General features: G+C 40.8%; 2 protein-coding genes and 65 non-coding genes across 67 annotated transcripts; 65 read left to right on the plus strand and 2 right to left on the minus strand.

Annotated features, from left to right (window-relative positions):
• Positions 1–325: 325 nt before the first annotated feature.
• Positions 326–408, plus strand: trnal-cag. Its single transcript has one exon. It is a non-coding gene; the product is annotated as a tRNA-Leu (tRNA).
• Positions 409–714: 306 nt separating this feature from the next.
• On the plus strand, positions 715–796 carry trnas-aga. Its single transcript has one exon. It is a non-coding gene; the product is annotated as a tRNA-Ser (tRNA).
• A 1,357-nt stretch (positions 797–2,153) lies between these two features.
• On the plus strand, positions 2,154–2,236 carry trnal-cag. Its single transcript has one exon. It is a non-coding gene; the product is annotated as a tRNA-Leu (tRNA).
• Positions 2,237–2,542: 306 nt separating this feature from the next.
• On the plus strand, positions 2,543–2,624 carry trnas-aga. Its single transcript has one exon. It is a non-coding gene; the product is annotated as a tRNA-Ser (tRNA).
• Positions 2,625–5,809: 3,185 nt separating this feature from the next.
• On the plus strand, positions 5,810–5,892 carry trnal-cag. The gene has a single exon. It is a non-coding gene; the product is annotated as a tRNA-Leu (tRNA).
• Positions 5,893–7,637: 1,745 nt separating this feature from the next.
• trnal-cag lies at positions 7,638–7,720 on the plus strand. The gene has a single exon. It is a non-coding gene; the product is annotated as a tRNA-Leu (tRNA).
• A 306-nt stretch (positions 7,721–8,026) lies between these two features.
• Positions 8,027–8,108, plus strand: trnas-aga. The gene has a single exon. It is a non-coding gene; the product is annotated as a tRNA-Ser (tRNA).
• Positions 8,109–11,293: 3,185 nt separating this feature from the next.
• On the plus strand, positions 11,294–11,376 carry trnal-cag. Its single transcript has one exon. It is a non-coding gene; the product is annotated as a tRNA-Leu (tRNA).
• Positions 11,377–13,121: 1,745 nt separating this feature from the next.
• Positions 13,122–13,204, plus strand: trnal-cag. Its single transcript has one exon. It is a non-coding gene; the product is annotated as a tRNA-Leu (tRNA).
• A 1,746-nt stretch (positions 13,205–14,950) lies between these two features.
• Positions 14,951–15,033, plus strand: trnal-cag. The gene has a single exon. It is a non-coding gene; the product is annotated as a tRNA-Leu (tRNA).
• Positions 15,034–16,775: 1,742 nt separating this feature from the next.
• trnal-cag lies at positions 16,776–16,858 on the plus strand. Its single transcript has one exon. It is a non-coding gene; the product is annotated as a tRNA-Leu (tRNA).
• Positions 16,859–18,604: 1,746 nt separating this feature from the next.
• trnal-cag lies at positions 18,605–18,687 on the plus strand. The gene has a single exon. It is a non-coding gene; the product is annotated as a tRNA-Leu (tRNA).
• Positions 18,688–20,429: 1,742 nt separating this feature from the next.
• Positions 20,430–20,512, plus strand: trnal-cag. Its single transcript has one exon. It is a non-coding gene; the product is annotated as a tRNA-Leu (tRNA).
• Positions 20,513–24,470: 3,958 nt separating this feature from the next.
• trnal-cag lies at positions 24,471–24,553 on the plus strand. The gene has a single exon. It is a non-coding gene; the product is annotated as a tRNA-Leu (tRNA).
• A 3,221-nt stretch (positions 24,554–27,774) lies between these two features.
• Positions 27,775–27,857, plus strand: trnal-cag. The gene has a single exon. It is a non-coding gene; the product is annotated as a tRNA-Leu (tRNA).
• Positions 27,858–30,072: 2,215 nt separating this feature from the next.
• On the plus strand, positions 30,073–30,155 carry trnal-cag. The gene has a single exon. It is a non-coding gene; the product is annotated as a tRNA-Leu (tRNA).
• A 2,216-nt stretch (positions 30,156–32,371) lies between these two features.
• trnal-cag lies at positions 32,372–32,454 on the plus strand. Its single transcript has one exon. It is a non-coding gene; the product is annotated as a tRNA-Leu (tRNA).
• A 1,428-nt stretch (positions 32,455–33,882) lies between these two features.
• trnas-aga lies at positions 33,883–33,964 on the plus strand. Its single transcript has one exon. It is a non-coding gene; the product is annotated as a tRNA-Ser (tRNA).
• A 1,354-nt stretch (positions 33,965–35,318) lies between these two features.
• trnal-cag lies at positions 35,319–35,401 on the plus strand. Its single transcript has one exon. It is a non-coding gene; the product is annotated as a tRNA-Leu (tRNA).
• Positions 35,402–35,885: 484 nt separating this feature from the next.
• Positions 35,886–40,201, minus strand: LOC118951921 (piggyBac transposable element-derived protein 4-like). The gene is made up of 2 exons (XM_036973873.1): positions 39,912–40,201; positions 35,886–38,438 (listed from the first exon to the last, which is right to left on the minus strand). Exons 1-2 carry the CDS (start codon positions 40,094–40,096, stop codon positions 36,725–36,727), a joined length of 1,899 nt encoding a protein of 632 aa, XP_036829768.1. The 5' UTR covers positions 40,097–40,201; the 3' UTR covers positions 35,886–36,724.
• Positions 40,202–42,576: 2,375 nt separating this feature from the next.
• Positions 42,577–42,659, plus strand: trnal-cag. Its single transcript has one exon. It is a non-coding gene; the product is annotated as a tRNA-Leu (tRNA).
• Positions 42,660–42,965: 306 nt separating this feature from the next.
• Positions 42,966–43,047, plus strand: trnas-aga. Its single transcript has one exon. It is a non-coding gene; the product is annotated as a tRNA-Ser (tRNA).
• A 1,743-nt stretch (positions 43,048–44,790) lies between these two features.
• trnas-aga lies at positions 44,791–44,872 on the plus strand. The gene has a single exon. It is a non-coding gene; the product is annotated as a tRNA-Ser (tRNA).
• Positions 44,873–46,615: 1,743 nt separating this feature from the next.
• Positions 46,616–46,697, plus strand: trnas-aga. Its single transcript has one exon. It is a non-coding gene; the product is annotated as a tRNA-Ser (tRNA).
• Positions 46,698–48,463: 1,766 nt separating this feature from the next.
• trnas-aga lies at positions 48,464–48,545 on the plus strand. The gene has a single exon. It is a non-coding gene; the product is annotated as a tRNA-Ser (tRNA).
• Positions 48,546–50,288: 1,743 nt separating this feature from the next.
• On the plus strand, positions 50,289–50,370 carry trnas-aga. The gene has a single exon. It is a non-coding gene; the product is annotated as a tRNA-Ser (tRNA).
• Positions 50,371–52,101: 1,731 nt separating this feature from the next.
• Positions 52,102–52,183, plus strand: trnas-aga. Its single transcript has one exon. It is a non-coding gene; the product is annotated as a tRNA-Ser (tRNA).
• Positions 52,184–53,537: 1,354 nt separating this feature from the next.
• trnal-cag lies at positions 53,538–53,620 on the plus strand. Its single transcript has one exon. It is a non-coding gene; the product is annotated as a tRNA-Leu (tRNA).
• Positions 53,621–55,356: 1,736 nt separating this feature from the next.
• On the plus strand, positions 55,357–55,439 carry trnal-cag. The gene has a single exon. It is a non-coding gene; the product is annotated as a tRNA-Leu (tRNA).
• Positions 55,440–57,570: 2,131 nt separating this feature from the next.
• trnas-aga lies at positions 57,571–57,652 on the plus strand. The gene has a single exon. It is a non-coding gene; the product is annotated as a tRNA-Ser (tRNA).
• Positions 57,653–59,007: 1,355 nt separating this feature from the next.
• trnal-cag lies at positions 59,008–59,090 on the plus strand. Its single transcript has one exon. It is a non-coding gene; the product is annotated as a tRNA-Leu (tRNA).
• A 306-nt stretch (positions 59,091–59,396) lies between these two features.
• Positions 59,397–59,478, plus strand: trnaf-aaa. Its single transcript has one exon. It is a non-coding gene; the product is annotated as a tRNA-Phe (tRNA).
• Positions 59,479–61,220: 1,742 nt separating this feature from the next.
• Positions 61,221–61,302, plus strand: trnas-aga. The gene has a single exon. It is a non-coding gene; the product is annotated as a tRNA-Ser (tRNA).
• A 1,355-nt stretch (positions 61,303–62,657) lies between these two features.
• Positions 62,658–62,740, plus strand: trnal-cag. Its single transcript has one exon. It is a non-coding gene; the product is annotated as a tRNA-Leu (tRNA).
• Positions 62,741–63,046: 306 nt separating this feature from the next.
• On the plus strand, positions 63,047–63,128 carry trnaf-aaa. The gene has a single exon. It is a non-coding gene; the product is annotated as a tRNA-Phe (tRNA).
• Positions 63,129–66,751: 3,623 nt separating this feature from the next.
• trnas-aga lies at positions 66,752–66,833 on the plus strand. The gene has a single exon. It is a non-coding gene; the product is annotated as a tRNA-Ser (tRNA).
• A 1,742-nt stretch (positions 66,834–68,575) lies between these two features.
• On the plus strand, positions 68,576–68,657 carry trnas-aga. The gene has a single exon. It is a non-coding gene; the product is annotated as a tRNA-Ser (tRNA).
• Positions 68,658–75,775: 7,118 nt separating this feature from the next.
• trnal-cag lies at positions 75,776–75,858 on the plus strand. Its single transcript has one exon. It is a non-coding gene; the product is annotated as a tRNA-Leu (tRNA).
• Positions 75,859–76,897: 1,039 nt separating this feature from the next.
• Positions 76,898–76,980, plus strand: trnal-cag. The gene has a single exon. It is a non-coding gene; the product is annotated as a tRNA-Leu (tRNA).
• Positions 76,981–77,465: 485 nt separating this feature from the next.
• On the minus strand, positions 77,466–81,780 carry LOC118951922 (piggyBac transposable element-derived protein 4-like). Its single transcript, XM_036973874.1, has 2 exons — positions 81,491–81,780; positions 77,466–80,017 (listed from the first exon to the last, which is right to left on the minus strand). The coding sequence occupies exons 1-2, from the start codon at positions 81,673–81,675 to the stop codon at positions 78,304–78,306; spliced, it is 1,899 nt and encodes a 632-aa protein (XP_036829769.1). The 5' UTR covers positions 81,676–81,780; the 3' UTR covers positions 77,466–78,303.
• Positions 81,781–84,155: 2,375 nt separating this feature from the next.
• Positions 84,156–84,238, plus strand: trnal-cag. Its single transcript has one exon. It is a non-coding gene; the product is annotated as a tRNA-Leu (tRNA).
• Positions 84,239–84,544: 306 nt separating this feature from the next.
• Positions 84,545–84,626, plus strand: trnas-aga. Its single transcript has one exon. It is a non-coding gene; the product is annotated as a tRNA-Ser (tRNA).
• Positions 84,627–86,369: 1,743 nt separating this feature from the next.
• trnas-aga lies at positions 86,370–86,451 on the plus strand. The gene has a single exon. It is a non-coding gene; the product is annotated as a tRNA-Ser (tRNA).
• A 1,766-nt stretch (positions 86,452–88,217) lies between these two features.
• Positions 88,218–88,299, plus strand: trnas-aga. The gene has a single exon. It is a non-coding gene; the product is annotated as a tRNA-Ser (tRNA).
• A 1,743-nt stretch (positions 88,300–90,042) lies between these two features.
• Positions 90,043–90,124, plus strand: trnas-aga. Its single transcript has one exon. It is a non-coding gene; the product is annotated as a tRNA-Ser (tRNA).
• Positions 90,125–91,478: 1,354 nt separating this feature from the next.
• Positions 91,479–91,561, plus strand: trnal-gag. The gene has a single exon. It is a non-coding gene; the product is annotated as a tRNA-Leu (tRNA).
• A 2,110-nt stretch (positions 91,562–93,671) lies between these two features.
• On the plus strand, positions 93,672–93,753 carry trnas-aga. Its single transcript has one exon. It is a non-coding gene; the product is annotated as a tRNA-Ser (tRNA).
• Positions 93,754–95,107: 1,354 nt separating this feature from the next.
• On the plus strand, positions 95,108–95,190 carry trnal-cag. The gene has a single exon. It is a non-coding gene; the product is annotated as a tRNA-Leu (tRNA).
• A 1,736-nt stretch (positions 95,191–96,926) lies between these two features.
• On the plus strand, positions 96,927–97,009 carry trnal-cag. Its single transcript has one exon. It is a non-coding gene; the product is annotated as a tRNA-Leu (tRNA).
• Positions 97,010–100,965: 3,956 nt separating this feature from the next.
• On the plus strand, positions 100,966–101,047 carry trnas-aga. Its single transcript has one exon. It is a non-coding gene; the product is annotated as a tRNA-Ser (tRNA).
• A 1,355-nt stretch (positions 101,048–102,402) lies between these two features.
• On the plus strand, positions 102,403–102,485 carry trnal-cag. Its single transcript has one exon. It is a non-coding gene; the product is annotated as a tRNA-Leu (tRNA).
• A 306-nt stretch (positions 102,486–102,791) lies between these two features.
• Positions 102,792–102,873, plus strand: trnaf-aaa. Its single transcript has one exon. It is a non-coding gene; the product is annotated as a tRNA-Phe (tRNA).
• Positions 102,874–107,663: 4,790 nt separating this feature from the next.
• trnas-aga lies at positions 107,664–107,745 on the plus strand. The gene has a single exon. It is a non-coding gene; the product is annotated as a tRNA-Ser (tRNA).
• Positions 107,746–109,492: 1,747 nt separating this feature from the next.
• On the plus strand, positions 109,493–109,574 carry trnas-aga. Its single transcript has one exon. It is a non-coding gene; the product is annotated as a tRNA-Ser (tRNA).
• A 7,118-nt stretch (positions 109,575–116,692) lies between these two features.
• On the plus strand, positions 116,693–116,775 carry trnal-cag. Its single transcript has one exon. It is a non-coding gene; the product is annotated as a tRNA-Leu (tRNA).
• A 2,216-nt stretch (positions 116,776–118,991) lies between these two features.
• trnal-cag lies at positions 118,992–119,074 on the plus strand. Its single transcript has one exon. It is a non-coding gene; the product is annotated as a tRNA-Leu (tRNA).
• Positions 119,075–121,290: 2,216 nt separating this feature from the next.
• trnal-cag lies at positions 121,291–121,373 on the plus strand. Its single transcript has one exon. It is a non-coding gene; the product is annotated as a tRNA-Leu (tRNA).
• A 1,428-nt stretch (positions 121,374–122,801) lies between these two features.
• On the plus strand, positions 122,802–122,883 carry trnas-aga. The gene has a single exon. It is a non-coding gene; the product is annotated as a tRNA-Ser (tRNA).
• A 1,357-nt stretch (positions 122,884–124,240) lies between these two features.
• On the plus strand, positions 124,241–124,323 carry trnal-gag. Its single transcript has one exon. It is a non-coding gene; the product is annotated as a tRNA-Leu (tRNA).
• Positions 124,324–124,629: 306 nt separating this feature from the next.
• On the plus strand, positions 124,630–124,711 carry trnas-aga. Its single transcript has one exon. It is a non-coding gene; the product is annotated as a tRNA-Ser (tRNA).
• Positions 124,712–126,069: 1,358 nt separating this feature from the next.
• Positions 126,070–126,152, plus strand: trnal-cag. Its single transcript has one exon. It is a non-coding gene; the product is annotated as a tRNA-Leu (tRNA).
• Positions 126,153–126,458: 306 nt separating this feature from the next.
• Positions 126,459–126,540, plus strand: trnas-aga. The gene has a single exon. It is a non-coding gene; the product is annotated as a tRNA-Ser (tRNA).
• Positions 126,541–128,287: 1,747 nt separating this feature from the next.
• trnas-aga lies at positions 128,288–128,369 on the plus strand. Its single transcript has one exon. It is a non-coding gene; the product is annotated as a tRNA-Ser (tRNA).
• Positions 128,370–129,727: 1,358 nt separating this feature from the next.
• On the plus strand, positions 129,728–129,810 carry trnal-cag. Its single transcript has one exon. It is a non-coding gene; the product is annotated as a tRNA-Leu (tRNA).
• A 306-nt stretch (positions 129,811–130,116) lies between these two features.
• Positions 130,117–130,198, plus strand: trnas-aga. The gene has a single exon. It is a non-coding gene; the product is annotated as a tRNA-Ser (tRNA).
• A 5,134-nt stretch (positions 130,199–135,332) lies between these two features.
• On the plus strand, positions 135,333–135,415 carry trnal-cag. Its single transcript has one exon. It is a non-coding gene; the product is annotated as a tRNA-Leu (tRNA).
• Positions 135,416–135,721: 306 nt separating this feature from the next.
• Positions 135,722–135,803, plus strand: trnas-aga. Its single transcript has one exon. It is a non-coding gene; the product is annotated as a tRNA-Ser (tRNA).
• Positions 135,804–140,945: the final 5,142 nt, after the last annotated feature.

A 140,945-nucleotide genomic window follows, 5' to 3' on the forward strand; every position in this document is an offset into this window, starting at 1 on the left:
GGTCACTCTTACCCTGATGGTTGCTGATATTTCCAGACACTTTTTCAGTCTTATCTGAGGAATTTTATCATTTATATCAGAATGGCCATATTCTGATGCCAGTTTAGCGCTCATTCAATGGCGATTTACTACTCTTTCCCATTGAAGGCCATATTGAGGTTAAATCAATGAATGGACTTTTTAATTTATAAAAACAAATGACTATTGAAAGTGCAAGTCAGTATCGTGCATAGTTGTTCTGGTCTCTGTGGTGATTTTAGAGCGTTGTTCATATTTCTACTTTTACCGCATACACTTTAACCCGATACCCAATTACTGTGCTGTAGTCAGGATGGCCGAGCGGTCTAAGGCGCTGCGTTCAGGTCGCAGTCTCCCATGGAGGCGTGGGTTCAAATCCCACTTCTGACAGTTTTTTAGTGCCTCTCAGGAGTCATGCTGCTCAGCAGTAATAATAAGAATGATGAAATAACAACTTCACACAGTGAAATAACAATTCATAATAAACACTCTCAAATGAAAACCTTCTGGAGCTGAGCAAAGATCAAGGTTAAATAAGAAAACAGCTGGACTTAATAACAAATTAATGAGGGGAACATTTTGTGTTATTGCATTATAATGAGTTACTGCATTATCTTTCAGTTGTTAAATTTCACTTTCTGTAGGCTATGCCTGTTGGCCCATTCACTCCTAACAAGCTTGTTTTCTTCTGTCAACGTTGTCGTGGCCGAGTGGTTAAGGCGATGGACTAGAAATCCATTAGGATCTTCCTGCGCAGGTTCAAATCCTGCCGACAACGAAAATGCATTTTTTTGACCCCTCCCGAGGTTGAAGTTTAGTCGTGTTTCTTATACCAATCGCATCCTCTCAGATCTCCGCAAGTACATAGGGATTAGTTGTCCATTTGGGATAGGACTGCAGGCCATCTATCCCACTTCACACCTTTACACACCTGGTTATCCAGCCTACTAGCTCTCTAGGCCACAGTAGCATAGGTTACAGGTTTGTAGTCAAGCCACAGATTTCAGGTGAGATCCCATGATACACTCAACAATACAACAACACGATTCTCATGAATAACCATGAAGCCATTTGCTAAGATTTCCCCCATTTTGACATGTGGAAACCTGTTGTCACTCTTACCCTGACGGGAAGCTCCAGACACTTTTTTGGTCCTATCTGAGGCATTTTTAAATTCATGTCAAATTGGCCATATTCTGAAGACACTCTTATAGTCTGCAGGGTAATCCAACTGGCCACATCTAAAGTCAAGCCACAGGTAACAGGTGAGAAACCTTGTTAAACCCTAAAAGAAAAAGAAAAAACTCGATTGCATTGAAAATAACCATTAAGTCATTCAGGTCGCAGACTCCCCTATAGGCATGGTTTGAAACCCCCTCCTGACAACTTTTTAGCGCCTGCATGTCATGCACCTTTGTAAAATCCAGTTGAAAAATAAATGACTTAAGGTAACGTAAATGACACCTAGTTAATATGAGTAGTGAATAACTATCGTATTTGTAATATTCTGCAAAAACAGCTAGTTGATGAGAGGCTGAAAGAGAATTGCAAGAATCGCGCAATTTCACAGGCGGGCCCCAAACAGGCAAATAACAAAAATAATCTCGGAACGCAGAACTCGTCGGTCGTTGTCAGTGGATTGTATTGGCGGGAAGAACAAAAATATCGTCTGCAGGGTAATCGAAGTCGCCAAATCTAATGTCAAGTCACAGGTGAGCTGCCTTGTTAAACCCTAAAAATAAATAATAACACGATTGCGTTGAAATGACCCATTAAGCCATTTGTAAGGATTTCCCCCATGTGGACCTGTTGTCACTCTTACCCTGATGGTTGCTGATATTTCCAGACACTTTTTCAGTCTTATCTGAGGAATTTTATCATTTATATCAGAATGGCCATATTCTGATGCCAGTTTAGCGCTCATTCAATGGCGATTTACTACTCTTTCCCATTGAAGGCCATATTGAGGTTAAATCAATGAATGGACTTTTTAATTTATAAAAACAAATGACTATTGAAAGTGCAAGTCAGTATCGTGCATAGTTGTTCTGGTCTCTGTGGTGATTTTAGAGCGTTGTTCATATTTCTACTTTTACCGCATATACTTTAACCCGATACCCAATTACTGTGCTGTAGTCAGGATGGCCGAGCGGTCTAAGGCGCTGCGTTCAGGTCGCAGTCTCCCATGGAGGCGTGGGTTCAAATCCCACTTCTGACAGTTTTTTAGTGCCTCTCAGGAGTCATGCTGCTCAGCAGTAATAATAAGAATGATGAAATAACAACTTCACACAGTGAAATAACAATTCATAATAAACACTCTCAAATGCAGACCTTCTGGAGCTGAGCAAAGATCAAGGTTAAATAAGAAAACAGCTGGACTTAATAACAAATTAATGAGGGGAACATTTTGTGTTATTGCATTATAATGAGTTACTGCATTATCTTTCAGTTGTTAAATTTCACTTTCTGTAGGCTATGCCTGTTGGCCCATTCACTCCTAACAAGCTTGTTTTCTTCTGTCAACGTTGTCGTGGCCGAGTGGTTAAGGCGATGGACTAGAAATCCATTAGGATCTTCCTGCGCAGGTTCAAATCCTGCCGACAACGAAAATGCATTTTTTTGACCCCTCCCGAGGTTGAAGTTTAGTCGTGTTTCTTATACCAATCGCATCCTCTCAGATCTCCGCAAGTACATAGGGATTAGTTGTCCATTTGGGATAGGACTGCAGGCCATCTATCCCACTTCACACCTTTACACACCTGGTTATCCAGCCTACTAGCTCTCTAGGCCACAGTAGCATAGGTTACAGGTTTGTAGTCAAGCCACAGATTTCAGGTGAGATCCCATGATACACTCAACAATACAACAACACGATTCTCATGAATAACCATGAAGCCATTTGCTAAGATTTCCCCCATTTTGACATGTGGAAACCTGTTGTCACTCTTACCCTGACGGGAAGCTCCAGACACTTTTTTGGTCCTATCTGAGGCATTTTTAAATTCATGTCAAATTGGCCATATTCTGAAGACACTCTTATAGTCTGCAGGGTAATCGAACTGGCCACATCTAAAGTCAAGCCACAGGTAACAGGTGAGAAACCTTGTTAAACCCTAAAAGAAAAAGAAAAAACTTGATTGCATTGAAAATAACCATTAAGTCATTCAGGTCGCAGACTCCCCTATAGGCATGGTTTGAAACCCCCTCCTGACAACTTTTTAGCGCCTGCATGTCATGCACCTTTGTAAAATCCAGTTGAAAAATAAATGACTTAAGGTAACGTAAATGACACCTAGTTAATATGAGTAGTGAATAACTATCGTATTTTTAATATTCTGCCAAAACAGCAAGTTGATGAGAGGCTGAAAGAGAATTGCAAGAATCGCGCAATTTCATAGGCGGGCCCCAAACAGGCAAATAACAAAAATAATCTCGGAACGCAGAACTCGTCGGTCGTTGTCAGTGGATTGTATTGGCGGGAAGAACAAAAATATCGTCTGCAGGGTAATCGAAGTCGCCAAATCTAATGTCAAGTCACAGGTGAGCTGCCTTGTTAAACCCTAAAAATAAATAATAACACGATTGCGTTGAAATGACCCATTAAGCCATTTGTAAGGATTTCCCCCATGTGGACCTGTTGTCACTCTTACCCTGATGGTTGCTGATATTTCCAGACACTTTTTCAGTCTTATCTGAGGAATTTTATCATTTATATCAGAATGGCCATATTCTGATGCCAGTTTAGCGCTCATTCAATGATGATTTACTACTCTTTCCCATTGAAGGCCATATTGAGGTTAAATCAATGACTGGACTTTTTAATTTATAAAAACAAATGACTATTGAAAGTGCAAGTCAGTATCGTGCATAGTTGTTCTGGTCTCTGTGGTGATTTTAGAGCGTTGTTCATATTTCTACTTTTACCGCATACACTTTAACCCGATACCCAGTTACTGTGCTGTAGTCAGGATGGCCGAGCGTTCTAAGGTGCTGCATTCAGGTCGCAGTCTCCCATGGAGGCGTGGGTTCAAATCCCACTTCTGACAGTTTTTTAGTGCCTCTCAGGAGTCATGCTGCTCAGCAGTAATAATAAGAATGATGAAATAACAACTTCACACAGTGAAATAGCAATTCATAATAAACACTCTCAAATGCAGACCTTCTGGAGCTGAGCAAAGATCAAGGTTAAATAAGAAAACAGCTGGACTTAATAACAAATGAATGAGGGGAACATTTTGTGTTATTGCATTATAATGAGTTACTGCATTATCTTTCATTTGTTAAATTTCACTTTCTGTAGGCTATGCCTGTTGGCCCATTCACTCCTAACAAGCCTGTTTTCTTCTGTCAACGTTGTCGTGGCCGAGTGGTTAAGGCGATGGACTAGAAATCCATTAGGATCTTCCTGCGCATGTTCAAATCCTGCCGACAATGAAAATGCATTTTTTTGACCCCTCCGGAGGTTGAAGTTTAGTCGTGTTTCTTATACCAATCGCATCCTCTCAGATCTCCGCAAGTACATAGGGATTAGTTGTCCATTTGGGATAGGACTGCAGGCCATCTATCCCACTTCACACCTTTACACACCTGGTTATCCAGCCTTCTAGCTCTATAGGCCACAGTTGCATAGGTTACAGGTTTGTAGTCAAGCCACAGATTTCAGGTGAGATCCCATGATACACTTAACAATACAACAACACGATTCTCATGAATAACCATTAAGCCATTTGCTAAGATTTCCCCCATTTTGACATGTGGAAACCTGTTGTCACTCTTACCCTGACGGGAAGCTCCAGACACTTTTTTGGTCCTATCTGAGGCATTTTTAAATTCATGTCAAATTGGCCATATTCTGAAGACACTCTTATAGTCTGCAGGGTAATCGAACTGGCCACATCTAAAGTCAAGCCACAGGTAACAGGTGAGAAACCTTGTTAAACCCTAAAAGAAAAAGAAAAAACTTGATTGCATTGAAAATAACCATTAAGTCATTCAGGTCGCAGAATCCCCTATAGGCATGGTTTGAAACCACCTCCTGACAACTTTTTAGCGCCTGCATGTCATGCACCTTTGTAAAATCCAGTTGAAAAATAAATGACTTAAGGTAACGTAAATGACACCTAGTTAATATGAGTAGTGAATAACTATCGTATTTTTAATATTCTGCAAAAACAGCTAGTTGATGAGAGTCTGAAAGAGAATTGCAAGAATCGCGCAATTTCACAGGCGGGCCCCAAACAGGCAAATAACAAAAATAATCTCGGAACGCAGAACTCGTCGGTCGTTGTCAGTGGATTGTATTGGCGGGAAGAACAAAAATATCGTCTGCAGGGTAATCGAAGTCGCCACATCTAATGTCAAGTCACAGGTGAGCTGCCTTGTTAAACCCTAAAAATAAATAATAACACGATTGCGTTGAAATGACCCATTAAGCCATTTGTAAGGATTTCCCCCATGTGGACCTGTTGTCACTCTTACCCTGATGGTTGCTGATATTTCCATACACTTTTTCAGTCTTATCTGAGGAATTTTATCATTTATATCAGAATGGCCATATTCTGATGCCAGTTTAGCGCTCATTCAATGGCGATTTACTACTCTTTCCCATTGAAGGCCATATTGAGGTTAAATCAATGACTGGACTTTTTAATTTATAAAAACAAATGACTATTGAATGTGCAAGTCAGTATCGTGCATAGTTGTTCTGGTCTCTGTGGTGATTTTAGAGCGTTGTTCATATTTCTACTTTTACCGCATACACTTTAACCCGATACCCAGTTACTGTGCTGTAGTCAGGATGGCCGAGCGGTCTAAGGCGCTGCGTTCAGGTCGCAGTCTCCCATGGAGGCGTGGGTTCAAATCCCACTTCTGACAGTTTTTTAGTGCCTCTCAGGAGCCATGCTGCTCAGCAGTAATAATAAGAATGATGAAATAACAACTTCACACAGTGAAATAACAATTCATAATAAACACTCTCAAATGCAGACCTTCTGGAGCTGAGCAAAGATCAAGGTTAAATAAGAAAACAGCTGGACTTAATAACAAATGAATGAGGGGAACATTTTGTGTTATTGCATTATAATGAGTTACTGCATTATCTTCCAGTTGTTAAATTTCACTTTCTGTAGGCTATGCCTGTTGGCCCATTCACTCCTAACAAGCCTGTTTTCTTCTGTCAACGTTGTCGTGGCCGAGTCGTTAAGGCGATGGACTAGAAATCCATTAGGATCTTCCTGCGCAGGTTCAAATCCTGCCGACAATGAAAATGCATTTTTTTGACCCCTCCGGAGGTTGAAGTTTAGTCGTGTTTCTTATACCAATCGCATCCTCTCAGATCTCCGCAAGTACATAGGGATTAGTTGTCCATTTGGGATAGGACTGCAGGCCATCTATCCCACTTCACACCTTTACACACCTGGTTATCCAGCCTTCTAGCTCTATAGGCCACAGTTGCATAGGTTACAGGTTTGTAGTCAAGCCACAGATTTCAGGTGAGATCCCATGATACACTCAACAATACAACAACACGATTCTCATGAATAACCATTAAGCCATTTGCTAAGATTTCCCCCATTTTGACATGTGGAAACCTGTTGTCACTCTTACCCTGACGGGAAGCTCCAGACACTTTTTTGGTCCTATCTGAGGCATTTTTAAATTCATGTCAAATTGGCCATATTCTGAAGACACTCTTATAGTCTGCAGGGTAATCGAACTGGCCACATCTAAAGTCAAGCCACAGGTAACAGGTGAGAAACCTTGTTAAACCCTAAAAGAAAAAGAAAAAACTTGATTGCATTGAAAATAACCATTAAGTCATTCAGGTCGCAGACTCCCCTATAGGCATGGTTTGAAACCCCCTCCTGACAACTTTTTAGCGCCTGCATGTCATGCACCTTTGTAAAATCCAGTTGAAAAATAAATGACTTAAGGTAACGTAAATGACACCTAGTTAATATGAGTAGTGAATAACTATCGTATTTTTAATATTCTGCAAAAACAGCTAGTTGATGAGAGGCTGAAAGAGAATTGCAAGAATCGCGCAATTTCACAGGCGGGCCCCAAACAGGCAAATAACAAAAATAATCTCGGAACGCAGAACTCGTCGGTCGTTGTCAGTGGATTGTATTGGCGGGAAGAACAAAAATATCGTCTGCAGGGTAATCGAAGTCGCCAAATCTAATGTCAAGTCACAGGTGAGCTGCCTTGTTAAACCCTAAAAATAAATAATAACACGATTGCGTTGAAATGACCCATTAAGCCATTTGTAAGGATTTCCCCCATGTGGACCTGTTGTCACTCTTACCCTGATGGTTGCTGATATTTCCAGACACTTTTTCAGTCTTATCTGAGGAATTTTATCATTTATATCAGAATGGCCATATTCTGATGCCAGTTTAGCGCTCATTCAATGGCGATTTACTACTCTTTCCCATTGAAGGCCATATTGAGGTTAAATCAATGAATGGACTTTTTAATTTATAAAAACAAATGACTATTGAAAGTGCAAGTCAGTATCGTGCATAGTTGTTCTGGTCTCTGTGGTGATTTTAGAGCGTTGTTCATATTTCTACTTTTACCGCATACACTTTAACCCGATACCCAATTACTGTGCTGTAGTCAGGATGGCCGAGCGGTCTAAGGCGCTGCGTTCAGGTCGCAGTCTCCCATGGAGGCGTGGGTTCAAATCCCACTTCTGACAGTTTTTTAGTGCCTCTCAGGAGTCATGCTGCTCAGCAGTAATAATAAGAATGATGAAATAACAACTTCACACAGTGAAATAACAATTCATAATAAACACTCTCAAATGCAGACCTTCTGGAGCTGAGCAAAGATCAAGGTTAAATAAGAAAACAGCTGGACTTAATAACAAATTAATGAGGGGAACATTTTGTGTTATTGCATTATAATGAGTTACTGCATTATCTTTCAGTTGTTAAATTTCACTTTCTGTAGGCTATGCCTGTTGGCCCATTCACTCCTAACAAGCTTGTTTTCTTCTGTCAACGTTGTCGTGGCCGAGTGGTTAAGGCGATGGACTAGAAATCCATTAGGATCTTCCTGCGCAGGTTCAAATCCTGCCGACAACGAAAATGCATTTTTTTGACCCCTCCCGAGGTTGAAGTTTAGTCGTGTTTCTTATACCAATCGCATCCTCTCAGATCTCCGCAAGTACATAGGGATTAGTTGTCCATTTGGGATAGGACTGCAGGCCATCTATCCCACTTCACACCTTTACACACCTGGTTATCCAGCCTACTAGCTCTCTAGGCCACAGTAGCATAGGTTACAGGTTTGTAGTCAAGCCACAGATTTCAGGTGAGATCCCATGATACACTCAACAATACAACAACACGATTCTCATGAATAACCATGAAGCCATTTGCTAAGATTTCCCCCATTTTGACATGTGGAAACATGTTGTCACTCTTACCCTGACGGGAAGCTCCAGACACTTTTTTGGTCCTATCTGAGGCATTTTTAAATTCATGTCAAATTGGCCATATTCTGAAGACACTCTTATAGTCTGCAGGGTAATCCAACTGGCCACATCTAAAGTCAAGCCACAGGTAACAGGTGAGAAACCTTGTTAAACCCTAAAAGAAAAAGAAAAAACTTGATTGCATTGAAAATAACCATTAAGTCATTCAGGTCGCAGACTCCCCTATAGGCATGGTTTGAAACCCCCTCCTGACAACTTTTTAGCGCCTGCATGTCATGCACCTTTGTAAAATCCAGTTGAAAAATAAATGACTTAAGGTAACGTAAATGACACCTAGTTAATATGAGTAGTGAATAACTATCGTATTTTTAATATTCTGCAAAAACAGCTAGTTGATGAGAGGCTGAAAGAGAATTGCAAGAATCGCGCAATTTCACAGGCGGGCCCCAAACAGGCAAATAACAAAAATAATCTCGGAACGCAGAACTCGTCGGTCGTTGTCAGTGGATTGTATTGGCGGGAAGAACAAAAATATCGTCTGCAGGGTAATCGAAGTCGCCGCATCTAATGTCAAGTCACAGGTGAGCTGCCTTGTTAAACCCTAAAAATAAATAATAACACGATTGCGTTGAAATGACCCATTAAGCCATTTGTAAGGATTTCCCCCATGTGGACCTGTTGTCACTCTTACCCTGATGGTTGCTGATATTTCCAGACACTTTTTCAGTCTTATCTGAGGAATTTTATCATTTATATCAGAATGGCCATATTCTGATGCCAGTTTAGCGCTCATTCAATGACGATTTACTACTCTTTCCCATTGAAGGCCATATTGAGGTTAAATCAATGACTGGACTTTTTAATTTATAAAAACAAATGACTATTGAAAGTGCAAGTCAGTATCGTGCATAGTTGTTCTGGTCTCTGTGGTGATTTTAGAGCGTTGTTCATATTTCTACTTTTACCGCATACACTTTAACCCGATACCCAGTTACTGTGCTGTAGTCAGGATGGCCGAGCGTTCTAAGGCGCTGCGTTCAGGTCGCAGTCTCCCATGGAGGCGTGGGTTCAAATCCCACTTCTGACAGTTTTTTAGTGCCTCTCAGGAGTCATGCTGCTCAGCAGTAATAATAAGAATGATGAAATAACAACTTCACACAGTGAAATAGCAATTCATAATAAACACTCTCAAATGCAGACCTTCTGGAGCTGAGCAAAGATCAAGGTTAAATAAGAAAACAGCTGGACTTAATAACAAATGAATGAGGGGAACATTTTGTGTTATTGCATTATAATGAGTTACTGCATTATCTTTCAGTTGTTAAATTTCACTTTCTGTAGGCTATGCCTGTTGGCCCATTCACTCCTAACAAGCCTGTTTTCTTCTGTCAACGTTGTCGTGGCCGAGTGGTTAAGGCGATGGACTAGAAATCCATTAGGATCTTCCTGCGCAGGTTCAAATCCTGCCGACAATGAAAATGCATTTTTTTGACCCCTCCGGAGGTTGAAGTTTAGTCGTGTTTCTTATACCAATCGCATCCTCTCAGATCTCCGCAAGTACATAGGGATTAGTTGTCCATTTGGGATAGGACTGCAGGCCATCTATCCCACTTCACACCTTTACACACCTGGTTATCCAGCCTTCTAGCTCTATAGGCCACAGTTGCATAGGTTACAGGTTTGTAGTCAAGCCACAGATTTCAGGTGAGATCCCATGATACACTCAACAATACAACAACACGATTCTCATGAATAACCATTAAGCCATTTGCTAAGATTTCCCCCATTTTGACATGTGGAAACCTGTTGTCACTCTTACCCTGACGGGAAGCTCCAGACACTTTTTTGGTCCTATCTGAGGCATTTTTAAATTCATGTCAAATTGGCCATATTCTGAAGACACTCTTATAGTCTGCAGGGTAATCGAACTGGCCACATCTAAAGTCAAGCCACAGGTAACAGGTGAGAAACCTTGTTAAACCCTAAAAGAAAAATAAAAAACTTGATTGCATTGAAAATAACCATTAAGTCATTCAGGTCGCAGACTCCCCTATAGGCATGGTTTGAAACCACCTCCTGACAACTTTTTAGCGCCTGCATGTCATGCACCTTTGTAAAATCCAGTTGAAAAATAAATGACTTAAGGTAACGTAAATGACACCTAGTTAATATGAGTAGTGAATAACTATCGTATTTTTAATATTCTGCAAAAACAGCTAGTTGATGAGAGGCTGAAAGAGAATTGCAAGAATCGCGCAATTTCACAGGCGGGCCCCAAACAGGCAAATAACAAAAATAATCTCGGAACGCAGAACTCGTCGGTCGTTGTCAGTGGATTGTATTGGCGGGAAGAACAAAAATATCGTCTGCAGGGTAATCGAAGTCGCCACATCTAATGTCAAGTCACAGGTGAGCTGCCTTGTTAAACCCTAAAAATAAATAATAACACGATTGCGTTGAAATGACCCATTAAGCCATTTGTAAGGATTTCCCCCATGTGGACCTGTTGTCACTCTTACCCTGATGGTTGCTGATATTTCCAGACACTTTTTCAGTCTTATCTGAGGAATTTTATCATTTATATCAGAATGGCCATATTCTGATGCCAGTTTAGCGCTCATTCAATGGCGATTTACTACTCTTTCCCATTGAAGGCCATATTGAGGTTAAATCAATGACTGGACTTTTTAATTCATAAAAACAAATGACTACTGAATGTGCAAGTCAGTATCGTGCATAGTTGTTCTGGTCTCTGTGGTGATTTTAGAGCGTTGTTCATATTTCTACTTTTACCGCATACACTTTAACCCGATACCCAGTTACTGTGCTGTAGTCAGGATGGCCGAGCGGTCTAAGGCGCTGCGTTCAGGTCGCAGTCTCCCATGGAGGCGTGGGTTCAAATCCCACTTCTGACAGTTTTTTAGTGCCTCTCAGGAGCCATGCTGCTCAGCAGTAATAATAAGAATGATGAAATAACAACTTCACACAGTGAAATAACAATTCATAATAAACACTCTCAAAAGCAGACCTTCTGGAGCTGAGCAAAGATCAAGGTTAAATAAGAAAACAGCTGGACTTAATAACAAATGAATGAGGGGAACATTTTGTGTTATTGCATTATAATGAGTTACTGCATTATCTTTCAGTTGTTAAATTTCACTTTCTGTAGGCTATTCCTGTTGGCCCATTCACTCCTAACAAGCCTGTTTTCTTCTGTCAATGTTGTCGTGGCCGAGTGGTTAAGGCGATGGACTAGAAATCCATTAGGATCTTCCTGCGCAGGTTCAAATCCTGCCGACAATGAAAATGCATTTTTTTGACCCCTCCGGAGGTTGAAGTTTAGTCGTGTTTCTTATACCAATCGCATCCTCTCAGATCTCCGCAAGTACATAGGGATTAGTTGTCCATTTGGGATAGGACTGCAGGCCATCTATCCCACTTCACACCTTTACACACCTGGTTATCCAGCCTTCTAGCTCTATAGGCCACAGTTGCATAGGTTACAGGTTTGTAGTCAAGCCACAGATTTCAGGTGAGATCCCATGATACACTCAACAATACAACAACACGATTCTCATGAATAACCATTAAGCCATTTGCTAAGATTTCCCCCATTTTGACATGTGGAAACCTGTTGTCACTCTTACCCTGACGGGAAGCTCCAGACACTTTTTTGGTCCTATCTGAGGCATTTTTAAATTCATGTCAAATTGGCCATATTCTGAAGACACTCTTATAGTCTGCAGGGTAATCGAACTGGCCACATCTAAAGTCAAGCCACAGGTAACAGGTGAGAAACCTTGTTAAACCCTAAAAGAAAAAGAAAAAACTTGATTGCATTGAAAATAACCATTAAGTCATTCAGGTCGCAGACTCCCCTATAGGCATGGTTTGAAACCCCCTCCTGACAACTTTTTAGCGCCTGCATGTCATGCACCTTTGTAAAATCCAGTTGAAAAATAAATGACTTAAGGTAACGTAAATGACACCTAGTTAATATGAGTAGTGAATAACTATCGTATTTTTAATATTCTGCAAAAACAGCTAGTTGATGAGAGGCTGAAAGAGAATTGCAAGAATCGCGCAATTTCACAGGCGGGCCCCAAACAGGCAAATAACAAAAATAATCTCGGAACGCAGAACTCGTCGGTCGTTGTCAGTGGATTGTATTGGCGGGAAGAACAAAAATATCGTCTGCAGGGTAATCGAAGTCGCCACATCTAATGTCAAGTCACAGGTGAGCTGCCTTGTTAAACCCTAAAAATAAATAATAACACGATTGCGTTGAAATGACTCATTAAGCCATTTGTAAGGATTTCCCCCATGTGGACCTGTTGTCACTCTTACCCTGATGGTTGCTGATATTTCCAGACACTTTTTCAGTCTTATCTGAGGAATTTTATCATTTATATCAGAATGGCCATATTCTGATGCCAGTTTAGCGCTCATTCAATGACGATTTACTACTCTTTCCCATTGAAGGCCATATTGAGGTTAAATCAATGACTGGACTTTTTAATTTATAAAAACAAATGACTATTGAAAGTGCAAGTCAGTATCGTGCATAGTTGTTCTGGTCTCTGTGGTGATTTTAGAGCGTTGTTCATATTTCTACTTTTACCGCATACACTTTAACCCGATACCCAGTTACTGTGCTGTAGTCAGGATGGCCGAGCGGTCTAAGGCGCTGCGTTCAGGTCGCAGTCTCCCATGGAGGCGTGGGTTCAAATCCCACTTCTGACAGTTTCTTAGTGCCTCTCAGGAGTCATGCTTCTCAGCAGTAATAATAAGAATGATGAAATAACAACTTCACACAGTGAAATAACAATTCATAATAAACACTCTCAAATGCAGACCTTCTGGAGCTGAGCAAAGATCAAGGTTAAATAAGAAAACAGCTGGACTTAATAACAAATGAATGAGGGGAACATTTTGTGTTATTGCATTATAATGAGTTACTGCATTATCTTTCAGTTGTTAAATTTCACTTTCTGTAGGCTATGCCTGTTGGCCCATTCACTCCTAACAAGCCTGTTTTCTTCTGTCGACGTTGTCGTGGCCGAGTGGTTAAGGCGATAGACTAGAAATCCATTAGGATCTTACTGCGCAGGTTCAAATCCTGCCGACAACGAAAATGCATTTTTTTGACCCCTCCGGAGGTTGAAGTTTAGTCGTGTTTCTTATACCAATCGCATCCTCTCAGATCTCCGCAAGTACATAGGGATTAGTTGTCCATTTGGGATAGGACTGCAGGCCATCTGTCCCACTTCACACCTTTACACACCTGGTTATCCAGCCTTCTAGCTCTATAGGCCACAGTAGCATAGGTTACAGGTTTGTAGTCAAGCCACAGATTTCAGGTGAGATCCCATGATACACTCAACAATACAACAACACGATTCTCATGAATAACCATGAAGCCATTTGCTAAGATTTCCCCCATTTTGACATGTGGAAACCTGTTGTCACTCTTACCCTGACGGGAAGCTCCAGACACTTTTTTTGGTCCTATCTGAGGCATTTTTAAATTCATGTCAAATTGGCCATATTCTGAAGACACTCTTATAGTCTGCAGGGTAATCGAACTGGCCACATCTAAAGTCAAGCCACAGGTAACAGGTGAGAAACCTTGTTAAACCCTAAAAGAAAAAGAAAAAACTCGATTGCATTGAAAATAACCATTAAGTCATTCAGGTCGCAGACTCCCCTATAGGCATGGTTTGAAACCCCCTCCTGACAACTTTTTAGCGCCTGCATGTCATGCACCTTTGTAAAATCCAGTTGAAAAATAAATGACTTAAGGTAACGTAAATGACACCTAGTTAATATGAGTAGTGAATAACTATCGTATTTTTAATATTCTGCAAAAACAGCTAGTTGATGAGAGGCTGAAAGAGAATTGCAAGAATCGCGCAATTTCACAGGCGGGCCCCAAACAGGCAAATAACAAAAATAATCTCGGAACGCAGAACTCGTCGGTCGTTGTCAGTGGATTGTATTGGCGGGAAGAACAAAAATATCGTCTGCAGGGTAATCGAAGTCGCCGCATCTAATGTCAAGTCACAGGTGAGCTGACTTGTTAAACCCTAAAAATAAATAATAACACGATTGCGTTGAAATGACCCATTAAGCCATTTGTAAGGATTTCCCCCATGTGGACCTGTTGTCACTCTTACCCTGATGGTTGCTGATATTTCCAGACACTTTTTCAGTCTTATCTGAGGAATTTTATCATTTCTATCAGAATGGCCATATTCTGATGCCAGTTTAGCGCTCATTCAATGACGATTTACTACTCTTTCCCATTGAAGGCCATATTGAGGTTAAATCAATGACTGGACTTTTTAATTTATAAAAACAAATGACTATTGAAAGTGCAAGTCAGTATCGTGCATAGTTGTTCTGGTCTCTGTGGTGATTTTAGAGCGTTGTTCATATTTCTACTTTTACCGCATGCACTTTAACCCGATACCCAGTTACTGTGCTGTAGTCAGGATGGCCGAGTGGTCTAAGGCGCTGCGTTCAGGTCGCAGTCTCCCATGGAGGCGTGGGTTCAAATCCCACTTCTGACAGTTTTTTAGTGCCTCTCAGGAGTCATGCTGCTCAGCAGTAATAATAAGAATGATGAAATAACAACTTCACACAGTGAAATAACAATTCATAATAAACACTCTCAAATGCAGACCTTCTGGAGCTGAGCAAAGATCAAGGTTAAATAAGAAAACAGCTGGACTAAATAACAAATGAATGAGGGGAACATGTTGTGTTATTGCATTATAATGAGTTACTGCATTATCTTTCAGTTGTTAAATTTCACTTTCTGTAGGCTATGCCTGTTGGCCCATTCACTCCTAACAAGCCTTTTTCTTCTGTCAACGGTGTCGTGGCCGAGTGGTTAAGGCGATGGACTAGAAATCCATTAGGATCTTCCTGCGCAGGTTCAAATCCTGCCGACAACGAAATTGCATTTTTTTGACCCCTCCGGAGGTTGAAGTTTAGTCGTGTTTCTTATACCAATCGCATCCTCTCAGATCTCCACAAGTACATAGGGATTAGTTGTCCATTTGGGATAGGACTGCAGGCCATCTATCCCACTTCACACCTTTACACACCTGGTTATCCAGCCTTCTAGCTCTATAGGCCACAGTAGCATAGGTTACAGGTTTGTAGTCAAGCCACAGATTTCAGGAGAGATCCCATGATACACTCAACAATACAACAACACGATTCTCATGAATAACCATGAAGCCATTTGCTAAGATTTCCCCCATTTTGACATGTGGAAACCTGTTGTCACTCTTACCCTGACGGGAAGCTCCAGACACTTTTTTGGTCCTATCTGAGGCATTTTTAAATTCATGTCAAATTGGCCATATTCTGAAGACACTCTTATAGTCTGCAGGGCAATCGAACTGGCCACATCTAAAGTCAAGCCACAGGTAACAGGTGAGAAACCTTGTTAAACCCTAAAAGAAAAAGAAAAAACTTGATTGCATTGAAAATAACCATTAAGTCATTCAGGTCGCAGACCCTATAGGCATGGTTTGAAACCCCCTCCTGACAACTTTTTAGCGCCTGCATGTCATGCACCTTTGTAAAAATCCAGTTGAAAAATAAAAGACTTAAGGTAACGTAAATGACACCTAGTTAATATGAGTAGTGAATAACTATCGTATTTTTAATATTCTGCAAAAACAGCTAGTTGATGAGAGGCTGAAAGAGAATTGCAAGAATCGCGCAATTTCACAGGCGGGCCCCAAACAGGCAAATAACAAAAATAATCTCGGAACGCAGAACTCGTCGGTCGTTGTCAGTGGATTATATTGGCGGGAAGAACATAAATATCGTCTGCAGGGTAATCGAAGTCGCTGCATCTAATGTCAAGTCACAGGTGAGCTGCCTTGTTAAACCCTAAAAATAAATAATAACACGATTGCGTTGAAATGATCCATTAAGCCATTTGTAAGGATTTCCCCCATGTGGACCTGTTGTCACTCTTACCCTGATGGTTGCTGATATTTCCAGACACTTTTTCAGTCTTATCTGAGGAATTTTATCATTTATATCAGAATGGCCATATTCTGATGCCAGTTTAGCGCTCATTCAATGAGGATTTACTACTCTTTCCCATTGAAGGCCATATTGAGGTTAAATCAATGACTGGACTTGTTCATGTATAAAAACAAATGACTATTGAAAGTGCAAGTCAGTATCGTGCATAGTTGTTCTGGTCTCTGTGGTGATTTTAGAGCTTTGTTCATATTTCTACTTTTACCGCATACACTTTAACCCGATACCCAGTTACTGTGCTGTAGTCAGGATGGCCGAGCGGTCTAAGGCGCTGCGTTCAGGTCGCAGTCTCCCATGGAGGCGTGGGTTCAAATCCCACTTCTGACAGTTTTTTAGTGCCTCTCAGGAGTCATGCTGCTCAGCAGTAATAATAAGAATGATGAAATAACAACTTCACACAGTGAAATAGCAATTCATAATAAACACTCTCAAATGCAGACCTTCTGGAGCTGAGCAAAGATCAAGGTTAAATAAGAAAACAGCTGGACTTAATAACAAATGAATGAGGGGAACATTTTGTGTTATTGCATTATAATGAGTTACTGCATTATCTTTCAGTTGTTAAATTTCACTTTCTGTAGGCTATGCCTGTTGGCCCATTCACTCCTAACAAGCCTGTTTTCTTCTGTCGACGTTGTCGTGGCCGAGTGGTTAAGGCGATAGACTAGAAATCCATTAGGATCTTACTGCGCAGGTTCAAATCCTGCCGACAACGAAAATGCATTTTTTTGACCCCTCCGGAGGTTGAAGTTTAGTCGTGTTTCTTATACCAATCGCATCCTCTCAGATCTCCGCAAGTACATAGGGATTAGTTGTCCATTTGGGATAGGACTGCAGGCCATCTGTCCCACTTCACACCTTTACACACCTGGTTATCCAGCCTTCTAGCTCTATAGGCCACAGTAGCATAGGTTACAGGTTTGTAGTCAAGCCACAGATTTCAGGTGAGATCCCATGATACACTCAACAATACAACAACACGATTCTCATGAATAACCATGAAGCCATTTGCTAAGATTTCCCCCATTTTGACATGTGGAAACCTGTTGTCACTCTTACCCTGACGGGAAGCTCCAGACACTTTTTTTGGTCCTATCTGAGGCATTTTTAAATTCATGTCAAATTGGCCATATTCTGAAGACACTCTTATAGTCTGCAGGGTAATCGAACTGGCCACATCTAAAGTCAAGCCACAGGTAACAGGTGAGAAACCTTGTTAAACCCTAAAAGAAAAAGAAAAAACTCGATTGCATTGAAAATAACCATTAAGTCATTCAGGTCGCAGACTCCCCTATAGGCATGGTTTGAAACCCCCTCCTGACAACTTTTTAGCGCCTGCATGTCATGCACCTTTGTAAAATCCAGTTGAAAAATAAATGACTTAAGGTAACGTAAATGACACCTAGTTAATATGAGTAGTGAATAACTATCGTATTTTTAATATTCTGCAAAAACAGCTAGTTGATGAGAGGCTGAAAGAGAATTGCAAGAATCGCGCAATTTCACAGGCGGGCCCCAAACAGGCAAATAACAAAAATAATCTCGGAACGCAGAACTCGTCGGTCGTTGTCAGTGGATTGTATTGGCGGGAAGAACAAAAATATCGTCTGCAGGGTAATCGAAGTCGCCGCATCTAATGTCAAGTCACAGGTGAGCTGCCTTGTTAAACCCTAAAAATAAATAATAACACGATTGCGTTGAAATGACCCATTAAGCCATTTGTAAGGATTTCCCCCATGTGGACCTGTTGTCACTCTTACCCTGATGGTTGCTGATATTTCCAGACACTTTTTCAGTCTTATCTGAGGAATTTTATCATTTCTATCAGAATGGCCATATTCTGATGCCAGTTTAGCGCTCATTCAATGACGATTTACTACTCTTTCCCATTGAAGGCCATATTGAGGTTAAATCAATGACTGGACTTTTTAATTTATAAAAACAAATGACTATTGAAAGTGCAAGTCAGTATCGTGCATAGTTGTTCTGGTCTCTGTGGTGATTTTAGAGCGTTGTTCATATTTCTACTTTTACCGCATGCACTTTAACCCGATACCCAGTTACTGTGCTGTAGTCAGGATGGCCGAGTGGTCTAAGGCGCTGCGTTCAGGTCGCAGTCTCCCATGGAGGCGTGGGTTCAAATCCCACTTCTGACAGTTTTTTAGTGCCTCTCAGGAGTCATGCTGCTCAGCAGTAATAATAAGAATGATGAAATAACAACTTCACACAGTGAAATAACAATTCATAATAAACACTCTCAAATGCAGACCTTCTGGAGCTGAGCAAAGATCAAGGTTAAATAAGAAAACAGCTGGACTAAATAACAAATGAATGAGGGGAACATTTTGTGTTATTGCATTATAATGAGTTACTGCATTATCTTTCAGTTGTTAAATTTCACTTTCTGTAGGCTATGCCTGTTGGCCCATTCACTCCTAACAAGCCTTTTTCTTCTGTCAACGGTGTCGTGGCCGAGTGGTTAAGGCGATGGACTAGAAATCCATTAGGATCTTCCTGCGCAGGTTCAAATCCTGCCGACAACGAAATTGCATTTTTTTGACCCCTCCGGAGGTTGAAGTTTAGTCGTGTTTCTTATACCAATCGCATCCTCTCAGATCTCCACAAGTACATAGGGATTAGTTGTCCATTTGGGATAGGACTGCAGGCCATCTATCCCACTTCACACCTTTACACACCTGGTTATCCAGCCTTCTAGCTCTATAGGCCACAGTAGCATAGGTTACAGGTTTGTAGTCAAGCCACAGATTTCAGGAGAGATCCCATGATACACTCAACAATACAACAACACGATTCTCATGAATAACCATGAAGCCATTTGCTAAGATTTCCCCCATTTTGACATGTGGAAACCTGTTGTCACTCTTACCCTGACGGGAAGCTCCAGACACTTTTTTGGTCCTATCTGAGGCATTTTTAAATTCATGTCAAATTGGCCATATTCTGAAGACACTCTTATAGTCTGCAGGGCAATCGAACTGGCCACATCTAAAGTCAAGCCACAGGTAACAGGTGAGAAACCTTGTTAAACCCTAAAAGAAAAAGAAAAAACTTGATTGCATTGAAAATAACCATTAAGTCATTCAGGTCGCAGACCCTATAGGCATGGTTTGAAACCCCCTCCTGACAACTTTTTAGCGCCTGCATGTCATGCACCTTTGTAAAAATCCAGTTGAAAAATAAAAGACTTAAGGTAACGTAAATGACACCTAGTTAATATGAGTAGTGAATAACTATCGTATTTTTAATATTCTGCAAAAACAGCTAGTTGATGAGAGGCTGAAAGAGAATTGCAAGAATCGCGCAATTTCACAGGCGGGCCCCAAACAGGCAAATAACAAAAATAATCTCGGAACGCAGAACTCGTCGGTCGTTGTCAGTGGATTATATTGGCGGGAAGAACATAAATATCGTCTGCAGGGTAATCGAAGTCGCCGCATCTAATGTCAAGTCACAGGTGAGCTGCCTTGTTAAACCCTAAAAATAAATAATAACACGATTGCGTTGAAATTATCCATTAAGCCATTTGTAAGGATTTCCCCCATGTGGACCTGTTGTCACTCTTACCCTGATGGTTGCTGATATTTCCAGACACTTTTTCAGTCTTATCTGAGGAATTTTATCATTTATATCAGAATGGCCATATTCTGATGCCAGTTTAGCGCTCATTCAATGAGGATTTACTACTCTTTCCCATTGAAGGCCATATTGAGGTTAAATCAATGACTGGACTTGTTCATGTATAAAAACAAATGACTATTGAAAGTGCAAGTCAGTATCGTGCATAGTTGTTCTGGTCTCTGTGGTGATTTTAGAGCTTTGTTCATATTTCTACTTTTACCGCATACACTTTAACCCGATACCCAGTTACTGTGCTGTAGTCAGGATGGCCGAGCGGTCTAAGGCGCTGCGTTCAGGTCGCAGTCTCCCATGGAGGCGTGGGTTCAAATCCCACTTCTGACAGTTTTTTAGTGCCTCTCAGGAGTCATGCTGCTCAGCAGTAATAATAAGAATGATGAAATAACAACTTCACACAGTGAAATAGCAATTCATAATAAACACTCTCAAATGCAGACCTTCTGGAGCTGAGCAAAGATCAAGGTTAAATAAGAAAACAGCTGGACTTAATAACAAATGAATGAGGGGAACATTTTGTGTTATTGCATTATAATGAGTTACTGCATTATCTTTCAGTTGTTAAATTTCACTTTCTGTAGGCTATGCCTGTTGGCCCATTCACTCCTAACAAGCCTGTTTTCTTCTGTCACCGTTGTCGTGGCCGAGTGGTTAAGGCAATGGACTAGAAATCCATTAGGATCTTCCTGCGCAGGTTCAAATCCTGCCGACAGCGAAAATGCATTTTTTTGACCCCTCCGGAGGTTGAAGTTTAGTCGCGTTTCTTATACCAATCGCATCCTCTCAGATCTCCGCAAGTACATAGGGATTAGTTGTCCATTTGGGATAGAACTGCAGGCCATCTATCCCACTTCACACCTTTACACACCTGGTTATCCAGCCTTCTAGCTCTATAGGCCACAGTAGCATAGGTTACAGGTTTGTAGTCAAGCCACAGATTTCAGGTGAGATCCCATGATACACTCAACAATACAGCAACACGATTCTCATGAATAACCATTAAGCCATTTGCTAAGATTTCCCCCATTTTGACATGTGGAAACCTGTTGTCACTCTTACCCTGACGGGAAGCTCCAGACACTTTTTTGGTCCTATCTGAGGCATTTTTAAATTCATGTCAAATTGGCCATATTCTGAAGACACTCTTATAGTCTGCAGGGTAATCGAACTGGCCACATCTAAAGTCAAGCCACAGGTAACAGGTGAGAAACCTTGTTAAACCCTAAAAGAAAAAGAAAAAACTTGATTGCATTGGATATAACCATTAAGTCATTCAGGTCGCAGACTCCCCTATAGGCATGGTTTGAAACCCCCTCCTGACAACTTTTTAGCGCCTGCATGTCATGCACCTTTGTAAAATCCAGTTGAAAAATAAATGACTTAAGGTAAAGTAAATGACACCTAGTTAATATGAGTAGTGAATAACTATCGTATTTTTAATATTCTGCAAAAACAGCTAGTTGATGAGAGGCTGAAAGAGAATTGCAAGAATCGCGCAATTTCACAGGCGGGCCCCAAACAGGCAAATAACAAAAATAATCTCGGAATGCAGAACTCGTCGGTCGTTGTCAGTGGATTGTATTGGCGGGAAGAACAAAAATATCGTCTGCAGGGTAATCAAAGTCGCCGCATCTAATGTCAAGTCACAGGTGAGCTGCCTTGTTAAACCCTAAAAATAAATAATAACACGATTGCGTTGAAATGACCCATTAAGCCATTTGTAAGGATTTCCCCCATGTGGACCTGTTGTCACTCTTACCCTGATGGTTGCTGATATTTCCAGACACTTTTTCAGTCTTATCTGAGGAATTTTATCATTTATATCAGAATGGCCATATTCTGATGCCAGTTTAGCGCTCATTCAATGGCGATTTACTACTCTTTCCCATTGAAGGCCATATTGAGGTTAACCTGTCTACGATATTGGTTCCCAATTGGGAATCAACCCTCCCACGTTCAGCTGAAACGGTGGCGCATGGAACGCAAAAATATTCTTAAAAATAATTAACCTCCACACATTAACAAGTCCAAGTCCATAGCTCAAATGAAAGATAAACACCTTGTTCATCTAGCCAGCAAGTCAGATTTCTAAAATGTTTTACGGCGAAAACATAGCACATATATATGTAAAACCACCACCAGACACAGCTCATTTGAATAGCCAAAACATGCAATCAACAAACGCAGGATTAAAAAATAAATCGTTCACTAACCTTTTGAAAATCTTCATCAGATGACAGTAATATGACATGTTACACATTACATTTTTTTTTTCAATAATATGCCATTTATATCCATAAATGTCCATTTACAGTGAGTTCACGTTCAGAAATTACTCAAAAATGCCCGCAGGAAATCTAGGTAGCGCGGCAAGGTAACGTAAATAGACATCATAAACTTTGACTAAATATACATGTTCTACATATAGTTAGAAAGATACACTGCTTCTTTATGCAACCGCTTTGTTAGATTTACTTTTAACGTTACAGAAATCGCACACTATTCAATATGCTGAGACGGCGCTCAGTTCCAAGCTACATTTCTACGTAATGTTGGAGTCAACAGAAACACAGATTTAAGCATAAATATTCCCTTACCTTCGATGGTCTTCGTTCAGAATGTTCTGGAAGGCTTCAGACTTACCCAATACATCGTTTGGTTTCAAGTCTTGCGTCTTTGTATTAGCGCTTAAAGCTGGACTTAATAACAAATGAATGAGGGGAACATTTTGTGTTATTGCATTATAATGAGTTACTGCATTATCTTTCAGTTGTTAAATTTCACTTTCTGTAGGCTATGCCTGTTGGCCCATTCACTCCTAACAAGCCTGTTTTCTTCTGTCGACGTTGTCGTGGCCGAGTGGTTAAGGCGATAGACTAGAAATCCATTAGGATCTTACTGCGCAGGTTCAAATCCTGCCGACAACGAAAATGCATTTTTTTGACCCCTCCGGAGGTTGAAGTTTAGTCGTGTTTCTTATACCAATCGCATCCTCTCAGATCTCCGCAAGTACATAGGGATTAGTTGTCCATTTGGGATAGGACTGCAGGCCATCTGTCCCACTTCACACCTTTACACACCTGGTTATCCAGCCTTCTAGCTCTATAGGCCACAGTAGCATAGGTTACAGGTTTGTAGTCAAGCCACAGATTTCAGGTGAGATCCCATGATACACTCAACAATACAACAACACGATTCTCATGAATAACCATGAAGCCATTTGCTAAGATTTCCCCCATTTTGACATGTGGAAACCTGTTGTCACTCTTACCCTGACGGGAAGCTCCAGACACTTTTTTTGGTCCTATCTGAGGCATTTTTAAATTCATGTCAAATTGGCCATATTCTGAAGACACTCTTATAGTCTGCAGGGTAATCGAACTGGCCACATCTAAAGTCAAGCCACAGGTAACAGGTGAGAAACCTTGTTAAACCCTAAAAGAAAAAGAAAAAACTCGATTGCATTGAAAATAACCATTAAGTCATTCAGGTCGCAGACTCCCCTATAGGCATGGTTTGAAACCCCCTCCTGACAACTTTTTAGCGCCTGCATGTCATGCACCTTTGTAAAATCCAGTTGAAAAATAAATGACTTAAGGTAACGTAAATGACACCTAGTTAATATGAGTAGTGAATAACTATCGTATTTTTAATATTCTGCAAAAACAGCTAGTTGATGAGAGGCTGAAAGAGAATTGCAAGAATCGCGCAATTTCACAGGCGGGCCCCAAACAGGCAAATAACAAAAATAATCTCGGAACGCAGAACTCGTCGGTCGTTGTCAGTGGATTATATTGGCGGGAAGAACATAAATATCGTCTGCAGGGTAATCGAAGTCGCCGCATCTAATGTCAAGTCACAGGTGAGCTGCCTTGTTAAACCCTAAAAATAAATAATAACACGATTGCGTTGAAATGATCCATTAAGCCATTTGTAAGGATTTCCCCCATGTGGACCTGTTGTCACTCTTACCCTGATGGTTGCTGATATTTCCAGACACTTTTTCAGTCTTATCTGAGGAATTTTATCATTTATATCAGAATGGCCATATTCTGATGCCAGTTTAGCGCTCATTCAATGAGGATTTACTACTCTTTCCCATTGAAGGCCATATTGAGGTTAAATCAATGACTGGACTTGTTCATGTATAAAAACAAATGACTATTGAAAGTGCAAGTCAGTATCGTGCATAGTTGTTCTGGTCTCTGTGGTGATTTTAGAGCTTTGTTCATATTTCTACTTTTACCGCATACACTTTAACCCGATACCCAGTTACTGTGCTGTAGTCAGGATGGCCGAGCGGTCTAAGGCGCTGCGTTCAGGTCGCAGTCTCCCATGGAGGCGTGGGTTCAAATCCCACTTCTGACAGTTTTTTAGTGCCTCTCAGGAGTCATGCTGCTCAGCAGTAATAATAAGAATGATGAAATAACAACTTCACACAGTGAAATAGCAATTCATAATAAACACTCTCAAATGCAGACCTTCTGGAGCTGAGCAAAGATCAAGGTTAAATAAGAAAACAGCTGGACTTAATAACAAATGAATGAGGGGAACATTTTGTGTTATTGCATTATAATGAGTTACTGCATTATCTTTCAGTTGTTAAATTTCACTTTCTGTAGGCTATGCCTGTTGGCCCATTCACTCCTAACAAGCCTGTTTTCTTCTGTCACCGTTGTCGTGGCCGAGTGGTTAAGGCAATGGACTAGAAATCCATTAGGATCTTCCTGCGCAGGTTCAAATCCTGCCGACAGCGAAAATGCATTTTTTTGACCCCTCCGGAGGTTGAAGTTTAGTCGCGTTTCTTATACCAATCGCATCCTCTCAGATCTCCGCAAGTACATAGGGATTAGTTGTCCATTTGGGATAGAACTGCAGGCCATCTATCCCACTTCACACCTTTACACACCTGGTTATCCAGCCTTCTAGCTCTATAGGCCACAGTAGCATAGGTTACAGGTTTGTAGTCAAGCCACAGATTTCAGGTGAGATCCCATGATACACTCAACAATACAGCAACACGATTCTCATGAATAACCATTAAGCCATTTGCTAAGATTTCCCCCATTTTGACATGTGGAAACCTGTTGTCACTCTTACCCTGACGGGAAGCTCCAGACACTTTTTTGGTCCTATCTGAGGCATTTTTAAATTCATGTCAAATTGGCCATATTCTGAAGACACTCTTATAGTCTGCAGGGTAATCGAACTGGCCACATCTAAAGTCAAGCCACAGGTAACAGGTGAGAAACCTTGTTAAACCCTAAAAGAAAAAGAAAAAACTTGATTGCATTGGATATAACCATTAAGTCATTCAGGTCGCAGACTCCCCTATAGGCATGGTTTGAAACCCCCTCCTGACAACTTTTTAGCGCCTGCATGTCATGCACCTTTGTAAAATCCAGTTGAAAAATAAATGACTTAAGGTAAAGTAAATGACACCTAGTTAATATGAGTAGTGAATAACTAACGTATTTTTAATATTCTGCAAAAACAGCTAGTTGATGAGAGGCTGAAAGAGAATTGCAAGAATCGCGCAATTTCACAGGCGGGCCCCAAACAGGCAAATAACAAAAATAATCTCGGAATGCAGAACTCGTCGGTCGTTGTCAGTGGATTGTATTGGCGGGAAGAACAAAAATATCGTCTGCAGGGTAATCAAAGTCGCCGCATCTAATGTCAAGTCACAGGTGAGCTGCCTTGTTAAACCCTAAAAATAAATAATAACACGATTGCGTTGAAATGACCCATTAAGCCATTTGTAAGGATTTCCCCCATGTGGACCTGTTGTCACTCTTACCCTGATGGTTGCTGATATTTCCAGACACTTTTTCAGTCTTATCTGAGGAATTTTATCATTTATATCAGAATGGCCATATTCTGATGCCAGTTTAGCGCTCATTCAATGGCGATTTACTACTCTTTCCCATTGAAGGCCATATTGAGGTTAACCTGTCTACGATATTGGTTCCCAATTGGGAATCAACCCTCCCACGTTCAGCTGAAACGGTGGCGCATGGAACGCAAAAATATTCTTAAAAATAATTAACCTCCACACATTAACAAGTCCAAGTCCATAGCTCAAATGAAAGATAAACACCTTGTTCATCTAGCCAGCAAGTCAGATTTCTAAAATGTTTTACGGCGAAAACATAGCACATATATATGTAAAACCACCACCAGACACAGCTCATTTGAATAGCCAAAACATGCAATCAACAAACGCAGGATTAAAAAATAAATCGTTCACTAACCTTTTGAAAATCTTCATCAGATGACAGTAATATGACATGTTACACATTACATTTTTTTTTTCAATAATATGCCATTTATATCCATAAATGTCCATTTACAGTGAGTTCACGTTCAGAAATTACTCAAAAATGCCCGCAGGAAATCTAGGTAGCGCGGCAAGGTAACGTAAATAGACATCATAAACTTTGACTAAATATACATGTTCTACATATAGTTAGAAAGATACACTGCTTCTTTATGCAACCGCTTTGTTAGATTTACTTTTAACGTTACAGAAATCGCACACTATTCAATATGCTGAGACGGCGCTCAGTTCCAAGCTACATTTCTACGTAATGTTGGAGTCAACAGAAACACAGATTTAAGCATAAATATTCCCTTACCTTCGATGGTCTTCGTTCAGAATGTTCTGGAAGGCTTCAGACTTACCCAATACATCGTTTGGTTTCAAGTCTTGCGTCTTTGTATTAGCGCTTAAAACGGGAACGTTTTTTATCCAAAAATGAAAAATGAAATAGCGCCCCTAGAGATCTAACAGGCTAATAACATCAGCTGAAATGCACCCAAAACGTCCTCTGGTCCGGAAAAGTTGCGCATCAAAACTTCAAAATTACATATTATATGTCGACTAAACAGGTCAAACTAAGTGCAGAAGCAAGCTTTATGATGTTTTAGACACACAAAACAAACTTCAATTCAATCGGCCATCGTCTGCCCCTCTCTTGAGTGCTGGAACAAAGGAATGGCTGGGACCAATTCGCGCCCCTACGCACAGCCTATTTTCTCGTGGCACGCACTAATTTCACTCCCATAGGGTCAATTCTCGCGGGATTTGAACGATTCAAAGCTCTACTGAAAGAGGACATCTAGCGGAAGAGATATAACGTCTCCCCAGAATCATAACTGGTTGGGAAGGGTGGGGGCCATGACGTCAAAGTTGCTCCAACTTTCATGGCCACAAAAAATAGTTTGGAAGAATGCCTGCCCTGTGAGTTCTGCTATACTTACAGACATAATTCCAACGGTTTTAGAATCTTTAGAGTGTTTTCTATCCAATAATAATTTTTATTTGCATATATTAGCAATTTTTGACAGATTTTTTTTCAGTTTACTAGGGGTACCCAATCTCTCCAAAGGGGGCATATGTCTGCCATATCCTTAACAGGTCTTAAATCAATGACTGGACTTTTTAATTTATAAAAACAAATGACTATTGAAAGTGCAAGTCAGTATCGTGCATAGTTGTTCTGGTCTCTGTGGTGATTTTAGAGCGTTGTTCATATTTCTACTTTTACCGCATACACTTTAACCCGATACCCAGTTACTGTGCTGTAGTCAGGATGGCCGAGCGGTCTAAGGCGCTGCGTTCAGGTCGCAGTCTCCCATGGAGGCGTGGGTTCAAATCCCACTTCTGACAGGTTTTTAGTTCACACAGTGAAATAACAATTCATAATAAACACTCTCAAATGCAGACCCTATCTGAGGCATTTTTAAATTCATGTCAAATTGGCCATATTCTGAAGACACTCTTATAGTCTGCAGGGTAATCGAACTGGCCACATCTAAAGTCAAGCCACAGGTAACAGGTGAGAAACCTTGTTAAACCCTAAAAGAAAAAGAAAAACTCGATTGCATTGAAAATAACCATTAAGTCATTCAGGTCGCAGACTCCCCTATAGGCATGGTTTGAAACCCCCTCCTGACAACTTTTTAGCGCCTGCATGTCATGCACCTTTGTAAAATACAGTTGAAAAATAAATGACTTAAGGTAACGTAAATGACACCTAGTTAACCTCTCTGATCTCCCAAACCCGGATCCGGTATCGTGACTACAGCCTCAAGGTCATTACCATAACGCAACGTTAACTATTCATGAAAATCGCAAATGAAATGAAATAAATATGCCATCTCGCAAGCTTAGCCTTTTGTAAACAACACTGTCATCTCAGATTTTCAAAATATGCTTCTCAACCATAGGAAAACAATAATTTGTGTAACAGTAGCTAGCAAACAAAGGATTTAGCGTTAGCATTAGCGTTAGCATCCAGCACGCAACATTTCAACAAAAACATAAAAGCCTTCAAATAAAATAATTTACCTTTGAAGAACTTCTGATGTTTTCAATGAGGATACTCTCAGTTGGATAGCAGATGCTCAGTTTTTCCAAAAAGATTCTTTGTGTATTAGAAATAGCTCCGTTTTATACATCACATTTGGCTACCAAAAAAAACCCGAAAATTCAGTCCTCAAAACGCAAACTTTTTTCCAAATTAACTCCATAATATCGACTGAAAACATGGCAAACGTTGTTTAGAATCAATCATCAAGGTGTTTTTCACATATCTCTTCATTGATACATCGTTCTTGGACACATGCTTTCTCCCCTGAATCAAATGGTAAAGTACAAGCAGCTGGCAATTGCGCACCGAATTCCACGCAGGACACCAGGCGGACACTTGGAAAATGTAGTCTCTTATGGTCAATCTTCCAATGATATGCCTACAAATACGTCACAATGCTGCTAAGACCTTGGGCGAACGACAGAAAGTGTAGGCTCATTCCTTGCGCAATCACAGCCATATAAGGAGACAATGGAAAACAGAGCTTCAGAAATTCTGCTAATTCCTGGTTGATGCATCATCTTGGTTTCGCCTGTAGAATGAGTTCTGGGGCACTTACAGACAAAATCTTTGCAGATTCTGAAACTTCAGAGTGTTTTCTTTCCAAAACTGTCAAGAATATGCATAGTCGAGCATCTTTTCGTGACAAAATATCGCACTTAAAACGGGAACGTTTTTTATCCAAAAATGAAATAGCGCCCCTAGAGATCTAACAGGCTAATAACATCAGCTGAAATGCACCCAAAACGTCCTCTGGTCCGGAAAAGTTGCGCATCAAAACTTCAAAATTACATATTATATGTCGACTAAACAGGTCAAACTAAGTGCAGAAGCAAGCTTTATGATGTTTTAGACACACAAAACAAACTTCAATTCAATCGGCCATCGTCTGCCCCTCTCTTGAGTGCTGGAACAAAGGAATGGCTGGGACCAATTCGCGCCCCTACGCACAGCCTATTTTCTCGTGGCACGCACTAATTTCACTCCCATAGGGTCAATTCTCGCGGGATTTGAACGATTCAAAGCTCTACTGAAAGAGGACATCTAGCGGAAGAGATATAAAGTCTCCCCAGAATCATAACTGGTTGGGAAGGGTGGGGGCCATGACGTCAAAGTTGCTCCAACTTTCATGGCCACAAAAAATAGTTTGGAAGAATGCCTGCCCTGTGAGTTCTGCTATACTTACAGACATAATTCCAACGGTTTTAGAATCTTTAGAGTGTTTTCTATCCAATAATAATTTTTATTTGCATATATTAGCAATTTTTGACAGATTTTTTTTCAGTTTACTAGGGGTACCCAATCTCTCCAAAGGGGGCATATGTCTGCCATATCCTTAACAGGTCTTAAATCAATGACTGGACTTTTTAATTTATAAAAACAAATGACTATTGAAAGTGCAAGTCAGTATCGTGCATAGTTGTTCTGGTCTCTGTGGTGATTTTAGAGCGTTGTTCATATTTCTACTTTTACCGCATACACTTTAACCCGATACCCAGTTACTGTGCTGTAGTCAGGATGGCCGAGCGGTCTAAGGCGCTGCGTTCAGGTCGCAGTCTCCCATGGAGGCGTGGGTTCAAATCCCACTTCTGACAGGTTTTTAGTTCACACAGTGAAATAACAATTCATAATAAACACTCTCAAATGCAGACCCTATCTGAGGCATTTTTAAATTCATGTCAAATTGGCCATATTCTGAAGACACTCTTATAGTCTGCAGGGTAATCGAACTGGCCACATCTAAAGTCAAGCCACAGGTAACAGGTGAGAAACCTTGTTAAACCCTAAAAGAAAAAGAAAAACTCGATTGCATTGAAAATAACCATTAAGTCATTCAGGTCGCAGACTCCCCTATAGGCATGGTTTGAAACCCCCTCCTGACAACTTTTTAGCGCCTGCATGTCATGCACCTTTGTAAAATACAGTTGAAAAATAAATGACTTAAGGTAACGTAAATGACACCTAGTTAACCTCTCTGATCTCCCAAACCCGGATCCGGTATCGTGACTACAGCCTCAAGGTCATTACCATAACGCAACGTTAACTATTCATGAAAATCGCAAATGAAATGAAATAAATATGCCATCTCGCAAGCTTAGCCTTTTGTAAACAACACTGTCATCTCAGATTTTCAAAATATGCTTCTCAACCATAGGAAAACAATAATTTGTGTAACAGTAGCTAGCAAACAAAGGATTTAGCGTTAGCATTAGCGTTAGCATCCAGCACGCAACATTTCAACAAAAACATAAAAGCCTTCAAATAAAATAATTTACCTTTGAAGAACTTCTGATGTTTTCAATGAGGATACTCTCAGTTGGATAGCAGATGCTCAGTTTTTCCAAAAAGATTCTTTGTGTATTAGAAATAGCTCCGTTTTATACATCACATTTGGCTACCAAAAAAAACCCGAAAATTCAGTCCTCAAAACGCAAACTTTTTTCCAAATTAACTCCATAATATCGACTGAAAACATGGCAAACGTTGTTTAGAATCAATCATCAAGGTGTTTTTCACATATCTCTTCATTGATACATCGTTCTTGGACACATGCTTTCTCCCCTGAATCAAATGGTAAAGTACAAGCAGCTGGCAATTGCGCACCGAATTCCACGCAGGACACCAGGCGGACACTTGGAAAATGTAGTCTCTTATGGTCAATCTTCCAATGATATGCCTACAAATACGTCACAATGCTGCTAAGACCTTGGGCGAACGACAGAAAGTGTAGGCTCATTCCTTGCGCAATCACAGCCATATAAGGAGACAATGGAAAACAGAGCTTCAGAAATTCTGCTAATTCCTGGTTGATGCATCATCTTGGTTTCGCCTGTAGAATGAGTTCTGGGGCACTTACAGACAAAATCTTTGCAGATTCTGAAACTTCAGAGTGTTTTCTTTCCAAAACTGTCAAGAATATGCATAGTCGAGCATCTTTTCGTGACAAAATATCGCACTTAAAACGGGAACGTTTTTTATCCAAAAATGAAATAGCGCCCCTAGAGATCTAACAGGCTAATAACATCAGCTGAAATGCACCCAAAACGTCCTCTGGTCCGGAAAAGTTGCGCATCAAAACTTCAAAATTACATATTATATGTCGACTAAACAGGTCAAACTAAGTGCAGAAGCAAGCTTTATGATGTTTTAGACACACAAAACAAACTTCAATTCAATCGGCCATCGTCTGCCCCTCTCTTGAGTGCTGGAACAAAGGAATGGCTGGGACCAATTCGCGCCCCTACGCACAGCCTATTTTCTCGTGGCACGCACTAATTTCACTCCCATAGGGTCAATTCTCGCGGGATTTGAACGATTCAAAGCTCTACTGAAAGAGGACATCTAGCGGAAGAGATATAAAGTCTCCCCAGAATCATAACTGGTTGGGAAGGGTGGGGGCCATGACGTCAAAGTTGCTCCAACTTTCATGGCCACAAAAACTAGTTTGGAAGAATGCCTGCCCTGTGAGTTCTGCTATACTTACAGACATAATTCCAACGGTTTTAGAATCTTTAGAGTGTTTTCTATCCAATAATAATTTTTATTTGCATATATTAGCAATTGTTGACAGATTTTTTTTTCAGTTTACTAGGGGTACCCAATCTCTCCAAAGGGGGCATATGTCTGCCATATCCTAAACAGGTTTTAAATCAATGACTGGACTTTTTAATTTGTAAAAACAAATGACTATTGAAAGTGCAAGTCAGTATCGTGCATAGTTGTTCTGGTCTCTGTGGTGATTTTAGAGCGTTGTTCATATTTCTACTTTTAACGCATACACTTTAACCCGATACCCAGTTACTGTGCTGTAGTCAGGATGGCCGAGCGGTCTAAGGCGCTGCGTTCAGGTCGCAGTCTCCCATGGAGGCGTGGGTTCAAATCCCACTTCTGACAGTTTTTTAGTTCACACAGTGAAATAACAATTCATAATAAACACTCTCAAATGCAGACCCTATCTGAGGCATTTTTAAATTCATGTCAAATTGGCCATATTCTGAAGACACTCTTATAGTCTGCAGGGTAATCGAACTGGCCACATCTAAAGTCAAGCCACAGGTAACAGGTGAGAAACCTTGTTAAACCATAAAAGAAAAAGAAAAAACTCAATTGCATTGAAAATAACCATTAAGTCATTCAGGTCGCAGACTCCCCTATAGGCATGGTTTGAAACCCCCTCCTGACAACTTTTTAGCGCCTGCATGTCATGCACCTTTGTAAAATCCAGTTGAAAAATAAATGACTTAAGGTAACGTAAATGACACCTAGTTAATATGAGTAGTGAATAACTATCGTATTTGTAATATTCTGCAAAAACAGCTAGTTGATGAGAGGCTGAAAGAGAATTGCAAGAATCGCGCAATTTCACAGGCGGGCCCCAAACAGGCAAATAACAAAAATAATCTAGGAACGCAGAACTCGTCGGTCGTTGTCAGTGGATTGTATTGGCGGGAAGAACAAAAATATCGTCTGCAGGGTAATCAAAGTCGCCGCATCTAATGTCAAATCACAGGTGAGCTGCCTTGTTAAACCCTGAAAATAAATAATAACACGATTGCGTTGAAATGACTCATTAAGCCATTTGTAAGGATTTCCCCCATGTGGACCTGTTGTCACTCTTACCCTGATGGTTGCTGATATTTCCAGACACTTTTTCAGTCTTATCTGAGGAATTTTATCATTTATATCAGAATGGCCATATTCTGATGCCAGTTTAGCGCTCATTCAATGACGATTTACTACTCTTTCCCATTGAAGGCCATATTGAGGTTAAATCAATGACTGGACTTTTTAATTTTTAAAAACAAATGACTATTGAAAGTGCAAGTCAGTATCGTGCATAGTTGTTCTGGTCTCTGTGGTGATTTTAGAGCGTTGTTCATATTTCTACTTTTACCGCATACACTTTAACCCGATACCCAGTTACTGTGCTGTAGTCAGGATGGCCGAGCGGTCTAAGGCGCTGCGTTCAGGTCGCAGTCTCCCATGGAGGCGTGAGTTCAAATCCCACTTCTGACAGTTTTTTAGTGCCTCTCAGGAGTCATGCTGCTCAGCAGTAATAATAAGAATGATGAAATAACAACTTCACACAGTGAAATAACAATTCATAATAAACACTCTCAAATGCAGACCTTCTGGAGCTGAGCAAAGATCAAGGTTAAATAAGAAAACAGCTGGACTTAATAACAAATGAATGAGGGGAACATTTTGTGTTATTGCATTATAATGAGTTACTGCATTATCTTTCAGTTGTTAAATTTCACTTTCTGTAGGCTATGCCTGTTGGCCCATTCACTCCTAACAAGCTTGTTTTCTTCTGTCAACGTTGTCGTGGCCGAGTGGTTAAGGCGATGGACTAGAAATCCATTAGGATCTTCCTGCGCAGGTTCAAATCCTGCCGACAACGAAAATGCATTTTTTTGACCCCTCCGGAGGTTGAAGTTTAGTCGTGTTTCTTATACCAATCGCATCCTCTCAGATCTCCGCAAGTACATAGGGATTAGTTGTCCATTTGGGATAGGACTGCAGGCCATCTGTCCCACTTCACACCTTTACACACCTGGTTATCCAGCCTTCTAGCTCTATAGGCCACAGTAGCATAGGTTACAGGTTTGTAGTCAAGCCACAGATTTCAGGTGAGATCCCATGATACACTCAACAATACAACAACACGATTCTCATGAAAACCATGAAGCCATTTGCTAAGATTTCCCCCATTTTGACATGTGGAAACCTGTTGTCACTCTTACCCTGACGGGAAGCTCCAGACACTTTTTTGGTCCTAACTGAGGCATTTTTAAATTCATGTCAAATTGGCCATATTCTGAAGACACTCTTAGGCTGCAGGGTAATCGAACTGGCCACATCTAAAGTCAAGCCACAGGTAACAGGTGAGAAACCTTGTTAAACCCTAAAAGAAAAAGAAAAAACTTGATTGCATTGAAAATAACCATTAAGTCATTCAGGTCGCAGACTCCCCTATAGGCATGGTTTGAAACCCCCTCTTGACAACTTTTTAGCGCCTGCATGTCATGCACCTTTGTAAAATCCAGTTGAAAAATAAATGACTTAAGGTAATGTAAATGACACCTAGTTAATATGAGTAGTGAATAACTATCGTATTTGTAATATTCTGCAAAAACAGCTAGTTGATGAGAGGCTGAAAGAGAATTGCAAGAATCGCGCAATTTCACAGGCGGGCCCCAAACAGGCAAATAACAAAAATAATCTCGGAACGCAGAACTCGTCGGTCGTTGTCAGTGGATTGTATTGGCGGGAAGAACAAAAAAATCGTCTGCAGGGTAATCAAAGTCGCCGCATCTAATGTCAAATCACAGGTGAGCTGCCTTGTTAAACCCTGAAAATAAATAATAACACGATTGCGTTGAAATGACTCATTAAGCCATTTGTAAGGATTTCCCCCATGTGGACCTGTTGTCACTCTTACCCTGATGGTTGCTGATATTTCCAGACACTTTTTCAGTCTTATCTGAGGAATTTTATCATTTATATCAGAATGGCCATATTCTGATGCCAGTTTAGCGCTCATTCAATGACGATTTACTACTCTTTCCCATTGAAGGCCATATTGAGGTTAAATCAATGACTGGACTTTTTAATTTATAAAAACAAATGACTATTGAAAGTGCAAGTCAGTATCGTGCATAGTTGTTCTGGTCTCTGTGGTGATTTTAGAGCGTTGTTCATATTTCTACTTTTACCGCATACACTTTAACCCGGTACCCGGTTACTGTGCTGTAGTCAGGATGGCCGAGCGGTCTAAGGCGCTGCGTTCAGGTCGCAGTCTCCCATGGAGGCGTGGGTTCAAATCCCACTTCTGACAGTTTTTCAGTGCCTCTCAGGAGTCATGCTGCTCAGCAGTAATAATAAGAATGATGAAATAACAACTTCACACAGTGAAATAACAATTCATAATAAACACTCTCAAATGCAGACCTTCTGGAGCTGAGCAAAGATAGAACTACCCCCCTACTTTGTGCAATTTCCGCCTGAAGACATACCCAAATCTAACAGCCTGTAGCTCAGGCACAGAACCAAGTATATGCATATTCTTGGTACCATTTGAAAGAAAACACTCTGAAGTTTGTGTAAATGTGAATTGAATGTAGGAGAATAACACACACTAGATCTGGTTTAGATAAAACTATGGAAAAAAACATGCGTTTTTTCTATTTATTTTTGTATCATCATCTTTCAAATGAACAAGATAAAACAAAAATTCAGATAAGATGATGGGGACAATTTTCTTGAAAAAATTAAGAGGGCAACAGTACTTGTGCAAAATTTCAGAATGATAACTTCCAAAATGAGTGTGCTACATAACATTTATTATAAAGTCACCCAGGTGTCCCACACAAGTAGACCAAATGTACCCAAGTGGCCAAATTGGTAAAGTACACATTTTGAAACCAATAACTATATACAAAATACCAAAATGGTATTCTAACACACCCCCCCACAAAAATTTAAAACATTTATGAAATTTTAAAAATTTCTGAAAAAAAATGTAAATTTTTTTTTTTTTTAAATTTCAAAAAAAAATTGAAATTTTTTTGTAAACATTTTTTTTTGAAAAAAATGTTATGAAAAAAAATATATATATACACATTTACAAAGTAACATGGGTAACTATTTACACACTTACACATCCTCAGTCCTGTATCAAATAGGAAAAACAGGAAAAACAACCTAGAAAGGCAAAAACCTAGGAAGAAACAAGGCAATGAGGGGTGGCCAGTCCTCTTCTGGCTGTGCCGGGTGGAGATCACAGTGTTTGTAGAGTGTGCAACAGTACAGCACCCCAAGAGAAAAAAATGTACAGTTTAGGGTTCCATAGCCGCAGGCAGAACAGTTGAAACTGGAACAGCGCGGCAAGGCCAGGTGGACTGGGGGACAGCAAGGAGTCATCATGTCAGGTAGTCCTGAAGCATGGTCCCAGGGGTTCAAGTCCACTGAGAGAAAGGAGAGAAAGAGAGCAGACTTAAATTCACACAAGACACCGGATAAGACAGGAAAAAATACTCCAGATATAAGATATAGCTCAGCTAGACTGCAGACTGGTGTTCTCAGCTAGACTGCAGACTGGTGTTCTCAGCTAGACCGCAGAACCACTTTGCCATATAACCCCACCAACATTGCCAAAACTCTAGACAATGTTCTGCTGCTGATGCCAGATGCCATAGCAGTCTCGCTCCGATGTAAAGCAGAGGGTCACTGAGCATGTGGGGCATGTGATGGGAGACTTCATCTTGCAGACAACACAGCAACGCCTCCATGCTGTGCCCTTTTGGCCCTTAGGCACATCCATGCCTGCACAAATATATTTGGGCAGATGAACACCTGTGGCAGGAGCAGAAGGGACAGGGCTTGGTGCAGTGGTGCTGTAGCCAGCAAGCTCCTTGATGAGCTGCTCTCTGAAGGCTTTCTGTGAGAGGAAGGGCTTTCCACAGCTCGTCGCCATTTCCTTGTGTAGGATGAATGCATTCACCACGGCGATGTCGATGAAATGATAGAAGAAGGTCTTGTACCATTTCATTGTCTTGTGGAGAACATTGTAGTAGCCGATTAGCGCGTCCGAAAGGTCGACTCCTCCCATGCTCTTGTTGTAGTCCTTCACTGCAGTTGGAATGGGGACATTTTTGGTTTTCCATGCCCCGGCACCATCCTTCACACGCCTGACAACATGATCCCCACTGAAGGACTTGTGGATAGTGGAGCACATCACCACCTCTCTGGTATCCATCCACTTTACAAAAAGCAGGCCATCTTCACGGATCAATCGCATGCTCCCCCGCTCAGCCCGCTTAGGCATGTCGTTCACCTTAGTCTTCGGAAAGCCCACCCTGTTGGTACGAATGGTGCCACAAGCCCATACATCCAGCTTCCTTAGGTCTGCAAACAGGGTAGGGCTTGTGTAGAAGTTATCCACAAACAGTTTGTAGCCCTTCCCTAGCAGTTGAAAATCCAATAACTCCATTGCAGAGTCATAGCTGAGTCCCTTACCGGTAGCAAAACTGTTCTTCCCCTCGTAGACAAAGAAATTGCATGTGTAGGCACATACAGAATCAGCCAAAACAAACAGCTTGTAACCCCACTTGGTTGGTTTGTTTCTCATGTATTGTTTGAGGCCAATTCTTGCCTTTGAGGCTACCATCCTCTCATCGATTGACACGTTCTGGGCAGGCTGAAAGTACGTCTTGCAGGCCTCGACGATGCTGTGGTAGAGCGGTTTGATCTTGCACAGTCTATCAAACGCTGCTGTGCCTCTCTTCTTCTCATTCTCTTCATCAACCTTTGGGTCACTGATGTGAAGCGCCTGTGAAATAATCAGAAACCTTTTGCAGGACATAACAGTCATGGGGAAAGGCAGTTGGTACAGAGATGACGTTTTCCAGTAGTCCTTCAGGCTTTTCAGCTTCACCAGCCCCATGTAGATAACAAGTGAAAGGTAGCAGAAAAGATCTGACATGGATATGGGCTTCCATGCTACCTTTTTGCCTGCTTGTTTCTTCTTCCCATTCTTATTTGTGTTGGACACGAGCGAACCTACAACAGATGGTGTAAAAAACAGTTGGAAAAGCTGAAGGGGGGTGTAAGTGGAGGTCGGGTTCACCTGAGGTCCTGGCTTCCCTTTCGGCCTGAAAGTTGGTTGTGGTGGCTCCACATCATCTTCTAGGATGGTGTGCCAACGCCCTTCTGTCCCTCTGTTAGTGGGTGGCACACTTCCCCTCTTCCTCTTCACACCTCTAGATGGCCCGGGAGGTGTGGAGCCAGAGACAGCAGGGGTACAGCTGGATGAACCAGCTTCAGAGGGGGATGGACACCTTGGCACTGGGGGCTCCCAGTCGGAGTCAGTGCCACTGTGAAAGAAAATGTTCAGTTAGAATAGTTTCACATATGAGCCCTGTATCAACAGCTATAATAAACATACATATAGAGTACAGGGAGTAGCCCTGTATCAACAGCTATAATAAACATGCATATTGAGGACAGGGAACATAAAGTGCTGTTCCACATCAACTGACAAAGTGAAATGGGCCAGCCCCAAAATAGGCTATTTGGGTAGACCATGCGTTCTCAAAGAAACAGGCACTCACAATGACAAGCTAACGTGCACTTTAGCCATTTCATTACATCGCTATATATTGCTAATAAAATGTAAAAACAGCTATAATAAACATGTATATAAAGTGCTGTTCCACATCAATTGACAAAGTGAAATGGGCCAGCCCCAAAATAGGCTATTTAGGTAGACCATGCGTTCTCAAAGAAACAGGCACTCACAATGACAAGCTAACGTGCACTTTAGCCATTTCATTACATCGCTATATATTGCTAATAAAATGTAAAAACAGCTATAATAAACATGTATATAAAGTGCTGTTCCACATCAACTGACAAAGTGAAATGGGCCAGCCCCAAAATAGGCTATTTGGGTAGACCATGCGTTCTCAAAGAAACAGGCACTCACAATGACAAGCTAACGTGCACTTTAGCCATTTCATTACATCGCTATATATTGCTAATAAAATGTAAAAACAGCTATAATAAACATGTATATAAAGTGCTGTTCCACATCAATTGACAAAGTGAAATGGGCCAGCCCCAAAATAGGCTATTTAGGTAGACCATGCGTTCTCAAAGAAACAGGCACTCACAATGACAAGCTAACGTGCACTTTAGCCATTTCATTACATCGCTATATATTGCTAATAAAATGTAAAAACAGCTATAATAAACATGTATATAAAGTGCTGTTCCACATCAACTGACAAAGTGAAATGGGCCAGCCCCAAAATAGGCTATTTGGGTAGACCATGCGTTCTCAAAGAAACAGGCACACAATGACAAGCTAACGTGCACTTTAGCCATTTCATTACATCGCTATATATTGCTAATAAAATGTAAAAACAGCTATAATAAACATGTATATAAAGTGCTGTTCCACATCAACTGACAAAGTGAAATGGGCCAGCCCCAAAATAGGCTATTTGGGTAGACCATGCGTTCTCAAAGAAACAGGCACTCACAATGACAAGCTAACGTGCACTTTAGCCATTTCATTACATCGCTATATATTGCTAATAAAATGTAAAAACAGCTATAATAAACATGTATATAAAGTGCTGTTCCACATCAATTGACAAAGTGAAATGGGCCAGCCCCAAAATAGGCTATTTAGGTAGACCATGCGTTCTCAAAGAAACAGGCCCTCACTCACAATGGCTAGCTAACGTGTACTTTAGCCATTTTTGCAAATAAAATGTAAAAACAATCACTAATAATATTTTATATTAAAGTCAAACAACGGCATTAGCATGAGAGCAACTTACCAGTCCAAAACGATGTCCTCTCCGTTCAAAAAATATGCCTCAGTTTCAGAATCGAAACTATGGGAGCTAATGGAGTCTTCAATCTCTGCCAAATCTGTCTCACTTTCCCGGTCAATCTCTTCCAAAATCATTTCTACATTAGTGTATCTAGTCTTAGAGGTCGCTTTCTTAGACTTATTTGCCATTTTATTCGCGAAATAAACAGTTGAAGTAGCAAATTACTGAAAAACGTCTGTGCGTAATTAGAGTCACTCCTTCACGGTTCAATTGGCAATGGCGAAAGAACGGTCTTTACGCCAGCGTCCAGTGAATAGGTTTGTCTTACAACAATGAATCATGGGATATTTCCAGTTACATCTGCTCATTGGCTATCTACCCAGCTAGATTTCAAGAAGATCAGTGGTCATTGGGTTAAAATAGAGTCAATCAACAAGACAGTGGTCATATAATTGCTGCGCAATGGGCTCCTCACGTGTTGTCTTCCAATCGGTATTACCATATCAATAGAGCCCGCAAAATGGCCCATCAGGGTTGATTGCGTTCCAAACAAAGAGTTGATTGCAAGTAAACCAAACATGACTGGAAAGAGAGGGAAAAGACGAGGAAAAGAGAGTCTCTTTACGTTGGACGTTACTTTGAAAATTGTATGACAGGAAATTCAACGAGATAAGCGTTCACAAAATGTTTCGTGTTAGGCTATAAAACATGGATTTAACCGAACAAACGACCATTCATTGTGTAACAATGAGCCTTGGGATTGCAACCAGAGCAAGATCTTCAAAGGTAAACGATTTATTTCAATGCAATCTGTGACTTTGTTACGCAAGTGCTGGTTGAATAAGTAGTTTGATATGGGGGTCTATGCTCAGATAAACGCAGCTTATTATTTCGCAATAAATTATTTTTTAAATATGACAACGCAGTTGGATTAGCAAGATTCTAGGCTTTTGAAGCATGTGAGACACTTGTATTTTCATGAATGTTTAATATGACTATTTGTGGCGAACACCGTATGTTGTTGAATTCAAACCCGGATCCGGGATCGGTAGATCAGAGAGGTTAAATAAGAAAACAGCTGGACTTAATAACAAATGAATGAGGGGAACATTTTGTGTTATTGCATTATAATGAGTTACTGCATTATCTTTCAGTTGTTAAATTTCACTTTCTGTAGGCTATGCCTGTTGGCCCATTCACTCCTAACAAGCCTGTTTTCTTTTGTCAATGTTGTCGTGGCCGAGTGGTTAAGGCGATGGACTAGAAATCCATTAGGATCTTCCTGCGTAGGTTCAAATCCTGCCGACAATGAAAATGCATTTTTTTGACCCCTCCGGAGGTTGAAGTTTAGTCGTGTTTCTTATACCAATCGCATCCTCTCAGATCTCCGCAAGTACATAGGGATTAGTTGTCCATTTGGGATAGGACTGCAGGCCATCTATCCCACTTCACACCTTTACACACCTGGTTATCCAGCCTTCTAGCTCTATAGGCCACAGTAGCATAGGTTACAGGTTTGTAGTCAAGCCACAGATTTCAGGTGAGATCCCATGATACACTCAACAATACAACAACACGATTCTCATGAATAACCATTAAGCCATTTGCTAAGATTTCCCCCATTTTGACATGTGGAAACCTGTTGTCACTCTTACCCTGACGGGAAGCTCCAGACACTTTTTTGGTCCTATCTGAGGCATTTTTAAATTCATGTCAAATTGGCCATATTCTGAAGACACTCTTATAGTCTGCAGGGTAATCGAACTGGCCACATCTAAAGTCAAGCCACAGGTAACAGGTGAGAAACCTTGTTAAACCCTAAAAGAAAAAGAAAAAACTCAATTGCATTGAAAATAACCATTAAGTCATTCAGGTCGCAGACTCCCCTATAGGCATGGTTTGAAACCCCCTCCTGACAACTTTTTAGCGCCTGCATGTCATGCACCTTTGTAAAATCCAGTTGAAAAATAAATGACTTAAGGTAACGTAAATGACACCTAGTTAATATGAGTAGTGAATAACTATTGTATTTGTAATATTCTGCAAAAACAGCTAGTTGATGAGAGGCTGAAAGAGAATTGCAAGAATCGCGCAATTTCACAGGCGGGCCCCAAACAGGCAAATAACAAAAATAATCGCGGAACGCAGAACTCGTCGGTCGTTGTCAGTGGATTTTATTGGCGGGAAGAACAAAAATATCGTCTGCAGGGTAATCAAAGTCGCCGCATCTAATGTCAAATCACAGGTGAGCTGCCTTGTTAAACCCTGAAAATAAATAATAACACGATTGCGTTGAAATGACTCATTAAGCCATTTGTAAGGATTTCCCCCATGTGGACCTGTTGTCACTCTTACCCTGATGGTTGCTGATATTTCCAGACACTTTTTCAGTCTTATCTGAGGAATTTTATCATTTATATCAGAATGGCCATATTCTGATGCCAGTTTAGCGCTCATTCAATGACGATTTACTACTCTTTCCCATTGAAGGCCATATTGAGGTTAAATCAATGACTGGACTTTTTAATTTATAAAAACAAATGACTATTGAAAGTGCAAGTCAGTATCGTGCATAGTTGTTCTGGTCTCTGTGGTGATTTTAGAGCGTTGTTCATATTTCTACTTTTACCGCATACACTTTAACCCGATACCCAGTTACTGTGCTGTAGTCAGGATGGCCGAGCGGTCTAAGGCGCTGCGTTCAGGTCGCAGTCTCCCATGGAGGCGTGGGTTCAAATCCCACTTCTGACAGTTTTTTAGTGCCTCTCAGGAGTCATGCTGCTCAGCAGTAATAATAAGAATGATGAAATAACAACTTCACACAGTGAAATAACAATTCATAATAAACACTCTCAAATGCAGACCTTCTGGAGCTGAGCAAAGATCAAGGTTAAATAAGAAAACAGCTGGACTTAATAACAAATGAATGAGGGGAACATTTTGTGTTATTGCATTATAATGAGTTACTGCATTATCTTTCAGTTGTTAAATTTCACTTTCTGTAGGCTATGCCTGTTGGCCCATTCACTCCTAACAAGCTTGTTTTCTTCTGTCAACGTTGTCGTGGCCGAGTGGTTAAGGCGATGGACTAGAAATCCATTAGGATCTTCCTGCGCAGGTTCAAATCCTGCCGACAACGAAAATGCATTTTTTTGACCCCTCCGGAGGTTGAAGTTTAGTCGTGTTTCTTATACCAATCGCATCCTCTCAGATCTCCGCAAGTACATAGGGATTAGTTGTCCATTTGGGATAGGACTGCAGGCCATCTGTCCCACTTCACACCTTTACACACCTGGTTATCCAGCCTTCTAGCTCTATAGGCCACAGTAGCATAGGTTACAGGTTTGTAGTCAAGCCACAGATTTCAGGTGAGATCCCATGATACACTCAACAATACAACAACACGATTCTCATGAATAACCATTAAGCCATTTGCTAAGATTTCCCCCATTTTGACATGTGGAAACCTGTTGTCACTCTTACCCTGACGGGAAGCTCCAGACACTTTTTTGGTCCTAACTGAGGCATTTTTAAATTCATGTCAAATTGGCCATATTCTGAAGACACTCTTAGGCTGCAGGGTAATCGAACTGGCCACATCTAAAGTCAAGCCACAGGTAACAGGTGAGAAACCTTGTTAAACCCTAAAAGAAAAAGAAAAAACTTGATTGCATTGAAAATAACCATTAAGTCATTCAGGTCGCAGACTCCCCTATAGGCATGGTTTGAAACCCCCTCCTGACAACTTTTTAGCGCCTGCATGTCATGCACCTTTGTAAAATCCAGTTGAAAAATAAATGACTTAAGGTAACGTAAATGACACCTAGTTAATATGAGTAGTGAATAACTATCGTATTTGTAATATTCTGCAAAAACAGCTAGTTGATGAGAGGCTGAAAGAGAATTGCAAGAATCGCGCAATTTCACAGGCGGGCCCCAAACAGGCAAATAACAAAAATAATCTAGGAACGCAGAACTCGTCGGTCGTTGTCAGTGGATTGTATTGGCGGGAAGAACAAAAATATCGTCTGCAGGGTAATCAAAGTCGCCGCATCTAATGTCAAATCACAGGTGAGCTGCCTTGTTAAACCCTGAAAATAAATAATAACACGATTGCGTTGAAATGACTCATTAAGCCATTTGTAAGGATTTCCCCCATGTGGACCTGTTGTCACTCTTACCCTGATGGTTGCTGATATTTCCAGACACTTTTTCAGTCTTATCAGAGGAATTTTATCATTTATATCAGAATGGCCATATTCTGATGCCAGTTTAGCGCTCATTCAATGACGATTTACTACTCTTTCCCATTGAAGGCCATATTGAGGTTAAATCAATGACTGGACTTTTTAATTTATAAAAACAAATGACTATTGAAAGTGCAAGTCAGTATCGTGCATAGTTGTTCTGGTCTCTGTGGTGATTTTAGAGCGTTGTTCATATTTCTACTTTTACCGCATACACTTTAACCCGATACCCAGTTACTGTGCTGTAGTCAGGATGGCCGAGCGGTCTAAGGCGCTGCGTTCAGGTCGCAGTCTCCCATGGAGGCGTGGGTTCAATCCCACTTCTGACAGTTTTTTAGTGCCTCTCAGGAGTCATGCTGCTCAGCAGTAATAATAAGAATGATGAAATAACAACTTCACACAGTGAAATAACAATTCATAATAAACACTCTCAAATGCAGACCTTCTGGAGCTGAGCAAAGATCAAGGTTAAATAAGAAAACAGCTGGACTTAATAACAAATGAATGAGGGGAACATTTTGTGTTATTGCATTATAATGAGTTACTGCATTATCTTTCAGTTGTTAAATTTCACTTTCTGTAGGCTATGCCTGTTGGCCCATTCACTCCTAACAAGCCTGTTTTCTTCTGTCAACGTTGTCGTGGCCGAGTGGTTAAGGCGATGGACTAGAAATCCATTAGGATCTTCCGGCGTAGGTTCAAATCCTGCCGACAACGAAAATGCATTTTTTTGACCCCTCCGGAGGTTGAAGTTTAGTCGTGTTTCTTATACCAATCGCATCCTCTCAGATCTCCGCAAGTACATAGGGATTAGTTGTCCATTTGGGATAGGACTGCAGGCCATCTATCCCACTTCACACCTTTACACACCTGGTTATCCAGCCTTCTAGCTCTATAGGCCACAGTAGCATAGGTTACAGGTTTGTAGTCAAGCCACAGATTTCAGGTGAGATCCCATGATACACTCAACAATACAACAACACGATTCTCATGAATAACCATTAAGCCATTTGCTAAGATTTCCCCCATTTTGACATGTGGAAACCTGTTGTCACTCTTACCCTGACGGGAAGCTCCAGACACTTTTTTGGTCCTAACTGAGGCATTTTTAAATTCATGTCAAATTGGCCATATTCTGAAGACACTCTTAGGCTGCAGGGTAATCGAACTGGCCACATCTAAAGTCAAGCCACAGGTAACAGGTGAGAAACCTTGTTAAACCCTAAAAGAAAAAGAAAAAACTTGATTGCATTGAAAATAACCATTAAGTCATTCAGGTCGCAGACTCCCCTATAGGCATGGTTTGAAACCCCCTCCTGACAACTTTTTAGCGCCTGCATGTCATGCACCTTTGTAAAATCCAGTTGAAAAATAAATGACTTAAGGTAACGTAAATGACACCTAGTTAATATGAGTAGTGAATAACTATCGTATTTGTAATATTCTGCAAAAACAGCTAGTTGATGAGAGGCTGAAAGAGAATTGCAAGAATCGCGCAATTTCACAGGCGGGCCCCAAACAGGCAAATAACAAAAATAATCTAGGAACGCAGAACTCGTCGGTCGTTGTCAGTGGATTGTATTGGCGGGAAGAACAAAAATATAGTCTGCAGGGTAATCAAAGTCGCCGCATCTAATGTCAAATCACAGGTGAGCTGCCTTGTTAAACCCTGAAAATAAATAATAACACGATTGCGTTGAAATGACTCATTAAGCCATTTGTAAGGATTTCCCCCATGTGGACCTGTTGTCACTCTTACCCTGATGGTTGCTGATATTTCCAGACACTTTTTCAGTCTTATCTGAGGAATTTTATCATTTATATCAGAATGGCCATATTCTGATGCCAGTTTAGCGCTCATTCAATGACGATTTACTACTCTTTCCCATTGAAGGCCATATTGAGGTTAAATCAATGACTGGACTTTTTAATTTATAAAAACAAATGACTATTGAAAGTGCAAGTCAGTGTCGTGCATAGTTGTTCTGGTCTCTGTGGTGATTTTAGAGCGTTGTTCATATTTCTACTTTTACCGCATACACTTTAACCCGATACCCAGTTACTGTGCTGTAGTCAGGATGGCCGAGCGGTCTAAGGCACTGCGTTCAGGTCGCAGTCTCCCATGGAGGCGTGGGTTCAATCCCACTTCTGACAGTTTTTTAGTGCCTCTCAGGAGTCATGCTGCTCAGCAGTAATAATAAGAATGATGAAATAACAACTTCACACAGTGAAATAACAATTCATAATAAACACTCTCAAATGCAGACCTTCTGGAGCTGAGCAAAGATCAAGGTTAAATAAGAAAACAGCTGGACTTAATAACAAATGAATGAGGGGAACATTTTGTGTTATTGCGTAATAATGAGTTACTGCATTATCTTTCAGTTGTTAAATTTCACTTTCTGTAGGCTATGCCTGTTGGCCCATTCACTCCTAACAAGCTTGTTTTCTTCTGTCAACGTTGTCGTGGCCGAGTGGTTAAGGCGATGGACTAGAAATCCATTAGGATCTTCCTGCGCAGGTTCAAATCCTGCCGACAACGAAAATGCATTTTTTTGACCCCTCCGGAGGTTGAAGTTTAGTCGTGTTTCTTATACCAATCGCATCCTCTCAGATCTCCGCAAGTACATAGGGATTAGTTGTCCATTTGGGATAGGACTGCAGGCCATCTGTCCCACTTCACACCTTTACACACCTGGTTATCCAGCCTTCTAGCTCTATAGGCCACAGTAGCATAGGTTACAGGTTTGTAGTCAAGCCACAGATTTCAGGTGAGATCCCATGATACACTCAACAATACAACAACACGATTCTCATGAAAACCATGAAGCCATTTGCTAAGATTTCCCCCATTTTGACATGTGGAAACCTGTTGTCACTCTTACCCTGACGGGAAGCTCCAGACACTTTTTTGGTCCTAACTGAGGCATTTTTAAATTCATGTCAGGGTAATCGAACTGGCCACATCTAAATTGGCCATATTCTGAAGACACTCTTAGGCTGCAGGGTAATCGAACTGGCCACATCTAAAGTCAAGCCACAGGTAACAGGTGAGAAACCTTGTTAAACCCTAAAAGAAAAAGAAAAAACTTGATTGCATTGAAAATACCATTAAGTCATTCAGGTCGCAGACTCCCCTATAGGCATGGTTTGAAACCCCCTCCTGACAACTTTTTAGCGCCTGCATGTCATGCACCTTTGTAAAATCCAGTTGAAAAATAAATGACTTAAGGTAACGTAAATGACACCTAGTTAATATGAGAAGTGAATAACTATCGTATTTGTAATATTCTGCAAAAACAGCTAGTTGATGAGAGGCTGAAAGAGAATTGCAAGAATCGCGCAATTTCACAGGCGGGCCCCAAACAGGCAAATAACAAAAATAATCTCGGAACGCAGAACTCGTCGGTCGTTGTCAGTGGATTTTATTGGCGGGAAGAACAAAAATATCGTCTGCAGGGTAATCAAAGTCGCCGCATCTAATGTCAAATCACAGGTGAGCTGCCTTGTTAAACCCTGAAAATAAATAATAACACGATTGCGTTGAAATGACTCATTAAGCCATTTGTAAGGATTTCCCCCATGTGGACCTGTTGTCACTCTTACCCTGATGGTTGCTGATATTTCCAGACACTTTTTCAGTCTTATCTGAGGAATTTTATCATTTATATCAGAATGGCCATATTCTGATGCCAGTTTAGCGCTCATTCAATGACGATTTACTACTCTTTCCCATTGAAGGCCATATTGAGGTTAAATCAATGACTGGACTTTTTAATTTATAAAAACAAATGACTATTGAAAGTGCAAGTCAGTATCGTGCATAGTTGTTCTGGTCTCTGTGGTGATTTTAGAGTGTTGTTCATATTTCTACTTTTACCGCATACACTTTAACCCGATACCCAGTTACTGTGCTGTAGTCAGGATGGCCGAGCGGTCTAAGGCGCTGCGTTCAGGTTGCAGTCTCCCATGGAGGCGTGGGTTCAAATCCCACTTCTGAAAGTTTTTTAGTGCCTCTCAGGAGTCATGCTGCTCAGCAGTAATAATAAGAATGATGAAATAACAACTTCACACAGTGAAATAACAATTCATAATAAACACTCTCAAATGCAGACCTTCTGGAGCTGAGCAAAGATCAAGGTTAAATAAGAAAACAGCTGGACTTAATAACAAATGAATGAGGGGAACATTTTGTGTTATTGCATTATAATGAGTTACTGCATTATCTTTCAGTTGTTAAATTTCACTTTCTGTAGGCTATGCCTGTTGGCCCATTCACTCCTAACAAGCCTGTTTTCTTCTGTCAACGTTGTCGTGGCCGAGTGGTTAAGGCGATGGACTAGAAATCCATTAGGATCTTCCTGCGTAGGTTCAAATCCTGCCGACAACGAAAATGCATTTTTTTGACCCCTCCGGAGGTTGAAGTTTAGTCGTGTTTCTTATACCAATCGCATCCTCTCAGATCTCCGCAAGTACATAGGGATTAGTTGTCCATTTGGGATAGGACTGCAGGCCATCTATCCCACTTCACACCTTTACACACCTGGTTATCCAGCCTTCTAGCTCTATAGGCCACAGTAGCATAGGTTACAGGTTTGTAGTCAAGCCACAGATTTCAGGTGAGATCCCATGATACACTCAACAATACAACAACACGATTCTCATGAAAACCATGAAGCCATTTGCTAAGATTTCCCCCATTTTGACATGTGGAAACCTGTTGTCACTCTTACCCTGACGGGAAGCTCCAGACACTTTTTTGGTCCTAACTGAGGCATTTTTAAATTCATGTCAAATTGGCCATATTCTGAAGACACTCTTAGGCTGCAGGGTAATCGAACTGGCCACATCTAAAGTCAAGCCACAGGTAACAGGTGAGAAACCTTGTTAAACCCTAAAAGAAAAATAAAAAACTCAATTGCATTGAAAATAACCATTAAGTCATTCAGGTCGCAGACTCCCCTATAGGCATGGTTTGAAACCCCCTCCTGACAACTTTTTAGCCCCTGCATGTCATGCACCTTTGTAAAATCCAGTTGAAAAATAAATGACTTAAGGTAACGTAAATGACACCTAGTTAATATGAGTAGTGAATAACTATCGTATTTGTAATATTCTGCAAAAACAGCTAGTTGATGAGAGGCTGAAAGAGAATTGCAAGAATCGCGCAATTTCACAGGCGGGCCCCAAACAGGCAAATAACAAAAATAATCTAGGAACGCAGAACTCGTCGGTCGTTGTCAGTGGATTGTATTGGCGGGAAGAACAAAAATATCGTCTGCAGGGTAATCAAAGTCGCCGCATCTAATGTCAAATCACAGGTGAGCTGCCTTGTTAAACCCTGAAAATAAATAATAACACGATTGCGTTGAAATGACTCATTAAGCCATTTGTAAGGATTTCCCCCATGTGGACCTGTTGTCACTCTTACCCTGATGGTTGCTGATATTTCCAGACACTTTTTCAGTCTTATCTGAGGAATTTTATCATTTATATCAGAATGGCCATATTCTGATGCCAGTTTAGCGCTCATTCAATGACGATTTACTACTCTTTCCCATTGAAGGCCATATTGAGGTTAAATCAATGACTGGACTTTTTAATTTATAAAAACAAATGACTATTGAAAGTGCAAGTCAGTATCGTGCACAGTTGTTCTGGTCTCTGTGGTGATTTTAGAGCGTTGTTCATATTTCTACTTTTACCGCATACACTTTAACCCGATACCCAGTTACTGTGCTGTAGTCAGGATGGCCGAGCGGTCTAAGGCGCTGCGTTCAGGTCGCAGTCTCCCATGGAGGCGTGGGTTCAAATCACACTTCTGACAGTTTTTTAGTGCCTCTCAGGAGTCATGCTGCTCAGCAGTAATAATAAGAATGATGAAATAACAACTTCACACAGTGAAATAACAATTCATAATAAACACTCTCAAATGCAGACCTTCTGGAGCTGAGCAAAGATCAAGGTTAAATAAGAAAACAGCTGGACTTAATAACAAATGAATGAGGGGAACATTTTGTGTTATTGCATTATAATGAGTTACTGCATTATCTTTCAGTTGTTAAATTTCACTTTCTGTAGGCTATGCCTGTTGGCCCATTCACTCCTAACAAGCTTGTTTTCTTCTGTCAATGTTGTCGTGGCCGAGTGGTTAAGGCGATGGACTAGAAATCCATTAGGATCTTCCTGCGCAGGTTCAAATCCTGCCGACAACGAAAATGCATTTTTTTGACCCCTCCGGAGGTTGAAGTTTAGTCGTGTTTCTTATACCAATCGCATCCTCTCAGATCTCCGCAAGTACATAGGGATTAGTTGTCCATTTGGGATAGGACTGCAGGCCATCTGTCCCACTTCACACCTTTACACACCTGGTTATCCAGCCTTCTAGCTCTATAGGCCACAGTAGCATAGGTTACAGGTTTGTAGTCAAGCCACAGATTTCAGGTGAGATCCCATGATACACTCAACAATACAACAACACGATTCTCATGAAAACCATTAAGCCATTTGCTAAGATTTCCCCCATTTTGACATGTGGAAACCTGTTGTCACTCTTACCCTGACGGGAAGCTCCAGACACTTTTTTGGTCCTAACTGAGGCATTTTTAAATTCATGTCAAATTGGCCATATTCTGAAGACACTCTTAGGCTGCAGGGTAATCGAACTGGCCACATCTAAAGTCAAGCCACAGGTAACAGGTGAGAAACCTTGTTAAACCCTAAAAGAAAAAGAAAAAACTTGATTGCATTGAAAATAACCATTAAGTCATTCAGGTCGCAGACTCCCCTATAGGCATGGTTTGAAACCCCCTCCTGACAACTTTTTAGCGCCTGCATGTCATGCACCTTTGTAAAATCCAGTTGAAAAATAAATGACTTAAGGTAACGTAAATGACACCTAGTTAATATGAGTAGTGAATAACTATCGTATTTGTAATATTCTGCAAAAACAGCTAGTTGATGAGAGGCTGAAAGAGAATTGCAAGAATCGCGCAATTTCACAGGCGGGCCCCAAACAGGCAAATAACAAAAATAATCTCGGAACGCAGAACTCGTCGGTCGTTGTCAGTGGATTGTATTGGCGGGAAGAACAAAAATATCGTCTGCAGGGTAATCAAAGTCGCCGCATCTAATGTCAAATCACAGGTGAGCTGCCTTGTTAAACCCTGAAAATAAATAATAACACGATTGCGTTGAAATGACTCATTAAGCCATTTGTAAGGATTTCCCCCATGTGGACCTGTTGTCACTCTTACCCTGATGGTTGCTGATATTTCCAGACACTTTTTCAGTCTTATCTGAGGAATTTTATCATTTATATCAGAATGGCCATATTCTGATGCCAGTTTAGCGCTCATTCAATGACGATTTACTACTCTTTCCCATTGAAGGCCATATTGAGGTTAAATCAATGACTGGACTTTTTAATTTATAAAAACAAATGACTATTGAAAGTGCAAGTCAGTATCGTGCATAGTTGTTCTGGTCTCTGTGGTGATTTTAGAGCGTTGTTCATATTTCTACTTTTACCGCATACACTTTAACCCGATACCCAGTTACTGTGCTGTAGTCAGGATGGCCGAGCGGTCTAAGGCGCTGCGTTCAGGTCGCAGTCTCCCATGGAGGCGTGGGTTCTGACAGTTTTTTAGTGCCTCTCAGGAGTCATGCTGCTCAGCAGTAATAATAAGAATGATGAAATAACAACTTCACACAGTGAAATAACAATTCATAATAAACACTCTCAAATGCAGACCTTCTGGAGCTGAGCAAAGATCAAGGTTAAATAAGAAAACAGCTGGACTTAATAACAAATGAATGAGGGGAACATTTTGTGTTATTGCATTATAATGAGTTACTGCATTATCTTTCAGTTGTTAAATTTCACTTTCTGTAGGCCATGCCTGTTGGCCCATTCACTCCTAACAAGCTTGTTTTCTTCTGTCAATGTTGTCGTGGCCGAGTGGTTAAGGCGATGGACTAGAAATCCATTAGGATCTTCCTGCGCAGGTTCAAATCCTGCCGACAACGAAAATGCATTTTTTTGACCCCTCCGGAGGTTGAAGTTTAGTCGTGTTTCTTATACCAATCGCATCCTCTCAGATCTCCGCAAGTACATAGGGATTAGTTGTCCATTTGGGATAGGACTGCAGGCCATCTGTCCCACTTCACACCTTTACACACCTGGTTATCCAGCCTTCTAGCTCTATAGGCCACAGTAGCATAGGTTACAGGTTTGTAGTCAAGCCACAGATTTCAGGTGAGATCCCATGATACACTCAACAATACAACAACACGATTCTCATGAAAACCATGAAGCCATTTGCTAAGATTTCCCCCATTTTGACATGTGGAAACCTGTTGTCACTCTTACCCTGACGGGAAGCTCCAGACACTTTTTTGGTCCTAACTGAGGCATTTTTAAATTCATGTCAAATTGGCCATATTCTGAAGACACTCTTAGGCTGCAGGGTAATCGAACTGGCCACATCTAAAGTCAAGCCACAGGTAACAGGTGAGAAACCTTGTTAAACCCTAAAAGAAAAAGAAAAAACTTGATTGCATTGAAAATAACCATTAAGTCATTCAGGTCGCAGACTCCCCTATAGGCATGGTTTGAAACCCCCTCCTGACAACTTTTTAGCGCCTGCATGTCATGCACCTTTGTAAAATCCAGTTGAAAAATAAATGACTTAAGGTAACGTAAATGACACCTAGTTAATATGAGTAGTGAATAACTATCGTATTTGTAATATTCTGCAAAAACAGCTAGTTGATGAGAGGCTGAAAGAGAATTGCAAGAATCGCGCAATTTCACAGGCGGGCCCCAAACAGGCAAATAACAAAAATAATCTCGGAACGCAGAACTCGTCGGTCGTTGTCAGTGGATTGTATTGGCGGGAAGAACAAAAATATCGTCTGCAGGGTAATCAAAGTCGCCGCATCTAATGTCAAATCACAGGTGAGCTGCCTTGTTAAACCCTGAAAATAAATAATAACACGATTGCGTTGAAATGACTCATTAAGCCATTTGTAAGGATTTCCCCCATGTGGACCTGTTGTCACTCTTACCCTGATGGTTGCTGATATTTCCAGACACTTTTTCAGTCTTATCTGAGGAATTTTATCATTTATATCAGAATGGCCATATTCTGATGCCAGTTTAGCGCTCATTCAATGACGATTTACTACTCTTTCCCATTGAAGGCCATATTGAGGTTAAATCAATGACTGGACTTTTTAATTTATAAAAACAAATGACTATTGAAAGTGCAAGTCAGTATCGTGCATAGTTGTTCTGGTCTCTGTGGTGATTTTAGAGCGTTGTTCATATTTCTACTTTTACCGCATACACTTTAACCCGATACCCAGTTACTGTGCTGTAGTCAGGATGGCCGAGCGGTCTAAGGCGCTGCGTTCAGGTCGCAGTCTCCCATGGAGGCGTGGGTTCAAATCCCACTTCTGACAGTTTTTTAGTGCCGCATGCTGCTCAGCAGTAATAATAAGAATGATGAAATAACAACTTCACACAGTGAAATAACAATTCATAATAAACACTCTCAAATGCAGACCTTCTGGAGCTGAGCAAAGATCAAGGTTAAATAAGAAAACAGCTGGACTTAATAACAAATGAATGAGGGGAACATTTTGTGTTATTGCATTATAATGAGTTACTGCATTATCTTTCAGTTGTTAAATTTCACTTTCTGTAGGCTATGCCTGTTGGCCCATTCACTCCTAACAAGCTTGTTTTCTTCTGTCAATGTTGTCGTGGCCGAGTGGTTAAGGCGATGGACTAGAAATCCATTAGGATCTTCCTGTGCAGGTTCAAATCCTGCTGACAACGAAAATGCATTTTTTTGACCCCTCCGGAGGTTGAAGTTTAGTCGTGTTTCTTATACCAATCGCATCCTCTCAGATCTCCGCAAGTACATAGGGATTAGTTGTCCATTTGGGATAGGACTGCAGGCCATCTATCCCACTTCACACCTTTACACACCTGGTTATCCAGCCTTCTAGCTCTATAGGCCACAGTAGCATAGGTGACAGGTTTGTAGTCAAGCCACAGATTTCTGGTGAGATCCCATGATACACTCAACAATACAACAACACGATTCTCATGAATAACCATTAAGCCATTTGCTAAGATTTCCCCCATTTTGACATGTGGAAACCTGTTGTCACTCTTACCCTGACGGGAAGCTCCAGACACTTTTTTGGTCCTATCTGAGGCATTTTTAAATTCATGTCAAATTGGCCATATTCTGAAGACACTCTTATAGTCTGCAGGGTAATCGAACTGGCCACATCTAAAGTCAAGCCACAGGTAACAGGTGAGAAACCTTGTTAAACCCTAAAAGAAAAAGAAAAAACTCGATTGCATTGAAAATAACCATTAAGTCATTCAGGTCGCAGACTCCCCTATAGGCATGGTTTGAAACCCCCTCCTGACAACTTTTTAGCGCCTGCATGTCATGCACCTTTGTAAAATCCAGTTGAAAAATAAATGACTTAAGGTAACGTAAATGACACCTAGTTAATATGAGTAGTGAATAACTATCGTATTTTTAATATTCTGCAAAAACAGCTAGTTGATGAGAGGCTGAAAGAGAATTGCAAGAATCGCGCAATTTCACAGGCGGGCCCCAAACAGGCAAATAACAAAAATAATCTTGGAACGCAGAACTCGTCGGTCGTTGTCAGTGGATTGTATTGGCGGGAAGAACAAAAATATCGTCTGCAGGGTAATCAAAGTCGCCGCATCTAATGTCAAGTCACAGGTGAGCTGCCTTGTTAAACCCTAAAAATAAATAATAACACGATTGCGTTGAAATGACTCATTAAGCCATTTGTAAGGATTTCCCCCATGTGGACCTGTTGTCACTCTTACCCTGATGGTTGCTGATATTTCCAGACACTTTTTCAGTCTTATCTGAGGAATTTTATCATTTATATCAGAATGGCCATATTCTGATGCCAGTTTAGCGCTCATTCAATGACGATTTACTACTCTTTCCCATTGAAGGCCATATTGAGGTTAAATCAATGACTGGACTTTTTAATTTATAAAAACAAATGACTATTGAAAGTGCAAGTCAGTATCGTGCATAGTTGTTCTGGTCTCTGTGGTGATTTTGGAGCGTTGTTCATATTTCTACTTTTACCGCATACACTTTAACCCGATACCCAGTTGCTGTGCTGTAGTCAGGATGGCCGAGCGGTCTAAGGCGCTGCGTTCAGGTCGCAGTCTCCTATGGAGGCGTGGGTTCAAATCCCACTTCTGACAGTTTTTTAGTGCCTCTCAGGAGTCATGCTGCTCAGCAGTAATAATAAGAATGATGAAATAACAACTTCACACAGTGAAATAACAATTCATAATAAACACTCTCAAATGCAGACCTTCTGGAGCTGAGCAAAGATCAAGGTTAAATAAGAAAACAGCTGGACTTAATAACAAATGAATGAGGGGAACATTTTGTGTTATTGCATTGTAATGAGTTACTGCATTATCTTTCAGTTGTTAAATTTCACTTTCTGTAGGCTATGCCTGTTGGCCCATACACTCCTAACAAGCCTGTTTTCTTCTGTCGACGTTGTCGTGGCCGAGTGGTTAAGGCGATGGACTAGAAATGCATTAGGATCTTCCAGCGCAGGTTCAAATCCTGCCGACAATGAAAATGCATTTTTTTGACCCCTCCGGAGGTTGAAGTTTAGTCGTGTTTCTTATACCAATCGCATCCTCTCAGATCTCCGCAAGTACATAGGGATTAGTTGTCCATTTGGGATAGGACTGCAGGCCATCTATCCCACTTCACACCTTTACACACCTGGTTATCCAGCTTTCTAGCTCTATAGGCCACAGTAGCATAGGTTACAGGTTTGTAGTCAAGCCACAGATTTCAGGTGAGATCCCATGATACACTCAACAATACAACAACACGATTCTCATGAATAACCATGAAGCCATTTGCTAAGATTTCCCCCATTTTGACATGTGGAAACCTGTTGTCACTCTTACCCTGACGGGAAGCTCCAGACACTTTTTTGGTCCTATCTGAGGCATTTTTAAATTCATGTCAAATTGGCCATATTCTGAAGACACTCTTAGGCTGCAGGGTAATCGAACTGGCCACATCTAAAGTCAAGCCACAGGTAACAGGTGAGAAACCTTGTTAAACCCTAAAAGAAAAAGAAAAACTTGATTGCATTGAAAATAACCATTAAGTCATTCAGGTCGCAGACTCCCCTATAGGCATGGTTTGAAACCCCCTCCTGACAATTTTTTAGCGCCTGCATGTCATGCACCTTTGTAAAATCCAGTTGAAAAATAAATGACTTAAGGTAACGTAAATGACACCTAGTTAATATGAGTAGTGAATAACTATCGTATTTTTAATATTCTGCAAAAACAGCTAGTTGATGAGAGGCTGAAAGAGAATTGCAAGAATCGCGCAATTTCACAGGCGGGCCCCAAACAGGCAAATAACAAAAATAATCTCGGAACGCAGAACTCGTCGGTCGTTGTCAGTGGATTGTATTGGCGGGAAGAACAAAAATATCGTCTGCAGGGTAATCAAAGTCGCCGCATCTAATGTCAAGTCACAGGTGAGCTGCCTTGTTAAACCCTAAAAATAAATAATAACACGATTGCGTTGAAATGACTCATTAAGCCATTTGTAAGGATTTCCCCCATGTGGACCTGTTGTCACTCTTACCCTGATGGTTGCTGATATTTCCAGACACTTTTTCAGTCTTATCTGAGGAATTTTATCATTTATATCAGAATGGCCATATTCTGATGCCAGTTTAGCGCTCATTCAATGACGATTTACTACTCTTTCCCATTGAAGGCCATATTGAGGTTAAATCAATGACTGGACTTTTTAATTTATAAAAACTAATGACTATTGAAAGTGCAAGTCAGTATCGTGCATATTTGTTCTGGTCTCTGTGGTGATTTTAGAGCGTTGTTCATATTTCTACTTTTACCGCATACACTTTAACCCGATACCCAGTTACTGTGCTGTAGTCAGGATGGCCGAGCGGTCTAAGGCGCTGCGTTCAGGTCGCAGTCTCCCATGGAGGCGTGGGTTCAAATCCCACTTCTCACAGTTTTTTAGTGCCTCTCAGGAGTCATGCTGTTCAGCAGTAATAATAAGAATGATGAAATAACAACTTCACACAGTGAAATAACAATTCATAATAAACACTCTCAAATGCAGACCTTCTGGAGCTGAGCAAAGATCAAGGTTAAATTAGAAAACAGCTGGACTTAATAACAAATGAATGAGGGGAACATTTTGTGTTATTGCATTATAATGAGTTACTGCATTATCTTTCAGTTGTTAAATTTCACTTTCTGTAGGCTATGCCTGTTGGCCCATTCACTCCTAACAAGCTTGTTTTCTTCTGTCAACGTTGTCGTGGCCGAGTGGTTAAGGCGATGGACTAGAAATCCATTAGGATCTTCCTGCGCAGGTTCAAATCCTGCCGACAACGAAAATGTATTTTTTTGACCCCTCCGGAGGTTGAAGTTTAGTCGTGTTTCTTATACCAATCGCATCCTCTCAGATCTCCGCAAGTACATAGGGATTAGTTGTCCATTTGGGATAGGACTGCAGGCCATCTATCCCACTTCACACCTTTACACACCTGGTTATCCAGCCTTCTAGCTCTATAGGCCACAGTAGCATAGGTTACAGGTTTGTAGTCAAGCCACAGATTTCAGGTGAGATCCCATGATACACTCAACAATACAACAACACGATTCTCATGAATAACCATGAAGCCATTTGCTAAGATTTCCCCCATTTTGACATGTGGAAACCTGTTGTCACTCTTACCCTGACGGGAAGCTCCAGACACTTTTTTGGTCCTAACTGAGGCATTTTTAAATTCATGTCAAATTGGCCATATTCTGAAGACACTCTTAGGCTGCAGGGTAATCGAACTGGCCACGTCTAAAGTCAAGCCACAGGTAACAGGTGAGAAACCTTGTTAAACCCTAAAAGAAAAAGAAAAAACTCGATTGCATTGAAAATAACCATTAAGTCATTCAGGTCGCAGACTCCCCTATAGGCATGGTTTGAAACCCCCTCCTGACAACTTTTTAGCGCCTGCATGTCATGCACCTTTGTAAAATCCAGTTGAAAAATAAATGACTTAAGGTAACGTAAATGACACCTAGTTAATATGAGTAGTGAATAACTATCGTATTTTTAATATTCTGCAAAAACAGCTAGTTGATGAGAGGCTGAAAGAGAATTGCAAGAATCGCGCAATTTCACAGGCGGGCCCCAAACAGGCAAATAACAAAAATAATCTTGGAACGCAGAACTCGTCGGTCGTTGTCAGTGGATTGTATTGGCGGGAAGAACAAAAATATCGTCTGCAGGGTAATCAAAGTCGCCGCATCTAATGTCAAGTCACAGGTGAGCTGCCTTGTTAAACCCTAAAAATAAATAATAACACGATTGCGTTGAAATGACTCATTAAGCCATTTGTAAGGATTTCCCCCATGTGGACCTGTTGTCACTCTTACCCTGATGGTTGCTGATATTTCCAGACACTTTTTCAGTCTTATCTGAGGAATTTTATCATTTATATCAGAATGGCCATATTCTGATGCCAGTTTAGCGCTCATTCAATGACGATTTACTACTCTTTCCCATTGAAGGCCATATTGAGGTTAAATCAATGACTGGACTTTTTAATTTATAAAAACAAATGACTATTGAAAGTGCAAGTCAGTATCGTGCATAGTTGTTCTGGTCTCTGTGGTGATTTTAGAGCGTTGTTCATATTTCTACTTTTACCGCATACACTTTAACCCGATACCCAGTTACTGTGCTGTAGTCAGGATGGCCGAGCGGTCTAAGGCGCTGCGTTCAGGTCGCAGTCTCCTATGGAGGCGTGGGTTCAAATCCCACTTCTGACAGTTTTTTAGTGCCTCTCAGGAGTCATGCTGCTCAGCAGTAATAATAAGAATGATGAAATAACAACTTCACACAGTGAAATAACAATTCATAATAAACACTCTCAAATGCAGACGTTCTGGAGCTGAGCAAAGATCAAGGTTAAATAAGAAAACAGCTGGACTTAATAACAAATGAATGAGGGGAACATTTTGTGTTATTGCATTATAATGAGTTACTGCATTATCTTTCAGTTGTTAAATTTCACTTTCTGTAGGCTATGCCTGTTTGCCCATTCACTCCTAACAAGCCTGTTTTCTTCTGTCAACGTTGTCGTGGCCGAGTGGTTAAGGCGATGGACTAAAAATCCATTAGGATCTTCCTGTGCAGGTTCAAATCCTGCCGACAACGAAAATGCATTTTTTTGACCCCTCCGGAGGTTGAAGTTTAGTCGTGTTTCTTATACCAATCGCATCCTCTCAGATCTCCGCAAGTACATAGGGATTAGTTGTCCATTTGGGATAGGACTGCAGGCCATCTATCCCACTTCACACCTTTACACACCTGGTTATCCAGCTTTCTAGCTCTATAGGCCACAGTAGCATAGGTTACAGGTTTGTAGTCAAGCCACAGATTTCAGGTGAGATCCCATGATACACTCAACAATACAACAACACGATTCTCATGAATAACCATGAAGCCATTTGCTAAGATTTCCCCCATTTTGACATGTGGAAACCTGTTGTCACTCTTACCCTGACGGGAAGCTCCAGACACTTTTTTGTCCTATCTGAGGCATTTTTAAATTCATGTCAAATTGGCCATATTCTGAAGACACTCTTAGGCTGCAGGGTAATCGAACTGGCCACATCTAAAGTCAAGCCACAGGTAACAGGTGAGAAACCTTGTTAAACCCTAAAAGAAAAAGAAAAACTTGATTGCATTGAAAATAACCATTAAGTCATTCAGGTCGCAGACTCCCCTATAGGCATGGTTTGAAACCCCCTCCTGACAATTTTTTAGCGCCTGCATGTCATGCACCTTTGTAAAATCCAGTTGAAAAATAAATGACTTAAGGTAACGTAAATGACACCTAGTTAATATGAGTAGTGAATAACTATCGTATTTTTAATATTCTGCAAAAACAGCTAGTTGATGAGAGGCTGAAAGAGAATTGCAAGAATCGCGCAATTTCACAGGCGGGCCCCAAACAGGCAAATAACAAAAATAATCTCGGAACGCAGAACTCGTCGGTCGTTGTCAGTGGATTGTATTGGCGGGAAGAACAAAAATATCGTCTGCAGGGTAATCAAAGTCGCCGCATCTAATGTCAAGTCACAGGTGAGCTGCCTTGTTAAACCCTAAAAATAAATAATAACACGATTGCGTTGAAATGACTCATTAAGCCATTTGTAAGGATTTCCCCCATGTGGACCTGTTGTCACTCTTACCCTGATGGTTGCTGATATTTCCAGACACTTTTTCAGTCTTATCTGAGGAATTTTATCATTTATATCAGAATGGCCATATTCTGATGCCAGTTTAGCGCTCATTCAATGACGATTTACTACTCTTTCCCATTGAAGGCCATATTGAGGTTAAATCAATGACTGGACTTTTTAATTTATAAAAACTAATGACTATTGAAAGTGCAAGTCAGTATCGTGCATATTTGTTCTGGTCTCTGTGGTGATTTTAGAGCGTTGTTCATATTTCTACTTTTACCGCATACACTTTAACCCGATACCCAGTTACTGTGCTGTAGTCAGGATGGCCGAGCGGTCTAAGGCGCTGCGTTCAGGTCGCAGTCTCCCATGGAGGCGTGGGTTCAAATCCCACTTCTCACAGTTTTTTAGTGCCTCTCAGGAGTCATGCTGTTCAGCAGTAATAATAAGAATGATGAAATAACAACTTCACACAGTGAAATAACAATTCATAATAAACACTCTCAAATGCAGACCTTCTGGAGCTGAGCAAAGATCAAGGTTAAATTAGAAAACAGCTGGACTTAATAACAAATGAATGAGGGGAACATTTTGTGTTATTGCATTATAATGAGTTACTGCATTATCTTTCAGTTGTTAAATTTCACTTTCTGTAGGCTATGCCTGTTGGCCCATTCACTCCTAACAAGCTTGTTTTCTTCTGTCAACGTTGTCGTGGCCGAGTGGTTAAGGCGATGGACTAGAAATCCATTAGGATCTTCCTGCGCAGGTTCAAATCCTGCCGACAACGAAAATGTATTTTTTTGACCCCTCCGGAGGTTGAAGTTTAGTCGTGTTTCTTATACCAATCGCATCCTCTCAGATCTCCGCAAGTACATAGGGATTAGTTGTCCATTTGGGATAGGACTGCAGGCCATCTATCCCACTTCACACCTTTACACACCTGGTTATCCAGCCTTCTAGCTCTATAGGCCACAGTAGCATAGGTTACAGGTTTGTAGTCAAGCCACAGATTTCAGGTGAGATCCCATGATACACTCAACAATACAACAACACGATTCTCATGAATAACCATGAAGCCATTTGCTAAGATTTCCCCCATTTTGACATGTGGAAACCTGTTGTCACTCTTACCCTGACGGGAAGCTCCAGACACTTTTTTGGTCCTAACTGAGGCATTTTTAAATTCATGTCAAATTGGCCATATTCTGAAGACACTCTTAGGCTGCAGGGTAATCGAACTGGCCACGTCTAAAGTCAAGCCACAGGTAACAGGTGAGAAACCTTGTTAAACCCTAAAAGAAAAAGAAAAAACTCGATTGCATTGAAAATAACCATTAAGTCATTCAGGTCGCAGACTCCCCTATAGGCATGGTTTGAAACCCCCTCCTGACAACTTTTTAGCGCCTGCATGTCATGCACCTTTGTAAAATCCAGTTGAAAAATAAATGACTTAAGGTAACGTAAATGACACCTAGTTAATATGAGTAGTGAATAACTATCGTATTTTTAATATTCTGCAAAAACAGCTAGTTGATGAGAGGCTGAAAGAGAATTGCAAGAATCGCGCAATTTCACAGGCGGGCCCCAAACAGGCAAATAACAAAAATAATCTTGGAACGCAGAACTCGTCGGTCGTTGTCAGTGGATTGTATTGGCGGGAAGAACAAAAATATCGTCTGCAGGGTAATCAAAGTCGCCGCATCTAATGTCAAGTCACAGGTGAGCTGCCTTGTTAAACCCTAAAAATAAATAATAACACGATTGCGTTGAAATGACTCATTAAGCCATTTGTAAGGATTTCCCCCATGTGGACCTGTTGTCACTCTTACCCTGATGGTTGCTGATATTTCCAGACACTTTTTCAGTCTTATCTGAGGAATTTTATCATTTATATCAGAATGGCCATATTCTGATGCCAGTTTAGCGCTCATTCAATGACGATTTACTACTCTTTCCCATTGAAGGCCATATTGAGGTTAAATCAATGACTGGACTTTTTAATTTATAAAAACAAATGACTATTGAAAGTGCAAGTCAGTATCGTGCATAGTTGTTCTGGTCTCTGTGGTGATTTTAGAGCGTTGTTCATATTTCTACTTTTACCGCATACACTTTAACCCGATACCCAGTTACTGTGCTGTAGTCAGGATGGCCGAGCGGTCTAAGGCGCTGCGTTCAGGTCGCAGTCTCCTATGGAGGCGTGGGTTCAAATCCCACTTCTGACAGTTTTTTAGTGCCTCTCAGGAGTCATGCTGCTCAGCAGTAATAATAAGAATGATGAAATAACAACTTCACACAGTGAAATAACAATTCATAATAAACACTCTCAAATGCAGACGTTCTGGAGCTGAGCAAAGATCAAGGTTAAATAAGAAAACAGCTGGACTTAATAACAAATGAATGAGGGGAACATTTTGTGTTATTGCATTATAATGAGTTACTGCATTATCTTTCAGTTGTTAAATTTCACTTTCTGTAGGCTATGCCTGTTTGCCCATTCACTCCTAACAAGCCTGTTTTCTTCTGTCAACGTTGTCGTGGCCGAGTGGTTAAGGCGATGGACTAAAAATCCATTAGGATCTTCCTGTGCAGGTTCAAATCCTGCCGACAACGAAAATGCATTTTTTTGACCCCTCCGGAGGTTGAAGTTTAGTCGTGTTTCTTATACCAATCGCATCCTCTCAGATCTCCGCAAGTACATAGGGATTAGTTGTCCATTTGGGATAGGACTGCAGGCCATCTATCCCACTTCACACCTTTACACACCTGGTTATCCAGCCTTCTAGCTCTATAGGCCACAGTAGCATAGGTTACAGGTTTGTAGTCAAGCCACAGATTTCAGGAGAGATCCCATGATACACTCAACAATACAACAACACGATTCTCATGAATAACCATGAAGCCATTTGCTAAGATTTCCCCCATTTTGACATGTGGAAACCTGTTGTCACTCTTACCCTGACGGGAAGCTCCAGACACTTTTTTGGTCCTATCTGAGGCATTTTTAAATTCATGTCAAATTGGCCATATTCTGAAGACACTCTTATAGTCTGCAGGGTAATCGAACTGGCCACATCTAAAGTCAAGCCACAGGTAACAGGTGAGAAACCTTGTTAAACCCTAAAAGAAAAAGAAAAAACTTGATTGCATTGAAAATAACCATTAAGTCATTCAGGTCGCAGACTCCCCTATAGGCATGGTTTGAAACCCCCTCCTGACAATTTTTTAGCGCCTGCATGTCATGCACCTTTGTAAAATCCAGTTGAAAAATAAATGACTTAAGGTAAAGTAAATGACACCTAGTTAATATGAGTAGTGAATAACTATCGTATTTTTAATATTCTGCAAAAACAGCTAGTTGATGAGAGGCTGAAAGAGAATTGCAAGAATCGCGCAATTTCACAGGCGGGCCCCAAACAGGCAAATAACAAAAATAATCTCGGAACGCAGAACTCGTCGGTCGTTGTCAGTGGATTGTATTGGCGGGAAGAACAAAAATATCGTCTGCAGGGTAATCGAAGTCGCCGCATCTAATGTCAAGTCACAGGTGAGCTGCCTTGTTAAACCCTAAAAATAAATAATAACACGATTGCGTTAAAATGACCCATTAAGCCATTTGTAAGGATTTCCCCCATGTGGACCTGTTGTCACTCTTACCCTGATGGTTGCTGATATTTCCAGACACTTTTTCAGTCTTATCTGAGGAATTTTATCATTTATATCAGAATGGCCATATTCTGATGCCAGTTTAGCGCTCATTCAATGGCGATTTACTACTCTTTCCCATTGAAGGCCATATTGAGGTTAACCTGTCTACGATATTGGTTCCCAATTGGGAATCAACCCTCCCACATTCAGCTGAAACGGTGGCGCATGGACTTTTTAATTTATAAAAACAAATGACTATTGAAAGTGCAAGTCAGTATCGTGCATAGTTGTTCTGGTCTCTGTGGTGATTTTAGAGCGTTGTTCATATTTCTACTTTTACCGCATACACTTTAACCCGATGCCCAGTTACTGTGCTGTAGTCAGGATGGCCGAGCGGTCTAAGGCGCTGTGTTCAGGTTGCAGTCTCCCATGGAGGCGTGGGTTCAAATCCCACTTCTGACAGTTTTTTAGTGCCTCTCAGGAGTCATGCTGCTCAGCAGTAATAATAAGAATGATGAAATAACAACTTCACACAGTGAAATAACAATTCATAATAAACACTCTCAAATGCAGACCTTCTGGAGCTGAGCAAAGATCAAGGTTAAATAAGAAAACAGCTGGACTTAATAACAAATGAATGAGGGGAAAATTTTGTGTTATTGCATTATAATGAGTTACTGCATTATCTTTCAGTTGTTAAATTTCACTTTCTGTAGGCTATGCCTGTTGGCCCATTCACTCCTAACAAGCCTGTTTTCTTCTGTCAACGTTGTAGTGGCCGAGTGGTTAAGGCGATGGACTAGAAATCCATTAGAATCTTCCTGCGTAGGTTCAAATCCTGCCGACAATGAAAATGCATTTTTTTGACCCCTCCGGAGGTTGAAGTTTAGTCGTGTTTCTTATACCAATCGCATCCTCTCAGATCTCCGCAAGTACATAGGGATTAGTTGTCCATTTGGGATAGAACTGCAGGCCATCTATCCCACTTCACACCTTTACACACCTGGTTATCCAGCCTTCTAGCTCTATAGGCCACAGTAGCATAGGTTACAGGTTTGTAGTCAAGCCACAGATTTCAGGGGAGATCCCATGATACACTCAACAATACAACAACACGATTCTCATGAATAACCATTAAGCCATTTGCTAAGATTTCCCCCATTTTGACATGTGGAAACCTGTTGTCACTCTTACCCTGACGGGAAGCTCCAGACACTTTTTTGGTCCTATCTGAGGCATTTTTAAATTCATGTCAAATTGGCCATATTCTGAAGACACTCTTATAGTCTGCAGGGTAATCGAACTGGCCACATCTAAAGTCAAGCCACAGGTAACAGGTGAGAAACCTTGTTAAACCCTAAAAGAAAAAGAAAAAACTTGATTGCATTGGATATAACCATTAAGTCATTCAGGTCGCAGACTCCCCTATAGGCATGGTTTGAAACCCCCTCCTGACAACTTTTTAGCGCCTGCATGTCATGCACCTTTGTAAAATCCAGTTGAAAAATAAATGACTTAAGGTAAAGTAAATGACACCTAGTTAATATGAGTAGTGAATAACTATCGTATTTTTAATATTCTGCAAAAACAGCTAGTTGATGAGAGGCTGAAAGAGAATTGCAAGAATCGCGCAATTTCACAGGCGGGCCCCAAACAGGCAAATAACAAAAATAATCTCGGAACGCAGAACTCGTCGGTCGTTGTCAGTGGATTGTATTGGCGGGAAGAACAAAAATATCGTCTGCAGGGTAATCGAAGTCGCCGCATCTAATGTCAAGTCACAGGTGAGCTGCCTTGTTAAACCCTAAAAATAAATAATAACACGATTGCGTTGAAATGACCCATTAAGCCATTTGTAAGGATTGTGGACCTGTTGTCACTCTTACCCTGATGGTTGCTGATATTTCCAGACACTTTTTCAGTCTTATCTGAGGAATTTTATCATTTATATCAGAATGGCCATATTCTGATGCCAGTTTAGCGCTCATTCAATGGCGATTTACTACTCTTTCCCATTGAAGGCCATATTGAGGTTAAATCAATGACTGGACTTTTTAATTTATAAAAACAAATGACTATTGAAAGTGCAAGTCAGTATCGTGCATAGTTGTTCTGGTCTCTGTGGTGATTTTAGAGCTTTGTTCATACTTCTACTTTAACCGCATACACTTTAAACCGATACCCAGTTACTGTGCTGTAGTCAGGATGGCCGAGCGGTCTAAGGCGCTGCGTTCAGGTCGCAGTCTCCCATGGAGGCGTGTGTTCAAATCCCACTTCTGACAGTTTTTTAGTGCCTCTCAGGAGCCATGCTGCTCAGCAGTAATAATAAGAATGATGAAATAACAACTTCACACAGTGAAATAACAATTCATAATAAACACTCTCAAATGCAGACCTTCTGGAGCTGAGCAAAGATCACGGTTAAATAAGAAAACAGCTGGACTTAATAACAAATGAATGAGGGGAACATTTTGTGTTATTGCATTATAATGAGTTACTGCATTATCTTTCAGTTGTTAAATTTCACTTTCTGTAGGCTATGCCTGTTGGCCCATTCACTCCTAACAAGCCTGTTTTCTTCTGTCAACGTTGTCGTGGCCGAGTGGTTAAGGCGATGGACTAGAAATCCATTAGGATGTTCCTGCGCAGGTTCAAATCCTGCCGACAACGAAAATGCTTTTTTTTTGACCCCTCCGGAGGTTGAAGTTTAGTCGTGTTTCTTATACCAATCGCATCCTCTCAGATCTCCGCAAGTACATAGGGATTAGTTGTCCATTTGGGATAGGACTGTAGGCCATCTGTCCCACTTCACACCTTTACACACCTGGTTATCCAGCCTTCTAGCTCTTTAGGCCACAGTAGCATAGGTTACAGGTTTGTAGTCAAGCCACAGATTTCAGATGAGATCCCATGATACACTCAACAATACAACAACACGATTCTCATGAATAACCATTAAGCCATTTGCTAAGATTTCCCCCATTTTGACATGTGGAAACCTGTTGTCACTCTTACCCTGACGGGAAGCTCCAGACACTTTTTTGGTCCTATCTGAGGCATTTTTAAATTCATGTCAAATTGGCCATATTCTGAAGACACTCTTATAGTCTGCAGGGTAATCGAACTGGCCACATCTAAAGTCAAGCCACAGGTAACAGGTGAGAAACCTTGTTAAACCCTAAAATAAAAATAAAAAACTTGATTGCATTGAAAATAACCATTAAGTCATTCAGGTCGCAGGCATAGGCATGGTTTGAAACCCCCTCCTGACAATTTTTTAGCGCCTGCATGTCATGCACCTTTGTAAAATCCAGTTTGAAAAATAAATGACTTAAGGTAACGTAAATGACACCTAGTTAATATGAGTAGTGAATAACTATCATATTTTTAATATTCTGCAAAAACAGCTAGTTGATGAGAGGCTGAAAGAGAATTGCAAGAATCGCGCAATTTCACAGGCAGGCCCCAAACAGGCAAATAACAAAAATAATCTCGGAACGCAGAACTCGTCGGTCGTTGTCAGTGGATTGTATTGGCGGGAAGAACAAAAATATCGTCTGCAGGGTAATCAAAGTCGCCGCATCTAATGTCAAGTCACAGGTGAGCTGCCTTGTTAAACCCTAAAAATAAATAATAACACGATTGCGTTGAAATGACTCATTAAGCCATTTGTAAGGATTTCCCCCATGTGGACCTGTTGTCACTCTTACCCTGATGGTTGCTGATATTTCCAGACACTTTTTCAGTCTTATCTGAGGAATTTTATCATTTATATCAGAATGGCCATATTCTGATGCCAGTTTAGCGCTCATTCAATGACGATTTACTACTCTTTCCCATTGAAGGCCATATTGAGGTTAAATCAATGACTGGACTTTTTAATTTATAAAAACAAATGACTATTGAAAGTGCAAGTCAGTATCGTGCATAGTTGTTCTGGTCTCTGTGGTGATTTTAGAGCGTTGTTCATATTTCTACTTTTACCGCATACACTTTAACCCGGTACCCGGTTACTGTGCTGTAGTCAGGATGGCCGAGCGGTCTAAGGCGCTGCGTTCAGGTCGCAGTCTCCCATGGAGGAGTGGGTTCAAATCCCACTTCTGACAGTGTTTTAGTGCCTCTCAGGAGTCATGCTGCTCAGCAGTAATAATAAGAATGATGAAATAACAACTTCACACAGTGAAATAACAATTCATTATAAACACTCTCAAATGCAGACCTTCTGGAGCTGAGCAAAGATCAATGTTAAATAAGAAAACAGCTGGACTTAATAACAAATGAATGAGGGGAACATTTTGTGTTATTGCATTATAATGAGTTACTGCATTATCTTTCAGTTGTTAAATTTCACTTTCTGTAGGCTATGCCTGTTGGCCCATTCACTCCTAACAAGCTTGTTTTCTTCTGTCAACGTTATCGTGGCCGAGTGGTTAAGGCGATGGACTAGAAATCCATTAGGATCTTCCTGCGCAGGTTCAAATCCTGCCGACAACAAAAATGTATTTTTTTGACCCCTCCGGAGGTTGAAGTTTAGTCGTGTTTCTTATACCAATCGCATCCTCTCAGATCTCCGCAAGTACATAGGGATTAGTTGTCCATTTGGGATAGGACTGCAGGCCATCTGTCCCACTTCACACCTTTACACACCTGGTTATCCAGCCTTCTAGCTCTATAGGCCACAGTAGCATAGGTTACAGGTTTGTAGTCAAGCCACAGATTTCAGGTGAGATCCCATGATACACTCAACAATACAACAACACGATTCTCATGAATAACCATGAAGCCATTTGCTAAGATTTCCCCCATTTTGACATGTGGAAACCTGTTGTCACTCTTACCCTGACGGGAAGCTCCAGACACTTTTTTGGTCCTATCTGAGGCATTTTTAAATTCATGTCAAATTGGCCATATTCTGAAGACACTCTTATAGTCTGCAGGGTAATCGAACTGGCCACATCTAAAGTCAAGCCACAGGTAACAGGTGAGAAACCTTGTTAAACCCTAAAAGAAAAAGAAAAAACTTGATTGCATTGAAAATAACCATTAAGTCATTCAGGTCGCAGACTCCCCTATAGGCATGGTTTGAAACCCCCTCCTGACAACTTTTTAGCGCCTGCATGTCATGCACCTTTGTAAAATCCAGTTGAAAAATAAATGACTTAAGGTAACGTAAATGACACCTAGTTAACCTCTCTGATCTCCCAAACCCGGATCCGGTATCGTGACTACAGCCTCAAGCTCATTACCATAACGCAACGTTAACTATTCATGAAAATCGCAAATGAAATGAAATAAATATGCCATCTCGCAAGCTTAGCCTTTTGTAAACAACACTGTCATCTCAGATTTTCAAAATATGCTTCTCAACCATAGGAAAACAATAATTTGTGTAACAGTAGCTAGCAAACAAAGGATTTTACGTTAGCATTAGCGTTAGCATCCAGCACGCAACATTTCAACAAAAACATAAAAGCCTTCAAATAAAATAATTTACCTTTGAAGAACTTCTGATGTTTTCAATGAGGATACTCTCAGTTGGATAGCAGATGCTCAGTTTTTCCAAAAAGATTCTTTGTGTATTAGAAATAGCTCCGTTTTATACATCACATTTGGCTACCAAAAAAAACCCGAAAATTCAGTCCTCAAAACGCAAACTTTTTTCCAAATTAACTCCATAATATCGACTGAAAACATGGCAAACGTTGTTTAGAATCAATCATCAAGGTGTTTTTCACATATCTCTTCATTGATACATCGTTCTTGGACACATGCTTTCTCCCCTGAATCAAATGGTAAAGTACAAGCAGCTGGCAATTGCGCACCGAATTCCACGCAGGACACCAGGCGGACACTTGGAAAATGTAGTCTCTTATGGTCAATCTTCCAATGATATGCCTACAAATACGTCACAATGCTGCTAAGACCTTGGGCGAACGACAGAAAGTGTAGGCTCATTCCTTGCGCAATCACAGCCATATAAGGAGACAATGGAAAACAGAGCTTCAGAAATTCTGCTAATTCCTGGTTGATGCATCATCTTGGTTTCGCCTGTAGAATGAGTTCTGGGGCACTTACAGACAAAATCTTTGCAGATTCTGAAACTTCAGAGTGTTTTCTTTCCAAAACTGTCAAGAATATGCATAGTCGAGCATCTTTTCGTGACAAAATATCGCGCTTAAAACGGGAACGTTTTTTATCCAAAAATGAAATAGCGCCCCTAGAGATCTAACAGGCTAATAACATCAGCTGAAATGCACCCAAAACGTCCTCTGGTCCGGAAAAGTTGCGCATCAAAACTTCAAAATTACATATTATATGTCGACTAAACAGGTCAAACTAAGTGCAGAAGCAAGCTTTATGATGTTTTAGACACACAAAACAAACTTCAATCGGCCATCGTCTGCCCCTCTCTTGAGTGCTGGAACAAAGGAATGGCTGGGACCAATTCGCGCCCCTACGCACAGCCTATTTTCTCGTGGCACGCACTAATTTCACTCCCATAGGGTCAATTCTCGCGGGATTTGAACGATTCAAAGCTCTACTGAAAGAGGACATCTAGCGGAAGAGATAGAAAGTCTCCCTAGAATCATAACTGGTTGGGAAGGGTGGGGGCCATGACGTCAAAGTTGCTCCAACTTTCATGGCCACAAAAACTAGTTTGGAAGAATGCCTGCCCTGTGAGTTCTGCTATACTTACAGACATAATTCCAACGGTTTTAGAATCTTTAGAGTGTTTTCTATCCAATAATAATTTTTATTTGCATATATTAGCAATTGTTGACAGATTTTTTTTTCAGTTTACTAGGGGTACCCAATCTCTCCAAAGGGGGCATATGTCTGCCATATCCTTAACAGGTTTTAAATCAATGACTGGACTTTTTAATTTGTAAAAACAAATGACTATTGAAAGTGCAAGTCAGTATCGTGCATAGTTGTTCTGGTCTCTGTGGTGATTTTAGAGCGTTGTTCATATTTCTACTTTTAACGCATACACTTTAACCCGATACCCAGTTACTGTGCTGTAGTCAGGATGGCCGAGCGGTCTAAGGCGCTGCGTTCAGGTCGCAGTCTCCCATGGAGGCATGGGTTCAAATCCCACTTCTGACAGTTTTTTAGTTCACACAGTGAAATAACAATTCATAATAAACACTCTCAAATGCAGACCCTATCTGAGGCATTTTTAAATTCATGTCAAATTGGCCATATTCTGAAGACACTCTTATAGTCTGCAGGGTAATCGAACTGGCCACATCTAAAGTCAAGCCACAGGTAACAGGTGAGAAACCTTGTTAAACCCTAAAAGAAAAAGAAAAACTCGATTGCATTGAAAATAACCATTAAGTCATTCAGGTCGCAGACTCCCCTATAGGCATGGTTTGAAACCCCCTCCTGACAACTTTTTAGCGCCTGCATGTCATGCACCTTTGTAAAATCCAGTTGAAAAATAAATGACTTAAGGTAACGTAAATGACACCTAGTTAACCTCTCTGATCTCCCAAACCCGGATCCGGTATCGTGACTACAGCCTCAAGCTCATTACCATAACGCAACGTTAACTATTCATGAAAATCGCAAATGAAATGAAATAAATATGCCATCTCGCAAGCTTAGCCTTTTGTAAACAACACTGTCATCTCAGATTTTCAAAATATGCTTCTCAACCATAGGAAAACAATAATTTGTGTAACAGTAGCTAGCAAACAAAGGATTTTACGTTAGCATTAGCGTTAGCATCCAGCACGCAACATTTCAACAAAAACATAAAAGCCTTCAAATAAAATAATTTACCTTTGAAGAACTTCTGATGTTTTCAATGAGGATACTCTCAGTTGGATAGCAGATGCTCAGTTTTTCCAAAAAGATTCTTTGTGTATTAGAAATAGCTCCGTTTTATACATCACATTTGGCTACCAAAAAAACCCCGAAAATTCAGTCCTCAAAACGCAAACTTTTTTCCAAATTAACTCCATAATATCGACTGAAAACATGGCAAACGTTGTTTAGAATCAATCATCAAGGTGTTTTTCACATATCTCTTCATTGATACATCGTTCTTGGACACATGCTTTCTCCCCTGAATCAAATGGTAAAGTACAAGCAGCTGGCAATTGCGCACCGAATTCCACGCAGGACACCAGGCGGACACTTGGAAAATGTAGTCTCTTATGGTCAATCTTCCAATGATATGCCTACAAATACGTCACAATGCTGCTAAGACCTTGGGCGAACGACAGAAAGTGTAGGCTCATTCCTTGCGCAATCACAGCCATATAAGGAGACAATGGAAAACAGAGCTTCAGAAATTCTGCTAATTCCTGGTTGATGCATCATCTTGGTTTCGCCTGTAGAATGAGTTCTGGGGCACTTACAGACAAAATCTTTGCAGATTCTGAAACTTCAGAGTGTTTTCTTTCCAAAACTGTCAAGAATATGCATAGTCGAGCATCTTTTCGTGACAAAATATCGCGCTTAAAACGGGAACGTTTTTTATCCAAAAATGAAATAGCGCCCCTAGAGATCTAACAGGCTAATAACATCAGCTGAAATGCACCCAAAACGTCCTCTGGTCCGGAAAAGTTGCGCATCAAAACTTCAAAATTACATATTATATGTCGACTAAACAGGTCAAACTAAGTGCAGAAGCAAGCTTTATGATGTTTTAGACACACAAAACAAACTTCAATCGGCCATCGTCTGCCCCTCTCTTGAGTGCTGGAACAAAGGAATGGCTGGGACCAATTCGCGCCCCTACGCACAGCCTATTTTCTCGTGGCACGCACTAATTTCACTCCCATAGGGTCAATTCTCGCGGGATTTGAACGATTCAAAGCTCTACTGAAAGAGGACATCTAGCGGAAGAGATAGAAAGTCTCCCTAGAATCATAACTGGTTGGGAAGGGTGGGGGCCATGACGTCAAAGTTGCTCCAACTTTCATGGCCACAAAAACTAGTTTGGAAGAATGCCTGCCCTGTGAGTTCTGCTATACTTACAGACATAATTCCAACGGTTTTAGAATCTTTAGAGTGTTTTCTATCCAATAATAATTTTTATTTGCATATATTAGCAATTGTTGACAGATTTTTTTTTCAGTTTACTAGGGGTACCCAATCTCTCCAAAGGGGGCATATGTCTGCCATATCCTTAACAGGTTTTAAATCAATGACTGGACTTTTTAATTTGTAAAAACAAATGACTATTGAAAGTGCAAGTCAGTATCGTGCATAGTTGTTCTGGTCTCTGTGGTGATTTTAGAGCGTTGTTCATATTTCTACTTTTAACGCATACACTTTAACCCGATACCCAGTTACTGTGCTGTAGTCAGGATGGCCGAGCGGTCTAAGGCGCTGCGTTCAGGTCGCAGTCTCCCATGGAGGCATGGGTTCAAATCCCACTTCTGACAGTTTTTTAGTTCACACAGTGAAATAACAATTCATAATAAACACTCTCAAATGCAGACCCTATCTGAGGCATTTTTAAATTCATGTCAAATTGGCCATATTCTGAAGACACTCTTATAGTCTGCAGGGTAATCGAACTGGCCACATCTAAAGTCAAGCCACAGGTAACAGGTGAGAAACCTTGTTAAACCCTAAAAGAAAAAGAAAAACTCGATTGCATTGAAAATAACCATTAAGTCATTCAGGTCGCAGACTCCCCAATAGGCATGGTTTGAAACCCCCTCCTGACAACTTTTTAGCGCCTGCATGTCATGCACCTTTGTAAAATCCAGTTGAAAAATAAATGACTTAAGGTAACGTAAATGACACCTAGTTAACCTCTCTGATCTCCCAAACCCGGATCCGGTATCGTGACTACAGCCTCAAGCTCATTACCATAACGCAACGTTAACTATTCATGAAAATCGCAAATGAAATGAAATAAATATGCCATCTCGCAAGCTTAGCTTTTTGTAAACAACACTGTCATCTCAGATTTTCAAAATATGCTTCTCAACCATAGGAAAACAATAATTTGTGTAACAGTAGCTAGCAAACAAAGGATTTTACGTTAGCATTAGCGTTAGCATCCAGCACGCAACATTTCAACAAAAACATAAAAGCCTTCAAATAAAATAATTTACCTTTGAAGAACTTCTGATGTTTTCAATGAGGATACTCTCAGTTGGATAGCAGATGCTCAGTTTTTCCAAAAAGATTCTTTGTGTATTAGAAATAGCTCCGTTTTATACATCACATTTGGCTACCAAAAAAAACCCGAAAATTCAGTCCTCAAAACGCAAACTTTTTTCCAAATTAACTCCATAATATCGACTGAAAACATGGCAAACGTTGTTTAGAATCAATCATCAAGGTGTTTTTCACATATCTCTTCATTGATACATCGTTCTTGGACACATGCTTTCTCCCCTGAATCAAATGGTAAAGTACAAGCAGCTGGCAATTGCGCACCGAATTCCACGCAGGACACCAGGCGGACACTTGGAAAATGTAGTCTCTTATGGTCAATCTTCCAATGATATGCCTACAAATACGTCACAATGCTGCTAAGACCTTGGGCGAACGACAGAAAGTGTAGGCTCATTCCTTGCGCAATCACAGCCATATAAGGAGACAATGGAAAACAGAGCTTCAGAAATTCTGCTAATTCCTGGTTGATGCATCATCTTGGTTTCGCCTGTAGAATGAGTTCTGGGGCACTTACAGACAAAATCTTTGCAGATTCTGAAACTTCAGAGTGTTTTCTTTCCAAAACTGTCAAGAATATGCATAGTCGAGCATCTTTTCGTGACAAAATATCGCGCTTAAAACGGGAACGTTTTTTATCCAAAAATGAAATAGCGCCCCTAGAGATCTAACAGGCTAATAACATCAGCTGAAATGCACCCAAAACGTCCTCTGGTCCGGAAAAGTTGCGCATCAAAACTTCAAAATTACATATTATATGTCGACTAAACAGGTCAAACTAAGTGCAGAAGCAAGCTTTATGATGTTTTAGACACACAAAACAAACTTCAATCGGCCATCGTCTGCCCCTCTCTTGAGTGCTGGAACAAAGGAATGGCTGGGACCAATTCGCGCCCCTACGCACAGCCTATTTTCTCGTGGAACGCACTAATTTCACTCCCATAGGGTCAATTCTCGCGGGATTTGAACGATTCAAAGCTCTACTCAAAGAGGACATCTAGCGGAAGAGATAGAAAGTCTCCCCAGAATCATAACTGGTTGGGAAGGGTGGGGGCCATGACGTCAAAGTTGCTCCAACTTTCATGGCCACAAAAACTAGTTTGGAAGAATGCCTGCCCTGTGAGTTCTGCTATACTTACAGACATAATTCCAACGGTTTTAGAATCTTTAGAGTGTTTTCTATCCAATAATAATTTTTATTTGCATATATTAGCAATTGTTGACAGATTTTTTTTTCAGTTTACTAGGGGTACCCAATCTCTCCAAAGGGGGCATATGTCTGCCATATCCTAAACAGGTTTTAAATCAATGACTGGACTTTTTAATTTGTAAAAACAAATGACTATTGAAAGTGCAAGTCAGTATCGTGCATAGTTGTTCTGGTCTCTGTGGTGATTTTAGAGCGTTGTTCATATTTCTACTTTTAACGCATACACTTTAACCCGATACCCAGTTACTGTGCTGTAGTCAGGATGGCCGAGCGGTCTAAGGCGCTGCGTTCAGGTCGCAGTCTCCCATGGAGGCGTGGGTTCAAATCCCACTTCTGACAGTTTTTTAGTTCACACAGTGAAATAACAATTCATAATAAACACTCTCAAATGCAGACCCTATAAGAGGCATTTTTAAATTCATGTCAAATTGGCCATATTCTGAAGACACTCTTATAGTCTGCAGGGTAATCGAACTGGCCACATCTAAAGTCAAGCCACAGGTAACAGGTGAGAAACCTTGTTAAACCCTAAAAGAAAAAGAAAAAACTTGATTGCATTGAAAATAACCATTAAGTCATTCAGGTCGCAGACTCCCCTATAGGCATGGTTTGAAACCCCCTCTTGACAACTTTTTAGCGCCTGCATGTCATGCACCTTTGTAAAATCCAGTTGAAAAATAAATGACTTAAGGTAATGTAAATGACACCTAGTTAATATGAGTAGTGAATAACTATCGTATTTGTAATATTCTGCAAAAACAGCTAGTTGATGAGAGGCTGAAAGAGAATTGCAAGAATCGCGCAATTTCACAGGCGGGCCCCAAACAGGCAAATAACAAAAATAATCTCGGAACGCAGAACTCGTCGGTCGTTGTCAGTGGATTGTATTGGCGGGAAGAACAAAAAAATCGTCTGCAGGGTAATCAAAGTCGCCGCATCTAATGTCAAATCACAGGTGAGCTGCCTTGTTAAACCCTGAAAATAAATAATAACACGATTGCGTTGAAATGACTCATTAAGCCATTTGTAAGGATTTCCCCCATGTGGACCTGTTGTCACTCTTACCCTGATGGTTGCTGATATTTCCAGACACTTTTTCAGTCTTATCTGAGGAATTTTATCATTTATATCAGAATGGCCATATTCTGATGCCAGTTTAGCGCTCATTCAATGACGATTTACTACTCTTTCCCATTGAAGGCCATATTGAGGTTAAATCAATGACTGGACTTTTTAATTTATAAAAACAAATGACTATTGAAAGTGCAAGTCAGTATCGTGCATAGTTGTTCTGGTCTCTGTGGTGATTTTAGAGCGTTGTTCATATTTCTACTTTTACCGCATACACTTTAACCCGGTACCCGGTTACTGTGCTGTAGTCAGGATGGCCGAGCGGTCTAAGGCGCTGCGTTCAGGTCGCAGTCTCCCATGGAGGCGTGGGTTCAAATCCCACTTCTGACAGTTTTTCAGTGCCTCTCAGGAGTCATGCTGCTCAGCAGTAATAATAAGAATGATGAAATAACAACTTCACACAGTGAAATAACAATTCATAATAAACACTCTCAAATGCAGACCTTCTGGAGCTGAGCAAAGATAGAACTACCCCCCTACTTTGTGCAATTTCCGCCTGAAGACATACCCAAATCTAACAGCCTGTAGCTCAGGCACAGAACCAAGTATATGCATATTCTTGGTACCATTTGAAAGAAAACACTCTGAAGTTTGTGTAAATGTGAATTGAATGTAGGAGAATAACACACACTAGATCTGGTTTAGATAAAACTATGGAAAAAAACATGCGTTTTTTCTATTTATTTTTGTATCATCATCTTTCAAATGAACAAGATAAAACAAAAATTCAGATAAGATGATGGGGACAATTTTCTTGAAAAAATTAAGAGGGCAACAGTACTTGTGCAAAATTTCAGAATGATAACTTCCAAAATGAGTGTGCTACATAACATTTATTATAAAGTCACCCAGGTGTCCCACACAAGTAGACCAAATGTACCCAAGTGGCCAAATTGGTAAAGTACACATTTTGAAACCAATAACTATATACAAAATACCAAAATGGTATTCTAACACACCCCCCCACAAAAATTTAAAACATTTATGAAATTTTAAAAATTTCTGAAAAAAAATGTAAATTTTTTTTTTTTTTAAATTTCAAAAAAAAATTGAAATTTTTTTGTAAACATTTTTTTTTGAAAAAAATGTTATGAAAAAAAATATATATATACACATTTACAAAGTAACATGGGTAACTATTTACACACTTACACATCCTCAGTCCTGTATCAAATAGGAAAAACAGGAAAAACAACCTAGAAAGGCAAAAACCTAGGAAGAAACAAGGCAATGAGGGGTGGCCAGTCCTCTTCTGGCTGTGCCGGGTGGAGATCACAGTGTTTGTAGAGTGTGCAACAGTACAGCACCCCAAGAGAAAAAAATGTACAGTTTAGGGTTCCATAGCCGCAGGCAGAACAGTTGAAACTGGAACAGCGCGGCAAGGCCAGGTGGACTGGGGGACAGCAAGGAGTCATCATGTCAGGTAGTCCTGAAGCATGGTCCCAGGGGTTCAAGTCCACTGAGAGAAAGGAGAGAAAGAGAGCAGACTTAAATTCACACAAGACACCGGATAAGACAGGAAAAAATACTCCAGATATAAGATATAGCTCAGCTAGACTGCAGACTGGTGTTCTCAGCTAGACTGCAGACTGGTGTTCTCAGCTAGACCGCAGAACCACTTTGCCATATAACCCCACCAACATTGCCAAAACTCTAGACAATGTTCTGCTGCTGATGCCAGATGCCATAGCAGTCTCGCTCCGATGTAAAGCAGAGGGTCACTGAGCATGTGGGGCATGTGATGGGAGACTTCATCTTGCAGACAACACAGCAACGCCTCCATGCTGTGCCCTTTTGGCCCTTAGGCACATCCATGCCTGCACAAATATATTTGGGCAGATGAACACCTGTGGCAGGAGCAGAAGGGACAGGGCTTGGTGCAGTGGTGCTGTAGCCAGCAAGCTCCTTGATGAGCTGCTCTCTGAAGGCTTTCTGTGAGAGGAAGGGCTTTCCACAGCTCGTCGCCATTTCCTTGTGTAGGATGAATGCATTCACCACGGCGATGTCGATGAAATGATAGAAGAAGGTCTTGTACCATTTCATTGTCTTGTGGAGAACATTGTAGTAGCCGATTAGCGCGTCCGAAAGGTCGACTCCTCCCATGCTCTTGTTGTAGTCCTTCACTGCAGTTGGAATGGGGACATTTTTGGTTTTCCATGCCCCGGCACCATCCTTCACACGCCTGACAACATGATCCCCACTGAAGGACTTGTGGATAGTGGAGCACATCACCACCTCTCTGGTATCCATCCACTTTACAAAAAGCAGGCCATCTTCACGGATCAATCGCATGCTCCCCCGCTCAGCCCGCTTAGGCATGTCGTTCACCTTAGTCTTCGGAAAGCCCACCCTGTTGGTACGAATGGTGCCACAAGCCCATACATCCAGCTTCCTTAGGTCTGCAAACAGGGTAGGGCTTGTGTAGAAGTTATCCACAAACAGTTTGTAGCCCTTCCCTAGCAGTTGAAAATCCAATAACTCCATTGCAGAGTCATAGCTGAGTCCCTTACCGGTAGCAAAACTGTTCTTCCCCTCGTAGACAAAGAAATTGCATGTGTAGGCACATACAGAATCAGCCAAAACAAACAGCTTGTAACCCCACTTGGTTGGTTTGTTTCTCATGTATTGTTTGAGGCCAATTCTTGCCTTTGAGGCTACCATCCTCTCATCGATTGACACGTTCTGGGCAGGCTGAAAGTACGTCTTGCAGGCCTCGACGATGCTGTGGTAGAGCGGTTTGATCTTGCACAGTCTATCAAACGCTGCTGTGCCTCTCTTCTTCTCATTCTCTTCATCAACCTTTGGGTCACTGATGTGAAGCGCCTGTGAAATAATCAGAAACCTTTTGCAGGACATAACAGTCATGGGGAAAGGCAGTTGGTACAGAGATGACGTTTTCCAGTAGTCCTTCAGGCTTTTCAGCTTCACCAGCCCCATGTAGATAACAAGTGAAAGGTAGCAGAAAAGATCTGACATGGATATGGGCTTCCATGCTACCTTTTTGCCTGCTTGTTTCTTCTTCCCATTCTTATTTGTGTTGGACACGAGCGAACCTACAACAGATGGTGTAAAAAACAGTTGGAAAAGCTGAAGGGGGGTGTAAGTGGAGGTCGGGTTCACCTGAGGTCCTGGCTTCCCTTTCGGCCTGAAAGTTGGTTGTGGTGGCTCCACATCATCTTCTAGGATGGTGTGCCAACGCCCTTCTGTCCCTCTGTTAGTGGGTGGCACACTTCCCCTCTTCCTCTTCACACCTCTAGATGGCCCGGGAGGTGTGGAGCCAGAGACAGCAGGGGTACAGCTGGATGAACCAGCTTCAGAGGGGGATGGACACCTTGGCACTGGGGGCTCCCAGTCGGAGTCAGTGCCACTGTGAAAGAAAATGTTCAGTTAGAATAGTTTCACATATGAGCCCTGTATCAACAGCTATAATAAACATACATATAGAGTACAGGGAGTAGCCCTGTATCAACAGCTATAATAAACATGCATATTGAGGACAGGGAACATAAAGTGCTGTTCCACATCAACTGACAAAGTGAAATGGGCCAGCCCCAAAATAGGCTATTTGGGTAGACCATGCGTTCTCAAAGAAACAGGCACTCACAATGACAAGCTAACGTGCACTTTAGCCATTTCATTACATCGCTATATATTGCTAATAAAATGTAAAAACAGCTATAATAAACATGTATATAAAGTGCTGTTCCACATCAATTGACAAAGTGAAATGGGCCAGCCCCAAAATAGGCTATTTAGGTAGACCATGCGTTCTCAAAGAAACAGGCACTCACAATGACAAGCTAACGTGCACTTTAGCCATTTCATTACATCGCTATATATTGCTAATAAAATGTAAAAACAGCTATAATAAACATGTATATAAAGTGCTGTTCCACATCAACTGACAAAGTGAAATGGGCCAGCCCCAAAATAGGCTATTTGGGTAGACCATGCGTTCTCAAAGAAACAGGCACTCACAATGACAAGCTAACGTGCACTTTAGCCATTTCATTACATCGCTATATATTGCTAATAAAATGTAAAAACAGCTATAATAAACATGTATATAAAGTGCTGTTCCACATCAATTGACAAAGTGAAATGGGCCAGCCCCAAAATAGGCTATTTAGGTAGACCATGCGTTCTCAAAGAAACAGGCACTCACAATGACAAGCTAACGTGCACTTTAGCCATTTCATTACATCGCTATATATTGCTAATAAAATGTAAAAACAGCTATAATAAACATGTATATAAAGTGCTGTTCCACATCAACTGACAAAGTGAAATGGGCCAGCCCCAAAATAGGCTATTTGGGTAGACCATGCGTTCTCAAAGAAACAGGCACACAATGACAAGCTAACGTGCACTTTAGCCATTTCATTACATCGCTATATATTGCTAATAAAATGTAAAAACAGCTATAATAAACATGTATATAAAGTGCTGTTCCACATCAACTGACAAAGTGAAATGGGCCAGCCCCAAAATAGGCTATTTGGGTAGACCATGCGTTCTCAAAGAAACAGGCACTCACAATGACAAGCTAACGTGCACTTTAGCCATTTCATTACATCGCTATATATTGCTAATAAAATGTAAAAACAGCTATAATAAACATGTATATAAAGTGCTGTTCCACATCAATTGACAAAGTGAAATGGGCCAGCCCCAAAATAGGCTATTTAGGTAGACCATGCGTTCTCAAAGAAACAGGCCCTCACTCACAATGGCTAGCTAACGTGTACTTTAGCCATTTTTGCAAATAAAATGTAAAAACAATCACTAATAATATTTTATATTAAAGTCAAACAACGGCATTAGCATGAGAGCAACTTACCAGTCCAAAACGATGTCCTCTCCGTTCAAAAAATATGCCTCAGTTTCAGAATCGAAACTATGGGAGCTAATGGAGTCTTCAATCTCTGCCAAATCTGTCTCACTTTCCCGGTCAATCTCTTCCAAAATCATTTCTACATTAGTGTATCTAGTCTTAGAGGTCGCTTTCTTAGACTTATTTGCCATTTTATTCGCGAAATAAACAGTTGAAGTAGCAAATTACTGAAAAACGTCTGTGCGTAATTAGAGTCACTCCTTCACGGTTCAATTGGCAATGGCGAAAGAACGGTCTTTACGCCAGCGTCCAGTGAATAGGTTTGTCTTACAACAATGAATCATGGGATATTTCCAGTTACATCTGCTCATTGGCTATCTACCCAGCTAGATTTCAAGAAGATCAGTGGTCATTGGGTTAAAATAGAGTCAATCAACAAGACAGTGGTCATATAATTGCTGCGCAATGGGCTCCTCACGTGTTGTCTTCCAATCGGTATTACCATATCAATAGAGCCCGCAAAATGGCCCATCAGGGTTGATTGCGTTCCAAACAAAGAGTTGATTGCAAGTAAACCAAACATGACTGGAAAGAGAGGGAAAAGACGAGGAAAAGAGAGTCTCTTTACGTTGGACGTTACTTTGAAAATTGTATGACAGGAAATTCAACGAGATAAGCGTTCACAAAATGTTTCGTGTTAGGCTATAAAACATGGATTTAACCGAACAAACGACCATTCATTGTGTAACAATGAGCCTTGGGATTGCAACCAGAGCAAGATCTTCAAAGGTAAACGATTTATTTCAATGCAATCTGTGACTTTGTTACGCAAGTGCTGGTTGAATAAGTAGTTTGATATGGGGGTCTATGCTCAGATAAACGCAGCTTATTATTTCGCAATAAATTATTTTTTAAATATGACAACGCAGTTGGATTAGCAAGATTCTAGGCTTTTGAAGCATGTGAGACACTTGTATTTTCATGAATGTTTAATATGACTATTTGTGGCGAACACCGTATGTTGTTGAATTCAAACCCGGATCCGGGATCGGTAGATCAGAGAGGTTAAATAAGAAAACAGCTGGACTTAATAACAAATGAATGAGGGGAACATTTTGTGTTATTGCATTATAATGAGTTACTGCATTATCTTTCAGTTGTTAAATTTCACTTTCTGTAGGCTATGCCTGTTGGCCCATTCACTCCTAACAAGCCTGTTTTCTTTTGTCAATGTTGTCGTGGCCGAGTGGTTAAGGCGATGGACTAGAAATCCATTAGGATCTTCCTGCGTAGGTTCAAATCCTGCCGACAATGAAAATGCATTTTTTTGACCCCTCCGGAGGTTGAAGTTTAGTCGTGTTTCTTATACCAATCGCATCCTCTCAGATCTCCGCAAGTACATAGGGATTAGTTGTCCATTTGGGATAGGACTGCAGGCCATCTATCCCACTTCACACCTTTACACACCTGGTTATCCAGCCTTCTAGCTCTATAGGCCACAGTAGCATAGGTTACAGGTTTGTAGTCAAGCCACAGATTTCAGGTGAGATCCCATGATACACTCAACAATACAACAACACGATTCTCATGAATAACCATTAAGCCATTTGCTAAGATTTCCCCCATTTTGACATGTGGAAACCTGTTGTCACTCTTACCCTGACGGGAAGCTCCAGACACTTTTTTGGTCCTATCTGAGGCATTTTTAAATTCATGTCAAATTGGCCATATTCTGAAGACACTCTTATAGTCTGCAGGGTAATCGAACTGGCCACATCTAAAGTCAAGCCACAGGTAACAGGTGAGAAACCTTGTTAAACCCTAAAAGAAAAAGAAAAAACTCAATTGCATTGAAAATAACCATTAAGTCATTCAGGTCGCAGACTCCCCTATAGGCATGGTTTGAAACCCCCTCCTGACAACTTTTTAGCGCCTGCATGTCATGCACCTTTGTAAAATCCAGTTGAAAAATAAATGACTTAAGGTAACGTAAATGACACCTAGTTAATATGAGTAGTGAATAACTATTGTATTTGTAATATTCTGCAAAAACAGCTAGTTGATGAGAGGCTGAAAGAGAATTGCAAGAATCGCGCAATTTCACAGGCGGGCCCCAAACAGGCAAATAACAAAAATAATCGCGGAACGCAGAACTCGTCGGTCGTTGTCAGTGGATTTTATTGGCGGGAAGAACAAAAATATCGTCTGCAGGGTAATCAAAGTCGCCGCATCTAATGTCAAATCACAGGTGAGCTGCCTTGTTAAACCCTGAAAATAAATAATAACACGATTGCGTTGAAATGACTCATTAAGCCATTTGTAAGGATTTCCCCCATGTGGACCTGTTGTCACTCTTACCCTGATGGTTGCTGATATTTCCAGACACTTTTTCAGTCTTATCTGAGGAATTTTATCATTTATATCAGAATGGCCATATTCTGATGCCAGTTTAGCGCTCATTCAATGACGATTTACTACTCTTTCCCATTGAAGGCCATATTGAGGTTAAATCAATGACTGGACTTTTTAATTTATAAAAACAAATGACTATTGAAAGTGCAAGTCAGTATCGTGCATAGTTGTTCTGGTCTCTGTGGTGATTTTAGAGCGTTGTTCATATTTCTACTTTTACCGCATACACTTTAACCCGATACCCAGTTACTGTGCTGTAGTCAGGATGGCCGAGCGGTCTAAGGCGCTGCGTTCAGGTCGCAGTCTCCCATGGAGGCGTGGGTTCAAATCCCACTTCTGACAGTTTTTTAGTGCCTCTCAGGAGTCATGCTGCTCAGCAGTAATAATAAGAATGATGAAATAACAACTTCACACAGTGAAATAACAATTCATAATAAACACTCTCAAATGCAGACCTTCTGGAGCTGAGCAAAGATCAAGGTTAAATAAGAAAACAGCTGGACTTAATAACAAATGAATGAGGGGAACATTTTGTGTTATTGCATTATAATGAGTTACTGCATTATCTTTCAGTTGTTAAATTTCACTTTCTGTAGGCTATGCCTGTTGGCCCATTCACTCCTAACAAGCCTGTTTTCTTCTGTCAACGTTGTCGTGGCCGAGTGGTTAAGGCGATGGACTAGAAATCCATTAGGATCTTCCGGCGTAGGTTCAAATCCTGCCGACAACGAAAATGCATTTTTTTGACCCCTCCGGAGGTTGAAGTTTAGTCGTGTTTCTTATACCAATCGCATCCTCTCAGATCTCCGCAAGTACATAGGGATTAGTTGTCCATTTGGGATAGGACTGCAGGCCATCTATCCCACTTCACACCTTTACACACCTGGTTATCCAGCCTTCTAGCTCTATAGGCCACAGTAGCATAGGTTACAGGTTTGTAGTCAAGCCACAGATTTCAGGTGAGATCCCATGATACACTCAACAATACAACAACACGATTCTCATGAATAACCATGAAGCCATTTGCTAAGATTTCCCCCATTTTGACATGTGGAAACCTGTTGTCACTCTTACCCTGACGGGAAGCTCCAGACACTTTTTTGGTCCTAACTGAGGCATTTTTAAATTCATGTCAAATTGGCCATATTCTGAAGACACTCTTAGGCTGCAGGGTAATCGAACTGGCCACATCTAAAGTCAAGCCACAGGTAACAGGTGAGAAACCTTGTTAAACCCTAAAAGAAAAAGAAAAAACTTGATTGCATTGAAAATAACCATTAAGTCATTCAGGTCGCAGACTCCCCTATAGGCATGGTTTGAAACCCCCTCCTGACAACTTTTTAGCGCCTGCATGTCATGCACCTTTGTAAAATCCAGTTGAAAAATAAATGACTTAAGGTAACGTAAATGACACCTAGTTAATATGAGTAGTGAATAACTATCGTATTTGTAATATTCTGCAAAAACAGCTAGTTGATGAGAGGCTGAAAGAGAATTGCAAGAATCGCGCAATTTCACAGGCGGGCCCCAAACAGGCAAATAACAAAAATAATCTAGGAACGCAGAACTCGTCGGTCGTTGTCAGTGGATTGTATTGGCGGGAAGAACAAAAATATAGTCTGCAGGGTAATCAAAGTCGCCGCATCTAATGTCAAATCACAGGTGAGCTGCCTTGTTAAACCCTGAAAATAAATAATAACACGATTGCGTTGAAATGACTCATTAAGCCATTTGTAAGGATTTCCCCCATGTGGACCTGTTGTCACTCTTACCCTGATGGTTGCTGATATTTCCAGACACTTTTTCAGTCTTATCTGAGGAATTTTATCATTTATATCAGAATGGCCATATTCTGATGCCAGTTTAGCGCTCATTCAATGACGATTTACTACTCTTTCCCATTGAAGGCCATATTGAGGTTAAATCAATGACTGGACTTTTTAATTTATAAAAACAAATGACTATTGAAAGTGCAAGTCAGTGTCGTGCATAGTTGTTCTGGTCTCTGTGGTGATTTTAGAGCGTTGTTCATATTTCTACTTTTACCGCATACACTTTAACCCGATACCCAGTTACTGTGCTGTAGTCAGGATGGCCGAGCGGTCTAAGGCACTGCGTTCAGGTCGCAGTCTCCCATGGAGGCGTGGGTTCAATCCCACTTCTGACAGTTTTTTAGTGCCTCTCAGGAGTCATGCTGCTCAGCAGTAATAATAAGAATGATGAAATAACAACTTCACACAGTGAAATAACAATTCATAATAAACACTCTCAAATGCAGACCTTCTGGAGCTGAGCAAAGATCAAGGTTAAATAAGAAAACAGCTGGACTTAATAACAAATGAATGAGGGGAACATTTTGTGTTATTGCGTAATAATGAGTTACTGCATTATCTTTCAGTTGTTAAATTTCACTTTCTGTAGGCTATGCCTGTTGGCCCATTCACTCCTAACAAGCTTGTTTTCTTCTGTCAACGTTGTCGTGGCCGAGTGGTTAAGGCGATGGACTAGAAATCCATTAGGATCTTCCTGCGCAGGTTCAAATCCTGCCGACAACGAAAATGCATTTTTTTGACCCCTCCGGAGGTTGAAGTTTAGTCGTGTTTCTTATACCAATCGCATCCTCTCAGATCTCCGCAAGTACATAGGGATTAGTTGTCCATTTGGGATAGGACTGCAGGCCATCTGTCCCACTTCACACCTTTACACACCTGGTTATCCAGCCTTCTAGCTCTATAGGCCACAGTAGCATAGGTTACAGGTTTGTAGTCAAGCCACAGATTTCAGGTGAGATCCCATGATACACTCAACAATACAACAACACGATTCTCATGAAAACCATGAAGCCATTTGCTAAGATTTCCCCCATTTTGACATGTGGAAACCTGTTGTCACTCTTACCCTGACGGGAAGCTCCAGACACTTTTTTGGTCCTAACTGAGGCATTTTTAAATTCATGTCAGGGTAATCGAACTGGCCACATCTAAATTGGCCATATTCTGAAGACACTCTTAGGCTGCAGGGTAATCGAACTGGCCACATCTAAAGTCAAGCCACAGGTAACAGGTGAGAAACCTTGTTAAACCCTAAAAGAAAAAGAAAAAACTTGATTGCATTGAAATAACCATTAAGTCATTCAGGTCGCAGACTCCCCTATAGGCATGGTTTGAAACCCCCTCCTGACAACTTTTTAGCGCCTGCATGTCATGCACCTTTGTAAAATCCAGTTGAAAAATAAATGACTTAAGGTAACGTAAATGACACCTAGTTAATATGAGAAGTGAATAACTATCGTATTTGTAATATTCTGCAAAAACAGCTAGTTGATGAGAGGCTGAAAGAGAATTGCAAGAATCGCGCAATTTCACAGGCGGGCCCCAAACAGGCAAATAACAAAAATAATCTCGGAACGCAGAACTCGTCGGTCGTTGTCAGTGGATTTTATTGGCGGGAAGAACAAAAATATCGTCTGCAGGGTAATCAAAGTCGCCGCATCTAATGTCAAATCACAGGTGAGCTGCCTTGTTAAACCCTGAAAATAAATAATAACACGATTGCGTTGAAATGACTCATTAAGCCATTTGTAAGGATTTCCCCCATGTGGACCTGTTGTCACTCTTACCCTGATGGTTGCTGATATTTCCAGACACTTTTTCAGTCTTATCTGAGGAATTTTATCATTTATATCAGAATGGCCATATTCTGATGCCAGTTTAGCGCTCATTCAATGACGATTTACTACTCTTTCCCATTGAAGGCCATATTGAGGTTAAATCAATGACTGGACTTTTTAATTTATAAAAACAAATGACTATTGAAAGTGCAAGTCAGTATCGTGCATAGTTGTTCTGGTCTCTGTGGTGATTTTAGAGTGTTGTTCATATTTCTACTTTTACCGCATACACTTTAACCCGATACCCAGTTACTGTGCTGTAGTCAGGATGGCCGAGCGGTCTAAGGCGCTGCGTTCAGGTTGCAGTCTCCCATGGAGGCGTGGGTTCAAATCCCACTTCTGAAAGTTTTTTAGTGCCTCTCAGGAGTCATGCTGCTCAGCAGTAATAATAAGAATGATGAAATAACAACTTCACACAGTGAAATAACAATTCATAATAAACACTCTCAAATGCAGACCTTCTGGAGCTGAGCAAAGATCAAGGTTAAATAAGAAAACAGCTGGACTTAATAACAAATGAATGAGGGGAACATTTTGTGTTATTGCATTATAATGAGTTACTGCATTATCTTTCAGTTGTTAAATTTCACTTTCTGTAGGCTATGCCTGTTGGCCCATTCACTCCTAACAAGCCTGTTTTCTTCTGTCAACGTTGTCGTGGCCGAGTGGTTAAGGCGATGGACTAGAAATCCATTAGGATCTTCCTGCGTAGGTTCAAATCCTGCCGACAACGAAAATGCATTTTTTTGACCCCTCCGGAGGTTGAAGTTTAGTCGTGTTTCTTATACCAATCGCATCCTCTCAGATCTCCGCAAGTACATAGGGATTAGTTGTCCATTTGGGATAGGACTGCAGGCCATCTATCCCACTTCACACCTTTACACACCTGGTTATCCAGCCTTCTAGCTCTATAGGCCACAGTAGCATAGGTTACAGGTTTGTAGTCAAGCCACAGATTTCAGGTGAGATCCCATGATACACTCAACAATACAACAACACGATTCTCATGAAAACCATGAAGCCATTTGCTAAGATTTCCCCCATTTTGACATGTGGAAACCTGTTGTCACTCTTACCCTGACGGGAAGCTCCAGACACTTTTTTGGTCCTAACTGAGGCATTTTTAAATTCATGTCAAATTGGCCATATTCTGAAGACACTCTTAGGCTGCAGGGTAATCGAACTGGCCACATCTAAAGTCAAGCCACAGGTAACAGGTGAGAAACCTTGTTAAACCCTAAAAGAAAAATAAAAAACTCAATTGCATTGAAAATAACCATTAAGTCATTCAGGTCGCAGACTCCCCTATAGGCATGGTTTGAAACCCCCTCCTGACAACTTTTTAGCCCCTGCATGTCATGCACCTTTGTAAAATCCAGTTGAAAAATAAATGACTTAAGGTAACGTAAATGACACCTAGTTAATATGAGTAGTGAATAACTATCGTATTTGTAATATTCTGCAAAAACAGCTAGTTGATGAGAGGCTGAAAGAGAATTGCAAGAATCGCGCAATTTCACAGGCGGGCCCCAAACAGGCAAATAACAAAAATAATCTAGGAACGCAGAACTCGTCGGTCGTTGTCAGTGGATTGTATTGGCGGGAAGAACAAAAATATCGTCTGCAGGGTAATCAAAGTCGCCGCATCTAATGTCAAATCACAGGTGAGCTGCCTTGTTAAACCCTGAAAATAAATAATAACACGATTGCGTTGAAATGACTCATTAAGCCATTTGTAAGGATTTCCCCCATGTGGACCTGTTGTCACTCTTACCCTGATGGTTGCTGATATTTCCAGACACTTTTTCAGTCTTATCTGAGGAATTTTATCATTTATATCAGAATGGCCATATTCTGATGCCAGTTTAGCGCTCATTCAATGACGATTTACTACTCTTTCCCATTGAAGGCCATATTGAGGTTAAATCAATGACTGGACTTTTTAATTTATAAAAACAAATGACTATTGAAAGTGCAAGTCAGTATCGTGCACAGTTGTTCTGGTCTCTGTGGTGATTTTAGAGCGTTGTTCATATTTCTACTTTTACCGCATACACTTTAACCCGATACCCAGTTACTGTGCTGTAGTCAGGATGGCCGAGCGGTCTAAGGCGCTGCGTTCAGGTCGCAGTCTCCCATGGAGGCGTGGGTTCAAATCACACTTCTGACAGTTTTTTAGTGCCTCTCAGGAGTCATGCTGCTCAGCAGTAATAATAAGAATGATGAAATAACAACTTCACACAGTGAAATAACAATTCATAATAAACACTCTCAAATGCAGACCTTCTGGAGCTGAGCAAAGATCAAGGTTAAATAAGAAAACAGCTGGACTTAATAACAAATGAATGAGGGGAACATTTTGTGTTATTGCATTATAATGAGTTACTGCATTATCTTTCAGTTGTTAAATTTCACTTTCTGTAGGCTATGCCTGTTGGCCCATTCACTCCTAACAAGCTTGTTTTCTTCTGTCAATGTTGTCGTGGCCGAGTGGTTAAGGCGATGGACTAGAAATCCATTAGGATCTTCCTGCGCAGGTTCAAATCCTGCCGACAACGAAAATGCGTTTTTTTGACCCCTCCGGAGGTTGAAGTTTAGTCGTGTTTCTTATACCAATCGCATCCTCTCAGATCTCCGCAAGTACATAGGGATTAGTTGTCCATTTGGGATAGGACTGCAGGCCATCTGTCCCACTTCACACCTTTACACACCTGGTTATCCAGCCTTCTAGCTCTATAGGCCACAGTAGCATAGGTTACAGGTTTGTAGTCAAGCCACAGATTTCAGGTGAGATCCCATGATACATTCAACAATACAACAACACGATTCTCATGAAAACCATTAAGCCATTTGCTAAGATTTCCCCCATTTTGACATGTGGAAACCTGTTGTCACTCTTACCCTGACGGGAAGCTCCAGACACTTTTTTGGTCCTAACTGAGGCATTTTTAAATTCATGTCAAATTGGCCATATTCTGAAGACACTCTTAGGCTGCAGGGTAATCGAACTGGCCACATCTAAAGTCAAGCCACAGGTAACAGGTGAGAAACCTTGTTAAACCCTAAAAGAAAAAGAAAAAACTTGATTGCATTGAAAATAACCATTAAGTCATTCAGGTCGCAGACTCCCCTATAGGCATGGTTTGAAACCCCCTCCTGACAACTTTTTAGCGCCTGCATGTCATGCACCTTTGTAAAATCCAGTTGAAAAATAAATGACTTAAGGTAACGTAAATGACACCTAGTTAATATGAGTAGTGAATAACTATCGTATTTGTAATATTCTGCAAAAACAGCTAGTTGATGAGAGGCTGAAAGAGAATTGCAAGAATCGCGCAATTTCACAGGCGGGCCCCAAACAGGCAAATAACAAAAATAATCTCGGAACGCAGAACTCGTCGGTCGTTGTCAGTGGATTGTATTGGCGGGAAGAACAAAAATATCGTCTGCAGGGTAATCAAAGTCGCCGCATCTAATGTCAAATCACAGGTGAGCTGCCTTGTTAAACCCTGAAAATAAATAATAACACGATTGCGTTGAAATGACTCATTAAGCCATTTGTAAGGATTTCCCCCATGTGGACCTGTTGTCACTCTTACCCTAATGGTTGCTGATATTTCCAGACACTTTTTCAGTCTTATCTGAGGAATTTTATCATTTATATCAGAATGGCCATATTCTGATGCCAGTTTAGCGCTCATTCAATGACGATTTACTACTCTTTCCCATTGAAGGCCATATTGAGGTTAAATCAATGACTGGACTTTTTAATTTATAAAAACAAATGACTATTGAAAGTTCAAGTCAGTATCGTGCATAGTTGTTCTGGTCTCTGTGGTGATTTTAGAGCGTTGTTCATATTTCTACTTTTACCGCATACACTTTAACCCGATACCCAGTTACTGTGCTGTAGTCAGGATGGCCGAGCGGTCTAAGGCGCTGCGTTGAGGTCGCAGTCTCCCATGGAGGCGTGGGTTCAAATCCCACTTCTGACAGTTTTTTAGTGCCGCATGCTGCTCAGCAGTAATAATAAGAATGATGAAATAACAACTTCACACAGTGAAATAACAATTCATAATAAACACTCTCAAATGCAGACCTTCTGGAGCTGAGCAAAGATCAAGGTTAAATAAGAAAACAGCTGGACTTAATAACAAATGAATGAGGGGAACATTTTGTGTTATTGCATTATAATGAGTTACTGCATTATCTTTCAGTTGTTAAATTTCACTTTCTGTAGGCTATGCCTGTTGGCCCATTCACTCCTAACAAGCTTGTTTTCTTCTGTCAATGTTGTCGTGGCCGAGTGGTTAAGGAAATGGACTAGAAATCCATTAGGATCTTCCTGCGCAGGTTCAAATCCTGCCGACAACGAAAACGCATTTTTTTGACCCCTCCGGAGGTTGAAGTTTAGTCGTGTTTCTTATACCAATCGCATCCTCTCAGATCTCCGCAAGTACATAGGGATTAGTTGTCCATTTGGGATAGGACTGCAGGCCATCTGTCCCACTTCACACCTTTACACACCTGGTTATCCAGCCTTCTAGCTCTATAGGCCACAGTAGCATAGGTTACAGGTTTGTAGTCAAGCCACAGATTTCAGGTGAGATCCCATGATACACTCAACAATACAACAACACGATTCTCATGAAAACCATTAAGCCATTTGCTAAGATTTCCCCCATTTTGACATGTGGAAACCTGTTGTCACTCTTACCCTGACGGGAAGCTCCAGACACTTTTTTGGTCCTAACTGAGGCATTTTTAAATTCATGTCAAATTGGCCATATTCTGAAGACACTCTTAGGCTGCAGGGTAATCGAACTGGCCACATCTAAAGTCAAGCCACAGGTAACAGGTGAGAAACCTTGTTAAACCCTAAAAGAAAAAGAAAAAACTTGATTGCATTGAAAATAACCATTAAGTCATTCAGGTCGCAGACTCCCCTATAGGCATGGTTTGAAACCCCCTCCTGACAACTTTTTAGCGCCTGCATGTCATGCACCTTTGTAAAATCCAGTTGAAAAATAAATGACTTAAGGTAACGTAAATGACACCTAGTTAATATGAGTAGTGAATAACTATCGTATTTTTAATATTCTGCAAAAACAGCTAGTTGATGAGAGGCTGAAAGAGAATTGCAAGAATCGCGCAATTTCACAGGCGGGCCCCAAACAGGCAAATAACAAAAATAATCTCGGAACGCAGAACTCGTCGGTCGTTGTCAGTGGATTGTATTGGCGGGAAGAACAAAAATATCGTCTGCAGGGTAATCAAAGTCGCCGCATCTAATGTCAAATCACAGGTGAGCTGCCTTGTTAAACCCTGAAAATAAATAATAACACGATTGCGTTGAAATGACTCATTAAGCCATTTGTAAGGATTTCCCCCATGTGGACCTGTTGTCACTCTTACCCTGATGGTTGCTGATATTTCCAGACACTTTTTCAGTCTTATCTGAGGAATTTTATCATTTATATCAGAATGGCCATATTCTGATGCCAGTTTAGCGCTCATTCAATGACGATTTACTACTCTTTCCCATTGAAGGCCATATTGAGGTTAAATCAATGACTGGACTTTTTAATTTATAAAAACAAATGACTATTGAAAGTGCAAGTCAGTATCGTGCATAGTTGTTCTGGTCTCTGTGGTGATTTTAGAGCGTTGTTCATATTTCTACTTTTACCGCATACACTTTAACCCGATACCCAGTTACTGTGCTGTAGTCAGGATGGCCGAGCGGTCTAAGGCGCTGCGTTCAGGTCGCAGTCTCCCATGGAGGCGTGGGTTCTGACAGTTTTTTAGTGCCTCTCAGGAGTCATGCTGCTCAGCAGTAATAATAAGAATGATGAAATAACAACTTCACACAGTGAAATAACAATTCATAATAAACACTCTCAAATGCAGACCTTCTGGAGCTGAGCAAAGATCAAGGTTAAATAAGAAAACAGCTGGACTTAATAACAAATGAATGAGGGGAACATTTTGTGTTATTGCATTATAATGAGTTACTGCATTATCTTTCAGTTGTTAAATTTCACTTTCTGTAGGCCATGCCTGTTGGCCCATTCACTCCTAACAAGCTTGTTTTCTTCTGTCAATGTTGTCGTGGCCGAGTGGTTAAGGCGATGGACTAGAAATCCATTAGGATCTTCCTGCGCAGGTTCAAATCCTGCCGACAACGAAAATGCATTTTTTTGACCCCTCCGGAGGTTGAAGTTTAGTCGTGTTTCTTATACCAATCGCATCCTCTCAGATCTCCGCAAGTACATAGGGATTAGTTGTCCATTTGGGATAGGACTGCAGGCCATCTGTCCCACTTCACACCTTTACACACCTGGTTATCCAGCCTTCTAGCTCTATAGGCCACAGTAGCATAGGTTACAGGTTTGTAGTCAAGCCACAGATTTCAGGTGAGATCCCATGATACACTCAACAATACAACAACACGATTCTCATGAAAACCATGAAGCCATTTGCTAAGATTTCCCCCATTTTGACATGTGGAAACCTGTTGTCACTCTTACCCTGACGGGAAGCTCCAGACACTTTTTTGGTCCTAACTGAGGCATTTTTAAATTCATGTCAAATTGGCCATATTCTGAAGACACTCTTAGGCTGCAGGGTAATCGAACTGGCCACATCTAAAGTCAAGCCACAGGTAACAGGTGAGAAACCTTGTTAAACCCTAAAAGAAAAAGAAAAAACTTGATTGCATTGAAAATAACCATTAAGTCATTCAGGTCGCAGACTCCCCTATAGGCATGGTTTGAAACCCCCTCCTGACAACTTTTTAGCGCCTGCATGTCATGCACCTTTGTAAAATCCAGTTGAAAAATAAATGACTTAAGGTAACGTAAATGACACCTAGTTAATATGAGTAGTGAATAACTATCGTATTTGTAATATTCTGCAAAAACAGCTAGTTGATGAGAGGCTGAAAGAGAATTGCAAGAATCGCGCAATTTCACAGGCGGGCCCCAAACAGGCAAATAACAAAAATAATCTCGGAACGCAGAACTCGTCGGTCGTTGTCAGTGGATTGTATTGGCGGGAAGAACAAAAATATCGTCTGCAGGGTAATCAAAGTCGCCGCATCTAATGTCAAATCACAGGTGAGCTGCCTTGTTAAACCCTGAAAATAAATAATAACACGATTGCGTTGAAATGACTCATTAAGCCATTTGTAAGGATTTCCCCCATGTGGACCTGTTGTCACTCTTACCCTGATGGTTGCTGATATTTCCAGACACTTTTTCAGTCTTATCTGAGGAATTTTATCATTTATATCAGAATGGCCATATTCTGATGCCAGTTTAGCGCTCATTCAATGACGATTTACTACTCTTTCCCATTGAAGGCCATATTGAGGTTAAATCAATGACTGGACTTTTTAATTTATAAAAACAAATGACTATTGAAAGTGCAAGTCAGTATCGTGCATAGTTGTTCTGGTCTCTGTGGTGATTTTAGAGCGTTGTTCATATTTCTACTTTTACCGCATACACTTTAACCCGATACCCAGTTACTGTGCTGTAGTCAGGATGGCCGAGCGGTCTAAGGCGCTGCGTTCAGGTCGCAGTCTCCCATGGAGGCGTGGGTTCAAATCCCACTTCTGACAGTTTTTTAGTGCCGCATGCTGCTCAGCAGTAATAATAAGAATGATGAAATAACAACTTCACACAGTGAAATAACAATTCATAATAAACACTCTCAAATGCAGACCTTCTGGAGCTGAGCAAAGATCAAGGTTAAATAAGAAAACAGCTGGACTTAATAACAAATGAATGAGGGGAACATTTTGTGTTATTGCATTATAATGAGTTACTGCATTATCTTTCAGTTGTTAAATTTCACTTTCTGTAGGCTATGCCTGTTGGCCCATTCACTCCTAACAAGCTTGTTTTCTTCTGTCAATGTTGTCGTGGCCGAGTGGTTAAGGCGATGGACTAGAAATCCATTAGGATCTTCCTGTGCAGGTTCAAATCCTGCTGACAACGAAAATGCATTTTTTTGACCCCTCCGGAGGTTGAAGTTTAGTCGTGTTTCTTATACCAATCGCATCCTCTCAGATCTCCGCAAGTACATAGGGATTAGTTGTCCATTTGGGATAGGACTGCAGGCCATCTATCCCACTTCACACCTTTACACACCTGGTTATCCAGCCTTCTAGCTCTATAGGCCACAGTAGCATAGGTGACAGGTTTGTAGTCAAGCCACAGATTTCTGGTGAGATCCCATGATACACTCAACAATACAACAACACGATTCTCATGAATAACCATTAAGCCATTTGCTAAGATTTCCCCCATTTTGACATGTGGAAACCTGTTGTCACTCTTACCCTGACGGGAAGCTCCAGACACTTTTTTGGTCCTATCTGAGGCATTTTTAAATTCATGTCAAATTGGCCATATTCTGAAGACACTCTTATAGTCTGCAGGGTAATCGAACTGGCCACATCTAAAGTCAAGCCACAGGTAACAGGTGAGAAACCTTGTTAAACCCTAAAAGAAAAAGAAAAAACTCGATTGCATTGAAAATAACCATTAAGTCATTCAGGTCGCAGACTCCCCTATAGGCATGGTTTGAAACCCCCTCCTGACAACTTTTTAGCGCCTGCATGTCATGCACCTTTGTAAAATCCAGTTGAAAAATAAATGACTTAAGGTAACGTAAATGACACCTAGTTAATATGAGTAGTGAATAACTATCGTATTTTTAATATTCTGCAAAAACAGCTAGTTGATGAGAGGCTGAAAGAGAATTGCAAGAATCGCGCAATTTCACAGGCGGGCCCCAAACAGGCAAATAACAAAAATAATCTTGGAACGCAGAACTCGTCGGTCGTTGTCAGTGGATTGTATTGGCGGGAAGAACAAAAATATCGTCTGCAGGGTAATCAAAGTCGCCGCATCTAATGTCAAGTCACAGGTGAGCTGCCTTGTTAAACCCTAAAAATAAATAATAACACGATTGCGTTGAAATGACTCATTAAGCCATTTGTAAGGATTTCCCCCATGTGGACCTGTTGTCACTCTTACCCTGATGGTTGCTGATATTTCCAGACACTTTTTCAGTCTTATCTGAGGAATTTTATCATTTATATCAGAATGGCCATATTCTGATGCCAGTTTAGCGCTCATTCAATGACGATTTACTACTCTTTCCCATTGAAGGCCATATTGAGGTTAAATCAATGACTGGACTTTTTAATTTATAAAAACAAATGACTATTGAAAGTGCAAGTCAGTATCGTGCATAGTTGTTCTGGTCTCTGTGGTGATTTTGGAGCGTTGTTCATATTTCTACTTTTACCGCATACACTTTAACCCGATACCCAGTTGCTGTGCTGTAGTCAGGATGGCCGAGCGGTCTAAGGCGCTGCGTTCAGGTCGCAGTCTCCTATGGAGGCGTGGGTTCAAATCCCACTTCTGACAGTTTTTTAGTGCCTCTCAGGAGTCATGCTGCTCAGCAGTAATAATAAGAATGATGAAATAACAACTTCACACAGTGAAATAACAATTCATAATAAACACTCTCAAATGCAGACCTTCTGGAGCTGAGCAAAGATCAAGGTTAAATAAGAAAACAGCTGGACTTAATAACAAATGAATGAGGGGAACATTTTGTGTTATTGCATTGTAATGAGTTACTGCATTATCTTTCAGTTGTTAAATTTCACTTTCTGTAGGCTATGCCTGTTGGCCCATACACTCCTAACAAGCCTGTTTTCTTCTGTCGACGTTGTCGTGGCCGAGTGGTTAAGGCGATGGACTAGAAATGCATTAGGATCTTCCAGCGCAGGTTCAAATCCTGCCGACAATGAAAATGCATTTTTTTGACCCCTCCGGAGGTTGAAGTTTAGTCGTGTTTCTTATACCAATCGCATCCTCTCAGATCTCCGCAAGTACATAGGGATTAGTTGTCCATTTGGGATAGGACTGCAGGCCATCTATCCCACTTCACACCTTTACACACCTGGTTATCCAGCTTTCTAGCTCTATAGGCCACAGTAGCATAGGTTACAGGTTTGTAGTCAAGCCACAGATTTCAGGTGAGATCCCATGATACACTCAACAATACAACAACACGATTCTCATGAATAACCATGAAGCCATTTGCTAAGATTTCCCCCATTTTGACATGTGGAAACCTGTTGTCACTCTTACCCTGACGGGAAGCTCCAGACACTTTTTTGGTCCTATCTGAGGCATTTTTAAATTCATGTCAAATTGGCCATATTCTGAAGACACTCTTAGGCTGCAGGGTAATCGAACTGGCCACATCTAAAGTCAAGCCACAGGTAACAGGTGAGAAACCTTGTTAAACCCTAAAAGAAAAAGAAAAACTTGATTGCATTGAAAATAACCATTAAGTCATTCAGGTCGCAGACTCCCCTATAGGCATGGTTTGAAACCCCCTCCTGACAATTTTTTAGCGCCTGCATGTCATGCACCTTTGTAAAATCCAGTTGAAAAATAAATGACTTAAGGTAACGTAAATGACACCTAGTTAATATGAGTAGTGAATAACTATCGTATTTTTAATATTCTGCAAAAACAGCTAGTTGATGAGAGGCTGAAAGAGAATTGCAAGAATCGCGCAATTTCACAGGCGGGCCCCAAACAGGCAAATAACAAAAATAATCTCGGAACGCAGAACTCGTCGGTCGTTGTCAGTGGATTGTATTGGCGGGAAGAACAAAAATATCGTCTGCAGGGTAATCAAAGTCGCCGCATCTAATGTCAAGTCACAGGTGAGCTGCCTTGTTAAACCCTAAAAATAAATAATAACACGATTGCGTTGAAATGACTCATTAAGCCATTTGTAAGGATTTCCCCCATGTGGACCTGTTGTCACTCTTACCCTGATGGTTGCTGATATTTCCAGACACTTTTTCAGTCTTATCTGAGGAATTTTATCATTTATATCAGAATGGCCATATTCTGATGCCAGTTTAGCGCTCATTCAATGACGATTTACTACTCTTTCCCATTGAAGGCCATATTGAGGTTAAATCAATGACTGGACTTTTTAATTTATAAAAACTAATGACTATTGAAAGTGCAAGTCAGTATCGTGCATATTTGTTCTGGTCTCTGTGGTGATTTTAGAGCGTTGTTCATATTTCTACTTTTACCGCATACACTTTAACCCGATACCCAGTTACTGTGCTGTAGTCAGGATGGCCGAGCGGTCTAAGGCGCTGCGTTCAGGTCGCAGTCTCCCATGGAGGCGTGGGTTCAAATCCCACTTCTCACAGTTTTTTAGTGCCTCTCAGGAGTCATGCTGTTCAGCAGTAATAATAAGAATGATGAAATAACAACTTCACACAGTGAAATAACAATTCATAATAAACACTCTCAAATGCAGACCTTCTGGAGCTGAGCAAAGATCAAGGTTAAATTAGAAAACAGCTGGACTTAATAACAAATGAATGAGGGGAACATTTTGTGTTATTGCATTATAATGAGTTACTGCATTATCTTTCAGTTGTTAAATTTCACTTTCTGTAGGCTATGCCTGTTGGCCCATTCACTCCTAACAAGCTTGTTTTCTTCTGTCAACGTTGTCGTGGCCGAGTGGTTAAGGCGATGGACTAGAAATGCATTAGGATCTTCCAGCGCAGGTTCAAATCCTGCCGACAATGAAAATGCATTTTTTTGACCCCTCCGGAGGTTGAAGTTTAGTCGTGTTTCTTATACCAATCGCATCCTCTCAGATCTCCGCAAGTACATAGGGATTAGTTGTCCATTTGGGATAGGACTGCAGGCCATCTATCCCACTTCACACCTTTACACACCTGGTTATCCAGCTTTCTAGCTCTATAGGCCACAGTAGCATAGGTTACAGGTTTGTAGTCAAGCCACAGATTTCAGGTGAGATCCCATGATACACTCAACAATACAACAACACGATTCTCATGAATAACCATGAAGCCATTTGCTAAGATTTCCCCCATTTTGACATGTGGAAACCTGTTGTCACTCTTACCCTGACGGGAAGCTCCAGACACTTTTTTGGTCCTATCTGAGGCATTTTTAAATTCATGTCAAATTGGCCATATTCTGAAGACACTCTTAGGCTGCAGGGTAATCGAACTGGCCACATCTAAAGTCAAGCCACAGGTAACAGGTGAGAAACCTTGTTAAACCCTAAAAGAAAAAGAAAAACTTGATTGCATTGAAAATAACCATTAAGTCATTCAGGTCGCAGACTCCCCTATAGGCATGGTTTGAAACCCCCTCCTGACAATTTTTTAGCGCCTGCATGTCATGCACCTTTGTAAAATCCAGTTGAAAAATAAATGACTTAAGGTAACGTAAATGACACCTAGTTAATATGAGTAGTGAATAACTATCGTATTTTTAATATTCTGCAAAAACAGCTAGTTGATGAGAGGCTGAAAGAGAATTGCAAGAATCGCGCAATTTCACAGGCGGGCCCCAAACAGGCAAATAACAAAAATAATCTCGGAACGCAGAACTCGTCGGTCGTTGTCAGTGGATTGTATTGGCGGGAAGAACAAAAATATCGTCTGCAGGGTAATCAAAGTCGCCGCATCTAATGTCAAGTCACAGGTGAGCTGCCTTGTTAAACCCTAAAAATAAATAATAACACGATTGCGTTGAAATGACTCATTAAGCCATTTGTAAGGATTTCCCCCATGTGGACCTGTTGTCACTCTTACCCTGATGGTTGCTGATATTTCCAGACACTTTTTCAGTCTTATCTGAGGAATTTTATCATTTATATCAGAATGGCCATATTCTGATGCCAGTTTAGCGCTCATTCAATGACGATTTACTACTCTTTCCCATTGAAGGCCATATTGAGGTTAAATCAATGACTGGACTTTTTAATTTATAAAAACTAATGACTATTGAAAGTGCAAGTCAGTATCGTGCATATTTGTTCTGGTCTCTGTGGTGATTTTAGAGCGTTGTTCATATTTCTACTTTTACCGCATACACTTTAACCCGATACCCAGTTACTGTGCTGTAGTCAGGATGGCCGAGCGGTCTAAGGCGCTGCGTTCAGGTCGCAGTCTCCCATGGAGGCGTGGGTTCAAATCCCACTTCTCACAGTTTTTTAGTGCCTCTCAGGAGTCATGCTGTTCAGCAGTAATAATAAGAATGATGAAATAACAACTTCACACAGTGAAATAACAATTCATAATAAACACTCTCAAATGCAGACCTTCTGGAGCTGAGCAAAGATCAAGGTTAAATTAGAAAACAGCTGGACTTAATAACAAATGAATGAGGGGAACATTTTGTGTTATTGCATTATAATGAGTTACTGCATTATCTTTCAGTTGTTAAATTTCACTTTCTGTAGGCTATGCCTGTTGGCCCATTCACTCCTAACAAGCTTGTTTTCTTCTGTCAACGTTGTCGTGGCCGAGTGGTTAAGGCGATGGACTAGAAATCCATTAGGATCTTCCTGCGCAGGTTCAAATCCTGCCGACAACGAAAATGTATTTTTTTGACCCCTCCGGAGGTTGAAGTTTAGTCGTGTTTCTTATACCAATCGCATCCTCTCAGATCTCCGCAAGTACATAGGGATTAGTTGTCCATTTGGGATAGGACTGCAGGCCATCTATCCCACTTCACACCTTTACACACCTGGTTATCCAGCCTTCTAGCTCTATAGGCCACAGTAGCATAGGTTACAGGTTTGTAGTCAAGCCACAGATTTCAGGTGAGATCCCATGATACACTCAACAATACAACAACACGATTCTCATGAATAACCATGAAGCCATTTGCTAAGATTTCCCCCATTTTGACATGTGGAAACCTGTTGTCACTCTTACCCTGACGGGAAGCTCCAGACACTTTTTTGGTCCTAACTGAGGCATTTTTAAATTCATGTCAAATTGGCCATATTCTGAAGACACTCTTAGGCTGCAGGGTAATCGAACTGGCCACGTCTAAAGTCAAGCCACAGGTAACAGGTGAGAAACCTTGTTAAACCCTAAAAGAAAAAGAAAAAACTCGATTGCATTGAAAATAACCATTAAGTCATTCAGGTCGCAGACTCCCCTATAGGCATGGTTTGAAACCCCCTCCTGACAACTTTTTAGCGCCTGCATGTCATGCACCTTTGTAAAATCCAGTTGAAAAATAAATGACTTAAGGTAACGTAAATGACACCTAGTTAATATGAGTAGTGAATAACTATCGTATTTTTAATATTCTGCAAAAACAGCTAGTTGATGAGAGGCTGAAAGAGAATTGCAAGAATCGCGCAATTTCACAGGCGGGCCCCAAACAGGCAAATAACAAAAATAATCTTGGAACGCAGAACTCGTCGGTCGTTGTCAGTGGATTGTATTGGCGGGAAGAACAAAAATATCGTCTGCAGGGTAATCAAAGTCGCCGCATCTAATGTCAAGTCACAGGTGAGCTGCCTTGTTAAACCCTAAAAATAAATAATAACACGATTGCGTTGAAATGACTCATTAAGCCATTTGTAAGGATTTCCCCCATGTGGACCTGTTGTCACTCTTACCCTGATGGTTGCTGATATTTCCAGACACTTTTTCAGTCTTATCTGAGGAATTTTATCATTTATATCAGAATGGCCATATTCTGATGCCAGTTTAGCGCTCATTCAATGACGATTTACTACTCTTTCCCATTGAAGGCCATATTGAGGTTAAATCAATGACTGGACTTTTTAATTTATAAAAACAAATGACTATTGAAAGTGCAAGTCAGTATCGTGCATAGTTGTTCTGGTCTCTGTGGTGATTTTAGAGCGTTGTTCATATTTCTACTTTTACCGCATACACTTTAACCCGATACCCAGTTACTGTGCTGTAGTCAGGATGGCCGAGCGGTCTAAGGCGCTGCGTTCAGGTCGCAGTCTCCTATGGAGGCGTGGGTTCAAATCCCACTTCTGACAGTTTTTTAGTGCCTCTCAGGAGTCATGCTGCTCAGCAGTAATAATAAGAATGATGAAATAACAACTTCACACAGTGAAATAACAATTCATAATAAACACTCTCAAATGCAGACGTTCTGGAGCTGAGCAAAGATCAAGGTTAAATAAGAAAACAGCTGGACTTAATAACAAATGAATGAGGGGAACATTTTGTGTTATTGCATTATAATGAGTTACTGCATTATCTTTCAGTTGTTAAATTTCACTTTCTGTAGGCTATGCCTGTTTGCCCATTCACTCCTAACAAGCCTGTTTTCTTCTGTCAACGTTGTCGTGGCCGAGTGGTTAAGGCGATGGACTAAAAATCCATTAGGATCTTCCTGTGCAGGTTCAAATCCTGCCGACAACGAAAATGCATTTTTTTGACCCCTCCGGAGGTTGAAGTTTAGTCGTGTTTCTTATACCAATCGCATCCTCTCAGATCTCCGCAAGTACATAGGGATTAGTTGTCCATTTGGGATAGGACTGCAGGCCATCTATCCCACTTCACACCTTTACACACCTGGTTATCCAGCCTTCTAGCTCTATAGGCCACAGTAGCATAGGTTACAGGTTTGTAGTCAAGCCACAGATTTCAGGAGAGATCCCATGATACACTCAACAATACAACAACACGATTCTCATGAATAACCATGAAGCCATTTGCTAAGATTTCCCCCATTTTGACATGTGGAAACCTGTTGTCACTCTTACCCTGACGGGAAGCTCCAGACACTTTTTTGGTCCTATCTGAGGCATTTTTAAATTCATGTCAAATTGGCCATATTCTGAAGACACTCTTATAGTCTGCAGGGTAATCGAACTGGCCACATCTAAAGTCAAGCCACAGGTAACAGGTGAGAAACCTTGTTAAACCCTAAAAGAAAAAGAAAAAACTTGATTGCATTGAAAATAACCATTAAGTCATTCAGGTCGCAGACTCCCCTATAGGCATGGTTTGAAACCCCCTCCTGACAATTTTTTAGCGCCTGCATGTCATGCACCTTTGTAAAATCCAGTTGAAAAATAAATGACTTAAGGTAAAGTAAACGAGCTTCAATGCCATACAGCACTCCTTCCGTGGCCTCCAACTGCTCTTAAACGCTAGTAAAACCAAATGCATGCTTTTCAACCGTTCGCTGCCTGCACCCGCACGCCTGACCAGCATCACCACCCTGGATGGTTCCGACCTTGAATATGTGGACATCTATAAGTACCTAGGTGTCTGGCTAGACTCTAAACTCTCCTTCCAGACCCATATCAAACATCTCCAATCGAAAATCAAATCAAGAGTCGGCTTTCTATTCCGCAACAAAGCCTCCTTCACTCACGCCGCCAAACTTACCCTAGTAAAACTGACTATCCTACCGATCCTCGACTTCGGCGACGTCATCTACAAAATTGCTTCCAACACTCTACTCAGCAAACTGGATGCAGTTTATCACAGTGCCATCCGTTTTGTCACCAAAGCACCTTATACCACCCACCACTGCGACTTGTATGCTCTAGTCGGCTGGCCCTCGCTACATATTCGTCGCCAGACCCACTGGCTCCAGGTCATCTACAAGTCCATGCTAGGTAAAGCTCCGCCTTATCTCAGTTCACTGGTTACGATGGCAACACCCATCCGTAGCACGCGCTCCAGCAGGTGTATCTCACTGATCATCCCTAAAGCCAACACCTCATTTGGCCGCCTTTCGTTCCAGTTCTCTGCTGCCTGTGACTGGAACGAATTGCAAAAATCGCTGAAGTTGGAGACTTTTATCTCCCTCACCAACTTCAAACATCTGCTATCCGAGCAGCTAACCGATCGCTGCAGCTGTACATAGTCTATTGGTAAATAGCCCACCCATTTTCACCTACCTCATCCCCATACTGTTTTTATTTATTTATTTTTATTTTTCTGCTCTTTTGCACACCAATCTCTACCTGTACATAACCATCTGATCATTTATCACTCCAGTGTTAATCTGCATAATTGTAATTATTTGCCTACCTTCTCATGCCTTTTGCACACAATGTATATATAGACTCCCCTTTTTCCTACTGTGTTATTGACTTGTTAATTGTTTACTCCATGTGTAACTCTGTGTTGTCTGTTCACACTGCTATGCCTTATCTTGGCCAGGTCGCAGTTGCAAATGAGAACTTGTTCTCAACTAGCCTACCTGGTTAAATAAAGGTGAAATAAAAATAAAATAAAAAAATAAAAATAAATGACACCTAGTTAATATGAGTAGTGAATAACTATCGTATTTTTAATATTCTGCAAAAACAGCTAGTTGATGAGAGGCTGAAAGAGAATTGCAAGAATCGCGCAATTTCACAGGCGGGCCCCAAACAGGCAAATAACAAAAATAATCTCGGAACGCAGAACTCGTCGGTCGTTGTCAGTGGATTGTATTGGCGGGAAGAACAAAAATATCGTCTGCAGGGTAATCGAAGTCGCCGCATCTAATGTCAAGTCACAGGTGAGCTGCCTTGTTAAACCCTAAAAATAAATAATAACACGATTGCGTTAAAATGACCCATTAAGCCATTTGTAAGGATTTCCCCCATGTGGACCTGTTGTCACTCTTACCCTGATGGTTGCTGATATTTCCAGACACTTTTTCAGTCTTATCTGAGGAATTTTATCATTTATATCAGAATGGCCATATTCTGATGCCAGTTTAGCGCTCATTCAATGGCGATTTACTACTCTTTCCCATTGAAGGCCATATTGAGGTTAACCTGTCTACGATATTGGTTCCCAATTGGGAATCAACCCTCCCACATTCAGCTGAAACGGTGGCGCATGGACTTTTTAATTTATAAAAACAAATGACTATTGAAAGTGCAAGTCAGTATCGTGCATAGTTGTTCTGGTCTCTGTGGTGATTTTAGAGCGTTGTTCATATTTCTACTTTTACCGCATACACTTTAACCCGATGCCCAGTTACTGTGCTGTAGTCAGGATGGCCGAGCGGTCTAAGGCGCTGTGTTCAGGTTGCAGTCTCCCATGGAGGCGTGGGTTCAAATCCCACTTCTGACAGTTTTTTAGTGCCTCTCAGGAGTCATGCTGCTCAGCAGTAATAATAAGAATGATGAAATAACAACTTCACACAGTGAAATAACAATTCATAATAAACACTCTCAAATGCAGACCTTCTGGAGCTGAGCAAAGATCAAGGTTAAATAAGAAAACAGCTGGACTTAATAACAAATGAATGAGGGGAAAATTTTGTGTTATTGCATTATAATGAGTTACTGCATTATCTTTCAGTTGTTAAATTTCACTTTCTGTAGGCTATGCCTGTTGGCCCATTCACTCCTAACAAGCCTGTTTTCTTCTGTCAACGTTGTAGTGGCCGAGTGGTTAAGGCGATGGACTAGAAATCCATTAGAATCTTCCTGCGTAGGTTCAAATCCTGCCGACAATGAAAATGCATTTTTTTGACCCCTCCGGAGGTTGAAGTTTAGTCGTGTTTCTTATACCAATCGCATCCTCTCAGATCTCCGCAAGTACATAGGGATTAGTTGTCCATTTGGGATAGAACTGCAGGCCATCTATCCCACTTCACACCTTTACACACCTGGTTATCCAGCCTTCTAGCTCTATAGGCCACAGTAGCATAGGTTACAGGTTTGTAGTCAAGCCACAGATTTCAGGGGAGATCCCATGATACACTCAACAATACAACAACACGATTCTCATGAATAACCATTAAGCCATTTGCTAAGATTTCCCCCATTTTGACATGTGGAAACCTGTTGTCACTCTTACCCTGACGGGAAGCTCCAGACACTTTTTTGGTCCTATCTGAGGCATTTTTAAATTCATGTCAAATTGGCCATATTCTGAAGACACTCTTATAGTCTGCAGGGTAATCGAACTGGCCACATCTAAAGTCAAGCCACAGGTAACAGGTGAGAAACCTTGTTAAACCCTAAAAGAAAAAGAAAAAACTTGATTGCATTGGATATAACCATTAAGTCATTCAGGTCGCAGACTCCCCTATAGGCATGGTTTGAAACCCCCTCCTGACAACTTTTTAGCGCCTGCATGTCATGCACCTTTGTAAAATCCAGTTGAAAAATAAATGACTTAAGGTAAAGTAAATGACACCTAGTTAATATGAGTAGTGAATAACTATCGTATTTTTAATATTCTGCAAAAACAGCTAGTTGATGAGAGGCTGAAAGAGAATTGCAAGAATCGCGCAATTTCACAGGCGGGCCCCAAACAGGCAAATAACAAAAATAATCTCGGAACGCAGAACTCGTCGGTCGTTGTCAGTGGATTGTATTGGCGGGAAGAACAAAAATATCGTCTGCAGGGTAATCGAAGTCGCCGCATCTAATGTCAAGTCACAGGTGAGCTGCCTTGTTAAACCCTAAAAATAAATAATAACACGATTGCGTTGAAATGACCCATTAAGCCATTTGTAAGGATTGTGGACCTGTTGTCACTCTTACCCTGATGGTTGCTGATATTTCCAGACACTTTTTCAGTCTTATCTGAGGAATTTTATCATTTATATCAGAATGGCCATATTCTGATGCCAGTTTAGCGCTCATTCAATGGCGATTTACTACTCTTTCCCATTGAAGGCCATATTGAGGTTAAATCAATGACTGGACTTTTTAATTTATAAAAACAAATGACTATTGAAAGTGCAAGTCAGTATCGTGCATAGTTGTTCTGGTCTCTGTGGTGATTTTAGAGCTTTGTTCATACTTCTACTTTAACCGCATACACTTTAAACCGATACCCAGTTACTGTGCTGTAGTCAGGATGGCCGAGCGGTCTAAGGCGCTGCGTTCAGGTCGCAGTCTCCCATGGAGGCGTGTGTTCAAATCCCACTTCTGACAGTTTTTTAGTGCCTCTCAGGAGCCATGCTGCTCAGCAGTAATAATAAGAATGATGAAATAACAACTTCACACAGTGAAATAACAATTCATAATAAACACTCTCAAATGCAGACCTTCTGGAGCTGAGCAAAGATCACGGTTAAATAAGAAAACAGCTGGACTTAATAACAAATGAATGAGGGGAACATTTTGTGTTATTGCATTATAATGAGTTACTGCATTATCTTTCAGTTGTTAAATTTCACTTTCTGTAGGCTATGCCTGTTGGCCCATTCACTCCTAACAAGCCTGTTTTCTTCTGTCAACGTTGTCGTGGCCGAGTGGTTAAGGCGATGGACTAGAAATCCATTAGGATGTTCCTGCGCAGGTTCAAATCCTGCCGACAACGAAAATGCTTTTTTTTTGACCCCTCCGGAGGTGGAAGTTTAGTCGTGTTTCTTATACCAATCGCATCCTCTCAGATCTCCGCAAGTACATAGGGATTAGTTGTCCATTTGGGATAGGACTGTAGGCCATCTGTCCCACTTCACACCTTTACACACCTGGTTATCCAGCCTTCTAGCTCTTTAGGCCACAGTAGCATAGGTTACAGGTTTGTAGTCAAGCCACAGATTTCAGATGAGATCCCATGATACACTCAACAATACAACAACACGATTCTCATGAATAACCATTAAGCCATTTGCTAAGATTTCCCCCATTTTGACATGTGGAAACCTGTTGTCACTCTTACCCTGACGGGAAGCTCCAGACACTTTTTTGGTCCTATCTGAGGCATTTTTAAATTCATGTCAAATTGGCCATATTCTGAAGACACTCTTATAGTCTGCAGGGTAATCGAACTGGCCACATCTAAAGTCAAGCCACAGGTAACAGGTGAGAAACCTTGTTAAACCCTAAAATAAAAATAAAAAACTTGATTGCATTGAAAATAACCATTAAGTCATTCAGGTCGCAGACTCCCCTATAGGCATGGTTGGAAACCCCCTCCTAACAACTTTTTAGCGCCTGCATGTCATGCACCTTTGTAAAATCAAGTTGAAAAATAAATGACTTAAGGTAACGTAAATGACACCTAGTTAATATGAGTAGTGAATAACTATCATATTTTTAATATTCTGCAAAAACAGCTAGTTGATGAGAGGCTGAAAGAGAATTGCAAGAATCGCGCAATTTCACAGGCAGGCCCCAAACAGGCAAATAACAAAAATAATCTCGGAACGCAGAACTCGTCGGTCGTTGTCAGTGGATTGTATTGGCGGGAAGAACAAAAATATCGTCTGCAGGGTAATCAAAGTCGCCGCATCTAATGTCAAGTCACAGGTGAGCTGCCTTGTTAAACCCTAAAAATAAATAATAACACGATTGCGTTGAAATGACTCATTAAGCCATTTGTAAGGATTTCCCCCATGTGGACCTGTTGTCACTCTTACCCTGATGGTTGCTGATATTTCCAGACACTTTTTCAGTCTTATCTGAGGAATTTTATCATTTATATCAGAATGGCCATATTCTGATGCCAGTTTAGCGCTCATTCAATGACGATTTACTACTCTTTCCCATTGAAGGCCATATTGAGGTTAAATCAATGACTGGACTTTTTAATTTATAAAAACAAATGACTATTGAAAGTGCAAGTCAGTATCGTGCATAGTTGTTCTGGTCTCTGTGGTGATTTTAGAGCGTTGTTCATATTTCTACTTTTACCGCATACACTTTAACCCGGTACCCGGTTACTGTGCTGTAGTCAGGATGGCCGAGCGGTCTAAGGCGCTGCGTTCAGGTCGCAGTCTCCCATGGAGGAGTGGGTTCAAATCCCACTTCTGACAGTGTTTTAGTGCCTCTCAGGAGTCATGCTGCTCAGCAGTAATAATAAGAATGATGAAATAACAACTTCACACAGTGAAATAACAATTCATTATAAACACTCTCAAATGCAGACCTTCTGGAGCTGAGCAAAGATCAATGTTAAATAAGAAAACAGCTGGACTTAATAACAAATGAATGAGGGGAACATTTTGTGTTATTGCATTATAATGAGTTACTGCATTATCTTTCAGTTGTTAAATTTCACTTTCTGTAGGCTATGCCTGTTGGCCCATTCACTCCTAACAAGCTTGTTTTCTTCTGTCAACGTTATCGTGGCCGAGTGGTTAAGGCGATGGACTAGAAATCCATTAGGATCTTCCTGCGCAGGTTCAAATCCTGCCGACAACAAAAATGTATTTTTTTGACCCCTCCGGAGGTTGAAGTTTAGTCGTGTTTCTTATACCAATCGCATCCTCTCAGATCTCCGCAAGTACATAGGGATTAGTTGTCCATTTGGGATAGGACTGCAGGCCATCTGTCCCACTTCACACCTTTACACACCTGGTTATCCAGCCTTCTAGCTCTATAGGCCACAGTAGCATAGGTTACAGGTTTGTAGTCAAGCCACAGATTTCAGGTGAGATCCCATGATACACTCAACAATACAACAACACGATTCTCATGAATAACCATGAAGCCATTTGCTAAGATTTCCCCCATTTTGACATGTGGAAACCTGTTGTCACTCTTACCCTGACGGGAAGCTCCAGACACTTTTTTGGTCCTATCTGAGGCATTTTTAAATTCATGTCAAATTGGCCATATTCTGAAGACACTCTTATAGTCTGCAGGGTAATCGAACTGGCCACATCTAAAGTCAAGCCACAGGTAACAGGTGAGAAACCTTGTTAAACCCTAAAAGAAAAAGAAAAAACTTGATTGCATTGAAAATAACCATTAAGTCATTCAGGTCGCAGACTCCCCTATAGGCATGGTTTGAAACCCCCTCCTGACAACTTTTTAGCGCCTGCATGTCATGCACCTTTGTAAAATCCAGTTGAAAAATAAATGACTTAAGGTAACGTAAATGACACCTAGTTAACCTCTCTGATCTCCCAAACCCGGATCCGGTATCGTGACTACAGCCTCAAGCTCATTACCATAACGCAACGTTAACTATTCATGAAAATCGCAAATGAAATGAAATAAATATGCCATCTCGCAAGCTTAGCCTTTTGTAAACAACACTGTCATCTCAGATTTTCAAAATATGCTTCTCAACCATAGGAAAACAATAATTTGTGTAACAGTAGCTAGCAAACAAAGGATTTTACGTTAGCATTAGCGTTAGCATCCAGCACGCAACATTTCAACAAAAACATAAAAGCCTTCAAATAAAATAATTTACCTTTGAAGAACTTCTGATGTTTTCAATGAGGATACTCTCAGTTGGATAGCAGATGCTCAGTTTTTCCAAAAAGATTCTTTGTGTATTAGAAATAGCTCCGTTTTATACATCACATTTGGCTACCAAAAAAACCCCGAAAATTCAGTCCTCAAAACGCAAACTTTTTTCCAAATTAACTCCATAATATCGACTGAAAACATGGCAAACGTTGTTTAGAATCAATCATCAAGGTGTTTTTCACATATCTCTTCATTGATACATCGTTCTTGGACACATGCTTTCTCCCCTGAATCAAATGGTAAAGTACAAGCAGCTGGCAATTGCGCACCGAATTCCACGCAGGACACCAGGCGGACACTTGGAAAATGTAGTCTCTTATGGTCAATCTTCCAATGATATGCCTACAAATACGTCACAATGCTGCTAAGACCTTGGGCGAACGACAGAAAGTGTAGGCTCATTCCTTGCGCAATCACAGCCATATAAGGAGACAATGGAAAACAGAGCTTCAGAAATTCTGCTAATTCCTGGTTGATGCATCATCTTGGTTTCGCCTGTAGAATGAGTTCTGGGGCACTTACAGACAAAATCTTTGCAGATTCTGAAACTTCAGAGTGTTTTCTTTCCAAAACTGTCAAGAATATGCATAGTCGAGCATCTTTTCGTGACAAAATATCGCGCTTAAAACGGGAACGTTTTTTATCCAAAAATGAAATAGCGCCCCTAGAGATCTAACAGGCTAATAACATCAGCTGAAATGCACCCAAAACGTCCTCTGGTCCGGAAAAGTTGCGCATCAAAACTTCAAAATTACATATTATATGTCGACTAAACAGGTCAAACTAAGTGCAGAAGCAAGCTTTATGATGTTTTAGACACACAAAACAAACTTCAATCGGCCATCGTCTGCCCCTCTCTTGAGTGCTGGAACAAAGGAATGGCTGGGACCAATTCGCGCCCCTACGCACAGCCTATTTTCTCGTGGCACGCACTAATTTCACTCCCATAGGGTCAATTCTCGCGGGATTTGAACGATTCAAAGCTCTACTCAAAGAGGACATCTAGCGGAAGAGATAGAAAGTCTCCCTAGAATCATAACTGGTTGGGAAGGGTGGGGGCCATGACGTCAAAGTTGCTCCAACTTTCATGGCCACAAAAACTAGTTTGGAAGAATGCCTGCCCTGTGAGTTCTGCTATACTTACAGACATAATTCCAACGGTTTTAGAATCTTTAGAGTGTTTTCTATCCAATAATAATTTTTATTTGCATATATTAGCAATTGTTGACAGATTTTTTTTTCAGTTTACTAGGGGTACCCAATCTCTCCAAAGGGGGCATATGTCTGCCATATCCTTAACAGGTTTTAAATCAATGACTGGACTTTTTAATTTGTAAAAACAAATGACTATTGAAAGTGCAAGTCAGTATCGTGCATAGTTGTTCTGGTCTCTGTGGTGATTTTAGAGCGTTGTTCATATTTCTACTTTTAACGCATACACTTTAACCCGATACCCAGTTACTGTGCTGTAGTCAGGATGGCCGAGCGGTCTAAGGCGCTGCGTTCAGGTCGCAGTCTCCCATGGAGGCATGGGTTCAAATCCCACTTCTGACAGTTTTTTAGTTCACACAGTGAAATAACAATTCATAATAAACACTCTCAAATGCAGACCCTATCTGAGGCATTTTTAAATTCATGTCAAATTGGCCATATTCTGAAGACACTCTTATAGTCTGCAGGGTAATCGAACTGGCCACATCTAAAGTCAAGCCACAGGTAACAGGTGAGAAACCTTGTTAAACCCTAAAAGAAAAAGAAAAACTCGATTGCATTGAAAATAACCATTAAGTCATTCAGGTCGCAGACTCCCCTATAGGCATGGTTTGAAACCCCCTCCTGACAACTTTTTAGCGCCTGCATGTCATGCACCTTTGTAAAATCCAGTTGAAAAATAAATGACTTAAGGTAACGTAAATGACACCTAGTTAACCTCTCTGATCTCCCAAACCCGGATCCGGTATCGTGACTACAGCCTCAAGCTCATTACCATAACGCAACGTTAACTATTCATGAAAATCGCAAATGAAATGAAATAAATATGCCATCTCGCAAGCTTAGCTTTTTGTAAACAACACTGTCATCTCAGATTTTCAAAATATGCTTCTCAACCATAGGAAAACAATAATTTGTGTAACAGTAGCTAGCAAACAAAGGATTTTACGTTAGCATTAGCGTTAGCATCCAGCACGCAACATTTCAACAAAAACATAAAAGCCTTCAAATAAAATAATTTACCTTTGAAGAACTTCTGATGTTTTCAATGAGGATACTCTCAGTTGGATAGCAGATGCTCAGTTTTTCCAAAAAGATTCTTTGTGTATTAGAAATAGCTCCGTTTTATACATCACATTTGGCTACCAAAAAAAACCCGAAAATTCAGTCCTCAAAACGCAAACTTTTTTCCAAATTAACTCCATAATATCGACTGAAAACATGGCAAACGTTGTTTAGAATCAATCATCAAGGTGTTTTTCACATATCTCTTCATTGATACATCGTTCTTGGACACATGCTTTCTCCCCTGAATCAAATGGTAAAGTACAAGCAGCTGGCAATTGCGCACCGAATTCCACGCAGGACACCAGGCGGACACTTGGAAAATGTAGTCTCTTATGGTCAATCTTCCAATGATATGCCTACAAATACGTCACAATGCTGCTAAGACCTTGGGCGAACGACAGAAAGTGTAGGCTCATTCCTTGCGCAATCACAGCCATATAAGGAGACAATGGAAAACAGAGCTTCAGAAATTCTGCTAATTCCTGGTTGATGCATCATCTTGGTTTCGCCTGTAGAATGAGTTCTGGGGCACTTACAGACAAAATCTTTGCAGATTCTGAAACTTCAGAGTGTTTTCTTTCCAAAACTGTCAAGAATATGCATAGTCGAGCATCTTTTCGTGACAAAATATCGCGCTTAAAACGGGAACGTTTTTTATCCAAAAATGAAATAGCGCCCCTAGAGATCTAACAGGCTAATAACATCAGCTGAAATGCACCCAAAACGTCCTCTGGTCCGGAAAAGTTGCGCATCAAAACTTCAAAATTACATATTATATGTCGACTAAACAGGTCAAACTAAGTGCAGAAGCAAGCTTTATGATGTTTTAGACACACAAAACAAACTTCAATCGGCCATCGTCTGCCCCTCTCTTGAGTGCTGGAACAAAGGAATGGCTGGGACCAATTCGCGCCCCTACGCACAGCCTATTTTCTCGTGGCACGCACTAATTTCACTCCCATAGGGTCAATTCTCGCGGGATTTGAACGATTCAAAGCTCTACTCAAAGAGGACATCTAGCGGAAGAGATAGAAAGTCTCCCTAGAATCATAACTGGTTGGGAAGGGTGGGGGCCATGACGTCAAAGTTGCTCCAACTTTCATGGCCACAAAAACTAGTTTGGAAGAATGCCTGCCCTGTGAGTTCTGCTATACTTACAGACATAATTCCAACGGTTTTAGAATCTTTAGAGTGTTTTCTATCCAATAATAATTTTTATTTGCATATATTAGCAATTGTTGACAGATTTTTTTTTCAGTTTACTAGGGGTACCCAATCTCTCCAAAGGGGGCATATGTCTGCCATATCCTTAACAGGTTTTAAATCAATGACTGGACTTTTTAATTTGTAAAAACAAATGACTATTGAAAGTGCAAGTCAGTATCGTGCATAGTTGTTCTGGTCTCTGTGGTGATTTTAGAGCGTTGTTCATATTTCTACTTTTAACGCATACACTTTAACCCGATACCCAGTTACTGTGCTGTAGTCAGGATGGCCGAGCGGTCTAAGGCGCTGCGTTCAGGTCGCAGTCTCCCATGGAGGCATGGGTTCAAATCCCACTTCTGACAGTTTTTTAGTTCACACAGTGAAATAACAATTCATAATAAACACTCTCAAATGCAGACCCTATCTGAGGCATTTTTAAATTCATGTCAAATTGGCCATATTCTGAAGACACTCTTATAGTCTGCAGGGTAATCGAACTGGCCACATCTAAAGTCAAGCCACAGGTAACAGGTGAGAAACCTTGTTAAACCCTAAAAGAAAAAGAAAAACTCGATTGCATTGAAAATAACCATTAAGTCATTCAGGTCGCAGACTCCCCTATAGGCATGGTTTGAAACCCCCTCCTGACAACTTTTTAGCGCCTGCATGTCATGCACCTTTGTAAAATCCAGTTGAAAAATAAATGACTTAAGGTAACGTAAATGACACCTAGTTAACCTCTCTGATCTCCCAAACCCGGATCCGGTATCGTGACTACAGCCTCAAGCTCATTACCATAACGCAACGTTAACTATTCATGAAAATCGCAAATGAAATGAAATAAATATGCCATCTCGCAAGCTTAGCTTTTTGTAAACAACACTGTCATCTCAGATTTTCAAAATATGCTTCTCAACCATAGGAAAACAATAATTTGTGTAACAGTAGCTAGCAAACAAAGGATTTTACGTTAGCATTAGCGTTAGCATCCAGCACGCAACATTTCAACAAAAACATAAAAGCCTTCAAATAAAATAATTTACCTTTGAAGAACTTCTGATGTTTTCAATGAGGATACTCTCAGTTGGATAGCAGATGCTCAGTTTTTCCAAAAAGATTCTTTGTGTATTAGAAATAGCTCCGTTTTATACATCACATTTGGCTACCAAAAAAAACCCGAAAATTCAGTCCTCAAAACGCAAACTTTTTTCCAAATTAACTCCATAATATCGACTGAAAACATGGCAAACGTTGTTTAGAATCAATCATCAAGGTGTTTTTCACATATCTCTTCATTGATACATCGTTCTTGGACACATGCTTTCTCCCCTGAATCAAATGGTAAAGTACTAGCAGCTGGCAATTGCGCACCGAATTCCACGCAGGACACCAGGCGGACACTTGGAAAATGTAGTCTCTTATGGTCAATCTTCCAATGATATGCCTACAAATACGTCACAATGCTGCTAAGACCTTGGGCGAACGACAGAAAGTGTAGGCTCATTCCTTGCGCAATCACAGCCATATAAGGAGACAATGGAAAACAGAGCTTCAGAAATTCTGCTAATTCCTGGTTGATGCATCATCTTGGTTTCGCCTGTAGAATGAGTTCTGGGGCACTTACAGACAAAATCTTTGCAGATTCTGAAACTTCAGAGTGTTTTCTTTCCAAAACTGTCAAGAATATGCATAGTCGAGCATCTTTTCGTGACAAAATATCGCGCTTAAAACGGGAACGTTTTTTATCCAAAAATGAAATAGCGCCCCTAGAGATCTAACAGGCTAATAACATCAGCTGAAATGCACCCAAAACGTCCTCTGGTCCGGAAAAGTTGCGCATCAAAACTTCAAAATTACATATTATATGTCGACTAAACAGGTCAAACTAAGTGCAGAAGCAAGCTTTATGATGTTTTAGACACACAAAACAAACTTCAATCGGCCATCGTCTGCCCCTCTCTTGAGTGCTGGAACAAAGGAATGGCTGGGACCAATTCGCGCCCCTACGCACAGCCTATTTTCTCGTGGAACGCACTAATTTCACTCCCATAGGGTCAATTCTCGCGGGATTTGAACGATTCAAAGCTCTACTCAAAGAGGACATCTAGCGGAAGAGATAGAAAGTCTCCCCAGAATCATAACTGGTTGGGAAGGGTGGGGGCCATGACGTCAAAGTTGCTCCAACTTTCATGGCCACAAAAACTAGTTTGGAAGAATGCCTGCCCTGTGAGTTCTGCTATACTTACAGACATAATTCCAACGGTTTTAGAATCTTTAGAGTGTTTTCTATCCAATAATAATTTTTATTTGCATATATTAGCAATTGTTGACAGATTTTTTTTTCAGTTTACTAGGGGTACCGAATCTCTCCAAAGGGGGCATATGTCTGCCATATCCTAAACAGGTTTTAAATCAATGACTGGACTTTTTAATTTGTAAAAACAAATGACTATTGAAAGTGCAAGTCAGTATCGTGCATAGTTGTTCTGGTCTCTGTGGTGATTTTAGAGCGTTGTTCATATTTCTACTTTTAACGCATACACTTTAACCCGATACCCAGTTACTGTGCTGTAGTCAGGATGGCCGAGCGGTCTAAGGCGCTGCGTTCAGGTCGCAGTCTCCCATGGAGGCGTGGGTTCAAATCCCACTTCTGACAGTTTTTTAGTTCACACAGTGAAATAACAATTCATAATAAACACTCTCAAATGCAGACCCTATAAGAGGCATTTTTAAATTCATGTCAAATTGGCCATATTCTGAAGACACTCTTATAGTCTGCAGGGTATTCGAACTGGCCACATCTAAAGTCAAGCCACAGGTAACAGGTGAGAAACCTTGTTAAACCCTAAAAGAAAAAGAAAAACTCGATTGCATTGAAAATAACCATTAAGTCATTCAGGTCGCAGACTCCCCTATAGGCATGGTTTGAAACCCCCTCCTGACAACTTTTTAGCGCCTGCATGTCATGCACCTTTGTAAAATCCAGTTGAAAAATAAATTACTTAAGGTAACGTAAATGACACCTAGTTAACCTCTCTGATCTCCCAAACCCGGATCCGGTATCGTGACTACAGCCTCAAGCTCATTACCATAACGCAACGTTAACTATTCATGAAAATCGCAAATGAAATGAAATAAATATGCCATCTCGCAAGCTTAGCCTTTTGTAAACAACACTGTCATCTCAGATTTTCAAAATATGCTTCTCAACCATAGGAAAACAATAATTTGTGTAACAGTAGCTAGCAAACAAAGGATTTAGCGTTAGCATTAGCGTTAGCATCCAGCACGCAACATTTCAACAAAAACATAAAAGCCTTCAAATAAAATAATTTACCTTTGAAGAACTTCTGATGTTTTCAATGAGGATACTCTCAGTTGGATAGCAGATGCTCAGTTTTTCCAAAAAGATTCTTTGTGTATTAGAAATAGCTCCGTTTTATACATCACATTTGGCTACCAAAAAAAAACCGAAAATTCAGTCCTCAAAACGCAAACTTTTTTCCAAATTAACTCCATAATATCGACTGAAAACATGGCAAACGTTGTTTAGAATCAATCATCAAGGTGTTTTTCACATATCTCTTCATTGATACATTGTTCTTGGACACATGCTTTCTCCCCTGAATCAAATGGTAAAGTACAAGCAGCTGGCAATTGCGCACCGAATTCCACGCAGGACACCAGGCGGACACTTGGAAAATGTAGTCTCTTATGGTCAATCTTCCAATGATATGCCTACAAATACGTCACAATGCTGCTAAGACCTTGGGCGAACGACAGAAAGTGTAGGCTCATTCCTTGCGCAATCACAGCCATATAAGGAGACAATGGAAAACAGAGCTTCAGAAATTCTGCTAATTCCTGGTTGATGCATCATCTTGGTTTCACCTGTAGAATGAGTTCTGGGGCACTTACAGACAAAATCTTTGCAGATTCTGAAACTTCAGAGTGTTTTCTTTCCAAAACTGTCAAGAATATGCATAGTCGAGCATCTTTTCGTGACAAAATATTGCGCTTAAAACGGGAATGTTTTTTATCCAAAAATGAAATAGCGCCCCTAGAGATCTAACAGGCTAATAACATCAGCTGAAATGCACCCAAAACGTCCTCTGGTCCGGAAAAGTTGCACATCAAAACTTCAAAATTACATATTATATGTCGACTAAACAGGTCAAACTAAGTGCAGAAGCAAGCTTTATGATGTTTTAGACACACAAAACAAACTTCAATTCAATCGGCCATCGTCTGCCCCTCTCTTGAGTGCTCGAACAAAGGAATGGCTGGGACCAATTCGCGCCCCTACGCACAGCCTATTTTCTCGTGGAACGCACTAATTTCACTCCCATAGGGTCAATTCTCGCGGGATTTGAACGATTCAAAGCTCTACTCAAAGAGGACATCTAGCGGAAGAGATAGAAAGTCTCCCCAGAATCATAACTGGTTGGGAAGGGTGGGGGCCATGACGTCAAAGTTGCTCCAACTTTCATGGCCACAAAAACTAGTTTGGAAGAATGCCTGCCCTGTGAGTTCTGCTATACTTACAGACATAATTCCAACGGTTTTAGAATCTTTAGAGTGTTTTCTATCCAATAATAATTTTTATTTGCATATATTAGCAATTGTTGACAGATTTTTTTTTCAGTTTACTAGGGGTACCCAATCTCTCCAAAGGGGGCATATGTCTGCCATATCCTAAACAGGTTTTAAATCAATGACTGGACTTTTTAATTTGTAAAAACAAATGACTATTGAAAGTGCAAGTCAGTATCGTGCATAGTTGTTCTGGTCTCTGTGGTGATTTTAGAGCGTTGTTCATATTTCTACTTTTAACGCATACACTTTAACCCGATACCCAGTTACTGTGCTGTAGTCAGGATGGCCGAGCGGTCTAAGGCGCTGCGTTCAGGTCGCAGTCTCCCATGGAGGCGTGGGTTCAAATCCCACTTCTGACAGTTTTTTAGTTCACACAGTGAAATAACAATTCATAATAAACACTCTCAAATGCAGACCCTATAAGAGGCATTTTTAAATTCATGTCAAATTGGCCATATTCTGAAGACACTCTTATAGTCTGCAGGGTAATCGAACTGGCCACATCTAAAGTCAAGCCACAGGTAACAGGTGAGAAACCTTGTTAAACCCTAAAAGAAAAAGAAAAACTCGATTGCATTGAAAATAACCATTAAGTCATTCAGGTCGCAGACTCCCCTATAGGCATGGTTTGAAACCCCCTCCTGACAACTTTTTAGCGCCTGCATGTCATGCACCTTTGTAAAATCCAGTTGAAAAATAAATGACTTAAGGTAACGTAAATGACACCTAGTTAACCTCTCTGATCTCCCAAACCCGGATCCGGTATCGTGACTACAGCCTCAAGCTCATTACCATAACGCAACGTTAACTATTAATGAAAATCGCAAATGAAATGAAATAAATATGCCATCTCGCAAGCTTAGCCTTTTGTAAACAACACTGTCATCTCAGATTTTCAAAATATGCTTCTCAACCATAGGAAAACAATAATTTGTGTAACAGTAGCTAGCAAACAAAGGATTTAGCGTTAGCATTAGCGTTAGCATCCAGCACGCAACATTTCAACAAAAACATAAAAGCCTTCAAATAAAATAATTTACCTTTGAAGAACTTCTGATGTTTTCAATGAGGATACTCTCAGTTGGATAGCAGATGCTCAGTTTTTCCAAAAAGATTCTTTGTGTATTAGAAATAGCTCCGTTTTATACATCACATTTGGCTACCAAAAAAAACCCGAAAATTCAGTCCTCAAAACGCAAACTTTTTTCCAAATTAACTCCATAATATCGACTGAAAACATGGCAAACGTTGTTTAGAATCAATCATCAAGGTGTTTTTCACATATCTCTTCATTGATACATCGTTCTTGGACACATGCTTTCTCCCCTGAATCAAATGGTAAAGTACAAGCAGCTGGCAATTGCGCACCGAATTCCACGCAGGACACCAGGCGGACACTTGGAAAATGTAGTCTCTTATGGTCAATCTTCCAATGATATGCCTACAAATACGTCACAATGCTGCTAAGACCTTGGGCGAACGACAGAAAGTGTAGGCTCATTCCTTGCGCAATCACAGCCATATAAGGAGACAATGGAAAACAGAGCTTCAGAAATTCTGCTAATTCCTGGTTGATGCATCATCTTGGTTTCGCCTGTAGAATGAGTTCTGGGGCACTTACAGACAAAATCTTTGCAGATTCTGAAACTTCAGAGTGTTTTCTTTCCAAAACTGTCAAGAATATGCATAGTCGAGCATCTTTTCGTGACAAAATATCGCGCTTAAAACGGGAATATTTTTTATCCAAAAATGAAATAGCGCCCCTAGAGATCTAACAGGCTAATAACATCAGCTGAAATGCACCCAAAACGTCCTCTGGTCCGGAAAAGTTGCACATCAAAACTTCAAAATTACATATTATATGTCGACTAAACAGGTCAAACTAAGTGCAGAAGCAAGCTTTATGATGTTTTAGACACACAAAACAAACTTCAATTCAATCGGCCATCGTCTGCCCCTCTCTTGAGTGCTGGAACAAAGGAATGGCTGGGACCAATTCGCGCCCCTACGCACAGCCTATTTTCTCGTGGAACGCACTAATTTCACTCCCATAGGGTCAATTCTCGCGGGATTTGAACGATTCAAAGCTCTACTCAAAGAGGACATCTAGCGGAAGAGATAGAAAGTCTCCCCAGAATCATAACTGGTTGGGAAGGGTGGGGGCCATGACGTCAAAGTTGCTCCAACTTTCATGGCCACAAAAACTAGTTTGGAAGAATGCCTGCCCTGTGAGTTCTACTATACTTACAGACATAATTCCAACGGTTATAGAATCTTTAGAGTGTTTTCTATCCAATAATAATTTTTATTTGCATATATTAGCAATTGTTGACAGATTTTTTTTTCAGTTTACTAGGGGTACCCAATCTCTCCAAAGGGGGCATATGTCTGCCATATCCTAAACAGGTTTTAAATCAATGACTGGACTTTTTAATTTGTAAAAACAAATGACTATTGAAAGTGCAAGTCAGTATCGTGCATAGTTGTTCTGGTCTCTGTGGTGATTTTAGAGTGTTGTTCATATTTCTACTTTTAACACATACACTTTAACCCGATACCCAGTTACTGTGCTGTAGTCAGGATGGCCGAGCGGTCTAAGGCGCTGCGTTCAGGTCGCAGTCTCCCATGGAGGCGTGGGTTCAAATCCCACTTCTGACAGTTTTTTAGTTCACACAGTGAAATAACAATTCATAATAAACACTCTCAAATGCAGACCCTATCTGAGGCATTTTTAAATTGATGTCAAATTGGCCATATTCTGAAGACACTCTTATAGTCTGCAGGGTAATCGAACTGGCCACATCTAAAGTCAAGCCACAGGTAACAGGTGAGAAACCTTGTTAAACCCTAAAAGAAAAAGAAAAAACTCAATTGCATTGAAAATAACCATTAAGTCATTCAGGTCGCAGACTCCCCTATAGGCATGGTTTGAAACCCCCTCCTGACAACTTTTTAGCGCCTGCATGTCATGCACCTTTGTAAAATCCAGTTGAAAAATAAATGACTTAATGTAACGTAAATGACACCTAGTTAATATGAGTAGTGAATAACTATCGAATTTGTAATATTCTGCAAAAACAGCTAGTTGATGAGAGGCTGAAAGAGAATTGCAAGAATCGCGCAATTTCACAGGCGGGCCGCAAACAGGCAAATAACAAAAATAATCTAGGAACGCAGAACTCGTCGGTCGTTGTCAGTGGATTGTATTGGCGGGAAGAACAAAAATATCGTCTGCAGGGTAATCAAAGTCGCCGCATCTAATGTCAAATCACAGGTGAGCTGCCTTGTTAAACCCTGAAAATAAATAATAACACGATTGCGTTGAAATGACTCATTAAGCCATTTGTAAGGATTTCCCCCATGTGGACCTGTTGTCACTCTTACCCTGATGGTTGCTGATATTTCCAGACACTTTTTCAGTCTTATCTGAGGAATTTTATCATTTATATCAGAATGGCCATATTCTGATGCCAGTTTAGCGCTCATTCAATGACGATTTACTACTCTTTCCCATTGAAGGCCATATTGAGGTTAAATCAATGACTGGACTTTTTAATTTATAAAAACAAATGACTATTGAAAGTGCAAGTCAGTATCGTGCATAGTTGTTCTGGTCTCTGTGGTGATTTTAGAGCGTTGTTCATATTTCTACTTTTACCGCATACACTTTAACCCGATACCCAGTTACTGTGCTGTAGTCAGGATGGCCGAGCGGTCTAAGGCGCTGCGTTCAGGTCGCAGTCTCCCATGGAGGCGTGGGTTCAAATCCCTCTTCTGACAGTTTTTTAGTGCCTCTCAGGAGTCATGCTGCTCAGCAGTAATAATAAGAATGATGAAATAACAACTTCACACAGTGAAATAACAATTCATAATAAACACTCTCAAATGCAGACCTTCTGGAGCTGAGCAAAGATCAAGGTTAAATAAGAAAACAGCTGGACTTAATAACAAATGAATGAGGGGAACATTTTGTGTTATTGCATTATAATGAGTTACTGCATTATCTTTCAGTTGTTAAATTTCACTTTCTGTAGGCTATGCCTGTTGGCCCATTCACTCCTAACAAGCTTGTTTTCTTCTGTCAACGTTGTCGTGGCCGAGTGGTTAAGGCGATGGACTAGAAATCCATTAGGATCTTCCTGCGCAGGTTCAAATCCTGCCGACAACGAAAATGCATTTTTTTGACCCCTCCGGAGGTTGAAGTTTAGTCGTGTTTCTTATACCAATCGCATCCTCTCAGATCTCCGCAAGTACATAGGGATTAGTTGTCCATTTGGGATAGGACTGCAGGCCATCTGTCCCACTTCACACCTTTACACACCTGGTTATCCAGCCTTCTAGCTCTATAGGCCACAGTAGCATAGGTTACAGGTTTGTAGTCAAGCCACAGATTTCAGGTGAGATCCCATGATACACTCAACAATACAACAACACGATTCTCATGAATAACCATTAAGCCATTTGCTAAGATTTACCCCATTTTGACATGTGGAAACCTGTTGTCACTCTTACCCTGACGGGAAGCTCCAGACACTTTTTTGGTCCTATCTGAGGCATTTTTAAATTCATGTCAAATTGGCCATATTCTGAAGACACTCTTATAGTCTGCAGGGTAATCGAACTGGACACATCTAAAGTCAAGCCACAGGTAACAGGTGAGAAACCTTGTTAAACCCTAAAAGAAAAAGAAAAAACTCAATTGCATTGAAAATAACCATTAAGTCATTCAGGTCGCAGACTCCCCTATAGGCATGGTTTGAAACCCCCTCCTGACAACTTTTTAGCGCCTGCATGTCATGCACCTTTGTAAAATCCAGTTGAAAAAGAAATGACTTAAGGTAACGTAAATGACACCTAGTTAATATGAGTAGTGAATAACTATCGTATTTGTAATATTCTGCAAAAACAGCTAGTTGATGAGAGGCTGAAAGAGAATTGCAAGAATCGCGCAATTTCACAGGCGGGCCCCAAACAGGCAAATAACAAAAATAATCTAGGAACGCAGAACTCGGCGGTCGTTGTCAGTGGATTGTATTGGCGGGAAGAACAAAAATATCGTCTGCAGGGTAATCAAAGTCGCCGCATCTAATGTCAAATCACAGGTGAGCTGCCTTGTTAAACCCTGAAAATAAATAATAACACGATTGCGTTGAAATGACTCATTAAGCCATTTGTAAGGATTTCCCCCATGTGGACCTGTTGTCACTCTTACCCTGATGGTTGCTGATATTTCCAGACACTTTTTCAGTCTTATCTGAGGAATTTTATCATTTATATCAGAATGGCCATATTCTGATGCCAGTTTAGCGCTCATTCAATGACGATTTACTACTCTTTCCCATTGAAGGCCATATTGAGGTTAAATCAATGACTGGACTTTTTAATTTATAAAAACAAATGACTATTGAAAGTGCAAGTCAGTATCGTGCATAGTTGTTCTGGTCTCTGTGGTGATTTTAGAGCGTTGTTCATATTTCTACTTTTACCGCATACACTTTAACCCGATACCCAGTTACTGTGCTGTAGTCAGGATGGCAGAGCGGTCTAAGGCGCTGCGTTGAGGTCGCAGTCTCCCATGGAGGCGTGGGTTCAAATCCCACTTCTGACAGTTTTTTAGTGCCTCTCAGGAGTCATGCTGCTCAGCAGTAATAATAAGAATGATGAAATGACAACTTCACACAGTGAAATAACAATTCATAATAAACACTCTCAAATGCAGACCTTCTGGAGCTGAGCAAAGATCAAGGTTAAATAAGAAAACAGCTGGACTTAATAACAAATGAATGAGGGGAACATTTTGTGTTATTGCATTATAATGAGTTACTGCATTATCTTTCAGTTGTTAAATTTCACTTTCTGTAGGCTATGCCTGTTGGCCCATTCACTCCTAACAAGCTTGTTTTCGTCTGTCAACGTTGTCGTGGCCGAGTGGTTAAGGCGATGGACTAGAAATCCATTAGGATCTTCCTGCGCAGGTTCAAATCCTGCCGACAACGAAAATGCATTTTTTTTGACCCCTCCGGAGGTTAAAGTTTAGTCGTGTTTCTTATACCAATCGCATCCTCTCAGATCTCCGCAAGTACATAGGGATTAGTTGTCCATTTGGGATAGGACTGCAGGCCATCTGTCCCACTTCACACCTTTACACACCTGGTTATCCAGCCTTCTAGCTCTATAGGCCACAGTAGCATAGGTTACAGGTTTGTAGTCAAGCCACAGATTTCAGGTGAGATCCCATGATACACTCAACAATACAACAACACGATTCTCATGAATAACCATGAAGCCATTTGCTAAGATTTCCCCCATTTTGACATTTGGAAACCTGTTGTCACTCTTACCCTGACGGGAAGCTCCAGACACATTTTTGGTCCAATCTGAGGCATTTTTAAATTGATGTCAAATTGGCCATATTCTGAAGACACTCTTATAGTCTGCAGGGTAATCGAACTGGCCACATCTAAAGTCAAGCCACAGGTAACAGGTGAGAAACCTTGTTAAACCCTAAAAGAAAAAGAAAAAACTCAATTGCATTGAAAATAACCATTAAGTCATTCAGGTCGCAGACTCCCCTATAGGCATGGTTTGAAACCCCCTCCTGACAACTTTTTAGCGCCTGCATGTCATGCACCTTTGTAAAATCCAGTTGAAAAATAAATGACTTAAGGTAACGTAAATGACACCTAGTTAATATGAGTAGTGAATAACTATCGTATTTGTAATATTCTGCAAAAACAGCTAGTTGATGAGAGGCTGAAAGAGAATTGCAAGAATCGCGCAATTTCACAGGCGGGACCCAAACAGGCAAATAACAAAAATAATCTAGGAACGCAGAACTCGTCGGTCGTTGTTAGTGGATTGTATTGGCGGGAAGAACAAAAATATCGTCTGCAGGGTAATCAAAGTCGCCGCATCTAATGTCAAGTCACAGGTGAGCTGCCTTGTTAAACCCTAAAAATAAATAATAACACGATTGCGTTGAAATGACTCATTAAGCCATTTGTAAGGATTTCCCCCATGTGGACCTGTTGTCACTCTTACCCTGATGGTTGCTGATATTTCCAGACACTTTTTCAGTCTTATCTGAGGAATTTTATCATTTATATCAGAATGGCCATATTCTGATGCCAGTTTAGCGCTCATTCAATGACGATTTACTACTCTTTCCCATTGAAGGCCATATTGAGGTTAAATCAATGACTGGACTTTTTAATTTATAAAAACAAATGACTATTGAAAGTGCAAGTCAGTATCGTGCATAGTTGTTCTGGTCTCTGTGGTGATTTTAGAGCGTTGTTCATATTTCTACTTTTACCGCATACACTTTAACCCGATACCCAGTTACTGTGCTGTAGTCAGGATGGCCGAGCGGTCTAAGGCGCTGCGTTCAGGTCGCAGTCTCCCATGGAGGCGTGGGTTCAAATCCCACTTCTGACAGTTTTTTAGTGCCTCTCAGGAGTCATGCTGCTCAGCAGTAATAATAAGAATGATGAAATAACAACTTCACACAGTGAAATAACAATTCATAATAAACACTCTCAAATGCAGACCTTCTGGAGCTGAGCAAAGATCAAGGTTAAATAAGAAAACAGCTGGACTTAATAACAAATGAATGAGGGGAACATTTTGTGTTATTGCATTATAATGAGTTACTGCATTATCTTTCAGTTGTTAAATTTCACTTTCTGTAGGCTATGCCTGTTGGCCCATTCACTCCTAACAAGCTTGTTTTCTTCTGTCAACGTTGTCGTGGCCGAGTGGTTAAGGCAATGGACTAGAAATCCATAAGGATCTTCCTGCGCAGGTTCAAATCCTGCCGACAACAAAAATGCATTTTTTTTGACCCCTCCGGAGGTTGAAGTTTAGTCGTGTTTCTTATACCAATCGCATCCTCTCAGATCTCCGCAAGTACATAGGGATTAGTTGTCCATTTGGGATAGGACTGCAGGCCATCTGTCCCACTTCACACCTTTACACACCTGGTTATCCAGCCTTCTAGCTCTATAGGCCACAGTAGCATAGGTTACAGGTTTGTAGTCAAGCCACAGATTTCAGGTGAGATCCCATGATACACTCAACAATACAACAACACGATTCTCATGAATAACCATGAAGCCATTTGCTAAGATTTCCCCCATTTTGACATGTGGAAACCTGTTGTCACTCTTACCCTGACGGGAAGCTCCAGACACATTTTTGGTCCAATCTGAGGCATTTTTAAATTGATGTCAAATTGGCCATATTCTGAAGACACTCTTATAGTCTGCAGGGTAATCGAACTGGCCACATCTAAAGTCAAGCCACAGGTAACAGGTGAGAAACCTTGTTAAACCCTAAAAGAAAAAGAAAAAACTCAATTGCATTGAAAATAACCATTAAGTCATTCAGGTCGCAGACTCCCCTATAGGCATGGTTTGAAACCCCCTCCTGACAACTTTTTAGCGCCTGCATGTCATGCACCTTTGTAAAATCCAGTTGAAAAATAAATGACTTAAGGTAACGTAAATGACACCTAGTTAATATGAGTAGTGAATAACTATCGTATTTGTAATATTCTGCAAAAACAGCTAGTTGATGAGAGGCTGAAAGAGAATTGCAAGAATCGCGCAATTTCACAGGCGGGACCCAAACAGGCAAATAACAAAAATAATCTAGGAACGCAGAACTCGTCGGTCGTTGTTAGTGGATTGTATTGGCGGGAAGAACAAAAATATCGTCTGCAGGGTAATCAAAGTCGCCGCATCTAATGTCAAGTCACAGGTGAGCTGCCTTGTTAAACCCTAAAAATAAATAATAACACGATTGCGTTGAAATGACTCATTAAGCCATTTGTAAGGATTTCCCCCATGTGGACCTGTTGTCACTCTTACCCTGATGGTTGCTGATATTTCCAGACACTTTTTCAGTCTTATCTGAGGAATTTGATCATTTATATCAGAATGGCCATATTCTGATGCCAGTTTAGCGCTCATTCAATGACGATTTACTACTCTTTCCCATTGAAGGCCATATTGAGGTTAAATCAATGACTGGACTTTTTAATTTATAAAAACAAATGACTATTGAAAGTGCAAGTCAGTATCGTGCATAGTTGTTCTGGTCTCTGTGGTGATTTTAGAGCGTTGTTCATATTTCTACTTTTACCGCATACACTTTAACCCGATACCCAGTTACTGTGCTGTAGTCAGGATGGCCGAGCGGTCTAAGGCACTGCGTTCAGGTCGCAGTCTCCCATGGAGGCGTGGGTTCAAATCCCACTTCTGACAGTTTTTTAGTGCCTCTCAGGAGTCATGCTGCTCAGCAGTAATAATAAGAATGATGAAATAACAACTTCACACAGTGAAATAACAATTCATAATAAACACTCTCAAATGCAGACCTTCTGGAGCTGAGCAAAGATCAAGGTTAAATAAGAAAACAGCTGGACTTAATAACAAATGAATGAGGGGAACATTTTGTGTTATTGCATTATAATGAGTTACTGCATTTTCTTTCAGTTGTTAAATTTCACTTTCTGTAGGCTATGCCTGTTGGCCCATTCACTCCTAACAAGCTTGTTTTCTTCTGTCAACGTTGTCGTGGCCGAGTGGTTAAGGCAATGGACTAGAAATCCATAAGGATCTTCCTGCGCAGGTTCAAATCCTGCCGACAACAAAAATGCATTTTTTTTGACCCCTCCGGAGGTTGAAGTTTAGTCGTGTTTCTTATACCAATCGCATCCTCTCAGATCTCCGCAAGTACATAGGGATTAGTTGTCCATTTGGGATAGGACTGCAGGCCATCTGTCCCACTTCACACCTTTACACACCTGGTTATCCAGCCTTCTAGCTCTATAGGCCACAGTAGCATAGGTTACAGGTTTGTAGTCAAGCCACAGATTTCAGGTGAGATCCCATGATACACTCAACAATACAACAACACGATTCTCATGAATAACCATGAAGCCATTTGCTAAGATTTCCCCCATTTTGACATGTGGAAACCTGTTGTCACTCTTACCCTGACGGGAAGCTCCAGACACATTTTTGGTCCAATCTGAGGCATTTTTAAATTGATGTCAAATTGGCCATATTCTGAAGACACTCTTATAGTCTGCAGGGTAATCGAACTGGCCACATCTAAAGTCAAGCCACAGGTAACAGGTGAGAAACCTTGTTAAACCCTAAAAGAAAAAGAAAAAACTCAATTGCATTGAAAATAACCATTAAGTCATTCAGGTCGCAGACTCCCCTATAGGCATGGTTTGAAACCCCCTCCTGACAACTTTTTAGCGCCTGCATGTCATGCACCTTTGTAAAATCCAGTTGAAAAATAAATGACTTAAGGTAACGTAAATGACACCTAGTTAATATGAGTAGTGAATAACTATCGTATTTGTAATATTCTGCAAAAACAGCTAGTTGATGAGAGGCTGAAAGAGAATTGCAAGAATCGCGCAATTTCACAGGCGGGACCCAAACAGGCAAATAACAAAAATAATCTAGGAAAGCAGAACTCGTCGGTCGTTGTTAGTGGATTGTATTGGCGGGAAGAACAAAAATATTGTCTGCAGGGTAATCAAAGTCGCCGCATCTAATGTCAAGTCAGAGGTGAGCTGCCTTGTTAAACCCTAAAAATAAACAATAACACGATTGCGTTGAAATGACTCATTAAGCCATTTGTAAGGATTTCCCCCATGTGGACCTGTTGTCACTCTTACCCTGATGGTTGCTGATATTTCCAGACACTTTTTCAGTCTTATCTGAGGAATTTTATCATTTATATCAGAATGGCCATATTCTGATGCCAGTTTAGCGCTCATTCAATGACGATTTACTACTCTTTCCCATTGAAGGCCATATTGAGGTTAAATCAATGACTGGACTTTTTAATTTATAAAAACAAATGACTATTGAAAATGCAAGTCAGTATCGTGCATAGTTGTTCTGGTCTCTGTGGTGATTTTAGAGCGTTGTTCATATTTCTACTTTTACCGCATACACTTTAACCCGATACCCAGTTACTGTGCTGTAGTCAGGATGGCCGAGCGGTCTAAGGCGCTGCGTTCAGGTCGCAGTCTCCCATGGAGGCGTGGGTTCAAATCCCACTTCTGACAGTTTTTTAGTGCCTCTCAGGAGTCATGCTGCTCAGCAGTAATAATAAGAATGATGAAATAACAACTTCACACAGTGAAATAACAATTCATAATAAACACTCTCAAATGCAGACCTTCTGGAGCTGAGCAAAGATCAAGGTTAAATAAGAAAACAGCTGGACTTAATCACAAATGAATGAGGGGAACATTTTGTGTTATTGCATTATAATGAGTTACTGCATTATCTTTCAGTTGTTAAATTTCACTTTCTGTAGGCTATGCCTGTTGGCCCATTCACTCCTAACAAGCTTGTTTTCTTCTGTCAATGTTGTCGTGGCCGAGTGGTTAAGGCGATGGACTAGAAATCCATTAGGATCTTCCTGCGCAGGTTCAAATCCTGCCGACAACGAAAATGCATTTTTTTGACCCCTCCGGAGGTTGAAGTTTAGTCATGTTTCTTATACCAATCGCATCCTCTCAGATCTCCGCAAGTACATAGGGATTAGTTGTCCATTTGGGATAGGACTGAAGGCCATCTGTCCCACTTCACACCTTTACACACCTGGTTATCCAGCCTTCTAGCTCTATAGGCCACAGTAGCATAGGTTACAGGTTTGTAGTCAAGCCACAGATTTCAGGTGAGATCCCATGATACACTCAACAATACAACAACACGATTCTCATGAATAACCATGAAGCCATTTGCTAAGATTTCCCCCATTTTGACATGTGGAAACCTGTTGTCACTCTTACCCTGACGGGAAGCTCCAGACACTTTTTTGGTCCTATCTGAGGCATTTTTAAATTCATGTCAAATTGGCCATATTCTGAAGACACTCTTAGGCTGCAGGGTAATCGAACTGGCCACATCTAAAGTCAAGCCACAGGTAACAGGTGAGAAACCTTGTTAAACCCTAAAAGAAAAAGAAAAAACTTGATTGCATTGAAAATAACCATTAAGTCATTCAGGTCGCAGACTCCCCTATAGGCATGGTTTGAAACCCCCTCCTGACAATTTTTTAGCGCCTGCATGTCATGCACCTTTGTAAAATCCAGTTGAAAAATAAATGACTTAAGGTAACGTAAATGACACCTAGTTAATATGAGTAGTGAATAACTATCGTATTTTTAATATTCTGCAAAAACAGCTAGTTGATGAGAGGCTGAAAGAGAATTGCAAGAATCGCGCAATTTCACAGGCGGGCCCCAAACAGGCAAATAACAAAAATAATCTCGGAACGCAGAACTCGTCGGTCGTTGTCAGTGGATTGTATTGGCGGGAAGAACAAAAATATTGTCTGCAGGGTAATCAAAGTCGCCGCATCTAATGTCAAGTCACAGGTGAGCTGCCTTGTTAAACCCTAAAAATAAATAATAACACGATTGCGTTGAAATGACTCATTAAGCCATTTGTAAGGATATACCCAATGTGGACCTGTTGTCACTCTTACCCTGATGGTTGCTGATATTTCCAGACACTTTTTCAGTCTTATCTGAGGAATTGTATCATTTATATCAGAATGGCCATATTCTGATGCCAGTTTAGCGCACATTCAATGACGATTTACTACTCTTTCCCATTGAAGGCCATATTGAGGCCAATGTCGGTGTCGGCTCTTCCTATCATTGTGAAGCAGAATTCACCAAGCGTTGGATTGTTCACCCACTAATAGGGAACGTGAGCTGGGTTTAGACCGTCGTGAGACGTGACCGTCGTGAGACAGGTTAGTTTTACCCAATCAATGACTGGACTTTTTAATTTATAAAAACAAATGACTATTGAAAGTGCAAGTCAGTATCGTGCATAGTTGTTCTGGTCTCTGTGGTGATTTTAGAGCGTTGTTCATATTTCTACTTTTACCGCATACACTTTAACCCGATACCCAGTTACTGTGCTGTAGTCTGGATGGCCGAGCGGTCTAAGGCGCTGCGTTCAGGTCGCAGTCTCCCATGGAGGCGTGGGTTCAAATCCCACTTCTGACAGTTTTTTAGTGCCTCTCAGGAGTCATGCTGCTCAGCAGTAATAATAAGAATGATGAAATAACAACTTCACACAGTGAAATAACAATTCATAATAAACACTCTCAAATGCAGACCTTCTGGAGCTGAGCAAAGATCAAGGTTAAATAAGAAAACAGCTGGACTTAATAACAAATGAATGAGGGGAACATTTTGTGTTATTGCATTATAATGAGTTACTGCATTATCTTTCAGTTGTTAAATTTCACTTTCTGTAGGCTATGCCTGTTGGCCCATTCACTCCTAACAAGCTTGTTTTCTTCTGTCAACGTTGTCGTGGCCGAGTGGTTAAGGCGATGGACTAGAAATCCATTAGGATCTTCCTGCGCTGTTTCAAATCCTGCCGACAACGAAAATGCATTTTTTTGACCCCTCCGGAGGTTGAAGTTTAGTCGTGTTTCTTATACCAATCGCATCCTCTCAGATCTCCGCAAGTACATAGGGATTAGTTGTCCATTTGGGATAGGACTGCAGGCCATCTGTCCCACTTCACACCTTTACACACCTGGTTATCCAGCCTTCTAGCTCTATAGGCCACAGTAGCATAGGTTACAGGTTTGTAGTCAAGCCACAGATTTCAGGTGAGATCCCATGATACACTCAACAATACAACAACACGATTCTCATGAATAACCATGAAGCCATTTGCTAAGATTTCCCCCATTTTGACATGTGGAAACCTGTTGTCACTCTTACCCTGACGGGAAGCTCCAGACACTTTTTTGGTCCTATCTGAGGCATTTTTAAATTCATGTCAAATTGGCCATATTCTGAAGACACTCTTAGGCTGCAGGGTAATCGAACTGGCCACATCTAAAGTCAAGCCACAGGTAACAGGTGAGAAACCTTGTTAAACCCTAAAAGAAAAAGAAAAAACTTGATTGCATTGAAAATAACCATTAAGTCATTCAGGTCGCAGACTCCCCTATAGGCATGGTTTGAAACCCCCTCCTGACAATTTTTTAGCGCCTGCACCTTTGTAAAATCCAGTTGAAAAATAAATGACTTAAGGTAACGTAAATGACACCTAGTTAATATGAGTAGTGAATAACTATCGTATTTTTAATATTCTGCAAAAACAGCTAGTTGATGAGAGGCTGAAAGAGAATTGCAAGAATCGCGCAATTTCACAGGCGGGCCCCAAACAGGCAAATAACAAAAATAATCTCGGAACGCAGAACTCGTCGGTCGTTGTCAGTGGATTGTATTGGCGGGAAGAACAAAAATATTGTCTGCAGGGTAATCAAAGTCGCCGCATCTAATGTCAAGTCACAGGTGAGCTGCCTTGTTAAACCCTAAAAATAAATAATAACACGATTGCGTTGAAATGACTCATTAAGCCATTTGTAAGGATTTCCCCAATGTGGACCTGTTGTCACTCTTACCCTGATGGTTGCTGATATTTCCAGACACTTTTTCAGTCTTATCTGAGCAATTGTATCATTTATATCAGAATGGCCATATTCTGATGCCAGTTTAGCGCTCATTCAATGACGATTTACTAGTCTTTCCCATTGAAGGCCATATTGAGGTTAAATCAATGACTGGACTTTTTAATTTATAAAAACAAATGACTATTGAAAGTGCAAGTCAGTATCGTGCATAGTTGTTCTGGTCTCTGTGGTGATTTTACAGAGTTGTTCATATTTCTACTTTTACCGCATACACTTTAACCCGATACCCAGTTACTGTGCTGTAGTCAGGATGGCCGAGCGGTCTAAGCCGCTGCGTTCAGTTCGCAGTCTCCCATGGAGGCGTGGGTTCAAATCCCACTTCTGACAGTTTTTTAGTGCCTCTCAGGAGTCATGCTGCTCAGCAGTAATAATAAGAATGATGAAATAACAACTTCACACAGTGAAATAACAATTCATAATAAACACTCTCAAATGCAGACCTTCTGGAGCTGAGCAAAGATCAAGGTTAAATAAGAAAACAGCTGGACTTAATAACAAATGAATGAGGGGAACATTTTGTGTTATTGCATTATAATGAGTTACTGCATTATCTTTCAGTTGTTAAATTTCACTTTCTGTAGGCTATGCCTGTTGGCCCATTCACTCCTAACAAGCTTGTTTTCTTCTGTCAACGTTGTCGTGGCCGAGTGGTTAAGGTGATGGACTAGAAATCCATTAGGATCTTCCTGTGCAGGTTCAAATCCTGCCGACAACGAAAATATATTTTTTTGACCCCTCCGGAGGTTGAAGTTTAGTCGTGTTTCTTATACCAATCGCATCCTCTCAGATCTCCGCAAGTACATAGGGATTAGTTGTCCATTTGGGATAGGACTGCAGGCCATCTGTCCCACTTCACACCTTTACACACCTGGTTATCCAGCCTTCTAGCTCTATAGGCCACAGTAGCATAGGTTACAGGTTTGTAGTCAAGCCACAGATTTCAGGTGAGATCCCATGATACACTCAACAATACAACAACACGATTCTCATGAATAACCATGAAGCCATTTGCTAAGATTTCCCACATTTTGACATGTGGAAACCTGTTGTCACTCTTACCTTGACGGGAAGCTCCAGACACTTTTTTGGTCCTAACTGAGGCATTTTTAAATTCATGTCAAATTGGCCATATTCTGAAGACACTCTTAGGCTGCAGGGTAATCGAACTGGCCACATCTAAAGTCAAGCCACAGGTAACAGGTGAGAAACCTTGTTAAACCCTAAAAGAAAAAGAAAAAACTTGATTGCATTGAAAATAACCATTAAGTCATTCAGGTCGCAGACTCCCCTATAGGCATGGTTTGAAACCCCCTCCTGACAATTTTTTAGCGCCTGCATGTCATGCACCTTTGTAAAATCCAGTTGAAAAATAAATGACTTAAGGTAACGTAAATGACACCTAGTTAATATGAGTAGTGAATAACTATCGTATTTTTAATATTCTGCAAAAACAGCTAGTTGATGAGAGGCTGAAAGAGAATTGCAAGAATCGCGCAATTTCACAGGCGGGCCCCAAACAGGCAAATAACAAAAATAATCTCGGAACGCAGAACTCGTCGGTCGTTGTCAGTGGATTGTATTGGCGGGAAGAACAAAAATATCGTCTGCAGGGTAATCAAAGTCGCCGCATCTAATGTCAAGTCACAGGTGAGCTGCCTTGTTAAACCCTAAAAATAAATAATAACACGATTGCGTTGAAATGACTCATTAAGCCATTTGTAAGGATTTCCCCCATGTGGACCTGTTGTCACTCTTACCCTGATGGTTGCTGATATTTCCAGACACTTTTTCAGTCTTATCTGAGGAATTTTATCATTTATATCAGAATGGCCATATTCTGATGCCAGTTTAGCGCTCATTCAATGACGATTTACTACTCTTTCCCATTGAAGGCCATATTGAGGTTAAATCAATGACTGGACTTTTTAATTTATAAAAACAAATGACTATTGAAAGTGCAAGTCAGTATCGTGCATTGTTGTTCTGGTCTCTGTGGTGATTTTAGAGCGTTGTTCATATTTCTACTTTTACCGCATACACTTTAACCCGATACCCAGTTACTGTGCTGTAGTCAGGATGGCCGAGCGGTCTAAGGCGCTGCGTTCAGGTCGCAGTCTCCCATGGAGGCGTGGGTTCAAATCCCACTTCTGACATTTTTTTAGTGCCTCTCAGGAGTCATGCTGCTCAGCAGTAATAATAAGAATGATGAAATAACAACTTCACACAGTGAAATAACAATTCATAATAAACACTCTCAAATGCAGACCTTCTGGAGCTGAGCAAAGATCAAGGTTAAATAAGAAAACAGCTGGACTTAATAACAAATGAATGAGGGGAACATTTTGTGTTATTGCATTATAATGAGTTACTGCATTATCTTTCAGTTGTTAAATTTCACTTTCTGTAGGCTATGCCTGTTGGCCCATTCACTCCTAACAAGCTTGCTTTCTTCTGTCAATGTTGTCGTGGCCGAGTGGTTAAGGCGATGGACTAGAAATCCATTAGGATCTTCCTGCGCAGGTTCAAATCCTGCCGACAACGAAAATGCATTTTTTTGACCCCTCCGGAGGTTGAAGTTTAGTCGTGTTTCTTAACCAATCGCATCCTCTCAGATCTCCGCAAGTACATAGGGATTAGTTGTCCATTTGGGATAGGACTGCAGGCCATCTGTCCCACTTCACACCTTTACACACCTGGTTATCCAGCCTTCTAGCTCTATAGGCCACAGTAGCATAGGTTACAGGTTTGTAGTCAAGCCACAGATTTCAGGTGAGATCCCATGATACACTCAACAATACAACAACACGATTCTCATGAATAACCATGAAGCCATTTGCTAAGATTTCCCCCATTTTGACATGTGGAAACCTGTTGTCACTCTTACCCTGACGGGAAGCTCCAGACACTTTTTTGGTCCTAACTGAGGCATTTTTAAATTCATGTCAAATTGGCCATATTCTGAAGACACTCTTAGGCTGCAGGGTAATCGAACTGGCCACATCTAAAGTCAAGCCACAGGTAACAGGTGAGAAACCTTGTTAAACCCTAAAAGAAAAAGAAATAACTTGATTGCATTGAAAATAACCATTAAGTCATTCATGTCGCAGACTCCCCTATAGGCATGGTTTGAAACCCCCTCCTGACAATTTTTTAGCGCCTGCATGTCATGCACCTTTGTAAAATCCAGTTGAAAAATAAATGACTTAAGGTAACGTAAATGACACCTAGTTAATATGAGTAGTGAATAACTACCGTATTTTTAATATTCTGCAAAAACAGCTAGTTGATGAGAGGCTGAAATAGAATTGCAAGAATCGCGCAATTTCACAGGCGGGCCCCAAACAGGCAAATAACAAAAATAATCTCGGAACGCAGAACTCGTCGGTCGTTGTCAGTGGATTGTATTGGCGGGAAGAACAAAAATATCGTCTGCAGGGTAATCAAAGTCGCCGCATCTAATGTCAAGTCACAGGTGAGCTGCCTTGTTAAACCCTAAAAATAAATAATAACACGATTGCGTTGAAATGACTCATTAAGCCATTTGTAAGGATTGAATGAGGGGAACATGTGGACCTGTTGTCACTCTTACCCTGATGGTTGCTGATATTTCCAGACACTTTTTCAGTCTTATCTGAGGAATTTTATCATTTATATCAGAATGGCCATATTCTGATGCCAGTTTAGCGCTCATTCAATGGCGATTTACTACTCTTTCCCATTGAAGGCCATATTGAGGTTAAATCAATGACTGGACTTTTTAATTTATAAAAACAAATGACTATTGAAAGTGCAAGTCAGTATCGTGCATAGTTGTTCTGGTCTCTGTGGTGATTTTAGAGCGTTGTTCATATTTCTACTTTTACCGCATACACTTTAACCCGATACCCAGTTACTGTGCTGTAGTCAGGATGGCCGAGCGGTCTAAGGCGCTGCGTTCAGGTCGCAGTCTCCCATGGAGGCGTGTGTTCAAATCCCACTTCTGACAGTTTTTTAGTGCCTCTCAGGAGCCATGCTGCTCAGCAGTAATAATAAGAATGATGAAATAACAACTTCACACAGTGAAATAACAATTCATAATAAACACTCTCAAATGCAGACCTTCTGGAGCTGAGCAAAGATCAAGGTTAAATAAGAAAACAGCTGGACTTAATAACAAATGAATGAGGGGAACATTTTGTGTTATTGCATTATAATGAGTTACTGCATTATCTTTCAGTTGTTAAATTTCACTTTCTGTAGGCTATGCCTGTTCGCCCATTCACTCCTAACAAGCCTGTTTTCTTCTGTCAACGTTGTCGTGGCCGAGTGGTTAAGGCGATGGACTAGATATCCATTAGGATCTTCCTGCGCAGGTTCAAATCCTGCCGACAACGAAAATGCTTTTTTTTGACCCCTCCGGAGGTTGAAGTTTAGTCGTGTTTCTTATACCAATCGCATCCTCTCAGATCTCCGCAAGTACATAGGGATTAGTTGTCCATTTGGGATAGGACTGCAGGCCATCTGTCCCACTTCACACCTTTACACACCTGGTTATCCAGCCTTCTAGCTCTATAGGCCACAGTAGCATAGGTTACAGGTTTGTAGTCAAGCCACATATTTCAGGTGAGATCCCATAATACACTCAACAATACAACAACACGATTCTCATGAATAACCATTAAGCCATTTGCTAAGATTTCCCCCATTTTGACATGTGGAAACCTGTTGTCACTCTTACCCTGACGGGAAGCTCCAGACACTTTTTTGGTCCTATCTGAGGCATTTTTAAATTCATGTCAAATTGGCCATATTCTGAAGACACTCTTATAGTCTGCAGGGTAATTGAACTGGTCACATCTAAAGTCAAGCCACAGGTAACAGGTGAGAAACCTTGTTAAACCCTAAAAGAAAAAGAAAAAACTTGATTGCATTGAAAATAACCATTAAGTCATTCAGGTCGCAGACTCCCCTATAGGCATGGTTTGAAACCCCCTCCTGACAACTTTTTAGCGCCTGCATGTCATGCACCTTTGTAAAATCCAGTTGAAAAATAAATGACTTAAGGTAACGTAAATGACACCTAGTTAATATGAGTAGTGAATAACTATCGTATTTTTAATATTCTGCAAAAACAGCTAGTTGATGAGAGGCTGAAAGAGAATTGCAAGAATCGCGCAATTTCACAGGCGGGCCCCAAACAGGCAAATAACAAAAATAATCTCGGAACGCAGAACTCGTCGGTCGTTGTCAGTGGATTGTATTGGCGGGAAGAACAAAAATATCGTCTGCAGGGTAATCGAAGTCGCCGCATCTCATGTCAAGTCACAGGTGAGCTGCCTTGTTAAACCCTAAAAATAAATAATAACACGATTGCTTTGAAATGACCCATTAAGCCATTTGTAAGGATTTCCCCATGTGAACCTGTTGTCACTCTTACCCTGATGGTTGCTGATATTTCCAGACACTTTTTCAGTCTTATCTGAGGAATTTTATCATTTATATCAGAATGGCCATATTCTGATGCCAGTTTAGCGCTCATTCAATGGCGATTTACTACTCTTTCCCATTGAAGGCCATATTGAGGTTAAATCAATGACTGGACTTTTTAATTTATAAAAACAAATGACTATTGAAAGTGCAAGTCAGTATCGTGCATAGTTGTTCTGGTCTCTGTGGTGATTTTAGAGCGTTGTTCATATTTCTACTTTTACCGCATACACTTTAACCCGATACCCAGTTACTGTGCTGTAGTCAGGATGGCCGAGCGGTCTAAGGCGCTGCGTTCAGGTCGCAGTCTCCCATGGAGGCGTGTGTTCAAATCCCACTTCTGACAGTTTTTTAGTGCCTCTCAGGAGCCATGCTGCTCAGCAGTAATAATAAGAATGATGAAATAACAACTTCACACAGTGAAATAACAATTCATAATAAACACTCTCAAATGCAGACCTTCTGGAGCTGAGCAAAGATCAAGGTTAAATAAGAAAACAGCTGGACTTAATAACAAATGAATGAGGGGAACATTTTGTGTTATTGCATTATAATGAGTTACTGCATTATCTTTCAGTTGTTAAATTTCACTTTCTGTAGGCTATGCCTGTTCGCCCATTCACTCCTAACAAGCCTGTTTTCTTCTGTCAACGTTGTCGTGGCCGAGTGGTTAAGGCGATGGACTAGATATCCATTAGGATCTTCCTGCGCAGGTTCAAATCCTGCCGACAACGAAAATGCTTTTTTTTGACCCCTCCGGAGGTTGAAGTTTAGTCGTGTTTCTTATACCAATCGCATCCTCTCAGATCTCCGCAAGTACATAGGGATTAGTTGTCCATTTGGGATAGGACTGCAGGCCATCTGTCCCACTTCACACCTTTACACACCTGGTTATCCAGCCTTCTAGCTCTATAGGCCACAGTAGCATAGGTTACAGGTTTGTAGTCAAGCCACATATTTCAGGTGAGATCCCATAATACACTCAACAATACAACAACACGATTCTCATGAATAACCATTAAGCCATTTGCTAAGATTTCCCCCATTTTGACATGTGGAAACCTGTTGTCACTCTTACCCTGACGGGAAGCTCCAGACACTTTTTTGGTCCTATCTGAGGCATTTTTAAATTCATGTCAAATTGGCCATATTCTGAAGACACTCTTATAGTCTGCAGGGTAATTGAACTGGTCACATCTAAAGTCAAGCCACAGGTAACAGGTGAGAAACCTTGTTAAACCCTAAAAGAAAAAGAAAAAACTTGATTGCATTGAAAATAACCATTAAGTCATTCAGGTCGCAGACTCCCCTATAGGCATGGTTTGAAACCCCCTCCTGACAACTTTTTAGCGCCTGCATGTCATGCACCTTTGTAAAATCCAGTTGAAAAATAAATGACTTAAGGTAACGTAAATGACACCTAGTTAATATGAGTAGTGAATAACTATCGTATTTTTAATATTCTGCAAAAACAGCTAGTTGATGAGAGGCTGAAAGAGAATTGCAAGAATCGCGCAATTTCACAGGCGGGCCCCAAACAGGCAAATAACAAAAATAATCTCGGAACGCAGAACTCGTCGGTCGTTGTCAGTGGATTGTATTGGCGGGAAGAACAAAAATATCGTCTGCAGGGTAATCGAAGTCGCCGCATCTCATGTCAAGTCACAGGTGAGCTGCCTTGTTAAACCCTAAAAATAAATAATAACACGATTGCTTTGAAATGACCCATTAAGCCATTTGTAAGGATTTCCCCATGTGAACCTGTTGTCACTCTTACCCTGATGGTTGCTGATATTTCCAGACACTTTTTCAGTCTTATCTGAGGAATTTTATCATTTATATCAGAATGGCCATATTCTGATGCCAGTTTAGCGCTCATTCAATGGCGATTTACTACTCTTTCCCATTGAAGGCCATATTGAGGTTAAATCAATGACTGGACTTTTTAATTTATAAAAACAAATGACTATTGAAAGTGCAAGTCAGTATCGTGCATAGTTGTTCTGGTCTCTGTGGTGATTTTAGAGCGTTGTTCATATTTCTACTTTTACCGCATACACTTTAACCCGATACCCAGTTACTGTGCTGTAGTCAGGATGGCCGAGCGGTCTAAGGCGCTGCGTTCAGGTCGCAGTCTCCCATGGAGGCGTGTGTTCAAATCCCACTTCTGACAGTTTTTTAGTGCCTCTCAGGAGCCATGCTGCTCAGCAGTAATAA

Source organism: Oncorhynchus mykiss, unplaced genomic scaffold (genome assembly GCF_013265735.2).
Source record: "Oncorhynchus mykiss isolate Arlee unplaced genomic scaffold, USDA_OmykA_1.1 un_scaffold_342, whole genome shotgun sequence".
Taxonomy (NCBI): Eukaryota; Metazoa; Chordata; class Actinopteri; order Salmoniformes; family Salmonidae; genus Oncorhynchus; species Oncorhynchus mykiss.

What these genes read in the sequence shown, in the direction of transcription:
- LOC118951921 (XM_036973873.1), bottom strand. Translation starts at nt 40,096, where the DNA reads ATGGCAAATAAGTCTAAGAAAGCGACCTCTAAGACTAGATACACTAAT. An exon ending in GAGGACATCGTTTTGGACTG is followed by an intron (nt 38,439 to 39,911) that starts GTAAGTTGCTCT and finishes TTTCTTTCACAG; the next exon opens with TGGCACTGACTCCGACTGGG.
- LOC118951922 (XM_036973874.1), bottom strand. Translation starts at nt 81,675, where the DNA reads ATGGCAAATAAGTCTAAGAAAGCGACCTCTAAGACTAGATACACTAAT. An exon ending in GAGGACATCGTTTTGGACTG is followed by an intron (nt 80,018 to 81,490) that starts GTAAGTTGCTCT and finishes TTTCTTTCACAG; the next exon opens with TGGCACTGACTCCGACTGGG.